The sequence below is a fragment of the Pagrus pagrus genome (genome assembly GCF_965226575.1).
Source record: "Pagrus pagrus genome assembly, chromosome: 12".
Lineage (NCBI taxonomy): Eukaryota > Metazoa > Chordata > Actinopteri > Spariformes > Sparidae > Pagrus > Pagrus pagrus.
The window spans coordinates 4,890,223-5,023,823 of record NC_140196.1 but is presented as its reverse complement, the minus strand read 5'-3'; the positions used below and the strand labels follow the sequence as shown (position 1 = coordinate 5,023,823).

At 43.2% G+C, this 133,601-nt stretch overlaps 1 protein-coding gene and 1 long non-coding RNA gene across 2 annotated transcripts; one reads left to right on the top strand and one right to left on the bottom strand.

Moving 5' to 3' along the window:
- Window positions 1-37,791: 37,791 nt before the first annotated feature.
- On the bottom strand, window positions 37,792-38,980 carry LOC311266616. Its single transcript, XR_014623744.1, has 2 exons — window positions 37,973-38,980; window positions 37,792-37,886 (listed from the first exon to the last, which is right to left on the bottom strand). It is a non-coding gene; the product is annotated as an uncharacterized lncRNA (long non-coding RNA).
- Window positions 38,981-39,704: 724 nt separating this feature from the next.
- LOC311266136 (contactin-associated protein-like 4) lies at window positions 39,705-132,803 on the top strand. The gene is made up of 24 exons (XM_084368337.1): window positions 39,705-39,972; window positions 64,564-64,674; window positions 73,771-73,964; window positions 77,997-78,144; window positions 83,215-83,430; window positions 89,468-89,637; window positions 89,749-89,886; window positions 91,916-92,192; window positions 92,280-92,423; window positions 93,773-93,944; window positions 101,804-101,910; window positions 103,337-103,456; window positions 104,234-104,434; window positions 107,767-107,929; window positions 109,214-109,341; window positions 109,978-110,148; window positions 111,240-111,458; window positions 119,315-119,554; window positions 120,845-121,069; window positions 122,706-122,839; window positions 124,925-125,012; window positions 128,154-128,372; window positions 129,935-130,006; window positions 131,779-132,803. The coding sequence occupies exons 1-24, from the start codon at window positions 39,888-39,890 to the stop codon at window positions 131,973-131,975; spliced, it is 3,939 nt and encodes a 1,312-aa protein (XP_084224463.1). The 5' UTR covers window positions 39,705-39,887; the 3' UTR covers window positions 131,976-132,803.
- Window positions 132,804-133,601: the final 798 nt, after the last annotated feature.

Genomic DNA, 133,601 nt, shown 5'->3' with positions numbered 1-133,601 from the left:
TGCTCTAAACTATTAAATAATAAACAACAGCCTTTTCACAAGAAGAGAAAAGCCTCAAACAGACGTGTTGTTGCTGCGCATGTTTTGGCTCTCTGAGGACTCTTATCTGCTGCAGCTGAACGCTGACGGAGAACAAAACCTCCTCGTGAAGCTTTGTTTCAAATTCTGCCAACAAATCCAAGTCCAAGGTCATTTCATCATGCAACAACAACAACAACAACAACACAACAGGAGGTGTGTTTCTGCCCAGTGGGAGTTGGACGGACGTCCTCGGCTAAGCAGTCCGAGTGTCTGAGCAGACGAGATGAACAGCGAGCTCTTGATAAAAAGCTTTGACAGCTCAGACTCTTCAGCATTCAGAGCGCGCCGTGTCGCCGTGACTCTGGATTGTAAGGGAAATATTCTGAGCAGGGGATCACCTGAATCAACATTCAATGCATCTTTCTGGAAGTTGATGTGTAGTCCAGAGCTGTTAATCCTTTATGAGCTGCAACAATAAGAAACAGCGCCTGTAGCTCTGGAGAACAGACGGGGAACAGTAACATGTCCCCGACCGGCTGCCTGCCTGGAGGAAGCCAGAGGCATGTTACTGTTTACCGCAGGGCAGAAATCATTCCCTTGTTGTTGTGTATAATGTGTGGAGTTGCATGCCGGGGTGTTAATTGTGTGCGTTTGGAAAATTCAAGCAGGAGGTAATTTCTACGTTTAATACATTTTGAGTCCCACAGTGAGAAAATCGTGCTGCTAAATAGACGTGATCATTAAACCAGCAACAGTTTGACAATGATCTGTCATTATGAAGTCAGTGTTGATCGCACAATGTAAAGAACAACGACACCACTGTTCCTATAAACATCGCTATCACTATTGCACCATAGACTTTTTCCACGGCAGCCATTTTTACATAAAACAGACGGGTAAACAGCGGCGGTACCAATAATACTAATTAAGATTCTGTTCCGTTCAGAGTCGAGGTGCTGCCATTGTGCATGTTGGCAAACTGGAAAGTCTCCGCTACACTCAGCTGAATGGAAACCTTCATTTATTGTCATTAATTAAACCTGTGTTTACCTTTTATTCATGTCAGTATGGCTGCCGTGAAAAAGATCTGTTCAGTCTGTCACAGGGCGCAAATCTGCACGGGGACTCCGGTCAGGCTGGCACCATTTCTATCTGCATCCATGTCTCCATTAGAGACTTGATGGAAACATAAACTCTGACTTTCATGTCAGGAGATCGAGGGGATGCTGGTGGAGTTGGAGGTGGAGCTGTGTTTAAGGCCACCAATTTGAGGCAAAACATGTTTTCCTAACACCAACCAAGTGGTCTTTGTGCCTTAACCCAACCAGAGATTAAACAGCGTTGGGACAAGATTAAAAACATAAAACTGAACCTAAACTAAAGTAAAGTTGCAACATAAAGTTTTAACTTACCTGAGGTTTTGCAGAACTTTCCCAACATTTATTTTGGCAACTGGGTTGCAAGACCTGTTAAATCCATCGAAGTCATCGAAGGGTTTCGTCCTGTGTTGCTGCTTCTCTGAGGAAAATGGGGACAAACTGTTTGTTTTTGTGACGGCGGAGCCGATAACAAAACCACCTGAAAACACCCGAGGGGGGAAAAGTTGTCTGTTTCTGCTTTAATCCAGAAAGTTTCAAGTTTCAGAAATCTAATTGAACGAAGGTTTTGGTGGTGAACAACCACCAGGGTCATGCTCATTTTAAAGGGCTGTGTTGGATTCATTCGTGCACTTGTTACTTAGTGAACACTGATTAACCATCCAGGATCGTACGACTGCATCGGGGCTATCTGGCTGGTAGATCAACACAGATTTGTGCATTACTGTTCATGTTCGCTAAAGTAGGCTACGTGCAGTGTCAACACATTGTTTCGTGGGTCCCTTAACTTCAATTAACTTCCTTGGGGGAATAAAAAAACAATACTTATAATTAGTCTTTAAAATTAGAAGAGGGTTTCTGGGAAAGGACTGTGTAATTTTGCATTAATTACAGATAAATGAATGCAGGATTCAGTTGGTGCACTTCCAGTTAATTAATTCCAGTTAATTTCTAGCACCAGTATTTTAATAAGTGTGCAGCAGGTCAGCTGAACATGCAAATTACGATATTTGTCCGCAGGCGAGCGTGCAATTACTCGTATATGAAGATTTTTTCCAATAATAGATGATTGTTTAGTTTCGTATGGTGACAACTCAAAAACTCAATTGAGTTTTTCTTGACAATGAGGGAAAATGTGATTATAAAATAAAATCAGAGCCGTCTGTCGACATTAAAACGGCTCTAATCAATCTGATCATGAGAAGATGAACATTAGACGATCTGCACACATTTCAATCTCACCATCGTGAATCAATTAACTGTTGATTTACTCGCTGACCGATGAGCATCACGTGCCGCGAGTGGAGCGTACACACAGTACCTGCAGACTGTATTACATCTTTACTCATAAACATTCGCTGCCTGTTTCCTGGTTTGTATTTGTACCTCGAAAGCGTTGAGGCCCAGCTGAGCCTGCACGCTGTGTGAACTCCTGCTGCTTTCACACCTCTATGCACAACATTTTAATGATGAGCTTTCTGCCGGTGGAGCTCCTCTTGACTGTGTTTTTAAAAAAGAGAAGCAGAGGGCTCCGAGTGGCGAACATGAGAGCTAAAGGACGAGGCCAAACAGACGCCCTCACACTGCCAGACAAACAGGAAGTAAAAAAAATTCAGGAGCGGAGGAATGAAATGATTTTAGCTCTGGATGGTGGAGCTGCTGAGGGACAGTCGTGTGTGCGCCAAAACATGAATTGCTTTCCTGGCATCATTTGAAGCTCTGTTTTGGAGCATGCCTGTTTGTTCTTCCTGCCTCCTTCGTGCCAGGGTGGGTGACATTATTTGGTCCGGGGCGTTTGGTCCGTGTTGGTGTGAGAATATGTGAGCTGATGAGTCTCTGCAGCCTCGACAAGGTCTTCACAACAAGAAGATGTTTATATTGTGCAGCTTTGTGGTAAAGACAAAGAAGAAAAGACAGCAAGTTCACCCAAAAACACGTCACGTGACCCAACTTTGCGTCTGAATGGCGGTGAACTTGCATTGAGGATATTAATGTGCGACCACTCTTCTTCAAAACAAAACATCCAGGTCCAGTTCAACGACTGGCTCTTCTACTTTGTGGCACGTTTTGGATCAGAGCTGGTGTTTCTGTCTCACCAGGATGTTTGGTTGAAATCTAAAGAGGCTTCAAGTGCTCATGAATCTTCCTCTTCCACGTTCACGCTCGTCTGAACACCTCAGTGATCGTTACAGTTTTATCTTCTGCTGTTATTTCCTGGTCAGAGGTTCTGGATGTGACTCTGGTCCGTTCCACAGTGTTTATGGCTTTCACCGGAGGACCGCAACGATCCCACGCTGCTTCGTCGCGGGTTCTGCTCTGTTTCCATGGTAACCGTGTAAGGCCACGAGCCGGTCCAAAGGAGACAGGACCTTTTTCTGCTTCCTCCTGCGGCGCTGTTATCGTTTTTGCTGCTGTGGTGAAGGTTGTCAGCGCAGGACAAGGTTAATAAGGTAATAAGGTTTTAACTTACACATTTATGTGAGTGACACACAGAAACACAGAACTCTACACACTGTTTTGACAGCAGTTGTCTTACTAGACCAGAGAGAAACGCAGCTGCAAGACATGCTACTAAACCTAAAACCCAGAGAAGCCCTCAGGCGCGTTCTCCGGGGAGTGTCGAACGTCATTCTGGGACATGTAGGAAGTCAGTGACTGATGTAAAAGCAGATAAAGCGAGATTCAACACTGCATCACAGAAATAAAACCTCCCCAGTAGTTTGTCGGTGAGTCTCACGAAACCTTCAGCCTGACTGTGACTCTCCTCTGGTGTCATTAACAAGCCGGCTGCAGCTCTGTTCTGCTCTCTGAGCTGCAGGCAAAGTCAGCCACTAAAAGAAACAGGACAATTACACTCATAATGAACACAGCCGAGAGGAGAGATTAAAATTTAAACCGAGCCAGGTGTACCGCTGAACGAGAGCAAATGTGCCGCCGGGTTTATGAAGTTAGACAGAGGGACGAGGGGAAAAAGGCGGGGCCGAATAAATAATCCAACTGATGTGAGGTGAGAATTAGTCCGGCTCGGTAGGAATTTAGGTTTCTCTGCATCAGATCTTTAAAAGAGATTAAAACACAAAAGAAAAAACGATTTTATTTTTTTACACATTCAGCCGACTTCTTTCTCATCAAACATTTGTTCGGAGGTTTAAAGTTGTGGGTTTTACGAAGGCTCCTCTTGATTAAACACCTCCCGTGTTTTAAAAGCGTGCAGACTGTTTGAAGATAAAAGTCTGTTCAGAGAGAGCTGCCTCATAACTCTCCGCCTCTCCATCTCTCTCATGTCCTTATTGTCTCTGAACTATAATTCGGAGGTCTTGAGTTAAGCCGCCTTTTGATCCAAATGATGTTATTAATCAGCGCCCGGAGGAGAGGAACCACTAATGACCTTTATAATGAGAGGGCCGCAGTCAACATGCTTCTTCTTCTTCTCTCCTCCTCACCTCCCGTCGTGCTCTCCTCCCTTTCAGCGTCGGCCCTTTTGTCTTCTGCTCTCATCGTTTTCATTTCTCTTAATTTTCCTCCTCTCGTTTTTTTTTTTACGTTTTAAATCTCCTGAAGGGAAAAATTGAAAGACTGCTTTCATCCGAATTTTATCTGCACACTGGGAGGTATGCATCTTTTATTCCCTGTAGGAAAAAAACCCCACAGCGAACAACTCAGTGAAAGACCGTTCGCCTCCATCAGTGCAGCGTAGAGTCTCCACGGTTACAAGGTACAAGGTGTATTCATCATTATCATCATAAGGAAGTGAAAGTTCGTAAACACCTCCGGAGCACGACCCGCCCATCGACTGTAACAGCTTGATCCGAGGTGTCGTGGTGGAGACAGGTGTCTGATTTCACCTTGTTTTGACAGACTGAGTCCCATTTTTGTCCATGTCCTTGTCCTGCAACCGGACATTAGCCAGGAGCAGCTTTGGACCGAGCTTCCTCCCTCGGGCGGTCCAGCCGGTCGGGTTGGATGGTCAGCGGGTGCCCAGGGCTCTGATGGTTTCAAGGTCCGCTGCTCTTAATCCAAAACCCCCCTGCTTTCCTCTCCAATAACGGTGACAGTTATTCTGCCATAAGCCGTAAATGTTTCAGCAACAAAGCTGCAAAAACAGCCATTAAAATAACAAAAATGTTGTATAATTTCAAAGAGCTACCGGCTGCTGCATCTTCATGCGCTGCTGCTACTTTAGCATGAGTAGAAGTAAGTTAAACCAGTTGTTTCCTTGAGGCGAGCAAACAGGGAGAACAACGCCTCTTCCTGTTTTGGTTGTGCAGTGGCAGATGTACTTCCTTTGGCTCAGTCACAAGCTGAATAGCATCATGAAAGTGAGGTTTATGAAGAACCAGTGTGTACATGGATGGAGCCATTTTCACAGCCATTACACTGTGCAATCAGTAGTTACCTTCCCATTTTCTGTGGGTTGTTTAGTTTTGTTGTTGTAACTGTAAAAAGTGTTTCTAATATAAATCAAAATAGGGTTCATTGATTTTTTTTTGTTGGCCTCTTGGAAGCAGCCCAGCTATCATCTTCATAAAGTGATAAGATGTCAGTGAAAGGCGAGCTGACTTTTACACATCAAAGTCTTGTGAAGTACTTGGAAGAAAGTTATATAACCCTTGTGTTGCTCCAGAGGAAGCTGTGTGAATAATGTCACTTGACTAAAGTTTGGAAACATCTGAGGGTTTGGGGTTAGAAAGAAGAAGAAGAAGAAGAAGAAGTTAGCTCACCAGACCTCTGTGGCCGGCTCCCCGTCTCTGCTGGAGGCTACTCGTCACAGCGAGCGTAGCGAACCAGGATCTCCGACTGAAGTGTCGGCGGTCAAGTCGCGTTGCGGTCGACTGACGAGGACGAAGAATGCGTGGAATAAAAAGATGATACTCCTGCTTCTGCTGCATGATTTTAAATCTCTGTTTTTAATCAGTGGAGAACTCTTTGAATGCGTTGAGTTCAACGACTGGCTCTTCTACTTTGTGGCACGTTTTGGATCAGAGCTGCTGTTTCTGTCTCACCGGGATGTTTGGTTGAAATCTAAAGAGGCTTTGTGTGCTCATGAATCTTCCTCTTCCACGTTCACGCTCTTCTGAACACCTCAGTGATCGTAACAGTTTTATCTTCTGCTGTTATTTCCTGGTCAGAGGTTCTGGATGTGACTCTGGTCCGTTCCACAGCGTTTATGGCTTTCACCGGAGGACCGCAACGATCCCACGCTGCTTCGTCGCTTGTTCTGCTCTGTTTCCATGGTAACCTTGTAAGTTTGAGGACACCTGGAGACATTTGCAGACATTTTTTTGGAGACCAAAACCAGGTGGTTGTCAAAGTGTCCTTGAGCAAGATACTGAACCCCAGATTTCCCCTGATGAGCAGTTGGCCCCCTGCAGGGCAGCCTCTACCATCAGTGCATGAGTGTGTGTGTGAATGGGTGAATGTGACAAGTGTTGTAAAGCGCTTTGAGCGGTCAGTAGACTGGAGAAGTGCTATAGAAATGCAAGTCCATTTCACAGGAAGTCAGACCATCTTTATCTGTGATATTTTAAGGCAAACCTTGATGTTTCTTGAACCCTAACCAAGTGGATTTTGTGAGTATACCTAAGCAGAAAACTGATTTTGCAGAAATTAACATTCATTCTGGCGGCTGGGTTGGAGAAAGTGATGCAGTAGCTGACAATATAAGATGATGCCACCTTATCTCAGGCCAAGTGTCTATGACTAAAGTTTGAGCTGAAACAAACTTCAGCCTCAAAGAGTCGTTTCTGATGGCAGTCCAGCTGCCAGAGGTTACCCGGGTTAAGGAGGTGGAAAGTAAATGTAAGTGGTCAGCGCTCGAAGCGGTTCCTCTGAAATCACAAGGTTACTTCTTCTTTGAAGTCGGACTCACAGATCATTTCATTAACAATCCGACTCTGTCCAGGTAAAAGAACCGCCGCTGCTTTCTAATGAAACGGCGACTACAGAGAGTGTTCAGAGGTGAGCTCTCCTCCTCTACACTTACAATATCCCGAGCAGCGTGCTGCCAGCGCCCCGCCGCGCCGATCTGACACAGAGATCGAGGCAGAGCGAGGCTGATTCAGACAGAGAGAGAGAGAGAGAGAGAGACAGTGTGTGAGAGCAGGTGGAGATAAAACCTGCACATAACAGACGGTTCGGCTCTGCCTTCACTCCTCATCTGGGATTCTTTCCCTGCGCTCTGTTTAACGCCTCAGCAGTTATCAAATCATTAATTAAGCCTGCATCAGATCAACTCCCACAGAGCCGTGTGTGTGTGTGTGTGTGTGTGTGTGGTCTGCAGGCAGATACCGTCTTGCTTTTCAAATATGAACATGAAGAGAAGTCACCGTGTTGCTCTGAGTTAACTTCTCCACGGGGGAAAAGATTTTATCGTCTAAATGGATCAGTGCAGGGATCTCACACCTGCACGACAAACAAAAAGAAGATCTGTGATTAAAGTTACCTGGTGATTAATGTGTGACAGTCGTGTGACAAACTGTGGTCGACAGTTTCGCTTTTATCTCTTCGGACGTGACTCGTCAGGGGAATGAATGGGAGCTTCTCTTTGTCATCAGTGAGGCAGGCAGGCAACAATATGGCTGAAATCCTCCATCACAGTACAGGTGAGGTTGTAACATGACATCTGATTATCTTCTTCTTTTATTTTGACCTTAGATCCAAACATAAAAACAACCGCCTTCCTTTGCAGATTATAGTTTTCTGTCAGATTATTTGAATGTCCATGATAATGTCGTGGTCTTGCTTCACCTTGCGTTGCCATCACCCTTGATTTGCCACATGGCCCACCTTGACAGCCTCCTACCTGCAGGACGATTCTCCAGGAAACCAAAGCGTTTTTAAAAGTGTCTGCTGCCGCTGCGATGACAGGCAGGATCCGGTGGACGTCATAGCGTTGGTACAGCCCACCCAAAAGTCCACAACGTGTCTTTTTTCTCCACAACGCGTACACTAGCTGGCAAATCTCTGTAGACGAACATGTCTGTGTACAGTAAAGTTAAGGGTAACTGTCCTTATACAAGGCTAGCACCGTGTTGTAATTATATTTTATTATTATTTTTATTTTTTAACTTCTTTTAATGTTAAACAGTTAAACTACCTCAGTTTGCGCTGCGTGACAGTTCTGGGGGCGAACTGATGATCACTTCATTGCTGTGTGCGTTTCTTATCCTTACAGTTTATATTTCCTGTTTTTATGCTCTTATTGTACGTTCGCATGTGTTTAATATGTGTCGTATAAGCTACTGGATGTCTAAAGTAGTATCTACCGACCGACCGGCGAGTGGCTGTGAAAAGCCCCCGAGGACGAGAATATTGTTGCAACATCAAAGTTTTATTCAGTTTCATTTGTCCGTGCATCATCACGTTGGATACATTCATTTCATAAATGGAGCAGAACAAGTGGCCCATTGTTCAGTCCAAAGGGGAAAAAGCTCCTTTCATGTAAAGCGTAAAAATATATCTAAGTCTTTAGACGCCTTTAAATAAACAGAAGAACATAAAGAGCATTAAGAGCAGCTTTAATCTTACAGCTCATACCAGGCTCAGAGCTCCTCCTGAGGCACTGAGGAGCGTTTTGATGTGTTACAGCCACTCTCATGTTCATTTACTCCTCATGTACTTCTTTCTGTACACAGCATCAGAAAACCTTCGCTCGTCCTAAGCCAGACGCTTCAGTCTTTGTTGACTCTAGAGAAGAGACATGTCACGAGGCATCAGTCCGCCTTGTTTACATCTAACTAACTCACCTCCCGACGCTTCCCACATTCTGTATTCCCATCATTCCCACCATCATGACAGCTTATTCAATGTTTCTCACTGCTGACAAAAGATGCAGCGGAGTCTTTCCTCAGCAACTTTAGTTTAGAGAGAGTTTGTACGAGCTGTCAGACGCAACACTGGGCGGATGAAAGGATGCTCAGCATCGCTTAGCAACAGGGAGCTACTATTTCTTACCGGAGGTCCAAAAATAAACGTCTCAAAACAAACAAACCTGCGTCGAACTATCATGAAATTACTGTCAGAAGTGTAAAAAATGACTGACATCACAGCAGTGCCAGTATCTCACAGACAGTATATGTACTGTAGCTTTCACTCATGTCAGGTGTTGTAGTGTAAAAAGCGTGATCGTCTGCATATGGAGGGGGTTTGGGCGGGTCGATGGATCGAACACACTGGATATTTTTGCGGTCTTTGTGGTGACTGACAGGTATTTTAAGCCCAAACATGATCTTTTCCTGACCTTACACAAGTGGTTGTTTTGGCTCAACCTAACCAGACCGTGAGTTACAGCGTCGTCACAAGATAAAATTAAAAACTGAACCTAAAGAAAGCCAAAATTGCAAGGAAAGGAGGAAAAGTAAAGTTTCAGTGTATCTGTGGTTTGCAAAAAAAAGCACATTGCCAACATTTTATTCTGGCGATTGGGTTGTTAAACATGCAAAACACTTGAAATGTGGGTCATGACACGCTCAGTTCAAAACACAAGAGCAGGAATCAAGTTAAGCTGCTGCACTTTTCGAGGGAGAACTTCTAACTTTAAACTTTTAAAACTACTTTAATTGGGAAGAGAGGAGAGACGTGACAGTCATACAAAGTGATATCATATCATGTGGCGGAGAGGCAGACAGGTGAAGGTGTGACTGTTCGTTAAAGCATCATTATTCAGCACAGATCTGCATCAGAACTGACGCATTTCACACACACAGTGTGTTAACTTCCATTTCACAGCCACATTACGGAGACAGAGACTGACGTGTGTCGATGTGTGTGTCTACCAGGAGAGGATGATGATGATGATGATGATGATGAGAGGAAATCTTCCCAATCAGAGACTCTTTGGAAAATAATCTTAAGCATCTCCTCAGTCTGACAAAGTGCAGAGTTTTGTTTCTAAAATGTAATCAGCGCTCCGTTTGCAGCTTTGATTGGCCGAGTATCTAAACCTCCTCCTCCGTCTCTGGAGAGATAAAACTGAACGTCTGCTTCAGAAACACACCAGCAACCATTCGACAAGAGGGAGGATGAAGAGAGGAGAAGACCTTCAATCGAACATGTACATGGAGAAAAGAGAGAATGCCTCAACCAGCAGCTGTGACCGAATGCTTTTAATATCTGATCTCACTCACCACTCGCTGATACTCGCTGATTCATGCTCAGAGTATATCACCAGAGTAACTGCTGCTAACTGCTGCTAGCTGTAGCTGCTGTTAGCCAGCTAGCAGTCCAGGCTGGGAGCTCGGAGCACCGGAGAAGTGTCGGTGCACAGGAGCTATGAGCCTGGACGGGCCAGAGCCAGCTGGTTAGCTTTACCCCTCTCAACTACTTCTTCTTCTAACCCAAGACCTAATGAAGTAGCAATAAACTAACTTAATTAGATGTTGCAGGTTGTGCCTTTAGGTGGTGTCATCTGAGGGACAGTGCCAATTAATTGATTCTGTGTTTTAGTTAAGTTACGGTAAGCAAGTCCTGGATCAAACCGAGAAAAATGGGCAACACAAGTAAAACAAGAAAATCAACATCAATCAATTCAAATTAACCTTGTTTAAGACACCAAAATCATTGCAATTGAGAAAACAAGTGCACACTGAGGTTCAGGTAATGAAAAATTCCCCTTATTGTTTCAGTAAATAAATAACTGACATGATGTAGAAGACCGTCAGATGCAGTTGAACGTCCCAGGAAGTTCATAAAATGACCTTTTGTTACACACAAAACATGATGAGTCATATTCGGTTTATTGTCCTGCCCCACCGACTGCGGTCTGGTGTCCGGGCCAGGTCGCGTCTCACGTTCGGCACCGACACAATGACCTGCCTTGCTCGTGGGCTCGCGAGCAGCTCATCTGGGGATTAAATGACTTAGATTTGACCCCGATAAACGTGTGAGAGAGAGTGAATAAATGTGTCTGTGCAATCTCTCCGAGGAGATCCATTCACACGGCAGCTCCGGCGTCCCATCTGCTCGCTCTTTTTATTTCCACACAGACACCTGGGAGGCGGACGTGTCAGACAAAAACGACCTTTATTCCCCGCTGCTTCTATCTCCACCGCCTCTCTCTGTCGCTCTTTCATTCTGCCTGCGCTGGAATACGTTTACATGAAAGTTGGCTGAATATTGTAGATATCTTTCTCTAAGAAGATGGAGACTGTGAGGAGGGGGAACAAAGAGTCGGGACTCTTATTACCTCCCTCCCCGTCCTCTATCACTTTCTCTTTCCCTGCCCTCAGCTGGAATCCATTACTGTACCTGACAGCGGCTTCAAGGCGCTGAACGTCTCTGTCGTGTCTTTGAGGTCGGTTATATCATCGTTGGAGGAGCTGCGGTGACTTCAGGAAGAGTTTTAAGATGTACCCCGACAGCAGCTAGTAGATATTTTCAGATATTTTGTCAAATATTCATGATGGAATGGCTTTTTTCATAGATTTGATCTAATGACACTTAGAAATACCCTACAACTCTCTTAATTAGTTGAAATCACTACAAACAGCAGTAATACCTGGTGCAGCTCTGTCAACATGTCTCTCATCCTTCAGCGCCAAAACAGCCTCACCAATTAACACGCTTTCCTTCACTTACTTGAAAGGGATTTAGTTTCTTTTGTCACATATCAGCCTTTGGACGGAGCTGAAACGAAAAGGAGTGGATTAAATTTACAAGGACGTCTTTGTGCGTTTGGGATTAGCATATTTAGGAAGGTCAAGGCCAAAGAGGACGTTTGAAAGGCCTGATTCCTACTTTGTTTTATCAAAGGTCAGTAAACAGGATGCGATGACAAACTGCCTGGACCCGACCTCTGGTATCAGGGGAGAGGATTCCCGTGAGATCAGGCATTAAAAACACAAACACACCCAGAGATCATTAAGCTCTTATTAGCTGCATCGCTAAAAGCTGTACACATCAATAGCAGGTCTGGGCTCGGTGCCATACGGCCTCTACAACCCTGCGACACGCCGGCTGATATTTAGGATGTGCTGAAGGGATTCACCTCTGAATGGAAGTGAATTACCAGCCTGAAGATGTGAGGATGCAAAGCGGCCACAAACGAGATAATTGTCGTCTGTTAGCGAGGGCTCGGCGAGGATGTTGACGGGAGTCGAGGCGTTGATAATTCTTTCAGGTACGAGGCTTTGGTTCGCTGCGATCTCAGTATTTTTATCTTCCTCATTCATATTCAGGACGAGACGCTCACACTGTGTCAAATGGCTGATAATTACACAGAGCTGAGAGAGTCTCACTTATACAGCCAGTGTGATGTGACTGAGGCCAGTCCAGCTCTGCTGATGGGAAGAATGGTTGGACACACACGGCCCACAATCCTCTGCTCGGTTTCATCACAGCGGCAGGCTGTGAGATAATCATCTGTGTGATTATGTAGAGTTCATCGTATTCAACGTGGATGATGTCTTTTAATAAGCTAAACTGACTATTTGCAGAACCCCTCCCCCTGGAGAGTGACTGTCCAATCAGAGCTCAGCAACCATAACAAGGCACGGCAGGCCCGGGAAGTTTAGGAGCCAAAATATAAAGTGATTTTCTCCTTGGTCTCCCTCTCTGTCCGTTTCCGTCTTGTTACGTCTGCCTGTTTCGAAATTGTAAGGAGTAGAGAGTGGTGACATTTCTGTTCAAATGTAGAGTAAAAGTAAAAAGTAGTCCGAAAAATAAATACTCAAGTACAGACACCTGGAAACATCTAAACCGAGGAAGTATTTGTACTTCGTTGCTTCTCACCTCTTGAAAACAGGCTTCATCCTCGACCCGACTGGACGAGCGTCACTTGTGGGTTGCTGCTCCGGGACTTCCGACCAGACCAACATGGCGGCTCGTTTGGAAAACCTTTTTCGTATATTACAAAAACGGCTCAGCAAAATGCGCTACAGATTGCATTGCATGGCTTCTGTGGACACGAATCCTAAATGTCTCTCAATCAGTGAAAACAAAAGACGTAGTTTGATTCATCCTGAAGCAGCGTGGGATCTAAGGCTGGGCGATGTCCACAGAGACACGTTAGGATTCAGAAACTGATGACTTGATAAAACATGTAAACTTAGGTCTGAGAGTTTAACGTTATTATTATTATGAATTTCAGGCTTTCAAACGTTTAAGCTTCAATAACTCGCTCTCTGTTGACCTCGGGTTCATACGTGATTAGAGTTTATTTAAACATCAGCTAAATTAGTTCATATTTATCGTAAACAGCTCTCATTTAATCCCAATTACGACTGAAGTTCTGGATGTCAACATAAAAGTGTCAGTTTTCATGTAATATGTATTCACTGCATAAAGAAACAGTTCATAGAGTGAGCTGTTTTTTCTCTCCGCTCGGGTCGGAGCATTAATTAATTCTACGGTGACAAAAAGGGAATCTTAATCAGCTCATTAGTCTTGGCAGAACATAAACGGGTTTAGCTTTGAATAAATAACACACAGCAGATACACGGCTGCTATTTAACACCTTTAGGAGAATTAAAGTGTGTTGGCAGGTTGCACCTTTAGAGACAGAGAGAGGAAAGGAGGAAGACGAAAGAGAAGTCACACACCTTTTATGATCTTTTTAAATCCTTGTAACCAATCAGGAGTCTCCTCTCCTCAGATTACCGTATTACCACCACATTATTTGCCTTCTTGGCCCGAAAGGAGAAATAATCCATTAACCTTTTGAACCTGCAGCCGCTGAAGCACAAACAGCTCCGCTCTGATTCAGTGGAGTCATTAGCGTCTCCATTAATTCCTCACTCAGCAGTTCGCCTCCTGCAAGACGATTCAAACAGCCTGTGGACTAAACAAGCACGTCTTCACTTACCGAGAAGAAGCTCATTACAGCAGAGTGAGTCGGTTCTTCCCTAATAAAGCAGTTCAAATGTTTCTGCGCAGGTCAAACATTATGATACCGAGTCAACAGATGATTGGTGACATTTTGACGGCGAGCGCCGGCACCGTCCTGAGCTCTGAGGGACGGCGCAGCTCGCCCGTAAAAATGCTGAATCGTCGTACGATTGCTTGACCTTTGCAGCAAACTGCTGATGGGAAACGAGGTGTTTAAGTTACTCGGTGTCAGTGTGACCACTGAAATGACTGAGCTGGAATAAAGGTAATGAAAAGAAGGTGTTGATGAGCGCCTTGTTCTTCTATCGGGACGCTGCTGCACGAGCTTTCGATTAAATCTTGTTCAGTTTGATGTTACAACTGACGTGTAACTTTTTTTATTTGACAGGGAAAATAAACTTGATCCTGCAGTGAAGCTAAGGAAAGACTGCCACAGCATGAAGCGTACTAAAATCTCCAAGTCTGTCACTTGGTCAAGGCCGTCATGAATCTCAGAATGACCCTTTAAACCACTGGGGGTGTAGTCATTTCAATTTTGAGTCAAAAAAAACAATTGAAATGAGCTTTCAATTTCGATGAAAGCAAAAGCAGGATCAGCGATTCTCCCTTCACATTTAATAAATGAACAGGTGTCTGAAATTTACGCTCACAATGGGATAAACTACTGAGGGAACAAATGATTTATTTTGATGACTTTGGTCGACCTTTACGTGTTAAATTGACATTTTTCTCACTCTTTCTCGCCCGGTGACTTTACATAATTACCAGAATATCACACCCAGCTCCACCCTTCAACTTCAACCTGACCAGTGGTCCTAGCTGCTATAACACAAAGCCTGTCCTCAGAAAAACGACCATACAGGTGAAAACAATCAAGCAGCTCATTACGACCCATATGCTAGTTTGTCTTGAGCCTTTCTCATCTCATTAATTTGGTTGTTTAACCTGCAAATTTCGCTTTTGTAATATATACGCTAGTCACTACACTATATGCTGCTCGCCCAGACAAGTACTGGCAGTCGGTAATGCCGTTGATACATTTGTTGCACGTACTGTATGAAGCGAGGTGTTGTCACACACCTGGTGCTCAGAGTTTGTTGCAGCTGAGGCCGACTGCTGCAGGAAAATATCCTCACCTGTTGTGGAATTGAGGTCAAAGCTTTCACCCGGTTTATTTTGTTGATGAATGCAACAGCACCTCGTAGCGTTTTACCTCTCTCTCTGTCTGTCTCTCTCTCTCTCTCTCTCTGTCTCTCTCTGTCTCTGTCTCTCCCTCTCGGTGGTCAGTAATGGATGTTTACATGGGAGGAGAAATAGTTTGCCCAGATCAGCCCCGCTGCTGTCAGCAGGAGATTGGTGGAGGGGAAACAAGTGTCAGCTGTGACAGGTAGAAGCTCCTGCAGAGGAAAATGACCGACACTGATGGGAAGAAAGACAGAAGAGAGACAGACAGGAGGAGGACAGCGTGGAGGCAGTGAGACAAGAGGAGGACAGCGTGGAGGCAGTGAGACAGGAGGAGGACAGCGTGGAGGCAGTGAGACAGGAGGAGGACAGCGTGGAGGCAGTGAGACAGGAGGAGGGCAGCGTGGAGGCAGTGAGACAGGAGGACAGCGTGGAGGCAGTGAGACAGGAGGAGGACAGCGTGGAGGCAGTGAGACAGGAGGAGGGCAGCGTGGAGGCAGTGAGACAGGAGGACAGCGTGGAGGCAGTGAGACAGGAGGAGGACAGCGTGGTGGCAGTGAGACAGGAGGAGGACAGCGTGGAGGCAGTGAGACAGGAGGAGGACAGCGTGGAGGCAGTGAGACAGGAGGAGGGCAGCGTGGAGGCAGTGAGACAGGAGGAGGGCAGCGTGGAGGCAGTGAGACAGGAGGAGAGGCAGAGGAGGAAATTATGTAAAGGAGAAACTTCATCTAAATGGAGAATGTAGCCTGAGGCAGCACTAAATGCATTAAGAGTTAGTGAAGAGCAGGAAATTATGTTATTACCGAGGAGTGTGAAGCAGGTTATTAGAAATGAATAATTGTTCAAATGTATATGTGGGCAATTTCCTCTTCATAGGTTTGAGCCCTGAAACCAGAACTGCAGTATTTTATAAAATGACTGCAACCAAACCGTGTTACTGAACCCTCCGACCAGTCGGGTTTCTGTCCTCTCTCACGCCTCGTTTTACATTTAAAGGGCCACTTCTGCAACTTAAAACGTCAGAGTAAATTCAGAGGTCACCAGGAGTGTGTGCCAGCATGTGAAACGGTCGTTTAATGTATTCTGCAAGAGATTTGTCAAGAAAATTACTCATGTCTCTTCAATTTTTTAACAAGAAGCGGCCGTGTTGTTGAGTGTCGTATCAGTCGCACACACCAGATGCCTCTACAGACGGATAAAGTAGTAGGTAGTAGGGCCGCAACTAATAATTGTTTCTATTGCTGAATTATTTTCCCATTAATAAATTAGTTATTTTGTCTATAAAAGGTCAGAAAGTTATAAAAAACCTTTGTCTACAACCCAAAAATATTCAGTTTACTGTCACAGAGGAGTGAAGAAACCAGAAAATATTCACGTTTAAGAAGCTGGAATTTGTTTTACTGAAAAAACAAAGCGACTCCACCCTGATCCCATACTGGACACTTAGTGAGTCTCACTGTTTTATACCGTCATAACTCAGAGTGAGCAAATACATTTCACAAGTTTACTGATTAAAAACCAAACACAATGAGAATCTTTCAATGCTGTCAAAGCGTTCAGTAATCTGTAGACGGTCACTTTGTCGTAATAGCAGGTTTAGTCCGCTGACCGTCTCCTGTTCATTTCATACAGTTCCTCCTTCTGAAGCGTTTTTTGTTCACAGATGAGAGCAGCTGTCAGTCACAGCCGACGGGTCAGAGATGCTCAGAGGTTGTTAGGACTCTTGAATTCTCCCGCTGTGAAGCTCAGGGTCTAATCTCACGCTTCACAACACTCCTCAAGGATCCCCGGCTGGATACAAACCACAATAATCATTCAAACAGTCAGCTGGTCGTACAAACCGCTCTTTAGCTGTGAAGTTCGTTTTGGAACCAGAAAGCCTGAAAACAAAAAAATGAAATAAAACGAAATGTAAATCTGTACATGAAACACCGAAATCCCAACGGAAGAAGATTGATGTAAAGCAACAAACCAACGGTGTAAAGAATGAGCAAAGAGACGAGTTTCCTCTGGTTCATTCAGATCTTTTACATCAGAACATGAATGAGACATCCAGGAGATGGATTTTAAGTCTTGTTCAGACTGCAGGCAGCAGATTGGTCTCTTAAATCGTTAAGACAGACCGTTAGTGATCGGACTGGACTTTTGTGTCCAGACATCCAGTCAGTAACCGTACAGTAGTGACACAGCTTTCCAACATGGACGCATAATCAATCATCTCGCCCTCCAAAGGATAAGTCAACAATCACGCTCTGATGCTCTTCCATCACTCTGGATTTGATGTCGTTGTGTGTTGCATTGGGAAAGACACAATCTGAAAATTTGAATCAGCTCTGATCCAGTTTGGATGTCCGCAGATGTAAGTTGGACGGCACTGTGTGAACGACTGATAGACTGTAACCGCTACAGCGTTCAAAGCTGTTGACGTGGAGAGCAGCCATCTTGGATTGGTGAGGTCTGGGTTTTGGTTGAGGAGCGTCTGAGCTGCCGTTCCAGTTGAAATCGTCGACTGGGAGCTCAGAAATTCTGACTCGAATGAAACGCACCATGAGAGACATCTGTAGCAATCCAATTTTCATAAATCTAATTTTCCTGTGTTACCGTGTTGCCCAGACCTCCTAAAAAATCAGCCCGGATAGAAACTGCCAAAAAATGCATTTGGGCCGACTGAACGAGGCGTCAGTGTGCATCAGTCTGTTTAAATGGAGAGTAGAAAAACAAAGTAAACAAACTGGAATGATCATATTTTGTGTACAAAATGTGCTTTATTTGCTGAAGTTCTTCCTCTTGTTGGATCTTTTCTTGGGGTTTTAAGTTGCCTCAGCGTTGCCAAATCAGACCTCCCGTCAGTGTGTTTCCAGGTTGTTGAGACGAGCCTCAGCAGGAGCTGATGCTTTTTCCTGCCTCGCTGTGATGGTTCAATCGCAGCTTCCCTTTGGTCTGCCTTCCTCTTTTTTTCTGCCGCAGGTGATTTTTTTTTTACATTTCTAGTACAGGGTTTATTTTATTCTGCTCTTTGCTCGATGCAGCATATTCATAAACAGGATCTAATAAACGGAAAATTATTGCGGTTTATTACAATTTTCAGAGCAGTGCTGGTGCGAGGCAATCCTCGTGAAAGAAAGCAAATTAAAAATGTTTTTTTCTGAGAAGCAAAATTACTGTATGGTAAACTTGTAACTGTGCTCTGCTGTATTTGAACAAATGTAATTGGCTATGATGATGGAAATTTGCCTGAGAGCAAGTTTCTACACTTAACAAGCGATTCACAGCTACTAAAGGGAAATACACAACACGGAGCAACAGACGAATCTCAGTGGCAGCACTGTTGTCGTGGTAGAAAAGCTCAGATTGCAGCTTCAGGATCACATCTGCCGTTTCATCTCTGTCGATGTCGAACTCGTCAAACTCTTCTGAATCTGCTCACAGGATCTCCAAAGGTTTGCATGACATTTGGTAACACGTTGCATCTCAGAGTGACGAGCGACATCCATGAGTCTGTGGTGGAGGATCAGATGAGCAAACCCAGCATGCACCTGGGTGTTTCTGCAGCATATAGTAGTTAGGACGCGTACAAATGTGAACGTATCAGTGATTTGCAGAAACATTGTCACGTCATGTTCATATTGCATGTTTATGACCCGACTTGACCAAAGTTGTAGTTGAAGACTGCGCTTCAACATTAGTAGGTGTGAAACCAGTGGTTGTTTTTGATGAGGGCTGATGGCAGTTAAACATTTCATAGTGTTTATTAATTTTTATATGTAAATATTAGCATTTTAGCTCAATAGCTTCCAGGTCATGTGATCAATTGACTCAAAATCAGTGTGGGATCATGTAACTACACTGGCTGCATGAGATACACTTCTTGTTTTTACGTTTTACATCTCTAAATATTTTTTATTAATTTTTATTAATTTTTATATGTAAATATTAGCATGTTAGCTCAATAGCTTCCAGGTCATGTGATCAATTGACTCAAAATCAGTGTGGGATCATGTGGCTACACTGGCTGCATGAGATACGCCTCTTGTTTTTACATTTTACATCTGTTCTTGTACACACGACACCACCTAATATTTTTAAGGACACGTGGTTTGAGTTTGTGGTTCAGTTATTTCCTGTTTTATTTTGAAGTTCTATCCTCATGTGTCGTGTTTCACTTCTGCCCTTGTGTGTTTTCCGGCTTTTGGTACCTGATTCCCAGCGTTACCTCTGGTATGTTCTTTGCTTAGCTTTTGTGTTTGGACTTCTTCAAACTATAAAACTCCCTCTGTTTGTTTACCTGCTTGTCTGTGTGTCTCGAGTTTGGGTCGCCTTTCTTTAACCAAGACAACCTCGGGAATTTTGGACCAGCAGTGTTTGCAGCGACCAAAACAGTTATTTTAAGACATAAAGATGATCTTTTCCTAACCCTAGCCAGGTGGTGTCTGTGCCTAAACCTATCCAGACCCCTTTTGACAAGATAACATTTAAAACTGAACCTAAAGAAACAAAAAGATGCAACATAAAGAAATGTTATCGTTCAAAACATTCGTGGTTCGCAGAAATCTATTTTGCCAACATTTATTCTGGCTCCTGTACAGAAAAATCATTGTGGCTTAGCTCTGGCTCGTATTCTGGTGGGCTGGTTCTGGCCTGACATGTGGCCTGCTCGAAGCTCAGATCTGGCAAACAGGAGTGGACCGCCCATGTGCCATCATACCACGTGGTATGTGGACCAGATCAACGTGTCTGGTACTTAAATGAGACTCTTTTAATCTTAGAAACTGTGTGAGTTCTGGCTGTATGAGTCAGTCTGCCACGTAGCGTTGAGCTAACTGCTTTTTTAACACATTGCCCTTGGCCGCTGTCCCAGATATCAGCGATTAAATTTTTAATTACAGCGTAATCATAAAAAGATAGAAACAATGGCTGAATCTCTTTTAAACATAGACAGAAGGTCCACATTGTAATAATAATAAACCAGAATTGCCCTTAAATGCAAATCAAATGAAAACTTTTTGACTTCACAACCGTGTCCCGTTGTGAACCCGATGGTCTCTCTGTGAGATGTTAGCTGCTTCCTCTCCGGGCAGGAGTCTTTGGTATAGAGAGACCAGCAGCTCTGACGTCTTCCCCTCAGTTTTCCCTCGGGTCTCTTCCCCCGGACTCCCTGCTGTCCAGACGTCCTTGATGCTCAGTGGGGTGGATTCAAGGCTTTTTGAAAAAGTTCTGTATAAATAAAATTCCTGCTTCCTTGATGAGCTTCCTGACCCGCAGAAGCCTTTTTTTTATTTTTGTAGAGCGGCTTTTTACTCCTGAAAAAGTTGGAGGCACATTTGCATGAAAAGTTTCCCTCTATTCAAGCCGCAATTACTTCTTTGTCACCTGCATTGTTGTAGAAAGTATCCCTTGAATAGCATTTCTGTTCTTCCTTTTATGTCTGTTTATGTTCAGTTTTCTGTTCGTCTCTTGTCACGACGCGGTGCTTATGCTCTTCGTAGGTTCAAGCCAAAGACCGCTTGGTTGGGATTTCGAACAACATCACGGCCTGGCTCAAAATACCTGCTTTGGTCGCCACAAAAACGTCTAGACGTTGTTCGATTTCCAATGAAAAACACCCAATTTTTGTCAGACTCGAATCGCAGTCGGCCATTTGGCAGCCTTCCTCCTCCTTCCTCTCCATTACCTGATCCGAAAGTCATCTAATATCATCTAAAGTCATCTGTAGTTGCAGAAACTGTTAGCTGCTCACGTTATATCCTGATGCACAGAGACGTTAACGCTCAACTCCATCGATTGTGAGAGGTCAGTGAAGTCATTTTCAAGTAAAAACACCACACAGCTCCACCTTCTCGGTCGTTCTTCCTGCTTTTCTTTGTCTGAGTTGAAAGTAAACTGAACATTTTATGGTTTTTGACTGTTGGGTCAGACACACAAGCAACACCATTACGTCACTTTGTGCTTTGGGAAATCGTTTTCACACCTCTCTCACAGTCTCACAGATATTTTATACACCGATGAAATGCACCCTTGTACCCCTGCTGAGCTGTAAGTGCTTTTAAAAGCTGTGATCACAACAGTATACTCAACAGATGGAGTGACGGTGACCAGTGTATGTATGTCTCCATGTTGACCACCTCATTTTTCCTGGTTCTCCTGAACCTGGACTTTCAGTTGTGCCCTCATGTCGTCCAGTGATCTGCGGTTCACTGCTCTGTCCAATCAGCAGCTTCACTTCTCGGCCTCGTCCACATCCATCTGTGTTGTCAAAGCGTTCAGTAATCTGTAGACAGTCACTTTGTCGTAATAGCAGGTTTAGTCTGCTGACTGTCTCCTCGTCATTTCACACTATTGAGGCGGTTTCTCTCTCTTAGCAGCGGTTTTGTTCCAGATGAGAGCAGCTGTCAGTCACAGCCGACGGGTCGGAGATGCTCAGAGGTTGTTAGGACTCTCGAATTCTCTCCCGCTGTGAAGCTCAGGGTCTAATATCACGCTTCACAACACTCCTCAGGGCTCCTCAGCTGGATACAAACCTCAAAAATCATTCAAACAGTCAGCTGGTTGTACAAACAGCTCTGCAGAGCACGCTGTGAGGCCAGTTTGGAGCCATCAAGTCTGAAAACAAGATAATGAGAGGAAATGTAAATGATGTGTAAATCTTTAAATGAAACACCAAAATCAAGCAAAGACTGCTGTGAAACAAGGAACAGGTCCAATCAGTGAGCAGGATCATTTCCCTGGTTTTATTCTCTTATGAAGGTGTGTAACTGCTGATGTTGCTGACGTGTTACTATCACAGATGCTGAGTTCACACTGCAGGATTACTGAGAGTTTTTGGATATCGCCCATAAAAGGCCCTTTTGGGGCGCCGAAAAGGGAAAGTTAAGTTTCAGTTGGAAACAAGTCATTGAGCCGCATCGAGCTACAGCCAATGAGAGCAGACACTCTGCTGTATCTTCAGTAGCTCTCGGTTTATATGTACATTTCTGAAAACCACAGATATGTTGAAACTTTGCATTTCTTTATGCTGCAGCTTTAAATTTCTTAAGGTTCAGTTTTCAATTTGATGTTGTGACAATGCTGTCCAATTTGTAAGAAAATAGATTTTTGGTTCTCATCCCCAACTCGTTATATACTGAGGCTTTGGGATTGTTGGTCGGGTCAGCCGCCATCCCAAAGCATCAGTAGTTGGGAATGAGACTCAAAGATCAACTCTCTCAAAAACTGGACTTTTCAGCACAGCATTGTCACAGCATAACATTGAACAATGAACCTGAGGAAATGTAAAGATCTGGTTAGGTTTAGGCACAAAAACAACCTGGTCAGGGTGAGGAAAAGATCTTGTATTTGGTTTTGTCGCCACAAACATGGCTGGAAAATGTACGGAGGTCTGTTGAAACACCGTCTTGAACTTGGCTCTCTCGCCTGTAACTCCACCACCTCCATGGCCTGATATTAAGGTCACACCATGTAATATGAGCATGAACATCACACTACAGTATTTGTAGAAACATCACCATGACCCAACCAAGGCGTACGTGACCAGTGTTTGCCACCATGCTGCCATGACAAACCTCAAGGCTGATATATTTCCTGGTTGAGTTTTCAGTCTTTCGTCGCAACTCCAAGAAAACTTTTTAATCTCTGGAACAGTTTGGAAACCGATCGCTCGACTTTCTCTTCTGCTGCGACTCCTTCCTCCTTTTAACTCGTTACAGCGACAGAACTGAAATAATGAAGGAATCTGTTGGCAGTCAGTCACTCAAACCATCAGTCAGTCTGTCAGTTCAGTTCGTCGCTCTGTGCTTTAAAGGAGCCACTAAGTGGAAAATCAGCCGTCAGGTTGCTCCGGCAGGTTCACGTTTCCCTCTAACAGACTCACTGTATTTAAGCTCCAGGCAGAAAATCCCACTCACAGATATTTTAGTCTTGTGTTTGAGCTCCAGGTTTTACTGCACGCCTCTAACTGAGCTGCAATTACAGCAGTGTACTGTATATCAGCGTGTTTCTATTAACCTCAGTCCATTTCTCCGCTCTGCTTGAGCAGTCAGAGGTGCTCACAGATTAAACAGCAGGTAAACTCCTCTCTGTTGACTCCTGTTGTATCCGTCTCACCGTCCTCGGCGAAATTACTGCAGCTTCTTGTTCTCTGTGGAAAATATCTGCGGGCGAACGCTGCTTCTCCGACTCTTCGTCTCTCTTTATCTCTTTCTGAGTAACGAGATTTTTGTCTCATCCTTTATCCGCTTGAAAAGACAACAGAAACAACACGGTAGCTTCAAAGCTCGCTCTCAGATCCGTACAAGCCAATTATCCGAAACAGGAATTAAACTTCACATACACGAGTCGGTGTCAAAACTCACATCTGGATCCTGTTTCCTGTCATACGAGTAGAAATGAAAGATATACGCACGTTTAGAGATGAGCTTTGCGATCAACGTGACATTTTCCGGACTCTCTGTCACAACTTCTCCCCGTCTGATCCGAGATAAACAGTAATTGTATATCCTTCATATATCTGAGAAATGCTTAAGAAGCTCTGCTGTCTCTTATCTTGAAAGAGATGTTTCCACTTCGGATGCTGTTACTGTGCCGGGGCGAGATAAACCAAACACATCTTCACAGGTTCGGATGATTCACACTATTTTCTTTTTTGCTCCTGTCTTTCATTGTGTGAATAAATCTCATCCGAGTACAGTGAGAGCAGATCTGAAGCGTGACTTCAACAAAGAAAAGAAAGGACATTTCCATTTCTGAGGCCGTTCAATTCAAATCAGATAGACTTCAAGAAAGTGCAGACATTTCTCTTATCTGAATAAATTCAATAGTCGGGGAAAGAGGAAGCAAAGCAAAGAGAAGAATCTTATTCCATTATGAAGTTTGATTCTCGGTCACATTATTTCCGCTGCGACCACGTGTGTCTCCGTCTTCTCTGTGCGTGCATGTCTAAATATGTCACATGAATGATAAAATTTATGATTATCTTGGTCCTGGGCTTTATATGTTCTGTCATAAAACCTCCTAAAAGCAAAAATCTTATCAGGTGGGGGTCGTGGTCCACTTAGCATCAGTGAAGGGGTCCTTGATGTGCAGTAAAAGGAGGTAGGAGTATCAGTGAATTTATTTCTCCCAGTTAATTACTTTCTTTTACGAACGGAAAACAGACCCATCTCCGTACGTGCGCACACATACTTCAATGCATCCTTTATGTTGGCAAGCATGCCGAGCAGCACACCCACGAAAGGGCAGCTCAGGGTCTAGAGGTTTTGACAGCGACGAGCACGGCCAGATCCAGCCCACCAGAGGAGAAACGACCTGTTTCTGGTTTATTCAGTGTTTGGTCTTTGAGCGTGTTTTGTATGAGCCAGATCTAGACCACAGAATAAATGCTGGCAGCATATATTCCTGCGAACCACGAATGTTTTGAAGGATTACATTTCTTTATGTTGCAACTTTTTGTTTCTTTTGGCTCAGTTTTAAATTTTATCTTGTCAAAAGAGGTCTGGACAGGTTGAGGCACAGAAACCACCTGGCTAGGGTTAGGAAAATGTCTTAAAATAATATGTTTTGGTCCAAATAAACGTTATTTCCATTACTTTCTGATATCCAAACACTGTTAACGTACTTCCGCCAAGGACGTTATGTTTTCACCAGTGTCCATTTGATGGTTGGTTGGTTGGTTTGTCAGCAGGATAACACAAAAAACTAAACTACTTAATGGTTTTCCACTAAACTTGGATAAAGGTCGGGTGTCGGCACCAGAATAGACCCCAGTAACTTTTGGTACGGAGCCAGATAGAGGGATGGATCCAGGAACCTTTCCTCATTCTCTGTAACATTGCGAGGGTAGGGCATATTTGTGATGCAGCGATATTGAGTTTGATATTTGATGAGGCTTGACTGGACAGCTGGGCGTTAGTGGAGGTGTGCGCTCAAGAGAGTATCATTCAAGTTCAAGCGTCTTTGTTACGTCTGATGGTCGCCTCGCCTGAACACCTTGAATCCTTTCAAAGGGCTCAATGTGTCTTAAGCATTAAACGCCTGGTATTTCTTATTTACTCCTGTTTGAGTAACGTTTGATAAAAACCACAGTGGTCAGCTGTTTCAGGAAAATGACTCAGCCTTGTTTTTAAAGATGTGTCTCCTGCAGACAGAGAGGGGAATTTATAAACCACTGAAACACAATGATTCATTGTTGGTTTTGGTCTTTTTGGAGGATTTGTTGAAAATATAAAATAACACCAGTTTTATCCTGTAAAGCTTTGGACCGTAACACCAGTGTGGTTCAGTGCTCCAGCTGTGAATGTGTAATGAAAGCAGAAAGCTTCACAGCACGGTACGATGTCGGTGATGGTTTTCTGGAAACTGTAAGTTGTTAAGTAGCTCCGAAGGCTTGTAGAGATTTTAGTTCTGGTCCAACACAGCTCCACATCCAGTGTCTTCAGGGGCTGTCTTTTCTGCTGCCCAGTGCCTTCCCGTTCATCTCTGGAGCCTCCTGAACAGCTGTCTGCCGTCTGCATCCCCTCCAGTGAGCCCTCTGGCTGTTTCCACGTTGGATAGCACCCCCATGCCAGCCATCTTTGCTAGCTAGCCATTTATTTGCAACGGTAACATAAAAACATCTTTCTATTCGGTCATAGCAGGTGGAGGTAATGCAGCTCGACGCTTGTCGCCACGCACCATAAAACAGAATAAAGAATAAGATGATGCAGTAACTATCTAACTAGCTACTACCACAGTGCATCGCTAAGTCTGCCGCACAGCATCATGTCGGAGGAGATGACGGACGAGACATATTCTTCTCTACATGATTTCAGTGACGATGACGTAGCACTTGAGTTGTTATTGGCATCACATTGCTTCTCCTGGAGGTTTAAACTTGCTCGGTCTTCAGAGCATCCATTGAAGACTCCCCTGAGTACCAGCAGGTCTCATTTGTGTGCTCCTGTATTTCCATGCGGACGGGTCCAGGTTAACTTTAAGCCTCGGATCTGAGCGTGCTGCCGGTGGTTTCCCGGCGTTCCTCCACGAGCTCATCCTCCAGAGTCCCCGCTGCAGGCTACCCCCGCAGTCATCCAGCTGCTCCGTGCCCTCCTGCTTCCTCATTATCCAGCTGCTCCGCTCTCCCTGCAGTTGTTTTCTTTTTTTCCCCTCTTTATTTCAAGTATTTCACTTATAGTTGGTGGTAGTTAAAACAGATTTTGAAAATAAATTAAACCGCATTGAGATGAATTCCTCCAGAATAACGACGTCTTGCCCCGACTGTGAGCAGCCATCCGTCCCTCCGTCTGTCTGTCTGGCTTCATTTCTGTCTGCCGGCCAGTTTTCTGGGAGCTGTTTGGATTTATTTTCTCTGTCGTGAGGGCTAACAGTGACTTAAATAAGCAAACACATGCACGTTCAATAAGCTGTCTATGTAAATCCATATTAAAGTCTTGTGCATATTTTATGAACCGCATGATTAATTTCCTCACCAGTGCTGGGCTGATGATTTTGGCACAAATTTCCTCCGAAAAAAACATTTTTTAATGAAGGAGGTGAATTGAAATGCTATTTTCAGGCCTAATGAAAACCCCTTTTTTTCCCCTCTGTTCCTTTAATGAAGCCATTAAGGCTCAGAAATAGTGAAGCTCTGGTTGAATCCATTTGCACTCCAGTCATCTCCACAGCTCTGATTGACAAGCTGATTAATTTTATTCTCAGTTTCTCTTCAAAATTAAAACTCGATTCTCATTTCAGAGTACGAAGCTTCCCCCGAACTTCCTGCACATATTGAATTGGTTAATACCTACGTAAAGCCTATAAATACAGTGTATTTTCAGCCAAGGTGAAAATCAATGCGAGTTCCAGTAAACTGCACGATGAGATGATCGATGCATTATCAGGAGGGATATTTACCTCCTGCAGTAAATGGATGTTGAGTGCATCGCAGACTGTTCAAAACAGTAAATGCATCCTCTGTTTTTTGACTTGGCAACATCAGTCAGAACCAAAAGTAAAGCAGCGACAAGGAACTTTTATTTTTTGGGTGATTCTGGCGACTCCTGTGGACAAAAGTGTGACAACCGCTGCACCGACGCCTCTCGTCATGAAGGTCTTGATCTGGCCGACGTGCAGGAGTCTGTACTGGAAGTGAGTGAAAGAAAGACACAACATTTTGTTTAGTTTTAATACTATTAATCATCGTCCATCATTCAATGTCAGGTGATACCGAGAAGCTCAAACTCATGAACTTTCTCTGGATGTCACATCTTCTCTCATGTGTTTGCTGTGATTGGGAATTGGGAATTTTGTCTAAATTTGCAAAAGCTGTTTTGGATAACTTTTGTGTTTCTCGGAGGTCAAATAGTGGCTCGACTTCTTAACTTTATTGTGCAGATGGAGCCACAAAGATGACTGGCAGACGCGTCTCCTCTGGGAGCTCTGCAGTAGTTATTTAGACATCGGGGCGCCCGAGGGCCGAATAGGAATCGCCGCTTTATTGTGGTTCTCGCGGGAAATTCACCATATTTTAAAGTCGTTTTTTAAAAGCTGAAGGACGAGTGAAGAGCCACACAAGGGCCCGACAGATTCTTGGGAATAACTCCAATATATATACAGCAAAATCACAATCTTCTCGCTGATTCTCGCCTTTCGGTTATGTTGATAGGCATCAGTATTAAACTGAGACTGTTTCACAACCAGGTAGTGACTCCTTGTAGTTTGTTTAACTTGTCGAAAAGTTTCCACTTTCCATCACCTTGATACGGATGTGCGATCTGTGAGACTTCCTCTTCAGCTGTTATTTTGCCGCCTATTGTTGACTTTTGCGAGCGCAGAGTAAGTAGAGCAGAGCTGCTGTCTGTTGCGAGTGTAATCCAGCAGTAAGCGTGTTAATTCCTGGAAGAGACGAGCTGCGGTGAAGCGACCAACAGCTCGACAGTGTGCGGCTTCCAGGAGGCTGCTGCCTCTCCGATCAGCTTTGTTCCAAAAACAACACAACAAAAAAACACAAAACCCTGAAAAGCCCGAAAGAGAAACCAACAGGATTAGTGAAGCAGCTGTCTGTGTCTGTCTAACATCAGTGTTTCAAGGATAAAACAGAAGAAAAAGTTATACTGAGCTCACTTTTAATGCCATTTGGATCTCTTTTGTTCTCTGGCCTGCTTTCGTAAATCCAGGATTACAAAACACCTTGAGGCTGTTTTTAACCGCTATTGAACCGAGTGTTGTGTAGAGACATTCATATTTATAGCTTCAGACGGGAGGAGACGCTGCAAGGTGGAGGAAGGTCAGCTGTAACAACTCGTCCACTCACAAACAATCTGGTCAGGTTTACTTTCATCCAGCAATCTGAGTGCCTTGCTCAAAGCCTCCAGGGTGGGACCGAAGGACAAAATCCCTCAAACGGGCATTTTTACAGATGTGTTTGATCTGTGTTTGATTTTTCATACCTTTTTATCTAAAGTCACTTTAGCCTGACAGAAGCTGATGTTCCCAACTTGGAGATTTAAATTTGGCAACTCTTTGAATCTTTCCTTGTAATTTTCTTGGGTCAACTTTTAATATGATCAAATCAGGAAGCAGTCTGTATTTATCAACGAGTTAACATGGTCGACTTTTACAGTATCTGTTGCTTTGTACCGTATGAAAAGCTTTTCCTTCTCGTCGTTAAACCCCTGCAGCTGTCTGAAGCCAACCGGACACATGCGTCCACAAATCTGCATCCTTGGATTTGAGAAATGCCGCGTCAGAGTACAGCGTGGCTACGCACAGCTACACAGCCGTCCACCGCGTTTATCTTCATTAAATCACATGGAAATCACAGCAGACTCCTAGAAAAGAACCACGCACACCGCTACACGCAACAGACCGGCCGGTTATAGCTACAGTACAGGTATTTTGTTGTTTATGTCAGAGACATCGGCTCGTAACTCCTTTTCAATCCTCAGTCTGGTTGAACCGTTTTACAGCATTTTGCTCTCCGTCTATAAAACCGGACTTAGTTTTGCAAACCCTCCACACAAAATGACATCAGATCAGGTCATCAGATCATTCAAACAGTCCTCTCGGCCATCTGTGCAAAGACTGATTATTGTGGCAGGCTGTGTGCCTCTCTGCACCTTGTCGTTGCACTCGCAGGCAGCTTAAGAAGTGCTGGAAGGCAGATTTTCCAACTCTGCACAGAAGCCAGACTAGCTGTACTTAACAGACACGCTGGGTTATTGATCTTCTTATCTAAATCTTGTGAAATAATCCTTTTTTGCCAAAATATTGAACTATTCTTTGGCAACTTTTTTTGGACCCCTCCGAATCTGCCGTCTCTTGAAAACTGTCAGATAACACTGCTTTTGGGAAACATGTCCAGTCCTCGACGACTCTTTAATCCTCGTGGTACTCAAATATTCCTAGTAATGTTTTATAGTGGGCATAGATAATAGATGTATAGGTGACCGTAGACAAGTACGAGAGACTTAAACTGTGGTTTCAGACGCACCAGCAGCGTTATTCTCCCAATACCGACCTCCAAATACTCAGATTTCGTATCCCAGCAGTCGGCAGTGATGAAGTCGTGCGGCTGCCGACAGACGAGAACCTGTCAGCTTAACAAAACCTCATTTCTCTCCTCTGTAAGATCTGATGAAGAGCAGCTCACCTGTAGTCCGCCCAGCAGAGCCAGGAAGTGGCTCTCCGAGGATACCTGCTGCTGTCTTAATCATCTGACTGGCAGCCTGCAGGCATTTCACACCATCTGTCAGGTGAGGATTAAACAACACAGAACTGTCCGTACCCGAGGCTCTCTGACTCTATCTAACAATCTTCCTCTTCACACAAAACTGGCAGTAAAAAGACAAGTGTGGATCTTGTTAGCAGGGGATTTTTGTGTGTGTGCGTGGACTTTTTTTTTCAGTCATTAATTCTTTGAGAAGTTCATTAAAATCCAGACAGCAGAGGTAATTATAGGAGTCATTAAAGTGCGTGGCTGCTGGGTGTTTTTTTCGTCAATCCCTGATTAATATCGCACATTTTTTAGATTTAATCTCGTCAGATGGGGACTTGATTAATCATCGATTGTCAGAGGATTACTGTCAGAAGGATGTGAAGATAATTCGAGTGCTCTTCGTTGTTTTCAACATGTAATGGAACGCTTTATTAATTCTTCATACGAGGGCGCTGCCTCTAATTAACCGGCGATGATTAGCTGCTCGTCGCTGATTTTCGGAAGCTGCGTGATGTCGGAAAGGTCTGACTTATTTATTTTTAATCCCTGGACTCAAGTGAACACAGCAAAGGCAGAAACGGAATATAATATTCATAGTTGTTGTTTTCATTGGTGTATAATTACCTGAAACTATGAATTGTTGTGTTTTCGTTACCTTAGAAGGAGACATTTTGCATTTTGTAGCCCAGAACAGACGAACCAGTACTTTCTCTAGTGAGGGCCTTTTCGTGTGTCTTGCTTGTTTAGAGGAGGGTGAGGCGAGGGTTGTTCAGATGCATCTGAGTCCTACACACCGGCTGTTACAAATCTTAACACTGACAGTTTTGTTGTTGTTGAAAAGCAGCTACAGGTGCGTTACGTATAGTTACTTTAAAAGACTTGACAAACTCTTTTCGCTCTCTGAAAGCACAACCAGACATTATTTTTAGACATTAGGTTTTTTGACACCGTTTTTCAACAACTGAGAGACGGACGCACTGTCTGGTCTACGTGCTCATCACGATTAGATGAATAGAAACTGTATATCAGTTCACTTTTGAAAACTCATATCTCATTGAAAGGCTCGATTACCTCTAACAAGGAGGTTATGTTTCCACCAGTGTCCGTCATGAAACTTGGATGGAGGACGGGTCTCGGCCCGGAGTAGACCCTGTTAACTTTTGATGGACAGATCCAGCAATCCTTTTCTCACTTTCTTTAACTTGGGAATGAACGATAACGTTGAAAAATGCCCCTCAGGGAATTATGCAATGGCAGAGGTTTGACCTCTCCTGAGTGGCGTTCTTGTTTTCATTATTATTTAAGGATCTTGTTCTGAAAATAGCTTCGTATTTCTTTCCCTCACTTTTTTAGAAATGTGTCTTTAACTCCAGATTGAGCATTACACTGCTCTAACATCATCAGACTCGTGATGGACAGCTTTTTGGAAAATTGGCGACACACCATGTTTTTTTTTTTTAACTTCACACGTTCTTATTTCTTGTGAAAGCCCGGCTCCTCTCCGCTCACAGTGCAGCTCGCAGACTTACACTTCGGTTGGAGATTCAGGTGCGGTGCGCTTAGTGGCTAATGTAGCCTCCAGCTCCTTGCCTCGAGGCTACACAGGGCCGGGTCAGCGCACGTCTTCCTAACTCCAAACCTGCGGATAAAAACCAGTCTTTGATTCTTTGAATATTTCACTCAGTGTAAACATCTTCTTGCTTCAATGATAAGATGGAACAAGCTGAATATGATACCGTTAAGTCAGTGAGTATAGGGATATTTTACATGCCTTTAATAAAATGAAAATTGGATGTTGAGCTGTTCAAACACTGGAAAAACCCGAATCCCCGACCATGCTAACATAGACAGATTATAAGAAATACTACTGAACATATGAAGGTCAGGAAAAAATGAGGATTGATGAGCACTGTGTAAAGAAAACTGAATTGGGAGCCTTGGAGCTGTGATGAGTCTTTCCTGTGCTGCATTTGAAAGTAATTATCAGATAGTGGAAAAAAAAAAATACTAATAAAATGTGTGAGGTCTCAGAGATTAACAACAACGTACGAAGTCTGAATTATAAGAGACATCAAACTGGAACGGGACAGAATGTGATTTTTATCATGATGTGTTGGCAGCCGACAATACGACAGGAGCAGCGGGGAGCTTTCTGGGCTGCTGGAATAAAATGTGTTACATGAATAAATTAATGACATCTAAAAAAACCTGGAGGAAGACGAGTCTGAAGATTCACAGAAAGACGGCTCAGATAGTCAAGATGCTTCAGTATGTTTCACCTCAGTCTGTGAAAACAGGTTGGACATTATATCATTAAAAAGATATTAGCTTGATAGAGTGATATATGTGTTTACAGTGTTATACTCTCACTACTCACCTACATACTCTCCTACTGCTCCTCTAGCTTTGATGTGTTATTGATAAAGCTGCAGGGTAAAGGTTTCACCCCTCTGAAGGTCGTAAACGTGGAGGTGTACGCATGAAATACTGCGGTCAGGCTCATCTACCGGCAGAAACCGACGCTCTCCCGGGTCCCTCGCAATCCATTTGTTTGTTTAGCCGACTTAGCGCGCACACAGTCTCCGCTCTGCTCCGAACCACGAGTACTAATCCGCGGGGAGCTGTTGCATTTCTTATGCGATAAGGAGCTGTTGTGCTTTATGAGCTATTATTAAAAAGCACAGAAAAAAAAAAGGATTTCCACACTGTCGACGCTGCATTACTCACCGCCACTCGGCTTAAATTGCTCTTTAATTTACAGCAGGCGGAAGGGCAACCCTCTTACTCCAACCCTTCCTACCCACAATGCAATGCATCAGTGTTATCTGTGTACAGTACACAGAAGAGTTGACTTCTCTCGCAGGAAACTGGTGGATTTCTCTGCCTCTGGCTTCCAGCAGCTTGATCTCTGCTCCGCTCTCAAAGAACCTCCGAGTGTCTTTTGTGTTTCAGCCAACTGGCCGGCCGGCCGGTCGGGCGGGCGGCAGGCCTCCGGCAGCCTGCAGCTGCTGCTGTGAATATAAAGTACAGTCAGAGTGCATCGATCACCGGCGCTCGCTCCATCTGGTATTCAACAGATACACGAAGCAGCGGTTCAGGAAAAACTCACATCATTATGTCGGAGACACTTTGAGCCTTTAGTTCTTCGGTTTACTCCATTATCTACTAATAACTGCTTACCCTCATCGAGCTCCCTGTACTGATGGCAGTCACACCGCCTCTCCGTAAGTGCTCAACACCGGAGCCCCCCAGGGACGAGTGCTCAGTCCCAGGAAGGAAGTCAATACTCTTGGAGAGTGGTGCACCAGGAAGGACCTACTGCTCAACGTCAGCAAAGCCGAGGAGCTGATGGTTGATTTTAGTCTACAGCAGAGTTACTGATGTTTTAAGATTTCGGGTCAGGTCGGCCGCCATCCCAACGCAACGGTTTCTGACAAGTTGGGAATGAGACTCAAAAATGTACTTTTCTGACTAATAGGACCTTTAAATCCTGGTCGGACGGGACCTTTTACAGTAAAATATTAGCAGGGTGTAGGGTAGAGAAAGCTCTTATCTTGATTTTTGGAAACAAACATCACAACAGATACATTATTATTATTGACTTTTACAGAATCTGCACGACTCGAACTGACTCAGATGAAAAGCTTCTGTTCCTCGTCAATATTTAATCAGGTAATGACGCACATTAGCATCAAATCCTGAGTCAATATTTTCGCAAATACTCACACTTTGTACATGATTCAGCTTCCCAAATTTTGCTGTTAAAGATGCAAACTTAATGTAGACGCTCGAACGAGAGATTAAATATGCGTAATGAATAAATATCATCCACATCACACTCACGATGTCACCTAGTTTCAGTTTTATTCACACTTGGAACAGCCTCTCTCTCCCTCCTGGCTCATTCTCACGCTGCTCTACTTTCTGTTTTTAAAGAGGCAATTCAGCGTCTGTTTAGAAGTTAACATGGCGAAGGAACAAAAAAAAACAGTCCATTGATGATGATGTGGTGCAGAAGTAACGTGTCTCCTCTCCACAGGGATCGCTGGCTCCAGATATAACGACAGGTACGACCGGCTAACTCGGCAGGTCAGAGACAGAAATTCCTCCATCAGAGGGTTTAATAGTGAGGGTCCCCTCTGGGAGTCGATGGCTGGATGAGTGCTTAATCAAATAAAAGCATGTTTTTATTGGAGGTATATCGACAGCAAAAGCCCCGAGAGCATCAGGTCAAGTCTACAAGTCAACGTTTGAGAGCGCAGAAGCATGAATCTGTAAGATTTTTGAGCTTTTTGAGCTCACTTTTGTCAGTCTGAGTCCAAACTTCGAGCACAATCACCTGGAATTAAAGGTAAGACACATCCTTCTACTCTAAAAGACTTGAATCACATTCAATGTGATTATGGAAGAGTAATTTTCAGAGTTTCATTCAGCGAACCTCAACTGGCGGTCCATAAACACCCGACGATGGAAGTCGACCCTGCAGATTGCTGCGTCAGTCGGGCTGATAGACGGGAGTGAAGATACATTTTTAAGTTAAAAAGTCATCTCAAGCTCTCCTCCCGTCGGTAAACGGCTCCGGATCAGAGCGGACTCTGATGTGATTCTGGGTGTTTATTTCTCCAGAAGCTCTGGCTCTGCACCCGATGCTTTCCACGTCAGAACAGTGACATTGCATCCTTTTCATTGGAAGGACAGCGGACATGACCATAGGTTGAGGCAGCACACTAAAACCCAACATATCTGCATCCTATGACCTCTGCTGAAGAAACGCCTGCAGAAAATGAAAGACCACACTTCAGATAGTAGATGAAGGACTGATTCCCCCCCCAAATGATTGACGAGGCTTATAATAATATCATGACCAAACAGGGCAGGTCTGACCAAATATCGCTGATGAGACAATATTTGCACTGCGAACAGGAGCCTTTCCCAAACGAAATCGAGACACAAACAACGTTACTATAGAAAAATCAGTCATTAACCGACTCTCTGAAGTGTTTCTTTCATTTTCTGGGGGCATCTGAAGTCATGCGATGTAGATGTGTTGCGTGTTGTGTGCTTCTCCCCTCCACACCTGCCTCGTTAGCACTTCCCTGTTCGCAGTGTCTCTCCACCTGCGCCTCATCCGCTCGTTTGTACAGGTTTGTATTTACGCCTTAAGCCGTTTTCGTCCATGCGTCTCCTGCTCCTGCGCCTGTCCCCTCTTGTGTTCCCTGTGTTCCTCATTTATTTTCATGGTTTTCTGGTTCGTCCTCAGTCTTGTACTTCCCTGTAGTTATGTCCTCGGACTTTCCTTTGCCTGTCTGTTGTTACCTGCTTTCTGGATTTCCACCTGCCTGCCTCTGTGTTTCTGCTTTTGGGTTTTGAACTGTGACAATCTGAACATTTTCCCAACCTGCTCTCGGCGGTAACCGAGATTGATTACAGCACAGATAAATCCACTCTGTGATCGCACTTTTTTTTCTATTGGTTTGCCTTCTGTCTGCTGCCAAAATCTCCAAACTAATAAGACGAGATGTTACACTTTCCAATAAACGAGCTCGGTCCAGGTTTAACTGGAGAGAAAAAGCCAGTCTGTGCTTGTGAACGACGGAGGTGTTTACCAATCAGTCTTTTCTTGGCCACAATCTACTCACTTGCTGTACAGTCTTTATTGATACAGAATTAATAAAGACAGATAGTCTTGTTCTTCAAAATCGTGGAATAAAATCTGTTCATATTTCACAAATCACTGTTAAACGTAAAAGAGCATTTATCTTTGAAAAGAAACTATTTGTTTTCCCCATACTTCCTCATTGTGACAGTTATATAAGAACACCTGCCGGATGTTTTTTATCAGAACTTCAACAAAGCAAAAAAAAGGTAATTTTCTGGTATCGCTGTCTTCTTTTAACAAAAGAAATAATTTTTCCTCAGTTGATAAAAGGGAACACAAGCCGAGACGGCGTCTGTGGTTCAGAGAGCATCAAACCTCCATCAATTGTTCCTTTTTCTGCTTCTAACTTTTTTTTGAATTTTCCATTTCCCGTTATCTCTCTCTGTTTGTGTGTCACACTTTGTGTCTGACTCACAGGGTGTATTATTAACTTTCAAATCTTTCCTGCGACCGGCGGCCTGCCGTTTCCTCTCGGTGTGTTTTTGGCATATCTCGGGTTCACACAGTTTTTAAAAAATCTGTCGCCCGACTGATTTGAACATTAAACAGCCAGCCGGTTTCTCTGTGTGAGGTGTGTCCGCGGGCCACCGAGGTGTGTGTGGCGCTCGTACTGACTGTGTGTGTTAGTGCACGGTGTGATCCCTTGTTTCCTCTCAGACTCTGGCTTCAGCGTTATCCGATTCCCCCCCGCTGTGTTTGCACTCAACAGGTTTTTTATCATCTGATTCCCCTGCTGTCTTTACTCTCGGCAGGTTTTCATTATCAGATTCCCCCCGCTGACTCTCTGCTCTCCCTCCCCTCTCCTCTCTGTTTTCAGGCCTTTTTCCTTGACCAACCCCCCCCCCCACCTCTTAAATGTATTCAGTTAAATTCAGCGCCGGACCGATCTGTTGAACATGACACCATAACCTCGTCCCCAGGCGGTTCTGTGTTACACAAATTGGTCTGAAACTCCAGCTGTGTATTGATTCGCTGTTGCTTTGACCCACCTGTTGTAATCATAACCAGCGCCGCATTCACTCCTGCTTTGTAGCAAAGTTTCCTTTCAAATGTAGTGCACGTTTTTACTGGATTTAGCTAGTTTGGTGCCACGAAAGCTCTGCAGAAGAAGAGGGCGACATGGCGACTGTAGATTAATAACATTTAACCGGTAATGTTTTATGTAAAGGTCCTTGTAGTTTTAGTTAATAGGTAATAAAGCTCTTATAAACTGCTTATTGACATTATTATACATTAATAAGTGCTAATATTAGCATTAGAAACACATTTATTGAGACGTTTCAGACATTTGTGCTAATGAGAAACTTAATTTACAGACTGCTTACGAATGTTAATTAAAGCCAAAAGTGTTTCTTAAAGTTGCTTACATTTCAACTACCCAGTCGCCAAAATAAATGTTAGCAAAGCACGTTTCTGCAAACAACAGATATGTTAAAACTTCTGCTTTCTTCAGGGTCAATTTTCTGTTTCTGTCTTGTCGCAGCGCTGAGCTTATGCTCTGGTCAGGTTTAGGCATAAAAACCACTTGGTGAGGGTTGTTAGGGTTAGGAGAGCATCATGGTTTGGCTTAAAATAAAACATCCAATGGTTTCACAATTACAAACGGCGAAACGCAGACTTGAACTACAGTCACTGGTGATTTCACCTCCGTGAGACGTTTTGTACTAATGTGGTTCATAGCCTATGACGTACGTAAGGATCTGTGGTCTGCAGAAAAATAAATATACCAGTAATGAGTCCGTCTTTTTATTTTAGCTGGACAATAAAATACCGCATTAAATTACTGATTACGTACCCACATTTACAGAAGTACTACAATTTAAAAAATGCCCCCTGATGCTCCCGGTTTAGCGATCACTGTGGGTTATTAATCCGAGAACATGGATTCCCACAGAAACCTTGTTTTCTTCAACATGTTCCCTCGGGCCAGCCTGATAATTGGACTAAATTGCTATTTTGTTTCGCTTCATTATTCACTTTAATATGAATAAAGAGATGAGTAATCAGTAATTTACTGATTTAATTGCTAAAAAAAAAAAAGAAAAGAAAAAGATGATGGCAGCAATTTGGACGTCTAGCTAGCCAGAGGGTGTTATGGAAGAAAATAATACTCACATAGGATCCACACTGCATTAGCTCCTAAATGCAGCTGCATAATTATATACAATAGAAGTTGAAAAGTCTAAACGTATAAAAGCGCCTACGTAAAGCAGCCGTGTAAGGTGCTTCTTCACATCCCAGATAACTGAGAACATTAAAAGGGTCGTAGGCAGTTTGTTGTCAGGTACTTATTCTTTAAAATAAACGAGAAAAGTCGAGAAAAGTCGATTTAAAAGACTGTATTTTCGTTTTTCTCGCTGGTGTCTTCACCTCCTCGTCTGCTTTATCCAGTGGAACCTGGAGTTCCTCCGACATTGATCTGAAAGTGAGAGAGAGCAACTCTGTGAAGTGTTTAATTAAACTCTCTCACAGCAACACAGCTCATTTTTAGCATCATCTACTTACTCTCAGAAGTTCCTCCTATCATGTTGCCTAACTCGATTTCTTTCATCCTGATGAGGATCTCCAGCATTTCTTCCTCCTCGCTCCCTGAGACAGAACCAGGATCCTCTGCTCTCACACCGAAGGCGTCCAACGGATCGTAATCAGGCGCCGCCAAACAGCCCGATGTCGTCCCGGCTGCTTCAGCGCCGGCCTGCCGAGTGTTTGAGCCGGGTTGACCACCGTTAGCGTTACAACCCGGATTAAAGTAGTTTGTCGTGGACCTGACGGTCTGAGAGTTCGGCCGGTTTGGTTGGGGGTCAAAATAAGTCCAGATTTTCTTGTTTTCTGCTGTCTTGTCGTGGATAGAGGGGAAATACCTGACTGCAGCCATTTTGTTCAGAGAGTGCATCATTTTTGTTTTGATACAAAGTGGAGAACCTCCTCGACAACGCTGGAACCAGCAAGATGCATTTCAACAGCAAGCATTACTAAATGTCCCTGGTTAATGTAAAGTTTGAGAGTTTTGAGAAAATACTCTTAAACTGGCTGGAGAGATTGATACCACTCCGGTTTGTGTGGTAAACATGAAGCTATGCTAGCAGCTAGCTCGCTAACTTAGGCTATTTCTCAACCGGGTGCAGCGACTTCCAGCCGGTTGCACAAGCTGTTCATACGTAGCCTTGGTGTGACATTAAAGTAATAACCTCTAAGATTTTCATTTAAATAAATATCTTTTCAGTCACTATATATCGCTATATGAGGTAACACTATTTGGTATTACTTGCAATTGCTGTAATACCAAAGATGTACTCTGGGTGTCGGTGGCGACTTTCCTGGAAAAGATCGAGTCACGTATACGTACGCGGTGTCTGTGTTTCATCAGCGTCGAGAGTCTGGGAAGTTTCCAGTTTGTGTAAATAAAATGATTTCGTCAGTACTGCTCTAACGTAAGCCCGGCTAGCTTTAGCAACGTTAATGTTAGAGATGTTAGCTTATTCCTCATAATCTTTTTATCTGTTCTTAATTCCTTAGGTGTGATGTCATCATCTCATCATCCTTTATTGTTTTTTTTTTATTTCTGCATTTACTTTTAAAATGAATTATCTATTTTTTTAAACATTTATTTAACTTTTCTTTCCTCTCTTACTTTTCTGTGATTTTACCTGTTTTATCACTTTTATTCTTTTTACTTGTAATAACTCATTTTGATTTTTTGTTTTCACATTTAATGTTCTTGTTTTAACTGGAGTGATTGTCAAAACATTGCTGCTTTTTAAAGGTGCTATATAAATAAAGTTTTCTATTATTATTATTATTAGTGTTGTTGTTGTTGTTATCTATAACACCTTTGAATTCAAGGAAAAGTTTATATTTAATCTTAGTATTGATTTATGAACAACCTCAGTCAACTATAACTCTACAATCACAAATCCATTTTTCTCCTCGAGGCTGTTCAGGAAACTTTAACCTTCATTTTAGACTAAAACAAATTTTTTGCAAGACTCCGGCTTAATTATAAAAAATTAAAACGGTGACTCTGTGTTGGACCAATGAGCTGTGACTGGCACCCTGCTTGGCGGGATTTCTTTCCCTCCTTGCCCGATAAACGGTGACCAATATACCGCTTTAACTGACGGCAGCACCCGCAGTGGACGAGGGGAAACTGGAGGAGCGATTCTGGCACTGCAGGTCCTGGAAACAGCTTCAGGGGCTGTCAGGGAGGAGGAGGAGGAGGAGGAGGAGGCGCTGAAGTTGGAGCTGTGACCGCATAGTAAAACCACCTCTCTTTGCCTCCCCCTCTCTGTATCGCTCCCTCCCCTCCTCTCCTCCCTCAGTCGGGTTTGAGGAGATCTCTCTTGGAGCTGGAGAGGAGAGGTTGGCCGTCTCTCTCCTCCAGCAGCCGCCGGGTTTCTCTGCAGCCTCCCGCCGCTTCATCATGGATCTGTGGACTAAAAGACTCGCTGGGATTATCGTTCAGGTCGCCCTGCTTCTCTGCAGCTCGCACGGGACAACCGGAGAAGGTGAGCAGGCTGTGCGCTTTTACACTTTTTCTCACCGGAGGAGACGGAGCGAGTCCGGGCAGCGCAGAGCCGGAGGGGCGGCGTTAAACCGGGGGGCTCCATCCTTCTGTTGAAACCACCTGGGAAAAACAAGGAATCTCTGTTTCCTGGATTTGGTGACATCGCAGTTGTTTGTGTCATTTTCTTTCTGCAGTCATCCTGGAGAGGTGCAGGGCTGGCGGCTTGGGTTTTGCGCGCATCGGTTGCGCATCGGCGCTCGGTTCAGGAGAAATATGGAGAGTTGAGGAGGTTTGATGTGAAGGATGATTGAAGTTTATAATCTACGAGAGATCTGAACTAATTAAGACGATTATAACATCATTATTGTCACAACAGCAACGTTTAAACAGGACGAGTCTTCTGCGTATTTCTTAGAAACCAACTTTAACGCAGCGCTGTGCCTTGGTTCATGTATTCCACTTTATCTTAATCAGGTGTTGTCTGATTCTCAGGCTCACTGAGCGCTTCATCTCCCCCCTGCAAAGCTTTGCAGTGTAGGATGCTGCAGCTCTCTGGTCCACAGCTGATTGTTGGGCAGTGAAGAGGGTCTCAGCTGTGTGTTTTTCAATCCTCTGTAGGCTGACAGAAGCAGCGTTGACACTGTTAGGAGCCACTTCCACCCACCCTGTGCACAAAAACAAGGTTATCTCTTTTCTTTCTGGTTCATTTGGTGCTCAGAGCAGCAGGATGAGCAGCCTGGGACGCAGCCGGTGTTGAGTGTGGAAGGTGTGCGTGAGGGGTTAAAGGTTTGGAGAGGTGGTTTTGATTCTGTCATTTCTGTGATGGGGAAATAAAAGTCTTTCTTCCCTTTAATATGTCACATCTGACACATCTTTCCAGGTCTGCAGCTCTGTCAGTGTGTGAGTATGAAATGTGGTGCTGCCCTGGTTGAGATGGGAGGAGAGCGAGAGAGAAAAGGGAGGGAAATCCAGAGGGGAGAAACAGGAGGAGGGGAGGAGAGCGAGGGCAGTGATGTATGTCTCTTCGTAATGGAAACAGATGGCAGAAAAAGTCCACCGACCCTCCGCTGTTCTTACTCCCCTCTGCCACAACACATCTGATCTCTCGCTCCTGTTTCCTGCTCTTTATTCAACCTTTAATCTTCCTGCCTTTCTTATCTGCCTCTTTAACTCTCTCTTGTCTCTCCCTTTCCTCTTCATCCACCTGTGTTGTCCTTTAAACCCCTCAGTTACTCACGCTCTGCAGCTCAAACCTACAGATCTTTATCTTAAAACCCCAACGTCACTCTCATGCTGAATTTTCGAAGAAAAATGATGCACAAATAATTTTTTTATGTGCCCGTAAAACACGGAGCCCTGGGTTTGAATACTTCACTCAGTGTACATATCATATTTCTTTAATGAAGCAGTATAAAACTTATATGAGTCTGGGCAACTGGGTGTAATGAGATGCTTATCCAACATTAACGAGATTTAGATGGAAACTGAAGGGTAAAACTGGCTGTTTAGATAGTTTTTTAATCTGGATTGTTCACTAATTTACAGGAACGTGATGTAGAAAAAATGTTTTAATGTTGACTGTAAGAAAGTGAGACAGTGAGAGAGACAGGTAGTCCTCTCTACGGTTGGAAAGACTGAGGAAGGGACAGAGTTATGGTCGGGTATTATGGCTCGTGATACTGGTACCAGGGTACCAACGTGTTGGACAACATAAAAAAAATATATAAGTAGCTGTCAAAAGTAAAGCAGCAGAGGGCAGGAATACGCTACTGCAACGTCTAGTCTGCCTGATCCAAAGAGGATCAGGTGTTGCCCTGACTCGCTGTAACTCATTGATGGGGCGACATCTTTCTCTCTCTTTCTCTCTGTAACGTTACTCCAAAGATGCTCTCTCATATCCACTTTTGAAAAATGCGAACTGAGTGCTGGTTCTGGGCTGGTGCTAGTGCTGGTTCAGAGTTGAGGTCAACTCTTTAAGTGTTGCTCCAGGCTTTGCATGCCAACACAACTGGTCCTCGACCGCAGTTGCTTGGATTTGGCGCCCACAGTGACGTATCTTTTGTTTTTTCTCCCGTTGATAAGACAGAACGCGCTACACTAGCTCTGGTTTTTAAAAATGGAGGTCATAAGCGGTTTTACTTGATCCTTGGTCACGATAACACCTGACATAGGTGGTTCTTTGCTCTGGACCACCAAAATAAATGTTCCTCTCTGTCTGGTTCCAGAGTAGGAACCGGCTCCGAACCAGCACCTGAACCACCGTGGTCTAAAAGGGTTGTCATGTGTCAGGTGTCATCGTTGGTACCCATCAAATTCAGTCAGGATCTTTAAAGGTACCGAGTTCGGTGCCCAACCCGAGAAAGAGGTGATGAGTAAGGAGGAGGCAGGAGTGTAGTTTGGGTGGAGGGCTGTAAAGTTCCTCATCTGTCCTTCCTCTGTTCTTCTCCATGAAAGAAACATCTCCATCCTCCCAAAAATACCTCCTTCTCTGTTCTCCTCCTGCTGCTTCTCATCCTCTTCTGCTGCTTCTGACTCAGATCTGCTGCTGACTCTCAGTCTTCTCCCGTCTGACTCGTCTTTCCGCTGGTTGCGCTTTTCGCTCCTGTTGTTTCCCGTCAGCGTCTTTCCTGCTCATTTGTCCTCCCAACACGTGTCCCCGTTTCTTCTATTACCTGCAGCACTGTCACTCTCTCACCTCTCTCCCACCTGGATCTCTGCCCTCCTGCTGCATCTGTACCCTCTGCTGCTGATGTGTCGCTCGCTCGCTCTTCCTTCTCTTTTTTTACCTTTTCTAGTTTCTCCTCCTGTTTTTCTTCCCTCCCTGTTTCATGCCCACATCCCTTAATCTTCCCTCCCTCCGTCGGTTTCGCTCCCACTGCTTTCTTCTGTCATTTCATAGATTTTCATTGCAAGGAGGTTATTTTTGGCTTCGCCTGAGACTGGTACCAAAATAATACTTCATCGATACCTTTTTCTTTGAGACATGCTATTTTAAAGAGGTGTTTTGATCACACCTCTGCCCAGTTTGAATGTGGCTGGAGCTACATGAGGTCACCTGACTTCACTGACGAACAAGGATAATTAAGGTGTCATTTGTCCGTCCAGTCACAGGGGATTCAGGATGGAAATGTCTCCAGGTGTCCTTAAAGATATCCAGTGGTGGGACTCGGTCTCCAGTCGGCCATTTGGCAGCTTTGTAATAACGTCACCAGCAGCCCCTCCACCTCCTCATGTGAAAGGTTGCTATCAGGTATATAACGTGAACATGATGTGCCACGTTTGGTACAAATGTCAACCTTGAATGTAAACTGATGATGTTTGCCAGCCTGATAGAGAGCATCCGCGTCTTTAACATCTCTGCCTGGTGTGGGCACTTGACTTTAGTTAAAAGAAACAAGCAGTGATTGCTGAGACAGCAGGGAAGATGGAAGTCCTCCAACAGAAACCATTAGATGATCTTTACAGCACAGCTGAACACAGAAAAGCCCCGTCAATCACTAAAACACATCCCCTGTATCCTGAGTCTGAGCTGCTGCCCTCAGGGTGACGCAGAAAAAGATCTGCGAGGGTTTGTGTAAAACTGAGAGGAAATTGAGACCAAAGACAATTTTCCTGCTGCGATAGCGCAATGGTTAAGGTTCAGGTAGGTTTAGGCGCATAAATTACATGGTAAGGTTTAAGGAAAGATTGTGGTTCGGGTTGAAACTACTTTGTAATGGTCACGGTCATGGTCACCAACTTTGACTGTCGGTTGGAAACAGGAATTTGAAAGCCTGGTGCCAAGGCTGCCAAGCCGGTGGCCACAATTCTGGGCTGTGTTTCAACATTTCGTAGCGTGAAAGCAACACGAGGTCGGGACATTTTCCTGCTGTGTTTGTGGCGACAAAACCAGGTATTTTAAACCAAAAGACGATCTTTTCCTAACCCTAACCAACTGGGTTTGTCACAACATAAAATTGAAGCCTAAAGAGACATAAAGGAAGCTGCAATATAAAGAATGTAAAGTTTGAACATATTTCTGTGATTGGCTTGTCTCCCATGTTAAAGTATAATATTTACTTGGCCCGTCCCTCCCGACCTCCTCCCTACGCAGACGTCGTCTCCCTGCAACATCACCTGACCTCCTCCTTTGCTCCCGATATAATTACCACATCTGCTGGAGGGCTTTGTCACTACAGCGTAAACATAAACAACAAGTTGTCTTCAAGCGCTTGCTGAAATGATGGATGCTGTTGTCCCTCTGAGACCTGCGATGTCCCAAAACATCCCTCTTGACGTAGACTTTTATGTGCATCATCGCAGCAGCATAATTTAAGCTTTAGACACTAAAAGTCTACACCACAGTCCAGCCTGATGCAGAAGTTTCATTGCCTCCGGCTCCGTCACACTAATTCAATGCAATTTTTTTTTACAATTTACATGTTAACCAGCTCAGAAAATCTTTAAAATGACTAATTACAGAATTTAAATTTCAAATTATCGTAGTGTTTTTCTTTTTGGTGCAGTTTCCAGATGCAATGACTGTTTTCTGCTGTCGCTCATATTTTCTTCTTCTTCTTCTTTTCCAATTTTTTCCCTGGTTGTCTTTTTTGCCTCTCTGTCTTTCTGCCTCTCTCATTTTCCCCTCGGTCTATCTCCCTGTTTGTCTCGCCCGGCCTGACCCAGCAGCACACTCATCATGCACGGACCATAAACCACAGCAGCATAATAAGTTTTAAGGCTGCAGAGTTGGACGGACGCCAGCCGCAGGTTTTCAGACTCGACGCTTCGCCTTCCCTGCAGACGGCTCACTGTTCATTATGGAGGTGGTACTAAATGACAACAAAGTAGATATACATATTTTAGCAGCCACAGATGGCGCTCCGATGACTTGTTAGCCGGAGCAGCCAATGAGTCAGTAGTGATGAGATTCATGGAAGTCGGTGCGTGAAACAGCTGCCCCGCAGGGCCGTAAACCCGCTGTGCGTTTAATCGCCTTCTAATATTACAACATGAAAGAGTCGCTGTGTGTTTAGCAGCTGAGAGACCAGCAGCCAAATTACTAAAATCTAAATGGCAAATGTGTCTTTGAGCAGCCAGAAACAGTGATTTGCCGATTTTTTGACTAATTTTTGCTCGTTTGAATGTGAAAGGAAAACAGCGAGACGTTCTTTACGGCTCTAGAAAACAAATGATTCCTCAAAGGTTTGATGTCGTTATGGTAAGAGGCTTAACGTAAAAATCTGTGAAATCTTTAAGAATCAGGTGGCCGGGCAGCTGTAGGTCAGGTGATGCGACAGGTTGGCCGTTGGTCCTCGTGCCATTATTCCTGGAGCAAGACTGAAACTGAAACTGCTGCCAAAAAGTACAAGTGATGCGCTGATACTGAACTTTTCCCTTCTTTGTCGGCGCATTTGACTTATCGATTGCTGTTGAGATTTTCTAAAAGAAATTACTTACCAACCCTACCTTTAAATGCATTTAAGGACTTTTCAAAGCTATGCTGTCTACTATGAAGGACTGAAACTGCTCAAATATCAAATAGATAAAGAAATTAATAAAATAATGAATAAATATATAGTAAATATGTCATTACATGTCATTTAAAAAGTTCCCCTTCGGTTTCTCCTCTCCAAGCGCATTTAGAAAAGGCCTTGTGCCTCCAGAGGATTGAAGTACCTCAGCAGCCACAGAGTTTGTTTCATAAGACTGAATGTGTGGCATTGACTCAGAATCAGTCTAAAAACTAGACAGTGTTCGGTTGAACATCCCACAGTCACAGTAATAACCCCACTAGAGGTTTCTTTGATTCCTCCTCACACGGAGCAGAGAGAAGCTGGTCCACGCTGGTTTCTTCTTTCTCTGCTGTTTATTGGTTTTTGCGGCTGAGCCTTTAATTGTGCCCTCGGAAAGTTTTGTTGTCTCTTGACTTGTTTTGTTCTGATTTACTTTGCGGCTCCTCTGAGCCCTGCGCTACTTTGAATGTATGTCTAGTAGTAATTACCGGATTTAATTAGCCTGGTTGTACGTTTGCTGGTGGTTTTTCCTCTGATGCCTTCAGAAATCCTTCTTTGATTTGATCGCTTTTACCCCCTTTGGACTTCAGCTGATTTTGAGGACGCACACTTGGTTATGCTCCAAACATGTCAGCCTGGAGGACTTTTGCTGCTTAGCTGTGTTATATAAAGTGCACGTCAAGTGTTTCTGTCATGCTCCTCAATGGAAATGATATTGCTGTATGCTGCTGCATGTGTGAGAATACTGTGTGATACCTTTTGTAGCAGAGGAAGCTGCATGAAATCTGATAAACTGCCTCCAGTGATGTCACTTAATTCAACGTCCGTATGGGCTGAAGACAACACGTGCCCGCTCCGTCATCTCTAGGCTAGCATTAGCCACTACTAGCCAAATGGTCAACCTACCTGTCAATGATATATTGTGAATTGAGGGTAAAATAGGCTCCAAGGAAAAATAATCCTGTTTTTAATCAAACTATAACGAGTCTGACAACTGAGAATTATTTTTGCATAAATTGGTGAACTTTTGTCGCGTTTTCGTTGTTAATTCACACGAGAACGGCGCTTTGGGGGCCTGTTGTGTCTCATTGCACAGTCACACCGCCACCTACTGGCCTGGCATGCATACTACACCGATTTACAATCATTCTTGTGCATCCGTGTGCACGAGGATCTTTTCACGAGGTTGTCATAAGAACACGGAACATTTTTAAAGTGCAAATGAAAAACTTTTCTGCTTTTAGCAAAACTGTTGTCATGTGAACAAAAACACTACAGTGCTCTCCAACTGTAAAATGTTTCCTTGTGTAGGTTGACTATTTATATGCACCGCAGGTTAAAGTTAATTAGACCTGACCTCCGTGTTCAAGACACAACAGGCAAACATGAAGCTTTCACAAGGACGTTAATAGAAAGACGCAGTTGCCCGTAATGAAGAGAGAAGCATCTGACCTGCTGTCTGCTGTCACTGCTTCATCACGCTCAGGCTGTAAATGATCAAATAAGCCTATTTATAATTTAATTTCCTGCTTAACAAAGATGAAAAAGATCTCAGAATTAATTCTTGCTGTTACATCTCATCCGTCAGTGAGTTCAAGGAGTACAATCTCCTCGTCTAGAGTCGCACACTTCATTTTCCATAATGCCTCTCAAGATCAAACGCTCCTTTGGGTGCAAAATTGGTCTCCCACATCTTTTATAATGACTTATTCTATGTATGAATGCTGAACATCGGTCTGAAATGGCATCTCTGGAGATAAACTCTTGCTGTGTAATTGTGCAGCGATACATTGGAACCTGACGATAACTTAACAGAGTCATTTTTCATAAACCTCCTATACAGTCAAGCAGGTAGAGAGAACATTTATAAACAACAGCTGCGATGCATTTACCAATGTTTTAGTGGTTTTGGATGAATCCTATAAAGTAGAAATTTAACCTTTGGGTTGTGTAGAGTTGGTGCTGATGCCACAAAATGATGTGGTTACTGCAAAGACAACATGTAGCGACTGTGTGTTAAAAGCGATGCATCAGGCCAGTTAACCTGTAGTAACCTCCACCGGCCCAGTCTCATTCCCACCTACTCAAATATTAATGTGTGCTGCCTCCGCTGCCACGACAGCTCTGTGTGCATTTTCTTTTCAAAATCAGAGACCAAAGACGCCGTAACAGCTGTTCGATGCTCGATATTATGAAAAATATCATATATAACAGCAAATATCACAATAATATCGAATATAAACAGGGTGTCGTGATTAGACTTGTAAAGATCAACGGACTCAGTGCTGATCAATCTGCTTTGTTTGTGCTTATACGCTCTGTAATAAATGGTCCTCATGTGTTATGTCTTCATGCGCCTGTCTGGCACATTTACATGATAGACTTTGGCACTCATGTTTATAAATGTGCATCGTCCCTTCTTTAAATAAAATAAACAAAACAGACAAACAAATCATTGTTTTTACGCCCCGACAACTGTCATTTACATTTTCAAATCTCTCTTTAAAAAACATGGGGTTGTTTTAAAACAACTACTCGACTTCATCCCGGTGTGTTTTTGCAGGGTAGCGTTTGGCAACTTTGAATAATATTCACCAGAAAATAAAGATTCCAGACTTATAAAACAAATACTTCCCTTTAGAGACTGAACCACAAACAAAAAACAATCGAAATTCAGTTTGCTACGAAGCTCGGTTTCTCAAATTTGTCCCAAATAAACATCTTCCCAAACAAACAAGATAAATAAAACAAAATAGGAGGTAACTACAGTTGTTATATGACGAGTTATGTGTCCTTACTGGACAATTTGAGACGTTCTGTGCAGTAAATGGCAAGTTAAAGTGACAAGTGATGATATAAAGTGAGATGGTGACAATCTAAGGAGAGGATCAATAGAGTGTCTGTACAAAAAGGAAATAAACCAAACATCTGGGACGCTGTCAGTTACCCCCAGTCCTCGTGCACACAGGATCAGATGCTAACAAGCTAACAGTGTCGTCTTCACGCTTTTGTTTTGATTTTGACGATTGAAAATGAAAGCTCATTTTGATTGATTTTTTAATTCAGAGTCAACATCGTGACCCTGTTGACTCCCAGTTATTGTTTAATGCAGCCTGAAGCACATTTCTGTTCCCTCGTCAGTCCTGCGTGCACCAAACTGCACCGAGGGAAAAACAGACTAAAGCACTCAGTCAACAGTTCACTCAGTTCATCGATCTTCACCGTGATGCCACATTGTTCAATAGCGTTTATATGACGCTATCAAATTTAACTCGAGAATTAAATAATGGTGTCGCTATTGCCCGTGTGAAGTTTGTTAGTGCCCTCGGGGTAATTAAATCAAACAGATGTACGTAGAAGCTTTAGTTGTTACAGACAGAGGAGGATTCAGGGCGGATCGATCGGGAGTGTTGTGTGCTCCCTGTGAGAAAGAAAGCGAGGATGAGGTGAGAGAATAAAACTTTAATGGGGGAAAATGGGTCACTGCAGCTGGGAAAAGCAAATAAACACACACACAAAATCTAATATATATAGTTCAGAAAATATACGCGAAGTGGTGTCGAGCTCATAGAGGATTATAGATTGAGACTGTGTTTGTACCCCACTTGCCTGAGATAAGTGTAAGAGGGGAAATAACACGTCTGATACCTTGAAATTCAACTAAATTGAGCAGGAATCAATACTCGGCAGAGGGACGAGGACGTCGCAGGTGAAGGATGATCAGATGAAAAGAGTCTTTAGATGATAGACAGAACATTTACAGCATTCACAGCAACACATGTTACAGTTAAGGGTTTATATTTAGAGGACAGAGGCTGCACAGAGCCGAATTAAAAACCAAAGACCTTATCGTCTCGATGTGAAACCTTTTGGCCCCCGAGGAGTATCCGCCATTTAAAAGCCATAACCAAAATCAAACAAAGAAAACCACAGCTTCATGAAAACCAATAAGCTGTCCTTCAGTCGTTTACTCCCCAAAGAGCCCACCTAAAGCACATCATTCAGTTTATAATCATCCACGCCGACTTTTTCTCGCCACATTTCATTGGTTTCAGTGCTCGCCCTGTGCCGGGGGCAAGGTCTGGTTAAAGCTGGTTGTCAGAGTGAATGGAAGGAGCTGAAATACGTCCAGAGAGGTTTGATGTTTGTGTTTCTTTACTCATAATAATTCAGCGTACGAGCAGCAGGCCTGCATCACCGCTGTGAGTGGAGCTGCTTTTCAATCCATATTTAATAGAGATACTGTATAATTGTAAAATACCAGGTTTTGTCGCCACAGACGCGGATGGAGACTTCATTTCTGTAGCTGAAGACACGGCTGGAAATGTCCTGATGTCTCAATAGAAATGTGAAATGTTGAAACACAGTCTAAGGTTAGGAAAAGATCGTGGTTTGGGTTTAAAATACCTGGTTTTGTTGCCACAAACATGACTGGAGACGTCTCGATGTCTTGTTAAAAACACCTGGATGTCGCGAAATCCAGTTTCACACTTAAAAAAACGCTGAAATACAGTCTCAAACTGCAGTGGATTGGCGCCATTAACATCCCCAACGCCTCCTAACATGAAAGTCGGCTCATATATATGTAACATGAAATGAAAAAACAAACTGCAAATGTTTTATTGTGGTGACTGGGTCGATGAGGTCTTCAGGGAGTGAGAGATAAACTTAAAATATAAAAGTGTGATGACTCTTGGATCAGTAAAACTCCCCATGTTAGCTCTGTGTGAGGAGGGCAGTGGATATGACACGCTCTCTGGATCTGTTGGTTCTGAATGCAAACTGTTGCGGGTCCAGACTGGACGGGATGCTGGAGGACCTCAGCAGTCAGAAACTTCATTATTTTATCAAGTTATTCATGTCGGAACGAGATAAATTTATGATTCTTGGTTTCCTATTCTGTTTAATACAGACATTAAGTCGAATTTCTAGGAAATACACATTTCAAAATCAGTCAGAAAAAGGCCCAGTTTTATTTTCTCGCTTGCCATCTTCAAGAGTAGTTTCTTCCCCACTGTCTTATCCTCATCGGTCTTGGCTGTTGTTTCTATCTCCCCTCTGAGCTGATTTAGAGCCACTGGAGTGTGTGTGCTATAATCATACCCTAATGATAGATAATCTCGAGAACACTAAACGATTTTAATCCTAGCCTAATGACAGATAATACCACTACGCTCCCGCTGTGCGTTTGCATGTATGCTGATTTGCATTTCTGCCCTGGTCCCTGGGCGTTTGAATGATCGTGACTCACAGTTTCCTCTGAGTCACCACAATCTCATTCTAGCCTCAAGTTTAAACTTACAACTAATGAAATTTAGACTTTGTAGACAGTTTTACTTTCCGCCTGCAGAGAGGAACAGTCTGGAAGTCAAATAAAAAAAAACTGTTTGTGGGCTGGAGTCAGGTGATGGAGACTGTCGAGGAGGTGAAATTCATTCATATTCAGACGGGTTCTGCCCCGTCGTCCTGTGATTAAACTTGATGAGGGCTGACATGATGGACAGGTAATCGTATTTTCTTCGCCTTGAACCTGGTGACCAGTGTCTCAGCTAATGAGGCCGTGTGATCTGCATGGTTTGGTTTATTCACATGCTCAGTGTCGAAGGAAACAGTTTGATTATTCAGCGGCTGCGGGCTGTGGGGGGATTTAATATGAGTTAACATTAAATTATTGAGATGCTGGAGGCTGAATGGTAAATTCAGGGGTGTTATTACTCACCCAACGAAGGCTATTCGGTGCCTTAAGAAAGAGTTGGTTATTTAAGCTGCGGAGGCTCCGGGGGAATATTAGGAGTGTTTGATTAAATCTCTGAGCTCGTGAAGCATCCCAGATGTTTTCCAGGATTAATCTGGTATAAGAATACTGAAAAGTGGAGCTAATTTCAGGTGGTGGTAAAGCCTTGATTCATGGGAAGCTATTGCATTTCAGTGAACTGGTTGTTTGCGCTGAGAAGAGCAAAGCTATTGCAATTTGGTGTGAATGTGGCAAAATTCCCAGTAAACCCTCCCGGTCCTTTATGATTCATGAGAGGGCAGCGTCAGTGAGAGCCAGGCTGAGGGAAAAAGGGAAGTGGCTTAGGATGAATCGCCTTCATATTTCTTCTTTAGTGTCATTTATGGAAATGTGTGCAGGCAAAGAGGAGCCATGAATGGCATCTGATGAAGTCAAGGTTACAGAGCGAACACGCAGCCACCAGTCATGAATCGGGATTTATTAACCCGCGAACAGGTCGTAATTGAGAAGCTGACAGAGGACCGCTGTCCATCCGTTTGATATCAGGACCTGCTGTGTTTGTTCAAGGCCGTCCCCCCAGAAGAAGTCTGCCTCTCCCAAAAAAGATGAAGCCATTTATCACGTGGCGTTGTAGACACTGGAGATGACACGTTGTCACTTCAAATACCAGCTTTCATCGGCTGAGGTCATGATACTCAGTCACGCCGGGGCAGCAGACTCAAGCAACAAATGGATTTTTACTCTTACAACTCTATTTGCACCAGCGGATACATTAGTTATGACTCTCGTAATTGGATATTTTACTGGGGACATTAAACTTACCAACTGTAACTGCATTAGTTACCAAGGTCACCATGCTCCTTCAGTCTCTATTACAGCAGGGATTTTTCTCTGGCTAGACGGAGAGAAAGTCTTCGCTTCAGTTGGTGCGAAAGATGACACTTCAAAGAATGACTCACGATACAAACTGCATATTATCAGAGAGCACTAAAAGTTTAGTGTATTATATAAGAGGACAGAAGTTTTTCAAATAATCAAATAATCAGTCAGACAGCTTGTGTGCAGTGTCGAAACTTTGGCCTGAGGGTGGCGCTGGAGAAAAGCTGTGATGGTGTAATCATTACCATTAAGATTAAACCTGTGGTTATCTTGAATATGGACTCACGGACTGAGTATGAACATGACAACACATTTATGATAACATAATAATAATCTTTATTTAGTGATTTAAAGGATGTTATAGATGTATCTTTAAGAGGGCTGCATCAATACTGTTCATGCAATATGGTCTTTTGGCCCAATGGTGGCACACAGTGTGAGTGAGAAATCATTATAACTCATCCTCTGTGTGTCTTGATGTGATATCAATAACTGTAATAACAACGTCGCCATTAGTGTTTGAGAGGATTGTCATGGAAGGTGAAGTTATAGGGACGTGGTTATGCTAACACTGGGTACAATGTTGTTTAAATGTGCTGCACATGTTCAGACGTCCTCTCCTGGAAAGATATTCATAGTGTCACAAACAAAAAGTGACAGAAATAGCTGTCAGGGTCGTTTTCCGTCACCAACACCAATATCAAAAAATGCCTCCAATACTACGAGTCCATGCCCCGATCTGATTCAACATCATTAATTTATTAGAAACTGGACCCTGCCACTTCCCTGCAGCGTCCTCTACACCTGTGTGCACCTTGACACCTTTGCCTCTTCTTCACCTCCACACGCCCGGCCAGTCGCTTCTTGAAGTGGGTGTGAATGTCAAACACTGCCTTCCTAATTTTATAAGGCTTTTTTTTATTTTATCAAAAGTTTCTACTAAAACTACAGCCGAGCATCAGAGCGGGTGGTAAATTTGCTCGCCTGGTCAATATCTGCTTCACACTGTGCTCCGAAAATCAGCGTATCTACATCAGTTCGTACGCCAACGGTTCAGGCTCTCAGGTGTCGGCTCTGCACACTGAGACCGAGCAGGATCGCAGTTTAACGCTCTCTCTGTTGTGTATTATTATGAACCCGGTGACCACGGCTCTGCAGACTGCCGCTGCTCTGTGGCAACTGCTGATGAGGAGAAGCGGGGCCGGTCGGTTTGCATTAGAGAGGAGGACAGAGCTGAGTCAGTGGCCATTAAAGACAGAGCGGCGAGGCTGAATTTCAATACGACGAGACAGAGCGTAAGTGGAGTTAAGCAACAAAGGCGAGGACGGCGGAGGGTGGTGGAGGGAGGACAGTGTGGGAGAGGAGGAAGAGCAGTATGAAGTATGAGAGGATAAACTTTAGGGGTCAGAGTCTGCAGGCTGTCTGGTTGTGGTATTCCCTCTGTGTTTCTCACAACTGCAGTGACATTTTCTACTGCCTTTCCCATTTCATCCCTCACTGACTTTGCTGTATGTGTGTGTGTGTGTGTGTGTGTACGGGCCACCATCTGCTTTCTGGACGCACCGCCACACATCTCAGAGATGATGTGACTTCATAAGACGAAGCAGGAGGCAGCAGAGGAGGAGGAGGAGGACAGGGACAGGAGGGACGACAGGTATGAAGGAAAGTGAGAAATGTTGACAGAGACGGACGCGAACGAGAGAGGAAGTAAACAGGGAAAGCGGAAGGAGGATGAAGATAAGAGTGGAGCGAAAACAGGGAGGAAGAGGGAGGGTTGGAGAAGGATTACTGTGAGAGGAGGAATGAGAAGGTCTGTCTGGCTAATAGTTTCCTCTGTCTGTTTTCCTGCTGTGACATTCTCAACTGCCTCCACAATTTTCACCCCTGCCGGCTTTTAAGGGAGTCGGAGTGTTCAGCCCCTCAGTTTTGCCGAACCCCAAGAGCACCGGCTTCCTGCAAGACTGCACTGAAATAAATATTAATGCCGAAAGGAACAGATTTACGAGATTAGTTGAATCTGTCTGTGTTTGAGTCAGCGTCAGTGCGACTTTAAACAGTTATGATGGAGTAAGCTTCGGTTGAGAGGAACCTGGATCTCATTTACCTTCTGTCCTCATCATGCCCAGTTATACCTGATCTCGTGCTTGATTGCCGAGGGTATGAACATAAAGGTCTCATCAGACAAGGGCCGATATCAACAGTCAGAGACCAAAAATGCCTCAGGATGCAATTTAATAGTCCTGCAACCAATCAGGGCAGCGAAACGTGCAACGTAGCCCCTAGTGGGTAGCTGAGCGGTCCGCTTAAATGTGTGTCTGAGAAACATATGAGGTGGAAAATAGCTGACGCAGTAAACAAATCTTGATTCATATTTGACTAGTTTGACAGTTGCAGTTTTGCGAGTCCTGGAGGGATCCTCACACTGTTCGATAGACCTGCAACCAGCCAGAGCAGCAAAATGTTGCTTTTCAACATCTTTTTCAAAACCTGGAAACTCACATAAACAAAATCAAATCACATAAACAGAACGAACAAACGTTTCCATGACTTAATCTCTTCAACGCCAAGCATATCTCATACACGACTTGGCATGAACACTACTTTCCCCCAACGATCCCACAATCTCAGTGCACTGGACTCAGCGTTTGTTATTTCCGACCCAGGTCCTGTCTGAGCTGGACTCTCAGAGCGATGCTGGTGTTCAGGGAGCAGAGAGCAGCTGCAGGAGCTTTCCAGGTCCTGACCGCTCACACCACAACAACAGTGATAAATTCTAACCCGGAGAACCAAAACACCAACAAATCAAATTTCTGTGAAGTGCATTATCTACTCAGAGATGAAAAATTGACCTCAAGCTTCAGCAGCAGATTAAATTAAAGGCAGGCAGAGAACAAATGTGTGTAATATCAGTCTGAGTGAAGAGTGTAATTTGTCAGTTTACGTGTTTGTGTTGTAACAGATCTGTTCTGAAAAAGTCTTCAGTCTGTTCTGATCAAGGTTTTCACATTGTGAAACAGGCAACTATAATTTTTTTGAACTTAAATGTCTCTTCCTTCACATCAGTCTGTGACCAACCCGCTCTGACAGCCGATACTGACCACCACATCCACTATTTTCTGACCGGTGCCCTAATTGGTGTCTGTCAGTGTGTTTTTTTTTTTTGCCCCGGCCGACCCCAATTACACTGAAGTCACACGAAAGGTTTAGCCGTTCAATCTAAAAGTTCTGCATCGGTGCTCGTCCCCGCAACTTCTGGAGAGGACAGAAAACTCTTCTCTGACTTGAAGAAAACCTTAAGTGTCCTGTGTGTTTCCAGCCTCAGGAGCTGTGAGTGTCTGAGAGGCAGCAGAAGATGGAGAACATCACATTAACTGCAGAGAAGTTTTTTTTTTAAAGAGCACTTATCTTCTAATGTCTCCTGAGGGAGGACGGCGGTAAAGTAAAAACTAAGTGGATGCTGTGACTGCGGCTCCTGTTGTGGTTTAGTGAGGGTGTAAAGAGGCCGACACACACACACACACACACACAGGGAAAGATCTCCACAGATGCCTTCGGTCACGACATCCAATTTCTCTCGTTCGGAGCTGATATAAAACATGTGTTATTGCAGTGTGAGTGCAGCGATGTTTCCTGCTCTCCATGGACCAGTCGTTAGAGTGAAGGTGTAAAGATCTCAGGTTGCAGGAAACATGTTTCCCCTCACCTTAACTATATTTCCCCTGATAGATCTCTTCTTCTTCCTGCCCACCAACTGCTCCCCGCTGGCCCGCAACTGTGGTTTATAGATTGGTGATGTATCTGCTAAGCCTTTAAATAAATGAGGCAGAGAAGTGCAGTATCGCCTCGTGCTGATGTGTTGGTTAACGCTCTGTGTTGAGACAAGTGGGGCCAGCCACAGCAGCTTCGCTTAGGCAGAGACAGTGTGGATAAAAGGCTGCGTGAAGACGCTCAGTCTCTGCTCTCTGATTGGGTTAGAGGAGGGTTAACTGGCGGCTCATACTGCAACACCTATATAGTTATTGTCAATATATTGTCATGGTTTGACTTATTTCCTGTTTTATTTTGCAAGTTCTCTCCTCATCTGTCATGTTTACTCTCCACTTCCTGCCTTTGTGTTTTTCCTGCGAGAGAGAAACAGAAATGGTTCAGATGCTTCGGGGATTTTCTTTTATTATTGTGGCAACAAAAGGGAAAGGCAAAGACAGTTTCCTCCAGTGACGGATTACTTTTCTGAAAACTAACTAAATAACAGATTACTTGAGTTGCAGAACTAACGCGTTATGTTACTGGTTACAACAAAAAAGTAATCCGAGTACTGCTTTGTAACAAGTTACCCCCAATGCTGCTTATATCTAAATGCAGTCATGTTTTATTCCCATAGAACAAACATTATGTGCTCACGTAGCCTTAAACCATCCACTCATCAATCAATCTTTAACTTAATTAGACAGATTTATTTGTTAGCTAGCTAGCAACAACACCGTATGTCAGTGTGTCTTCAATTGTATCTGCTTCTCATTATGTGCAAGGTTGTTTTTTTTTACACTGGACTGTTTCAACAACTACAGCTGTTTGGGAGTTACTATGTGTGTGTGTAAACTGTTGCTTCCCACCGTCATTGTATGCGTTCACATCACAAAGTGTTCACACCAGAGATGGCTGAAGACGGAGAGCCTCTCTTTTTTAGGCGGTCTTTGCACAGCGGTGTGGTCGATACCAGAAGTTTAAGAACAGCGTCCACACAAGCCTAAATAAAGTCAATCAAAGGCAAGTGGACCAGAATGCGTCCTTCACTTTTGCATGTTGAGCAATACAACCGCTTGAAAGCACCACTCAGTCAAATCGATCTTGCCCTCCACTTTTCCCTCCACCATCATCCAACTCGCATTTAATTCCCGTCCAGTATCCTGTTTGTCTCTGTGCCCGGGAGAAGTAACGTCTCCCTCTTGTCCTGTGACTGTCCCCCCACTACTACCGGAGGTACTGCTCCTTTGGTCTGTTTCCATTAGCTCCTACAAAATGTGCAGAAATACGGACGACATGAACGCAGAGTATCCGTGTGTTTATCTAACACTGAGCATAAATGAGCCTTAAGGTAACAGAAATATAACCTTAAGACCAGGAAGAGACGGCACCACTGTGTTACGATAACACAATGACAAAACTGACTACAGTCACACAACAAGGTAAGCATTGATATATTGATGTATGGCTCACCTGCAACTTTGCACATGAATGAAAAGACAAAAAGTACAGTATACTGCTCCTGCACTCATTTACATGAAGCTAGTTTTTACTATAAGCTCTTCTCCTGGTGCAATGCAGAGTTTTCAATTTTTATGAATCCCCAGTGTCCAATTCACTATTTCATTTTTGAAATAAATTAGATTTACCGAGGTGCTTGGACGATGCGAATACCCTGCTGCTGTGTATTTTATTTGAATGACAGAGCAAAATTACATTTTTTTTTTCCCCCATGGAGACTCGGCCGGTCTTCTGCTCTCTCTCTATTAAGAGACATTTACAAGCAAACATATTCAAATTATTTACTTAGTGCAGCTGGTGAATTAGTAGATATTATATTATACATATCTCCTCCTGGAGCCATTAGTACGAGTGATGTAGCCTGCAGCTTTCCCTCTAAATCTGCATAATTCTGGCATTATTATTCACAGTGGATGCTGTGTGCTTCAGCGGCTGAGTCCCGGTGAACGGTTTGTTTTCTCGGCAGCTTGTTTCGACTCTCTGCCCGCCTTTTGTGTGAATTGAACCTGGCAGTTTAAAGATGAAGAGATTTAAAACGCTGCGGTGATGTGGCCCGTCGCTGTTTTGATCACTTCATTTAGTTGATGTCTGTCTCCCACACAGCCGCCCACATGGCTGCTCAGTGTGACGAGCCTCGGCGAGGAGGATTGTTCGATCCTTTCAAAGGCAGCCGAGGATGATGTAATGCTCTAATGAGTGCTGTATGCGTCGGGACGCCGTCTGTGTGGGCCTCATTCTCGCACATACATATTGTATCTGTATGTACATAAAGAGCTTATTATCTTGCTGGATGAAGGCTGAAGGCGAGACAGAATCAACGTTATGCAGAGCGCGTTTGACAGCTGGATGAAGAACTGGAGACGAGGAACAAACATTTTTTTTTGTTAGCGGTGAGAAGGTTGGTAGCTGTCAGACAGTCTGGCAGTTTCCAGCCAGAGGTGTCTGTTTCGAGGAAGTCATGCAGGGAAGTAGTTCATCAAAGCAGCGGGGGGTATCAAACAATAAAATACAGCGTATTTTTCTACGTTAACAACAATTTGTATGTATACAGTGTACTCTGACACTTGTGCTCTTCCTTCTCGCTTCTGTCGAGATGGGTAATTATGTGGTTTTTACATTGTGCTGTAGTGTCAGGGTGGAGGAACATGGAAAGTAGCATTTAGATCATCATGTTTTGAAACACGTTCTCTTGCAATAAACAACTGAATAGGATGCTTTTCAGTGTATCCTGAAGTAGGCCTGTCATCACAATATGGCCAAGTGCAATGCCCAAATCGCAGAAGCTGCAATTTTTTGATAAAGATAATATATAGTGAATTATATCGAATTTTAATTAAGTACTGCAGCGCTGCAGATGTTCCCTGGTCGACAAATCTTGTTCTCCTAATGCAGGAAAACATGTTTCTTGCTACAGACCCCAATAAATGTCACATTATCATAATTTTAAGTTTTGATCTTTCAGGAAAAGGACTCCGCACACTGTCCACTTCACTTGCAATTATCTAGGAGATAACCTGATGAAGGTCTAAGTACTGAAACGTTGTTGTCAATAAACTTAATTGCAAGTGAAGTGGACAGCGTGCAGGAGTCTCGTTCCTGATTTTGACGGCCTTCGGTCTTCTCCTGCACACCTTTTTTATCTTTAAATTGGGATGTGCAAGTGACAAGCAATTTTTTTTTACAGTTACATCGAGTAGCATTACTCATCCAACAGGTCCTCAACATTAAACAGCAAAATACGTTGTTTGTTCGAGGATTTTATAACAACTTATGCCCTGTTGGCAGGAGGTCATCATTAGTCTGTGGCCTCTTTAACTGTATTACTGGAACATAAGTCTGTTTTATGATGTGACAATGATATGGTTATGGTTTGGATAGGTAGGCACTTCACTACAGTTACTGTACCTGAGCTTCGCCATCACGTAGACAATATTAATAACACAATCGCTAGAATAAATGTTTGCTGGTACGTTTCTTTATGTTGCAACTTTACGTTTGTTTCGATTGAAAACAACTTCAGCTTGTCACAATGTTTATTCTCTGCTTAGTTTTAGGCACAAAAACTACTTGGTCAGGAAAACATCATGGTTTGGCTTTTTTGCTCGCCACAAAAACATCTGGCGATTGTCCGACTTCCAATTAAAAATCAGCTGGAGATGTCCCCAGTTGTCCCTAAGAATATCCATCATTGTGACTTGAGCTGCTGTTGGCTGTTTGGCATCCTTGTTGGTTTTCTGACGTCTCCACCCTCCCCTCCGCTAATCATGAGCTCATGACTCATGAGAATACAACTTCTCAGGTTTCGCTCTGAGCGCTGTGACAGTGAGAAAACCAACTGTGCTGACAAAAGTTAAAGGGGAAAAAAATAATGCAAAGCATCTCACTGTGTTGTATTTTCTGTTTGTTTGTGCATTGTTTGCAGAGAGGAGCAGGCTTGAACCCCTTCGGGTCAAACTGGAGGTAGAAGTTTGGCGGATTAGTAAAATGAACATTGACGTTTTCTGCTCGAGGATGATTGTTAGTGCTCTGGAGCAAAAACAACCGTCGCACGGAGCCTCATTATCCTGCTTACTGCTACACGCTCTGAATGGCTAAATAAGTCGACTCGGCTCGCACTGAGAGACACTGAACTCTGGGTTTGTGGGGCTTACAGAGCTCTGGAGTGCAGGACCTCCTGTTCACTGCTGTTTGTTGAGGTGATGGATGGAGCTCATCGGTATCCAGGGTTTTCCGGCTCTGTACTCTTTGGGTACTTTGCTATTCAGCAAAAAAGTAAAGAGGTGGACAATGCAGGTGAACGACTACCTGTCTGTCTGTGATTATCGTCTGCCATGTCAGTGTCTGAAGGCCTCAAACCCACAGAATCGTTTAAAGATCATTTTTACTGCCGTCAAAGTCGCCATTTGTCATTTCAGCAAGATGACAAACTTGACGATGTATGTATGGATGAACCGGCCAGAGGGTGAATGATGTGTGTCCAGGCGGATATTTGATTTAAATGAAAAGACATTTCCCATCACTCAAATGTCAGCATAATAGCTTCCTGCCCCTTGCTGACTCACTGATTTTTCTTTGACTTTTATTGTTTCACCCGAGGACAGAAACTCTTTTTTTGTGGGCCGGTATTAAATCAGTTAATGCTCTTATTCTGCAGCTCAGTGGAGATCAGAGAGCAGAGTCACTCCTCGTCTTCCCAGAACGACATATTCTTATAAGTGTTGCTCCTGGGTTTGAAGTGCTCTTGTCTTGAAGTGAAAAGTTTTGTCTATCACTGCCAGGTGTTTCTGAATCATGGTTTTTTTTCTGCTGCCGACAAACTATAAATGTCAGAGGAAACTGTTATCTTCTAAATGTGCCCCACCGCGAGATGTTCAGGCTGAAAGAAGGTGCGTTTGTTTTTTCGTGCAGAGGAGGAAGGCGCAGCAGTTTAATATTCAGGAAAAGCTCTCTGTTCGACACAGCCGGGGTCAGTGTCGAGGTTCAGTGGCTGCAGAGTCCAGCAGGTATTCAACATTTAGCTCCATTTTCCTCTGAGCTGTCTGTGTTTGTGCTCCACTGGTCACACTGTCAGGGACGTCCACTCTTAAATGCCAAAGCTCTGCTGAGGAAAACTGGCCCGGTGTTTTTAGACTCCTCTGCTCTCTCTCTGCTCTCTGTTGAGTGTTACCTCAGCGAGGATGTGCTCCCACCGCACATTATCTCCTCGGGGATTACAGCACTCGCTTTTGGAGAGCCGTCCCTCTCATTCCACCTCTTCAGACGACTGTAATTCACCTGCTTTTCACGCTGAGGGCTCCCCGACCACCCACAGCAACAAGTGTCTGTAAGGCCAAGGCCTGCGGGGATAAAGACTATCAGGAGGAGCTTCAGAGGACCACAGAGCTGGAGGCCTTCAGATGATTGTTGAGTAGCTGGACTGCATTCAAAGCAGCGGTGTTAAATATGTATGAGGCTGAAAACCACTCGGTTACCAACAAAAGAATTATTTAAGATTGTCTCTGAAGTGTAATGTGACTGTACATCAAGATGCTTGAACAGACCGACTTCAGACTCAGTATCAGAGCCACAGTGTCACCGAGGCCGAGCTGGAGGCGTTCTGATGTTGTCGAGCTGCTGGATTAAATATTCACTGACTGTAAAACTCTTCATACACACTCTGAGACTTTTAAACAAAGGGGAAGAAACAACAACTAACATATTATTAACTTATGAGGTCGTCTTTAAAAGGTGAAATCATCAGGCAGATGAAGACCTTGCGCTGCAGAAGTGAAGTACACTGATGTTGACAGAGTAATCAAAGCTAAAGCCTCGTTGTCAGAGTTGTGGGCCGGGATCGGACCGCGGCGTGAATCATAGTAATTGGCTCTTGTCTCAGAGGTGGAGAACAACATCCATTAACAGAGCGGCCTCAGATGGAGGCAGCGTTAGCTTGGCTGTAGCTTACAGCGTGGAGCCGCAGAGGAAAGCTATGAATACTTAACTGAGCTGATGGTCACAAATCTGTGAGTGTGTGTGAGTGAATCACAGCTACACTGTGCAGACTGCATCTCATAAAGCAAACATTCATCTCTACTGTGTGTCTTTTACTGTTACATGTTGTGTATTATTTGTCCCCTGTTCTACAGCTTTTAACCACTGGCTGTGTAAAATCTGGACCGAGCGTCTGGATCTTAAAAATGGGAGCCAATAAAAGAGCAGCACCGGTCGCCGGGAAATAACTTCAGCAGTTAAAGTGTCTGCAAACCACAGATACGTCCAAGGTTGACATTTGTACCAAACGCGGCATATCACGTCCACATTATATGCTTATTTGACACCTTTCACATCAGGCAGGTGGAGGGGATGCTGGTGGTGTACAAGCACACCACTGGATGTTTTTAAGGACACCTGGGGACATTCCCAGCCGTGTTAGTGGTGTTTTTTTAAGGTGACCTGGGGAAATTTCAAACCTCTTTCGTGGTGACCAAAAAAGGTATTTTAAGCCAAACCGTGATGTTTTCCTGACCATAACTAGGCGTGTTTTTGTGCCTGAACCTAACCGGATCATAAACACAGCGTTGTGACTGGTATTTGTTGGAAGTTCTGGCGATTGGGTTGTGCAAAAGTGCCCTTAAATCTGCATTCTCTCTAATGGCCAGAAGGGGGCGACTCCACCGGTTTCCAAAATGAATACTCATTGTATGTAAGCTTATGAGAAAACGACCCGACTTCTCACTTGATTTATTACCTCAGTGAACAGTTTCCTGGTAAGTTTATGTTCTCTATCACTAGTTTCAAGTCTTCTTCAATACAGCATGATGTTATTTTTTTAAATTATGGTCCTACTTCGAGTAAAATAGATGATAAAGGAGGGGTGTGCTTTAGGTTGTGGCTGCCTCATGAGCCTAGGGTTGTCAGGCAGATCCAATTCAGATATTGTCCCCTCTGGCTCCGAAAATCCTAAGGCGAGGCTTCAAAACCATAGAAAAGTGATTCTCAAGGAGAGAAGTCAATTAAAACAAGCTTAGGTAACATTAATTACTGCATTATGTATAATATATGACGTTTTTATTGCAGCCTGTCATCCATAAGCCGTTTAAGTGTGAACCATGTAAGGGTTCCCCGTGACAACGCTGATTCGTCTCCATCACCACCCGGCCTGTAATGAGCCAGTCAGGACGCCATTCATCTCCACAACACGACATGATTACAGCTTTCATTTATCCATCTTGGCACAATTACGCCACTCGTTCATCCAAGTGGACATTATTACATTGTTCATTCATCTCATATGCTGCCATTACAGCTGAAAGACCTGTTTCCACCTGGCGAACATTAGAGTGGAGTCTGAATCCCTGAGAGGCACGTCCGACACTCGTGTGTTAATGTCCGCCGCATCCACAGGTTGTAGAAAACTGCAGCCTTTGCTCTCATGAAACGATCAAATCCTGACTGAATAAACTTCACAACAGTTTTCCATTAAACGATGGAGAATAATTGATCTCCTGACATCATCAGTGTAGTTACTGATCTCTGTTTCGTTGTACTTTCATGATTTTGAACCACAACACTATTTATACTCGTGCTAAAAGTATCAACCTGCTGTCGTGAACTACTCTGTGTTCACTGAGAGACCGGGGCGTAATGTCAAAGGCCTGTTTCCACTTAAACCTGCAGCTCTGTGATAAAGCTCCACTCCTCTTCAGCTGCTCAATGGTGTTTATCGAGGCTAAAAAATGTGACACTCCTGCTCCGTTACTTCTGGTATTCTGCCTTTCTGCACCTCTAAGTGCCGCATCACTCAGGATAAGTGTTTCTTTGGTGCGTCTGTTCGACCATCTCCATTGTTCTGAGTGTCTTACTTTTGTCTCTTTCGCTCTGAGCGATGAACGCACACTGCGGTTTTCTCTGGATACAAAAGCCTATATTTTGTCACAAGGTTCGCCCAAAAAGAAAGTATGTGATTTCACTTGTGAGTGTAGAAATATTGTTGCTTTAAGTAGCTTGTTTGAAGGTCAACCTTTGATCATGAATCCTTGTTTCAATTAAAAACACCGTAATGACTCTTTGGGAAGCTAACGGTCGAGCTAAATGGTGTAAATGTCTTTGTTGTGTTTCTGTGAGCAGCTTTACAGACAAGATCAGCATTTCAGTTTAAAGCATTACCTGTCCGTAACTCCGCTCACTCAACATATCAAAGTCAGTTCACGCGTCTTTAGGTGTACGACTGCTGCTCATTTGAACAAAGTGGTTTAAAGCCCTCGTTGGCTCCAGCGGGAGCTGCGTGGAGTCTGACTAAATTGCCTCGAGTGAAAGCGGTCTGAAGACTACAGGATTGAAAATTAAGAAATTTGCGGGGGTGTGGAGGAGAGACCTCTGCAGCCTTTCTCATCTCTGCTCCAGGCGAGCAGCTTGAAGTTGCATTAGCCCTGTAAGCATCACACATCGTGAAGAATGATTTGTGTGTCAGACTATATGATGTGGACCCACTGTGTTTTCCAGCTGGTATGGACAGTTACAGGTCATCTGCAGGCTTATTTTTGCAAGAAAAATAAATAATTTAGTGTGTTGTTACTCCTATAGACTGATGCCAGAGACCCTCACAGAGCTACTGACAGCTCCATAACCTGTCGAAAGAGTCCAGAACCAACCCTGGTACTCAAAATGGTTGCTGCAGCTTTGAATTCTGGTTAAAGACATAACTAAGTGTGCTTTTTTCTGCTTTGTGATTGGTTAACAGAGGTGTGCGACAGCGCGCTGGTGTCCAATCTGCCGCCGTCGTCCTTCCGGAGCTCCTCCCAGCTGTCCAGCAGTCACGCTCCGGGCTTCGCCAAGCTCAACAGGAGAGAAGGTGAGGAAGAGTTTGACTTGATTAATGTTATTTAACCAGGCTGGAGACACGAATACCTAAAAAGGCGGAAATGATGTTTTTATTGTTGTTGTCTTCAGGGTTTTAGGAGCTAGAATATTGTTTGTTCTGCCTGTAATTGTTTTTCAAAGATGGGTCGTGAGCTTCTGCCTTTGTCCTGTGAAATGTGACGTTTTATCAGAGTCTAACAGAAACAATAGAGAGGAAGCGACGGTGCCACATCTCCTCTCTGTTACTGACAAACTGCTCTGATGCAGTTTAGCTCAGTGGACACAGAACACCACAAATAACTAACAGGAAAGTTTTTAATGGATTCACACGGACTTGTAGCCAATTCGCTGGTGAGATAACAAGCAATAGCTTCTTCCTCTCATCTTCTACTCTCTGCGGTTGCTGTTTGTATTGAAGGTTTATGCCAGAAGGATACATGTGAATGGTGTTTGTTTGACCCAGCAGGGAGTCCTGAGCTGGATGCTGATGTGAGGCTTTGACAAAAACGAAGATCACGGTTTGTTGTGGAGCTTTCTGCGGGGGAACGCGTTTCGCCGCTTTATCCCGACATCAAAGCTTAGAGTCATCCGGGAGGGTGAGATGGGTTTAATCTGGATCCGAATGATTTTCCACCACCTGGGAAAGTTAAGGAAGCAGATCCTGCAGAACGCTGCTCTGTCCTCCGTTTGTTTGATGGTCGAGCAGTCTTTGTCGTGCAAAATGCTGTCTTTGCTTGCTGATCTGACTTTTTTGGTAACAGTGGATTGACAAAGCCTCTCCGGCAACTATCCTGCACATTGAACGATATTTAAAGGTTAGCTTTCACTTAAAAGAGTCGGATTCACCTCCCACTGCCGACATTACAAGCTGCCAGGAGGAGGACGGGAGCAGGGGTCGCACTGAAACTTGAGGTCACGTAGTAGAGACCGTGAGAGCTAATGTTCGTAATTACCCTTTACTGATTCAAAGCAAGTCTCCTGTAATGATCCTGACATTTCCTGGTCTTTTATTAACTGTTACAAGAGACAGGCAAGCCAGAGATGTCAGATCTGAAAAGATATCTTTAATGAAAACTCTGACCTTTGGCCATTTTCATAAAGGATTTTTTTAAAGAAGTTCTTCACATCATGAAAGCTGCTAGATACTTACACCCTGAAAGACTTCTGCCTTTTCATTAGAAACAAAACAAAACTTCTGCCTAACTGAAGAAGCACTTAATAGCCTGTTTGTTGTATATGCAGGTGTGGATCTTCTGGCTGTCGGTAACAGGCGGGTTTTTATTTCCAATAACCTCGTGAATCATTGCAAAGCCTTGATGATGCATTTTCGAGCATCGTTAGCAAGGTCATTACCTCTATACAAAGCCAGTACTGCACTGATATTTAATATTTATATACAGAGAAACCATAAAAAGAGGCAGAAACACAAATTTGTCCAATAGACTAGATGAAGCTTTTCTGGACACGTGCTGACTTGACTTTCACCAGCAGTAGAAATTAGCATTTTGTGCAATTCGGCGCCCTCCACAGAGTCTGAGTGCAAAACCACTGTCGTAAATACAAATCCCAGGTCTGTAAGTGCCAACTACAAACAAAACTCATGTGTAAACACGTCTGTAACACTGTGGTCCTACCCTCTCATGATTGGGGGGGCGGAGTGGCTGAGACAGAGACATCATTCACCCTATTACAAGACACTGTACCATGAAAATGATTTGGTTGCTGTTATTTTAAGGTAAAAAAAGTTGCATGATGTTGCTTCAACACGACTCCCGAAACAGCTAAAAAGCGAACATGATGAAACACAAGAAATAAAGCCGATAACTGGAAAGTACAAAGAGGGAGACGGAGAGGAGCTAAACTTCACACCACAAAGACTCAGTTAGAAGCTGCAAATGTACTGTGAGCTGAGCACAAAGAGACTTTTTAAAAAATGTATTTCACTCTGGTCTCTGGCGCAGACACGAGTAAAGTCTTGCAACACATGATTGTCTGAGTGGCAGAAGGGGAGGCTGCTGTCCATGACGGGGCTGGAGTGCTTCGGTCCCGTCTCGTGCAGGGCTCGACACAACTACGAGTGGTCGGACTGGTAATGGGAGCGCAAATCAGCGTGGCACGCTTTGACTTGGCCTAAAGTGCCAGTGGAAGAGTCCCACATGTGGATAAGGACATCTGTGTGGGTCACGTTTTCTCTTCAGCAGTTTACTCGTGGTGAAAGATCCCGGAGAGCGACTCCAGCTGCTCGCTGTGGAAATCAATGAATAAATGAACGTCTCCATCTCATTTTCATCTCCTGCTGCGGCGGCGGCTAACACTCTGCCTCCTCCAGTTGTTCTCTGAGGAGCAGCTTTGCTCTCAATTCATTTACCCGCTAAGTGAACAGAGATTATCAGAGTCTTGGAAAACCACCTACACAGCATCATTACAAGGGATTTAATCAGACAGTCAGTCTCGCAGCTTGAATCTATAACATTACACACCTGTTTATGCTTAAGTGAATATGTTACGTATGGACAGCGGTGTGCAGATACATCCTACCACCACGTTTCATGACACAAGAAGTTGATTTGCTTGAATGTTATGTTTTCCAATCAGGACTTGCAGCCTCACAGTGAAAATGTGTGAAAGTTGGATCGTCTCAAATAAATAGCAAGCGGCATTAAATCAGTTATGAAGTGAGTTTTTGGCTTGTTTCAACCATTAGAGTGGTTTCCAGTCTGTGATATTTGTTTACCATGAGTCTACGCCAAGTGTAAACCCACCATACCCACACCTTCTTGGTGTTTTGGAGCTAGAAATGGCAATATTCGGGCGTTACGGTGGAGCTGAGGAGGATATCCTGATTGAGAACCGGAAGACAAGCTGTGGTAGGGACTAGGTAGCCACTCTCTGAAGCACACCCTGCTTTATCGTCTATTTTACTCTATATGGGAAGATAATTTACAAAATATACCACATTTTTTAATTTACATAAAACTTGCAAAAACAATAGAGACCATGAACTCATTAGGAAACTGTTCACTGAGGTAATAAATCAAATGAGGAGGTTCATAAGAATAAAAGCAGGTTTAAGGCACATACACATCGGCGGAAAAGTCAAGAAATCACCAGATTTACAGCTTCATCCTCTGGGGATCATGAACGTTTCCAAAAATTTGATGCTAATAAAACTAATAGTTGTTAAGATCATAAAGTCTGGACCAAAGTAGTAGAAACGACCGACAGACCAACTGAAAGATGGACATTTCCATCACTAGAGCCGTCTCTGTGTCCCTCACAAGTCCTCGGACATACAGAGCATTGGACATTTGTTGGGTTTTTTAACATTGCAGCTCTGCCAAAGGGAAACAACATCCTCTTTTCTATTTTTACATAGAAACCCAGCAGCGGTTTCTCTGCACAGTGACGCTAGAGGACCTGACATCGTGCTTCAGACTTTGACCTGATGTGGGGATCACAGCGGAGGCCGGATAGCTCTCAGTCTGACATCTGAAGTGGACAGAAAGCCCTGATGGTGTATTGATTGGAGATGAATGGCCTTTTACCTTTAGTCCTGCACTGGAGGATGACAGTCTTCATTTTGATTTCCCCCCCTTCTCACTTTTTGCCTTTTATTTATTTCTACTTCCACCATTTTCTTCTCTCGGTGTCCAATTTTCCCTCCTTTCTCCACCGCCTCTCTTCCTTCATCTAAATTGTCCCTGTCCATCTTCCTTTCCTTTGTACAGTCTCCGTTCTCTAGTAATCATTAGTTTCACTCTGTCTCCAGTCACATTTCCATTTGTGCAAACTAATTTAGCCAGCTCTGCCTCCCTGCCAAATGTTAATAGCGAGTCTCCTTGTTTAAACATCTTCCGTCTTCAGTGGGCGATGCTGACGGCTATCAGCGACACCGCTGCAATTATGCCGGAAAGGACTTGAAAAGAATAACTGTGCCGCTGTATCCATTTTCCCAAAGGAGTGATATCTGAGGGTGGACTGAAACTTTGACTGGAGCCTGTAAATGTGGACTGACTGGGTCACAATGGCCAGCTAATCAGGTATTGATCTCCACACTGTGCTCTTAAAAAGCTCTGACTCTCGTGTCAGGAGGTGGAGGCGACGGTGGTGCAGGAGATACGACTGGAGTGATTTGTAAACATTGCACCACTGGAAATGTTTGTTGTGAATAATAACGGATATTTCCGATAGGAAGGTGAGACATTTCCATCCACGTTTATGGCGACAAAACACTGATATTTTTGACAGAAAGTCTCCTGCTGTGTTGCAAAGTCTCACCGTGACAATTATCACTCTCGGCTCTATGAGGCTTGTTTTGGTTTTACAGCCTTCAGAGCTGCTGTTTTCTCCTAAAAGCTTTGTTAAATCCACCTCACGACCCCGGCATCACACGGCAGACAGAGTAAGTGACTGGTTGGTGAACATGGTGGAGAATTTAGCTGCCAAAGAGACGCCTGTTTCCACCAGGTGTTGTTTGAGATAAAGAGAGCGGATAGTAGAGTCGCTCTGTGCCGCTGCCTCTGTCGTGGCTGCCGTGTCAAGGTGTCAGCGTGTCAGTGTTGTGTTTACAGCTTGTTTCTCTCGAAGCCAAACAACTCTTTAACTCTCGTGCACGATGTTGATATTTACAGAATTATCTCACATAGTTTACAGTGATGATTGTGCCTTTAACCGACTCATTAAAAGATGCATGTTAAACAGTTTTAAAACTGGTCCGACGTGTTGTTCTCAGCCTAATAAGAGCGTAAATAAGATTTAATCATCCTGAAATAAGATGTTTTGACTTTTTTGACGTGCCCTTTTTGCAGAGTGGCATTTAGAAAAATGTAAATCTCTCCTGATGCACCTGCAGAGAGCACCTGCAGTGTTTTCCAGCCTGCTGTCGAGCCCATTAGCTTCCTGTTGGACTCTCTGTCAGACTGACATGTTATCAGGCTGCTGAAATTACCCTCCAGACTTTGTATTCTCATGCAAATGACCGGCGCTCATTCTGGACCTGGCACTCGTATGAGTCTGCCCGCGCCTTTCGGTTGCCTGTCTCTCTTTGTCCTATGTCCTGTCTGCCTCTTCATTTCCTTTCTGCCTCACTGTACCTCTAACAGTGTCTCTCTCTTTAACTGTCTGTCTCTCTGCAGCTGTCTGTCACCCTAAATGGTTAACTTTGGAAATGCATTTTTGTGAGGGGGTAAACTGGAAACTCAGTCAGAGGCAGGGGCTGTGTGGTGCAGTGAAAGAGCTGTTATGTCATTTTAATAAGCTGAGGCTGATCAAGTAATGTGTATTTTAACCAATAAAAACTGCTGTGTCTCATTCAACCAGTATAGGAAGACATTTCTGCTTTGAATTGGAGTCAATGGGTCAAATGACCTGGAAGCTATTGAAAAAAAGACAGACACCATTTCATTGGAAGTTGGACCATCTGCAGGTGCATTAGTGGCGACCAAAACAGGTATTTTAGGACGAAACGTGATGTTTTCCTTACCCTAACCAAGTGATATGTGTGCCTAAACCTAATCAGATCATAATACAGTGTTGTGACAAGAAAAAAACACGGCCGAACAAAAGAAACGCTGTATGTAAGGCGGCATGTGTCCCTGTTGATCCAGTGTTTTACCTGGACCGTGTCACTGTTCCCTGATCCGATCAAGGCTTCATTATTTTCAGCCTCAGTTTGGCCATCGGAGCAGCGACGTCACTCCTAACCGCCATTATTCTTTACTTTCTCAGTGTTTGGATAGATGTGGTGCTGTGACGGACACAAGGGGGAGAGAAGCCAGGCAGATCTCTTTGATTTAAAGCGACAGGCGTGACAGAAAATGTTCAGACCGTGAGCCATCAGTTCACCTCCATTATATTAGTTTCAGTTACACTGACGGGATGGACACAGTAAATCTTCGTAATGCCTCTCAGTGTCTGAGTGGTTTCCCTCTGATCCCCTTCTCTTTCCCTCTGCAGTGTAATCCTCATGAGTAAAGGTCAGGGTGTCTGCTCTTTTCTGTTCTTCTGTCACTGGACACGTCTGCTAGTCAAGTGCTTATTAGCTTTGGCCTTTAGCTCTTTAAAGATCAGGCTCCACCAGCCAGCAGACTGACACTGATTCATTTTCCCTGCCGAGCTTTTCTTCTCCGCCCGCCGCCACGTTGTTCAGAGACATTTCTGACTGGGAACAAAAGCTGTAGAAGTTCTGACTGTTGCCCTTTTGGACGTACATGACACTCAGTGTGGGACTGTGTGCTGTAATATAACTAGTGTTAGGGCGAGACACAGGTGAGGGTTGCAGACAGACCTTGCAGTTATCACAAAGAGGAGATTTTGTGAAACTGTTTAGAAAAGTATGCGCCAGTAGAGACTCTGCTGTTTGGACTCTGAAGTGTCTGTCTTGTCTGAAGTGGATCAGACAGAACACACATTAAATGACACCTTTCTGTGAATTCGGGACAAATATGACAATGAAACCTTCCTCCTCTGGGGAGCATGAATCCCTTTAGCCTGATGTAATGTAAATCTGTACAGTGTTGGTTTAAATGAACATTTGAGCTGATGCTGTCAATAATTAACAATTATTCTCAATAGTCTGCTGGTTTGCTCTTCCCTGTTTGGTTGCTCAGTTGCATGTTGGATAAATTGTGTAATTAGCATAATTATCTCATTGTCTTTTTATTCGTCTTTTTCATTTTCTATTGTTTTAATTCCAACTGATTTAATTATTGTTATTGGTATTTAATTGCTGCTCTGTGATGTTGTCTTTCCTTGCTCTCATTATTTTTTTCTGTGTTGTTTTTATTTGTATTTTGCGTTTTGCTTCTATGTCTTACTTTAAAGGGGCATTATGTAGTTTTGTGGAAGAAATTGAAACTCAGAATTTTAATATTTACAGTATTAATGAGTTTACTGAATAAACAAGCTGTTCTCAGAGGAAAATAAGATCCCCAGAACACTTGTTTGAAGCTAGAAAGGTGGCAGGGTCCGCCACATATAAACAAAGTAAAACAGTATGAAACTGTGTTGCCCTTTAAGCTCAGTTTGTTTATTCAGTCATTTAAAACGAAGAGTTTGTTTATTTATTTTGTTTCAGTAAATAAAGATCTTGTTGTCTGGCCCAAAACTACACACTGCACCTTTAACTTTATCTTAACTTTTCCCTTAATCTGGTCCTCCATCTGTTTGGTCCGACTATTTGGCTTTCTGACCCACACTCCTTATGTGTGTGTGTGTGTGTGTGTGTGTGTGTGTGTGTGTGTGTGTGTGTGTGTGTGTGTGTGTGTGTGCACGCTCAGTAGGAAGCTGGTCAGCAGCCTCTTTTAGAGCGCGTCCATCTGGTGTTTGAGCTCTGAGTCGTCGTTTTTGCCCGGTCGATGTGTTTTCCTACACACACACACACTTTACAACACTTTAATGATGCAATCCAACCAGCAAAAAGACTAAATACTACTCAATTATGCATTATACAGTATATGTGCATGTCGATAAGTGGCCCTAATGCAATGTTAAACGAAATATGTTGCAGCTGAAAGCAGAAAGGTTAAAAACCTCTGAAATAGTGCACATGTTTTTAATAATTCATCTCACTGCAATCGATCACATTACACGAAGGACACACACATGAAGCAGCGTAAAACCGATCAATGCTTGGCACCATGATCCTCTAATAGACTATTCTGTGTGTGGGAAATGATGCGCGCCTCTATTTTTATTTTTTCAGGTCAACACACTGACCGGAGACTTGAGTCAGAAGGGTTTTCTCTGTGTGTTATGACTCCCAACTAATTTTTGCATTCAGGTTGTCCCTTTAATTTGCGGGCTGTCCAGTATACAGTATTTATGCTATGTCTTTAAAGGGTAAGTTCACCCAAAAATGAAAAGTTCAGTAAATACCTACATACCCCCATGTAGGTGTCAGTCAGTCAAAGTTTCTCAGTAATACGAACAAAACATAGAGCAGCATTCTTCTAAACAACTGAAGTAGATGGGGACTTGTTTTGAAGTGATAGTCCGTCTATTACCTGCAGTAGATGACTGGCAGGAAGCAGAGCATTGTACTTGTGTAACGCCTAAAATAGCACCTAAAATGGCGCTTCACATTGCCGTCAAACAGCTTCTCCACACAGGGCGAAGAGCTGACTGTCATCTACTGCAGGTAAGACACTGACTAGGAATAAGTACCTCATACAACCCCACATCATAAGACCCGGACTATAACTTTAAAGCATAAAACAACAATAAAAACCCCTAACATGACCCCATACAGCTCGTCCGGTCCCCAAATTGATTTGAAAACATATTACTAACACCTTTTTTCACGTTGAAATCTTAGTAGCGGTCGCGGCTAAGCTAAAAGTGTTAGCGCACCACATCTGAAGTGGGTGCACGTGCTTGACTGCACGTTGAATAAAGTCTTTTCAAATCACTTTGGGATCTTGGGACTTACGGAGAGTTGGATTACACCGGCCACGCTGTATGGAGACATTTTATGATATTTTTTAGGGGGTTGTTTTTTTAAGTCTCCATCTACTTCAGTTGGATATTGAAATAAACTCCAAGTTAATTTAGTTTAATTGAATTAAGTTGAGGTCTGGGAACAGACTTCTAACAGATCCAGGAATGTTTGTAAACTATTTCTCAACATTGCAAGAACGTTCAGACTACTTTTCATCATTTTAAAATATTTGGGCACAGATGATTTGACCTTTCTGGAGCTCTGTTAGCTGCTTTGACAAGTGAAATATCAAACGCTGATCGTATTTCATATTTTCATGCATATATGCATGCGTTTCTCAGATCAATCCGAAAGGAACAAATTCCTGATGCCACCGCGGGTCACGCAGCAAATGTGTGCGATTTAAATTCGTCAGGAGGGTTCGCAAAGTATGATTTATATCCCATTATAGCTTCGAAAATGGGATTAAAGATGTCTGCTGTGGTTCAATCAATTTTTCTTCAACAGAAAAGTGTGATTTCAGTTCAGAATTAAAGGTCAAGCAATGCAATTTATTTTCCAGCATCTACCAAATCTTATTTCATCTCGTCCCACACACGATGTAATAAATCACTTAATGTATGCTGCTTTTCTCTCCGTCTCTGCCTGCAGGAGCTGGAGGCTGGTCTCCCCTCACCTCAGACAGGTATCAGTGGCTGGAGGTCAGCCTGGGTGAGCGGACCAAGATCACCGCCGTCGCTACTCAAGGTCGCTACGGCAGCTCCGACTGGCTGACGTCGTACCTGCTGATGTTCAGCGACACGGGACACAACTGGAAGCAGTACAGACAGGAGGACAGTATAGGGGTGAGTCCATGCAGCTCCATCAGGACTGCATCTCACTGCAGGACTTTAGTTCTGTGGTCTTGTTTTGACTCCTCGGGGATCAATCAAACATCACATTTTGTTTTGTGTGATTCATATGAAGTGATATAGTGTTGAGCGGTGCTTTGTGGCTATCCCGCCCAGATAAACTCCAGTCATCATGACTTTATCTTCCTCATTTATAATGCATGAAGCCGTGCTGAAGCTCTGCTGACTCTGCAGACCTGCGCAGCGGCTCAGGGACAGAGAGGCAGTCGGGTGGAACGGTTGTGTTTTGGTTTTTGTCTTTTATTCTGTGTCACTTCTGCCTCTCCCTGTCTCTCTTTTTGACTTTATAGTCTGCTCTAGCATTCATTTTTGATTTCATATTTCGATTTTTGAATAAGCTTATTCTGAATTTGACCCGGAGAACATATAACCAGGTGTTTCACAGGCTTAAAGCAACATGCAACCAGTCAGATTCAGCCTACAGAACAGCCTGTTTTCTCTGTGAACATGTAGTTTAAGCTCCGTCTGTTTATCTCTAAGATGTTTTTTTATTTCTTTCCCCGACCTCAATATACTCCTCACTTTAAAGTCAACAATTAGCTGCACAGGAACGATCACATCCAGTAAATCCAACAGCCAATACATTTAGATGTTACACCAGTGCCGTCACTTCCACCTGAGTACAATGTTTACTGTGATTGTTTCCACATAAAGCTCATTTTAGCACCATTGATCCTGAGTAAAAACAAGGCAGAACTGTGGCACAACATAACCAAAGAGTGGAGAAAAAAAAGCTCAGCTGGTCTCTGCAGGGCTGATTAATGAAGAAATCAGTCAGATGGACAGCGGAGGCAGCGAGGCGTCGCCCCCCCGCCTCCTTCTGTGTTTTCCCGTCGCGCTGGTGTCATGTTGGTCTTGTATTTGTCCCGCTGTGGTGATGGTACATGGTTCAGCGTACAGCCACAGGAATACTGAGCAGTTTTGAACTTGTTTGTGTTGGAGGAAGCAAACACAGTGATGAATCCTGTCAGCACCGGCGTGCTCCTGGTGAGCCTTACACCAAATCACATAGTGCGGCAAATATGGAGAATGTGCAATATGTTCCTGCTATTTTCTGACATGTATCCAGTAAAAAACGCGTTTGTTACAGCGGTGCAGAGAGGAGCTTTTCACTGAGAGCGCAGCAGAGGCAGTTTATCCAGCTAATCTCAACACCGAGGATATTCTGAGGAGAGCCGCGTCTTACAGCCTAAAAACAGGTCGACGTGATGCTGCGCGTAAACGGCACGATCCCAGTCACATTTCAAAGCGCTTCTCAGCTCCAGTTGTAAGTCGGCCGAGCTCACAGAGTCTGTCAGAGGAGAAAGTTGAGGGCAGAGTTTGTGGATCAACGTCTGCCTGGCTTCTGCTCTGTAGCTCCGAGGCCTGAAGACCAGCAGAAGAAATATGCTGTTTTCTCTTTCCCTCCTCCTCTTCGCTCTCTGTTGCTCTTCTCCCAGGAGCCCCTGGGTGCTTGAAAATATAGCAATCCATCTTTTCTTTATTGTCTCGCTCCTCTCTATCGGTTTGTTTCCTCCTGCCTGGAGGGCTGGAGATGGGGACACGAGCGCTGCTCTTCTTTGCTTTCCCCTGTTCCTCTCAAATTTCCTCTTCTCATTTTCTGCTGCTTATCTGGCTCTCACTCTCACCCTGTGATTTTCTGTCCCTTTCATTTCCCCTCCTCCGTCACTTCCCTTTGATACTCTCTTCTGGATATCCCACTTTCTTTTCTCCGTCGTCTCTTTATTCCTTTTCTCCGACGCTGTCCTTCACATTCGCAGTTAATCGCTCTCACAATGTCTCTGCTCGTCAGAAGGCTCGCTGTTGAAGAATTGACTCGACGTGTCGAGCGGTGATGTTCTGCGCTTTTCCTCAGCGTCATTTGTTGAGTTGAAGGCCGTGCTGGTTAGCTCGTAGCTTTGAGGAGACAAAACACTCAACATGTTTCTTTTCTGGAACGACATTGCACTAGAAATGACCTGTTTACATCAAGGGCCTCTCACAGCCATCTGGATTGTGACTGTTGTTTGTCAGGAGGAAGTGGCGTTATATTGTTACGAGACCACAAAAGTCCTCAGAGAGGAGGTCGGGGATGCTGGTCGGGCACACAAAGTGTTTGACTTTGACCTGCTGTTAGAGACCGCTGTGGTCTGCAGAATGAATTTTGCAAGCTGCCAATAAGTTGATTAAACATCCATGTGAACTAAAAGCAGGCGAAAAAAATGCCAGCTACGCCTGCAATTAGATCACAGGGTACAAAATAAATGAAGAACTATTTACTATCCAGCCTACGCATGCTGGTGCACGGACACAAGGTATACAAATCATAGATCTGTAACAATTTGTCGGACATAATGTAGGTGCTAACTACAAATAAAACTCATTACGTCATGATAATGTTATGTGTTGAAGTAAACATGTATGTAACGCTGTGATCCTACCCTCACATAGTTCAGTAACAAGTGATAGGGGGGCGGACTGGCTGAGACATCCTGTTACAAGTCACTGTACCATCAAACTGATTCTGAAGTCGTTATTTTAATGTTAAAAAAAAAGTTACATATTGTTGCTGTAGGCCTTTTATAAGCTTACGCTCCATCGAGTTTAATTTGAACCTCTAATTTTTAGATTTGATGGATGTGAGCGAATTTACATAAAAATGACCAACGCTGAATGTCTTCGGTCAAATCCAAGGTGGACACTCGTCTCTCTGTCATGATTACAGAGGAATTAATAAGTTAATTGTGAGTCTAAGCTTTCATTCAGCGGCGGGAGAGCCAGTTAACCTGCATGTCAACTTCAAGGGAGGGATGTAATTAGGATAGATGGCCAGATGGGAGAGATGAAACGAGTGATCCGTCGGGCCTTCAGCCCGGAGTCTGGACGGAGACAGACCATCAGTTTTCTGCTGATGTCCAAACTCTGCAGAGTTTCAGTAGAGTGTCTATCTATCTATCTATCTATCTATCTATCTATCTATCTATCTATCTATCTATCCATCCATCCATCCAATGGACAGAAAATTTGCACAACGATCGTCGATGTTTGTACTGATGCACATTTATGCGACAAACAAATCAATTTGCTGCAAGCGAGAGGGATGAAAGAGACACGCCTCTATCATGCGTCCATTGCGCGCCATGAAAGTACCAAAAGATGCATTATTCAACAGAAGCGGGTGAAAAATGAAAGCGGCACGGGTGTGAAATGACTGATGTACAGTAAGAAATCACTTGTGCACAGCTGATCTTCTGTTAACAAGGCGTATAATTTATCTACACACAGAGCAGCCTACGCACCAAAGACACCTTTTTTTTTACACAAAGAAAAGCATAAATTGATGTGCTACATTTGCCGAATGTAAAAGATGACACAGTTGATTAAGAATTCGTCATAGATAGCGTTTTGCAATGTTTCTAAATATTATCCAGACAACATATCCGGATACAGAGAGCAGAGTAATGCCAGGTGTAAATGGTGTGGTCCAGGATTGATCTGTGTTTTTATTTTGCACATCTGCACAATTTCGTATTGCTTTGCATGTGTTTCGGTCTTGGTTGACACTAAAGTTACCTAGTACCTCTTGTGTTTCTTTAACTTTATATTTCTGTTAGCTTTCATGCAGCACTTTGAGATGCATGAGATTAGAGTTCACTGAAGAAAGATGAGACATTGTATTTGCTAATTTTTCCATTTGACTGAGGACATTTCGGTGTGTCATCATACTTCCGGGTAGTACTTTTTAATAACCATCATTAATTACTGGAAATTTAAAGTTAATAAAACTTTAGTTAATAGTTATTTCACTGATAACGAACAATGACGTGCTTTATAAACCCTTACAGTTGCTTTACAAGTAGGTGTTGCCTGTTTTAGTTTGTTTAATGAACCGCAAGCGAAGCCTATGTTTAATATTTAATTATTATTATTAGTGCTGAACTGTTTATACGTGAGTCTGACGTCCTCATTGTGTTTGTGTGTCTTCAGTCTTTCCCAGGTAACAGTAATGCAGACAGCGTGGTTCAGTACAAACTGCAGCAGCCGGCCGTCGCTCGCTTCCTCCGCCTCATTCCTCTGGACTGGAACCCCAGCGGGAGGATCGGGCTCCGGCTGGAGACCTACGGATGTCCTTACAGTGAGTCTCATCACCTTCACTGGACTCGACTGCACGCTTGAGTTACCGTCCAGCTGAGAAGTCTCTGGATAGTTGGTGCCGCTGGTTTTTTTAATCACAACAACCTGCTGAGTTTTGTTTACTGTCCTCCAGGGAAATTTGGATTTAAAATGCAAGAGCGTGACAAATAACTACAACTACAGAGAGAATTAACACCTCGCCAAACAATGGCACGTTTTAATTTGGTTCAAAAGAAGACACACAACATTATCACTCCGGTTCATTTTGTTTGTGATTACCCACAGATACAAAGCACAGACTAACACTCCCTGGCAGTCTTCTCTTGGAAGTTTTTTTCATTTTTCACAACAGATTAACACTCTCACCTTTGCTGTTAACAGAGAAAACAAGATGTATCGCACACAAATACTGTCTTTCTTTGTTCCTCTTTAATTTCGCAGATCGCACAACATATTGGCAGTATCAGTTCTGGCATCAACACATTGAAGTAAACAAAACATCCCGCTGTGTTTTCTTTTCACATTAAAACATATTTTCTGTTTGTTTCCCGAGTCGCACTGCAGTTTTTATTATCAGTAATGATTCAATCATGGCAAAACGAATTAATATATAAGCAGATACATTCATTACGATTGATTTCTGCCTTAAAAAACACGCGGTCGTTTCATTCTCTCAGCATTTGGGCTGATTTTACGTACGTTTTATCTGCACTGAATGTGACTCCTCTTCATCGTCCTCTCCTCATCCTCCGTGACTCCGTTGAAGAAGCAGGTGTTTTTGTGATATTTTGTCCTCTCAGCATTTATTCCCTGCGGCGTCTCTGCACTGATTTCTGCCCTGGCGGCTGTTTGTTCACTATATTGTCCCCCATAAAAACACAACACGCTCATGAATATCAAAAGCAACTCCACGCATTTACATATAAGCTCGGATACGTTTATGAAACAGTAAATATTAATGTGCAAACATGATTTCCATATGGACGGCCTGTTTTTCTGTGGATCTATCCCCAGCTGTTTGTGTCTAAATTATTTCTGTTTCCTCCTTTTATCTGAGCAGCTATGGACCATCAGACTGGGAGCTTTGAAAATGAAAGCTTTTGTTTTGAATGCTTATTTTTATATATCAAAGGGGCGACATTTTACCAACGTTACCAATACAAATAAACAGACTTCTTCTGTCAACTTCCATTATATTTAAACTCCAGCGATCCTCCTTCTTTCAGCTCAGAGAAGTATCTCACTCACAGACTTTCAGCCTCCTTAAAAGCATAAGAGAAAAAAGTTCCTCACTATGAGACAGCTTAACAACCATTCACACCTGGGCTCACCGAGCCCTAGCAACCAACATGAAGGCCTGCCGGGTCAAAGACCCACAAGTGGCCCTAATGACTCTGAACCTCAGAGCTCCCACGTGTCCTTAACAACTCTGTAAGGACACTCCCACACAGAGATTAAAAGCCTGCAACTCCTCTCCAGTTAGAACTGAAGAAGCCTCTTGGATGAGACAAAACATCTTCAAGAAACTGAAACACGTCCAGTTGCCTACGATACAGCACCTAGATTCCTCACTATGACATTGCTAACATGTCCAGGTTAAGAGAGTCTTCCCCATCTTAGTTTCACGTGTTAGCATGCTAACATTTCGCGAAACGTACTTGTAAGTAAGTAAGTGCAGTACCAGCAGGGGGCGATAATGACTTGAGTAGTAGATGAACGTAGCGTGAAGAAGCAGAAAGGCTGTTTCAGGAGGAGGTAAGGGTTGGTTCGGTTGGTTCACGGGTGAGTCAGTGGCGATTGTTTTAAACAACTAGTTACTTCAAGACAACTATGATTATTTCCTTAACCTCACAAAGTAGTTTTGGCGCCCTTATTTTGAAAGTGTCACTGGATAAGAGACCGTTTAACAAGGAACTTTATTGTTTAAAATGACATCAGTGCACTGGAACAACAAACTTCACTGTGGATTTAATATTTATAAAGTATCCCAAGCATCTTTTCCTGCATTATGATGTCTAAAAAAATAAGATTTCATATAGTCGCACACTGGACAACGTATACACCGATACCAATACATCTGTGATAGGCCAATATCGGCTCTATCGCCTCTAAACTGGATGGTGTACATTTGTTATTGCTAACTGGACCACAGAATGAGAAGGCCAGAAAAGAGTTCACCAAAGTTACTAAACTTGAGCATGAGGAAGACATGAATGTTTGCATTTCACTGCAATCCATCCAATAGTTATCAAGACTTTTCACTCAAAAGAACAAATGTGAACCTCGCGGTGGTGCTCGAGGAGAAATCAGAGGACGTCGGTGGGCTTCGTCCTCTGGGGAACAGCGTGTCTGTGCCGAATTAATCTGGCAGCTTGTGAGATATTTCAGTCCGTGGACAATGAAATGTAGAAATGTGATCCCTTGAGTAGAAACTCTCAGTTCATATGTCCTCTCATGACGAAGCACACACACAATTTAATGAGTCGCTCTTTGTGTCACAGGATGTTCCCACATCTTGTTCTGGAGTTCGGACTGTTCTCGCGTCCTTTGTGTCGACCAAAAAAATGAACAAAAGTTCAATATGAACCGGGCTTACACTGGTACGCACTGCCTCGACTTGATATGTGTGTTTTTGTCTGGAGTCAACATGTCCTGCACGCTCTGAACTTCAGCCTGTAAACCAGAGAATACAGAACAAACAGTCTCCGGGCTTCTGGGCTCGCCGAGTTTGATTGCTTAGACTGAGCGCTTCTTCGTCTGCCTGTGCAGTTTGTCGAGATGCAGAGCTGCAATTTGGTTGAAAGTTAGATAACTTATAGTGCCTGTAAGTGTTTTGCGTTTTGATTTAAATATGTTTTATGTCTCCAGGTCATTTATTTCTGCTACTGTCATGATACAACACACATACGAGTTGGTAGATTTGTGTTTATTTTTTGATTTTATAAGTTATCAGCCTATACCTTAATAATTTGGGACGATAATGAAGCATATAAGAAGCTTTGTTTCTGACCTGAATGCTGGAAAACTTGAAATACTCGCTGCATCTAGAGGTTCAGAGGAAACGTAACACTTAAACCTCCCGGCGCTGTTTCATTATTTTAATTCATCAAGTGGAAAAGATGATTTATGATATAAAACCATTTTGTGTCCCTGCTGTCCCCTCTGGAAGAAGACGGATTATGAGAAACATCTGAAAGATGGATTTTCATAAATAGCCTGTAGTGGTGTGAAAATACTCTCACGTTATTTAAGGACACATTCGTGTAAAGTGTTTGTCAGCCGGTGTGACGGATGGCGGAGGAGACTCCTGATGCTAAACTAACGTAGCATGCAGAGCAGACTCCTCCTCCGGAAAACAAATGTATACTGAAAGGAGTTGAAATACAGCTGTTAGTAGCAAACAGTTAAGCACAGTGTGAAAAATGCATTGTGGGTATTAGTCTGTCAATGAGGCAAAACAACAGAACATTTCTTAATTTGTCTCGGTAGTTATTAGTAAAAAAGAGATTTCAAGCCTGAGAGTATTTCCAATGAATACTTTCTCCACTTTTACTCATGAAAATAAAGAAAATAAAGCTTTTATTCTGAAGGAGTTGAGCCAGAAGTCTCGTTGTTGTGTCTGGAAGCAAAATATTTCCTGTGATAATGCAGCAGTTTTGTAAGAGAAACACAAAGGTACAGTATTAACGATGACAAATGGCTTCATGTCTGCTTAGCGTCAGAGAGCGCTCCAGTGTCTTTCAGCTCATTGCTTTGCTGTTTTGGTTCAGTCTCATAAGCATCATTACAGATAAACTCACTGCACGCTACCTGCTCAGCACTAAACAGACACAGCTAGCAACTTGTTGGTTAACAGGAGCTGGTGGAAAGTGATTATTGGACGTAGATTCATCAAGTGGCACTTGACACAACTCTAAAAATAAGGGTCCATTTTCAATACTACCATGTGACAATGCTGCGCTTTTGGTCTGGTTAGGTTCAGGCACAAAATCACTTGGTTAGGGTTAGGAAAATAGTTTTTTTCTCCACAAACACGGCTGGAAATTGTCTCAAGGTCCTCTTAAAAATATCCAGCGGTGTCACGCTTACAAATGTTGAAACGTGGCCTTCTCCAACTCCCCCAGCATCCTCTCCACCTACCGATATAAAGTCGGTTCATAGACACGTTGTGTGAATGTGATATGACGTGTTTTGTAGAAATGTCAATGAGTATGTGCCTGCCACGCACATGATGTCAGCCTGACATGAGAGACACTGCAGGGCAGAACACAACAACATTAGTTCGAGCTATGAGCCATAAACAAGCGCCAACCTATCGTGCGATGCCTGAAGGGATCATTGCAATCAGATAACACATGATGTTGTGGGACGAAATGTAATTTAGGACTTAATCAGAATTGCGTAATAGTGTACGGAGTAGACTTAAAGTCATGTTTTCAGCTTCACACACTGCCTCAGTGCTCTCTCTCTCTCTGTAATCAGCAGGAAAATATACTGTAAAATCCAATAAGAGCGTTACTGCGGGCGGAGTGGATGTGTGATAGCGAGTGAGGGTTGGCGTCGGGGAGTCAAAGGCTCGCCAAGTTCATTAAAAAACGTTCAGTCAGAGAAATTAGTTGCGTGGCGGCGAAGGAAATTGATGCTGAACTCAGCTGCTGCTCTTTTTGAACAATTTGGTGTTTGTAGTCCGTTCGGTCGAGCCTACACACCTCGAACTCAGCGCACCTCGCCTCACCTCGCCTCGGTTCAGATCCCCAGTAAGAAGGCGAGACACGACGGGGAAATCTATGAATGAAGAGTCACAAACAGAATACAGATTCAGTCGTCGCCCTCTGCTCCGACCTCAGTATCACAGCAGACTGTCTGTCCAGCTGTGGGTGATTTTGTGGGGACATTATTTCAGGACCTTGGACGTTCACACCTCGGTCATACTTTAGAAACACAGTCACGCAGCAGACTCTCTCTTTGACACAGGATTACACAGCAAAAAGTTCTCTGCTTGCCATCATCATAAATGGATGTTGGATGTGTCATAAAGTTTTGACTCCTCTGTCTCTGTGTCGTCTCTCAGCCTCTGATGTCGTGAGTCTGGACGGCAGCAGCAGCAGCAGCAGCAGCCTGGTGTACAGGTTGAGTCCCGGGCCGAGGCGGACGCCCAGAGACGTCGTCTCGCTGAAGTTTAAAACCCAGAGGAATTCTGGGACGCTGCTGCACGCAGAGGGAGAGGCGGGACTCAGCCTCAGTCTGGAGTTAGAGAGAGGAAAGCTACAGCTGCTGCTCAGACAAGGTACAACACACCACAAACTGTACGCACTCATGTCCCCTGATACAGTACATACTGTCTCATACATACTTATTTGCAGAAGAAAGGTGAACTGCACATAAACCCTCTCTCCTAACTTTTTTATTCAGTGAAGAACACCTTTATTTGTTATTAAATTAATTCATGATTCATGATTTTAACAGGTCCATCTGTTCTCTTCATGGGTGCCATCAGAGCTTCTTTTCTGACTTTAAATCAAACATAAAAAACACTTATGATAAGCCAATATCAGCTGATCATACCAGGAATAAAAAAAACAACCTTCAGCTGAAACTATCTGATCAGCACCGAGGCACTTTGTTCATTGTGACGTGCTCTGTGGACGTAATGGTGCAGAACATCTGTAGCGGAGGACGATGTAATCCACGCAGAAATAACTTCAGATTGGTTTTGGTCGGGCGAGAAAGACGACACGCACGCTGCCGCCCGATTGGTTCAAATGATGTCTCACGCTCGGCTGCTGCGTCTCTGTCTCGTTACAGCCATGATGGATGGTTCACATTTACTGTAGCATGTGTTAGGGGCCGGACTCTGCAAGACTTGATGCATGGATACAGTCTGCACACAGAGAGGTGTGTGTGTGTGTGTGTGTGTGTGTGTGTGTAAACGGGGTTAAACCAGAGGTTGTCAGGCTGCCATGCTGAATCATCACCATATGGCTCACCTCTCATCAGGAGCCCCATCTGGCTGCTGAAGTACTTTCTCCATCCATCCATCCATCCATCCATCCATCATTCATCCATCCATCCATCCATTTGATACATGAAGAATAGGTTCACCCAAAAATAAATGTTGGCCGTCATTACCTACTCATCCCAATGCCGATGGAAAGTCGGGTGATGTTTTCTAGTCAGCAAAACATTTCTGGAGCTTCACAGCAAAACAGCGTCCCAGTATTCTCCTGAACGTCTGAATTAGATGGAGATTTGTTTTAAAATGTAAAAACACAACTGACAAAAACACATAAAATGGCTCCATACAGCTCATCTGGCTAGTCTCAGTCTCTGAAAGTCCAAAGATGATTTCAAAACATGTTATTTACACCCTCGATGCTTAAGAAACAGTGTAAATAACATCTTTCAAATCAATCTTGGATCTGGATGAGCTGTATGGAGCCATTTTATGTGTTGTTGTTGTTGTTTTTATGTTTTTAAGTCCTCATCTACTTCACCCAACTTTTCATTGGCACTGAGGTGAGTTTATAATGACCACATTTTCATTTTTGGGTGAGCTGAAACAATCACCTTTACAAGAGAGCGAGACATCTGAGGAGTCTCTGGATCACTTTGAAAAGTCTCACAGACTGCGGCACCTTGAAGAGACAGATTCACTGTAACACATAACACTTGAATCACCTGTGATTCGACTGAAGATTGTTCCCTTTAACACGATGTGTGTCACCGCACAGAGCGGCAGGTCTGACTTAAAGACGGTGTCACAGAAAAGAAAGGCTGCAGCGTAGCGGGAGGAAATTAAAGCCGTCCGTTAAAATGACAGAAACGAGGCTGTCTTGTTGTTCTTCTTCCTCCTTGTTTCTTCTTATCGTTCTGTCTCTTTCTACTCTTTGTTTCATCACACGACTTTCAGTTTTCACCCGTTTCTGTTGTAATTACTGCTGTTTGTCTCGGTTTGTCTCCACAGATCTCCCGTTGCTATACGTTTTCCACATCAGAAGAGGCCATTTTGTAGCTGCACTCTCTTCATCTTCTCTTTCTCTATCTCTGTCCCTGACACACATACGTCCTATTTATATTCCTCGGCAACCGTATTTCCTGTATTACTCCTCCTTCATTGTTATGTATCGCTGCCTGCTGCACGTGCCAACACAACTGTTTAATATTCTTTCAAAACTGGCTGTTTCAGCCTTTTGCAGTTCAGTGTCCTTCAACTTTCAGTCTCGTACTTTCTGTTGTATCTCTCCCTCGCTCCCTCTCTTTGTCTGCGTTGGTTTTATTGGATGCAGATTGTGTGAATTCGGTCGTCTGCTGTGTGCGTTGACCCTGAGCTCATGCATGGCCAGCTCTGCTCTGTTAACACGAACACAGGTCTGACCCCACCTCGAGCAGATGCTGCTCGCTTTATGAGTAACGGCTCTGCACAGACACAGCAGCTCTGTCCTGGATAACAGAGGAAAACAAAACATGATGGTTGATACATTTGTCTTGACTGGATGCACAAATTCAGTTCAGTTAAGTTTGTTTTGCCACGTGTAAGTAAATTGCACTACAGTTATTACTCCCACTCCCAATGAAACACACATTTACATGGGGAATATTTTTGTTGCATGTTGCACCTTGCTGCGACTCTTAGTCAGTATTTTTCATTTTGTCATCTGCACACCATAACTATTGACATGTGACATGCTTCAGTTTAACACATTTCAGAGTTTAGGTCTGATAAGTAGAAGAACTAGGCACTTCTTCTCGGATAGTAATATGTGTTTATAATACTGTAACTTGGCCAACTATCAGCACGGGAAGATTAAATGCTACGATTGCTCATTACTTTCATTCCACATGTGAAACACTCAAGGGCATCACATCTCTGTAACCTCAGAGGAGGGGAGGAGTTTGACTGTGGTAGTCTACATGTAGTTGGAGCTATGTACAGAGACGTGACTGTATATACATCGTGACCGCACATGAAACTAATCGTTACGCCTCCTGATGTCTCCCAACGGGCATATGTGGAAGTGTATGCTTAAACACCGAGGTAATTGCATATTGATTAGAAAGGGGTTCATTGGATGCCTGTGCCTGTGATACCTCTATGAAAAAGATAGATAACAGCAATGCCCACGTTTGTAATGTAATTTATTCACCACTTATTCTGCATTGGTGGACAAACCTGGGTCCTCACTGCAGTCAATGCGGTAAAGAAGCCAATGACAAAGGGCCTTAAACCTGCATTATTTCCAAGAGCCTGCAGGGGGCGACTGCACTGGTTTCAAAAAGAACTCTGATTGTATGTAAACTTATGAGAAAACGACCCTAATCCTCACTTGAGTAAACAGTTTCCTAAAGTTTATGGTCCCAGTCGCTAGTGTCAAGTCGTGTTTGATGCAACATGATGCTCATTTTGTAAATTATGGTCCCATTTAAAGTAAAATAGACATTAAAGCAGGGCATGTTTTAGGGTGTGGCTACCTTGTGATTGACAAGTCACTATCAGGATATCCTCCCCTGCTCCACCCTCTCCTCCAAACATAGTCACGTCTGGCTCTAATAAAACCAACATGTCGTCAGCCATAACGCCAAACTCACTTCAGACTTCCCTGCGACATGTTGGTCTTTACAGTGGGACAATGAGCAGGTAGATGCTGTACAGGGGGATTCACTCTTGTGTGTAGTTAACATTGTCCACATCGGTATCTTCTTACACTCCCTGTGCGTTCAGTTAGTTTTCTGAGGTACACAGTGATTGAACATGATCACTTCTTATCTGTTTGACACTGGAGAAGATGCCGTTGCTTCGGCGAATGGGACTGTCATCACGCTGTCGTCTTGTTTCAACAGTTTAGCTTACGATGCAGAATCGACTCTCTACATTCAAACAATAGAAAAGTGGATGATGCTATCTTAGAAACTGCGGGGGAAGAAGCAGATCAGAAAACTTCTGAGGCAGCAAAAAGGCCTCAGACGAAACTTCTCACTCCGTGCCGCAAGTTGTGGCTCATAACAGCGCTTCTGATTATGGGACAAACGTTGTGCTTTATGTGAGCGAACATGGCACCGCTCACTTAGTGTCACATTTTAATTTGTCAAGGTGAGAAATAAACCACGCAGCTGCAGAGTCATGCTTCATTTTATGTCTGTAACACTTAGTTTAATTAGTTGTTTTCAAGTCAAGGGGGTTTTCGAGAGGCAGCAAGTCATGTCATTACCATAATACTTCCCATAGTTTCCTGATTAGTCCTTATGAGATATCCTCTGACATTGTGAGAGGAGAGTTAAGTCATCTGTAACTTTAATTGGCCCATTTAGTCACAAAAGAATTTCAACCACATTATCAAATCTGTGGTGCAGCTGTCACTTGTGTCTGAAAATATTAATATTTTAATAATAAAGGGAACAATGACAGCTAATTAGAGCAGAGATCCAGCATAAATATATAACAGAGTGGTTATACGATTCAAAATGTGAATAATAACACTGCTCTGTAACGTCACGATGGTGACATTTCAATCGAAATCAGATTTGAGCTGCTGAAAAAAGCCAATTAGACAAATATGAGGAATATTAATGTGAAATGTGAAGTAAGAAGAAAAGTTTTGTAAGCTAAAACTGTCAGTATTTTACCAAGTTACTTAACTTATTTTTCGTTTTGCAACCCTGGTGTTGTTAAATGATAAATAACTGTGACCTCGTGACCTTTTATACCACCAGAGTAACCCCTAACTGCTGCTAACCACAACTGCCATTAGCTAGTTAGCTCAGTTAGCCATGTAGCTAGTGGTCGTCATGTCTGGCGATGATTTCACTCCCGAGAAGAGAAACAACTATAGAGCAAATAGAGACAGATGGACCAAGAGGAGGATGGAGACGGTTCTTAACGATGTATTAATGTCAGTGAAGTGATTTTCTGATCAGTAATCAAATCATCCATCCAATGAAACACTCTATTATCAGGTCGTCCTCTCGTCTCTACCTCCTGCTGCACACTAATCGTCCCATTAATCAACGCCATTAAAAAACATCGTATTTGTTTTTAAGTCTCGCTATCCTTCTCGTCATATTGATTTCCCCGTCTCTCTTCAACTCGTCCAGACAGTAATCAAATAACTCATCCTAATAACTGTGCTGACGGGACCGACTTCCTCTCTCTCTCTCTTTCTCTCTCTGAATGAAGTTGTTTTTCTCATCCAAGCTTCAATCAAATATTTCATCTCACAAAACGGACTGAAATATCCAAAAAATACATTTATCCATCATCTTGCAAACTGTCTGTGTCTCTCCCTCTGAAGTTGGACTTGTCTCTCCCGAAAGAATATCTCGATTCATTTTTAATGACCGACTGTATTCAGCTCTTTCTGCGGCTCCTTCTCTCAGCAGAAATAACAAAGTTTCTCTCCCAGCACTTCGGGGGGATGGATCCACTTATTTAGACCGGCCGGCGCTCATCTATCATTAATGATGTGTCGCTTTGTTTCCTCCGCTTCAGTTTTGCTTCAGTTCTCAGTGCGAATATGCAGATTTACTGTAGTCCCGAATGAGCCCAGAGAGTCTGACCTCTGTCTGACTCTCTCGGCGGGAGACCCGGAAAAATGAAATGTTTAGACAACAATATGGAGGCCGGCGTGTTGTAGCTGTCAGTGGGCTCGACACCGGGTCAGATCGTCTGAAAGAGGCAGACTTCCGGGTCAGATAATGAGAACACAACAAACAAACAAACAAACAAACAACAGTCTGTCAGGTCAGATAACTAAAGATAGAGAAGGAGATAGACTTCCTCGGGTTTAAAAGAAGCAGATCTACACGGTAAAGAACCAGAATGAGTCTTGATAAAACTGAAAAAGCACCAAAAGAAAACCAATAACATTTCATTTTGTCCCGTCTCGTTTCATTTATAATGTTGTTTTTCTTCTTATTTAATGTGGAGCTCAGACTTTGCAAATTAAACAGTGGTTATGTGTTGATGGAAGAACTGTCTGTAATTTCCATTTCTCACAATGTGATAAATCTTCAATTATGGTCTATTTGTCTCTGCCTGCTTTATCCTCTCCCGACTCCCCCTCCGTCATCCCTCCATCCTCTTGCTTTCTTTTCGTCCACTGACATCCTCCCTGTTCTTCTTTACTCCGTTACCTTCCTCTTACCTCTGGTAACCTCGCTTTTATCTGCTCTTCCTCCTTCCTCATCCTTGTTGTCCTCCCTCCTCATATCTTCCTGCACGACCTCTTCTCCACCTCAACCGTCTTCTATTTTTCACCTGACCCCACTTTGCTCTTGCTCCTCTCCCTTCATTCCTCATCCTCTCTCCCATCTTGTTTTTCCTCCCGCAGGTTCATCCTCCGAGCCCCGGCGTCTCGCCTCTCTCGGCAGCCTGTTAGACGATCAGCACTGGCACCATTTAGCAGTGGAGCGGCGCAGCTCTCACCTCAACCTCACTGTGGACAAACACGCCGAGAGGGTTCAGATCCCTGCAGAGTTCAGCCACTGGGAGATCGAGCAGGTGCGATACAACACACACTGCTCCGACGCAGAAAAAGGAAGGTCTGTGTGAACAAACGAGCGAGTATATTACATTTTTTGCCATCTCGTGTGTGTTTTTGTCCCCGTGCAGCTGAGTGTGGGGGCAGTCCAGGACCTCGGCTCTCAGAAACCAAAGAGGAGCTTTCATGGTTGCCTGGAAAACCTGCTGTACAACGACCTCAACCTGATAGAGCTCGCTAAAAACAAGGACCGCCAAGTGACCGCAGTGGTGAGTACATTTTACAGTGGACATACAGTTACTTGATGGTGAGTAGCTGAACATAACCGACTTTGACAGTAAGTTTCAGTTCTGTTACAAAACTCATTTCAGGAGCCGGAGCCGGTTAAGATAATGGACTGAAGCCCTGGAGAGTTACTCAGAGCAGTTAACTCTAATGTACATTTCTTTTCTAACTTCAGTTTTATATTTCGTCCGTCCTCCATCAGCCCAGGATATTATGTTACAGTAGCAGTTAACGTTTCTGCAAACCACAGGAACGTGTTTTTTAAGGAGATCTGCGGACATTTCAGTGTTTTTTGTGGCCAAAACCAGCTACTTTTCACAGGAAGTCTGACCATCGCCATCTGTGATCCTGGTCAAACAGGTAACCTAACCCTAAACGACTATTTTTGATGCCATAGCAGCATCGTCGTCACAGAATCCACCTGAAATGCTTATTTCGACTTTCCTTTGTGGTGAAAACTTGTTTTGTTTTTGTTTACGTGCTTGTTGAAATATGAAATATAAGATGGACAATTTGCTGAAACGGGTGCACACATGGGAAACACTAGCCTGCTTATCTTTCGTGGCACCACACAGAGTTTTGTGTTGTTCCTCCGGTGTGATGATGACAGATTACGTAAATCATTTGGGGGAAAGAGCTTTGATGTTCGGCTCCTCCACTGAGCTTTTGTATCTGAGAGAGAAAACATCAATAGCTGGAGCTGCGCCACCTAATGTAACATCTGCAGGCTTAATGCGGCCCTCCACAAACTTATTTTTGAACAAGCGCTCGACGCAGCTACGACGAGGGAATAAACATAATCTGTAAGTTTGTTCTGTGAAAGTTACGGTGATCGAGTTTTCATTTATGTTTTTAAATGCTATAAAATAGGCTAGGTCTTATTATCATTATAAAAAAAAAGGGAATCTTATTGACGTGTAATAATTGATTACAACACTGCCAATCAAAATGACAGACAACAAAGGATGTCTACATGCAGGTGTGTTCATACATGCTGACAGCCTGAGAGCACCGCTGGGAAATCATCTGGCGCTGTTGCCGCCGCTGCTAATGAGCCGCTAGCTGGTTAATGAAGCCGACGAGCTCTTAACAAGGACAGTGAGTGATGGGAGGACAGAGGAGAGTAGAGTATGGTTACACTTATAGTAATGCCTGCTTGTCTTTTACCATGCGGACCTTTTAGATGTTTCTACTATGACGATAAGTGGATCGAGAGCGACTCTGAGCCATTTCTGATAAATGCTTTCTCATTACAGTAACGGAGCGGAGAGCAGAGAAGCTAAAGTTGTTGGTGAAAATGGTTCAGATAATCTCATGCATGGCTGAAGATCTAATAGAGGCTTTTTAGCTCTACTAGTAACAAAGTCATTGTCCATGTTAATACAGAGACGACTTCTGTACCTTTCTTGGAGCCGTGATCATAAAACGAAGCAGAGCCTTCAGAGGTGTGTGTGTCTGCGTGGGATCTCAGGTGTGCATGTGTGTCGGTGAAAGGCTTTTGGGGGATTTTATGGCTCACTTTTTTACTTTATGCTTTGCACCGGTGCTGCATCCTCCACAATGTACTTCCATATATCACTTTAACAGCTCTACAAAGGGCTTTTAGATGTCATCTGTGTTTCCGGAGCATTATAAAGATAGCAGACTGATATTCCCAGCAGAGAGCGGGGGGGCTGTAATATATTACCGCTGCAGCCTTAGCAATAGACCCGGTGTCATTACCACTACTCAAAACAATGAGCCGCGACTGAAATGTCTATATAGCACTGTTCACATACATACCCACCTCCCTTCATACCTCTAAGCTGTGACATTTTCAGTTTGCACTCATGGCTTTTATTCTCAAGCAGACTTGCTGATGAGATCCTTGCGACAGGGGTCACATCGACACGCCCTCTGCAGCTGATTAATATTCATGTTTCATGTTGTTTTATCTCTCTAGTAATCACTTTTCCCGTCCCTCCTCCTCCTCCTCCTCCTCGTCTCTCTCCACTCTGCATGTTTCTGTCTCAGGGCAATGTGACCTTCTCTTGTGCTGAGCCAGTTTCCGTCGCCGTGACGTTCCCCGGCCCCCAGAGCTTCCTGCAGTTGCCGGGGGCGGCGGCGGCGGCGGCGTCCTCCTCGGGGGGCGTGTCCGTGGGGTTCCAGTTCAGGACGTGGAACAAGGCGGGGCTTCTGCTCACCTTCGGCTTGCCTCAGGAAGGGGGCGTGGTCTGGTTGTACCTGAGTGAGGCCAGGCTGCGACTACAGATCCATAAAGCTGGCCGGGCGCTGCTGGAGCTCACTGCAGGTCAGTCCGACAGCAAATAGAATTGACCCTGGAGATCAACACCTTCTGTGAAAATGCATATGATATAATAATTATATGTTGTCCTAGGTTCTGCTCTAAGTGACGGTCAGTGGCACTCTGTGGAGCTGAACTCCAGACGAGGTCGTCTGACCGTCGCTGTAGACAAAGAAGAAGGAGGCGTCGCTCATGCCAGCTCCTCGCTCACCGCAGGGGGTCAACTCTTCTTCGGTGGTAAGAGCGAAACACATGATCTCGAAAAAGTCTGCTGTAAAGCCGCAGAAGGTGCCAATCACTGTGCTGTTAAATGTTAATGGGCTGCGTTTATAAAGTGCTTTTGCAGTCCAACTACTCAAAGCCACTTTACAACACAGTGAACTGTTACATTAAACTGAAAAGCGGGCATGCTAATTTTTAACATCATTACACTGACCAGGCCTCGATAGTGTTTTGAATGAATATTCATGAGATATTCAAACAGTAGAGACCTGAGACGAGCATAAATCAGCATTCAGAATTAGTTTTGTTAGACGTAGTAATACAGTTCAACTATATTTTTGCAGGAGGTCAGCTATATTTCAATTTACAATTTAATGTTCAACTTTTTAGGCGTATTGTTGGAGTGCCCGCTTAAAACGTGTATTTGGAAAGAAATGTGTCTATTTTTTGCATTTGAATTAATGCCCTTCTACTGATGCTGATCTCAGACTGTCATGTAAATGCAACCCACTTATTTATATTGTGTGTGTTATTTAATTTTCTTTGTTACTTTTTCAACAGTACATTTAGTTAAAACGATCCTGATCCCTAAATCTGTCTCTTGTTATACAAAGAAGCCACAAAACCTTTCAACTTTAAACTAAAAATCAGCTCTTGCACTGAAAGATGTTCATTCATATTTGAAAAGTTGTTGACATGTTTGTGTATCATACAGTGTCGTCAATACTCACCTCTACAGTTGTGTGTGCACTGGCCAAATGTAGCTTGTGGCTGTTTTATAATGAAAGTTATAAGTCTGCTTTATCGTTCCTCCTCCTCTCCTCTCATTTCTGTCTCTGTCCTTCCATCACTCTGCCCTCTCTCCCTTTTTCCATCCTCTCCGTCTTCCCGTTTTCTTTCCTCTCGTCCTTCTATCCGTTCTCCCTCTGTTTCATTCTCCTCTGCCTTCCTCGCTGCCTCTTTTTCTAAAATCTCATCTCTTTTGTCCTCTCTTTGCTCAGCAATATTGCAGTCCAGGCATGTTCTTTTATTGCCTGAGGTTTTTTTTTTTATCATCCTCCACATTCACAGTCGCACATTAACGCGCGAGCGCAGCACGCTCACTATCTCCTTTTCCACATTAAACTGACTTGTAGGAAAAAAATACCCACATTCATTTGATCGAGGCTTGGCCTATATTTGCATTATACACAGCGCACCACAATCACAGCTCAGCTCTTTGTGTAGCAGAGAATATTTAACTTGATATTACTCTTCAGTAAATCACAGTATGTTTAAGCCCCTATATAACATTGTATACCACCGTCATGTCACTCTGCTGTTTTTCTATTGGCTCTAAGTGCTTTCTTTACCTTCCTGTCCAGGTTGTCCCGCTGAAGAAGACGGTCAGGAATGTAAAAATCCCTTCGACATCTTTCAGGGCTGCATGCGTCTCCTCAGCGTGGAGAACCAGCCGGTGGACCTCATTAAGGTGCAGCAAAGACTGCTGGGAAATTACAGCCACCTGCAGATCGATATGTGCGGCATCATTGACAGGTCAGTACCACCAAAACCTTGCGTACTCTACCTCCATCATTTTCATCATTTTATCTTCTTTGCCACTAAGCACTGTATTCATTACGTGATCAGCCATGAGATTTCAGTGTTTTGAGCCTTCAGCATCGATCATGATTATGAGGTTGTGACTCAGATTTGCACATTAGCTTTTCTAATTTTATTACGATAGAGTTTTGCAACAGTCTGAGATAAACTGTTCCTGATGCTGGGTGTGATTTGGCAACTCCCGCAACTTGGTAGTACATTTACATTTAGGGCATCTTGCAGACCAAAGCGACTTACAGTAATTAATACATTCATACACTGATGGCGGTGGCTGCCATGCAAGGTGCCGCAAGCACATCACAGCAGTTTTGGGATTCAAGGACACATTGACATGCAGACCAGGGTAATTGAACCAGCGACCTTCCGATTACAAGACAAGTGTCCACAGCCGCCCAAGACTTTGGCAGTTTCTAAAACCGCCAGGTCACATCTGTTGGAGATATATAAATGTCTCTTTCTGTATTGTCTCCATTAGCGGGCTTTCAAATTTATTCGCTGTGAGCAGGGTTCGAACCTGCGCGGGGAAACCCCATTGGATTTCGAGTCCAACGCCTTAACCTCTCGGCCATCACAGCTGTAGCATCACCTTTGGTGTTTGATGTTTCAACGTGATGTACAGATCCAGTACTAGTCAATATCCACTACTACCATGTTTAATATGGATGAAAAATCATCACACTTTTACACAATGTTTTTTTGCAAAAGAGAAACTCCAGATGTTTGAAATCTTAGTAATTACTGGCAGTTCACTACCATAAATTATCATTTCATTAGTAGGATATCAGTGCAATTGGTTTTGGTACCAACGCCTTTTTAATCCTGATAACACAACAGCTGTTGACGCATATAGGCACTAAATTACCAGAAGTGGAGTTCGAACACACGTGGGCATGTGCCCATTGGATCTTAAGTCAAACGCCTTAACCACTCGGCCATCCTGGTGACCTTTAGCTTGTTGTGTGGAGACCTATTACTACATCCGTTCATCCCGTTTTGAGAGCAGTCATGTGAGGCTAAAATGCCCCATCGCAATCTGATCCAACCATTTACGGGCTGGAATAAGCAGCATGTTGATTAATAGTGGGGTTTCAAGCTACAAAAGCTTACAAGAACACTGTATTGTATGCATGATCGAAAGATCTTCAGCATCACAAACACAGCTGTTATGGTCAAATACTGTGAAACACAGCCTATTCATGATTTTCTGAGGCAAGCACTGGGTCCTTGGATGGTTGTGACATAGTCTTATTGAAGAAGTGAAGTACGATCAAACTCCTCATGCGAGATGTTGTGTTAGAGCCGAAGTCTCAATCATCATACCTCTAGTGGGGTCTCAAGCTACAAAGATCATCAATGATTGCCAGTGCTACGAGCATTTTCATAACTCTACCAGGAGTGGGGTTCGAACCCACGTGGGCACGTGCCCATTGGATCTTAAGTCCAACGCCTTAACCACTCGGCCATCCTGGTGATGTGATTGTATCAAAGACCCATATGATCAGTGCTGTCAGACAAATACATGATTTGTTGTTGACGTTGCTCTATGTCATATCAGACCACCTGATAGCATCGAAGATTTGAAAAAACAAATTCACAGACTGCAAAGAGTTAAGAGTGAAGCGCAGTGGGAGTAAACTTGTTCAAACTGCAGACCAACAGCTGGAGTCGTGTCCTGTCAGTCTGAAGTTTCCTTCTATTTTGTTTTCTTGTCCTTAGCTGCCTCGATTGTTTTGTCATCCAACTTGATAGGAGACGCGACTATTGTGAAAGTGAAATGTAATTTTTCTTCTCTTTGATTTTTTGGCAGAGTGATTTATTTGTGAGGTGAAGCGGTGTGGAGTGTCGCATCCAGGAAAGTAACAAACAAACACGCACAGAGAATGAAAAGCATGAGCTCTGTGTTTCCTATAAGGAGAGGAGAATTATTGTTCAGAGGAGACCTGAGCTGTGAAATAACCACTGACAGCCCCGTTTGTTTTATTCTCCCTGATATCTGACAAATCTACATTTCCGCCTGCTTTCTCTCTCCGTCTCTCTGTAATAATAATTGTTATTCTCTCTTTGGTTTTTGCCTTTTTATTATGATTCATCTGCTTTGATCGAGCTTCGTATTAATATCAGTCATTTTTATTGCGACAACTATTGTTAAAGCAGCAGTCTTCAGATGTATTACTTTCCATTCTCCATTAATCTGGTTTTATTCTTACGCCTGCTGCATCTTACTTATGCTGTGTACAAGACAGTAGATCATTTAGGCAACAACCAAAGGCCTTATATTTTCTGTTGTGAGATGCCCTTAATGGGGTAGTGGGTTACGACACAGACTACGAGCCACAGCATGACCAGCTGCTGTCAAATATGAGCATCTCAAGCCATGTTAGCAGCTCTATGAGGCATACAGTAATTGTGTAATCAGGCACAGCAGTGCGTTGAGCTAAATGCCAACATCAACACCTTAACCACTCGGCAGGGGGCAACTCCACTGGTTTCAAGAAAAAGTCAGAGTGTATGTAAGCTTGTGAAAAAATGACTTTATTTATTACCTCAGTAAACAGATTCCTAATGAGTTTATGGTCTCAATCTCTAGTTTTAAGTCTTCTCCAACACAGCACGATGCTCATTTTGTAAATTATGATCCCATTTAGAGTAAAATAGATGATAAAGGAAGATATGCTTCAGAGCGAGGTTATTGAAAATTCGCTATAACAGAGTTTACTTCCACCAGATCCAGTCAGATGGGGTAGCAACGTGTGTCCTCCCCAACGCCACTCTCATCCAAATATGGTAACTTTTTTAGTAGTTGTTGAGATATTCCACTTAAAACAACAAATATCACCACATGTTGGTGCTAAAGCGAAATCCAGGAGGGGTCACCATTGCCGGCTTTATCCTCTGAAGACCATGACTGTCGGACCAAAGTGGTGAATTGAACAACTGACAGACCCTCATTGCTATTTCTAGACCCATATTGCTAGCATAGACACAAATTGAATATGTTGTTATTAAAGATTATAGGAAGGAAAATGTTCTCACCTCCACATTTGATTGATGCAGGAAGACGCGCAGAACAAAAAAGAATAAGAGTTCATCATCGTCGTATGTCTTTATTTTCATTTTCGTCTCTGCAGCAGTCATTAACAGTCATCTCATATCAAGTGAGTAAGTCATGTGGAGCAGAAGCGATTGCCTGCTGTCTCAGTGTCACAGGAAAAACACAGCGCAATCAAAGCGACAATTATAAACTGTCCTGTAGGAGACAAACACTCATATACAAAACCTAAAGACTGTATATGAATATGGCTACACACAGCAGCCGTCCCCACCAGAGAAAGATAATCTGCTCCAGAGGATTTAATGAAATATCTTCCTGTTTCTACATTTATTAGATTATTATTCAGTTCATGCACACATCCGACTCACTCGCTGGCACAGAACGAGAGACGAATCAGGGCTCCCACTGTACTTTACCTCACTGTAACCTCGCTGTTGATTAAATCCGAGCTACATGGGGAATAAAGTTTTAAGTAAAATAAAGTTAAAGACACAGCTTCCATACAATTTTCTTACCTTATATCAGAGTACTGCACCTGTGTTAGTGCGTCTGTTTGCAGACTTGATAGCAGTGCGACTTTATGCAATGAGTACAACAAAAAAGCAGCCTTGCATTTAATAGACTTGAACCATCAGCAGGACTGGAGCTGAATCAACACTCAGATCTCATTCACTTCAGTTCCAACCTGATTTCACATCGCAAACAACAGAAGTCCATCCATTTCCTGTAGAGGTGAACAACCAGGGAATTGAGGGTAACAACAACCTTCACGGTCATTCAGAGCTCTCCTGTTCTGAAAAATGACACGAAAAAACCCTCAGCAAGTGGATTGTTGGCTAGGAAAGCGGAGAAATCAAGCCTATTAATCACACTGGGCGGTTGGAAATGGCGGCCCAGATAACACAAGGGACACCAACACTTGTTAATGTTTGTTTTCAGCCAATTGCTCCGAGCACTCGAAGAAAACTGTGTCATCCAGCTGAATAAATAGAAACAATCTGAAAGCAAAACACCGGACAGCAGAAGATAAATCACATCCAGAACAGCAACTTAATCAGAGGCTCAAACTTCATCTACAATGACTCAGCACAAAGCAACAAGGTCATTTTGTCATACACATCATTTCCTGTAGAATTGAAGTAGTTATTAATTTAAAGAGCTCTGACTGTATTTGACCTCTTGTATAATTAGTGTTACAGCCCAACAAATTAAGTGTCAATACCAGGAGTGGGATTTGAACCCACGAGGACTCGTGTCCATTGCATCTTGAGTGCAACGCCTTAACCACTCGGCCATCCTGGTGAGATGCTACAAATGGGCTTGTTGGTCTCGTCATCCACATACATCACATTTACACCATGAATATTCTATCTGTAAGAAAAGTAAGTTTGACTTAGTCATACGTTAACTTTAAGTACTGCAATCCAACTGTTATCTACCTAACAAGATAATAGTGTTGCCTTCCTTTGAAGCCTGAATGATGAACAAGTGTCTGTTTTCTGCTTCACAGCGATCTCAAACCGACTCCGGCAACTTCTTCGATCAGATTTAAACTTTGTTTGAGTTTGATCGAGCGAATGTGCTAAATCGGTAGCAGAGGAATTCATAAACTGATCAAAATAAAAACTGTCCCATGTAAATGATAAAACCTGTCTGTCTTCTGCACATGCCCAATGTCTTGATGTCTCCACTTACCAAAGATGGCGGCTTCTGAGGTGAAGTGGTCCAATGTTAACACAGTCTCTCAGTTATTGATCGGTCTGATATTTATTATGTTTTCTGGGGTTGAATTACTTAATAACTCTGCCTTTAGCTTAGTCAAGACCATAGACCGAGCAACAAGTCGATACAATACCAGGAGTGGGGTTCGAACCCACGTGGGTATTCACCCATTGGATCTTAAGTCCAACGCCTTAACCACTCGGCCATCCTGGTACTCTGTCAGTTTAAAAAAGTAAATACTATGCCAAGTGGGATTTGATGCCTACACTGACTTGATCATTGTCTTGATTCCTAAAGCATTCTGGGAAATGTTTCATTGCTCAGTTACTCATCGTTACTTGCTATGTGTGTCCACAAACTGTCTGACGATGTTCGACTCTACGTCACAACTGCCAGCTCGAGTTCGATGACCGGACGACAACGCTCATTACAGCCACGGAGACCCTGCCGCACTCACGCACTAACACCGAGTGTATAAAAAGACCCGAGCAGTGTGGTAATGTGAATTTAAAGTGAAAGCTAAGTGCTTTATCTGCAAGGCTCCAGCTTGCTCTTAGATTAAAGCAGTATAGAGATAAATGGAGGTAAAAAATCACACAGTCGCACGCGGGCTGACAGGCTGCTGAGTCAGGGCTTTTATCTAAATAACGGCGAGGCTGCACACTCTGTACAGTAATCTGTTTTCTCTTCAACACTCCTGCCTGTGCGTTTTGGGCAAACACACGCGCAAACACTGTCACACACGTTTAAATAAGCAGAAACTTGTAAACGTATGTGACGGTGCACAGTAACATGTATTTATGAATATAAAGACGGACGAAAACACTTCGCAAAAACCAATGACGCAAAATTGTGTGTGTGTGTGTGTGTGTGTGTGTGTGTGAAACCTCCTGGAGGTGCCAGCCGGTCTTGCAACAGATGGAAAGCAACCAGTGTGGATGTAAACACTATTACTCATCATCTCCTGTCGTCCTCTCTCTCTCTGTGTTGTCCTCAGCAGAGTGAGGTCACACACTGTCTGTATGTGTCTCACCAGAGAGAAGCTGAGCTGTGTTGTTGTGAGGCTGTACTGTACAGGATGGTCCTTTAAATTATGCATCGACTCATACAAAAGGTTCAGTCATCATTTACGAGCCATAGAAGTGTGTTTATTCTCTTATTTTCTCAGTATTATGTTGTGATTGGGACGTGTCTGGCCGTCAACCTTTGGGTGTTGGTGTGCAGCCCCCCTGGCGATAACATTGAGACGTAAGCTTCAGCTGAATTCACACAACATTTGATAATGCAGCTCCTTCCCCCCCCCCAGGGCTGTTTTCCTGCTTTAGTACGTCACCGCTGCGAAACAATAAGAACATAATGTTTTATTTCTTTGATTCACTGCTTTGTCCTCGCCAACGCCGCTCCCTCTCCACCTCGCTCGACCTCCACAAAAGGAGGAGGCAACTTTGAGTGCTTTGTTTTGGAAGCGGCGACCATCAAATCCTGCGTAGTATACCTTCAAAGTGTCAGTTTAACATATCATCTCAGCGACCTCGCCGTAGTTTTGGTTTTATTTGCACGGGTCTCAAAGATTTCGATCATGCATCTCCGATAAGATGGAATAACCTTGGTGGCTTTCTAAGCTTCTGCCACATCCACTTAAATCATCTGTGTGCAGAAGAAAAAGCTCAGCGACAGAGAAGAACGCTTCTTTGTCTTTCTCTAATGTCACAGATTCATTTTCCAGCGTCAAATAAATGACTCGCAGCCTCCTTCCTTCGGTTCCTTCCGTCCTTTTCCTCCCTCCCACACATGACTGATGTCACGACGGATGCAGCAGCACGATGTTTACCTTTAAATAACACACGGTGAACTCCTCAGGGAGCCCGACTCATTTAAAGAGCTTCTTACAGACCGCGGCAGCACACTGGAAGAGCAGCTCGGTTCAATCGGAGAAGATCTGCCGCTGAGGAGAAGTGAGAAGATATTTTCTATTAGGCGGAAAACTTTCAACTTTTCATATAAAATGAAATAAAGAAATAATGAAATTATTCTTTTGATCTCGCTGAGGAAAGAGAAAAGTTACCACGTTTTCCAGAAGTTTTTCAAAACCAACAACCTCCCACAACTAAATGCAAAACTGACATGAAAATGAGAGACGTTCTCTGCTTTTTCCTCCTACACTGCTTTTTAGCATTGTTTAGCAGTTTATTTCAGCTTACTGGTCATCAAATAAATAACCTTGAAGAGCGCCGGCATAAAGGTTTTTCCCTCCGTGAAATGGAAAAGCTGCATTTGGTACCGGGGCCATTTAGTTTAATAAAGTAATTTTCTCGCTTTGAAAGGCCGTGGGAGTTTAAAAGCATCGTTAAACGCTCACTAATACTTTCATTATAACCGTACTCAGGCACAAAAGGCCAAGTAAGCGCTTAAACGCTCAGAGCTTTTCGGTTACCTTTAAAGCGGGCGTCATCCCAGTTTAACATTTAACAGCCTTCTGTAACATCTCTGGACTCATGGCGGACACTTAAAAACAAAGCAGAGGTGTCGTCTTTTTATTCCACACACTTAAAAAAGAAGGAAGGGTCGTCACGTCATTGACTCGTGCTTTGGGGGCCAGACTGTGGTGTCAGCTGTGCTGAATTCAAATCAATTTTAAAACATATTGTTTCCCGTCGGCAGGACGTTAAGTCAAAGAAGTAAGTTTAGAGTTTAGATTTAAAGGCGTCAATAGAGCCAGATTGTCTAAAACCCAACACATCTACCTCGTATGACTTCCGATGAAGAAACGACTCCAGAAAATGAACGAACACACTTCAGGGAGCAGGTTAACGACTGATTTTTTCTTTTTATCGGCTTGTTGTTCGGCACGTTGTTCGGCACGGACCTGCCCTGTTTGGTCACAATATTATCAGCCCTGTTGTTAACTTTGTCTCTGAAGTGTAGAAGTCTGCAGATCCTGGAGAACAATCAACTCTAATCTTAAATGAAATCTTAACAAGAGTTCACTCACATCATGCCTTCCCTCTGTCCCTCTCAGGTGTTCCCCCAGTCGGTGCGAACACGGCGGCCGCTGCAGTCAGTCCTGGATCGTCTTCCACTGTAACTGCTCTGACAGCGGCTACAGCGGCGCCACCTGCCACAGCTGTAAGTCACCTGTTTTTTTTTTTTCCCCTCTTGCATAATTTGCAGTGGTATTAACGTGGTTGATACATTAATCCCATTAAACGAAGATAATAAAATTCATTTATGTTTGTGTTGCACATTTTAAATGGCTTCATAAGTGCTTCATGCATAAAACAATGACAACACATCACAGAAAACATTCAAGTGGTTAACGCAGGCGCCGTCTGATTGAATGAAGGACAATTAATTATAGTTGTTATTATTAATATTTAGAGTCAGACATTATTGGCATTTGCAGTCAGTGTGAGAGCACCATGATTACTTGTTTACACTGAGGCCTCTGCACGTTTGTTACTAACGGATCATTCAAACTCTTTACAACACAAGTCTCATTTTTGTATTTACAGCCATTTATTTTTACTTTTACATTATTATCTTCCTCAACAAGCTAATTATTTAGATCTAAAATAAACAGTATTGTGTAAAAGAAGTGTATCAAGACATGACAAGCAGTCAGACGCTCACTTTTTTAAATTTATTTTACCCTTAAATACATTTCTTAGGTAAACATGCGTGTGATCGTCTGACCTCTTATGTTTCCTGCTTTATTGGATTTTGTTTTAGCGAATCTATTCCCAGAGCTCAGCAATTAACTTGGTTGGTGCCATACTGACATAATGAAAACAGACGACAGCCAAAACTACAAAAATAACCAAAATCAGCCTTTAAAGAGACCCCCCCCCTGTGAGCTATATTTTATATCTGCACAGTCTCTCTCTCCAGTGCAGGAGGTTACAGTACAATGAAATGTTTGCATGTGAGAGATATGATGGAGGCTGATGAGACTGTGGCTGTGACTAAACTGCCAAATGCCAGATAAATAAATGAAACTGCAGCAGTGAGACGAGCTAATATGTGAGATTTACTGGTTCTGTCCCGATTCCCTCGAGTCAAATCCTCGAGACAGAGCGGGGAGAGTTTCCCACACGGTTCACCTCTGGTCTCGTTTTTATTGCTGATGTTTCTGTGAAAACCTTTTTTTCTAACCACGCTGAGGGACTGTGATGAATAAAAGGCCTTTGGCTGCGCAGAAGAAGGAAGATAAACAGGTGTGGGAACCTTTAGATATGGATTTGACTTAAAGGGAGAGATGCAGGGCTGATAAAGGTCTGAAGTTTTTATTTATTGCGTCTATGTACTCCCATCAGTCATAACTGTCCTCTCCAGCTGGATTCATCTTGACTTTATGGGACGCTGCGGCAGAAATAAAACTTGAGATGATTGTCTTCACTCCGGTTATGAGACGTCGAGTCAGTGGAGATGCATACATATGAAGCAGCACCCATAATCCTCGGCAGCGTGCGATCTTCGTCCCCTCGCTGCTCCTGATGAGACGACGTCGACGTGATTCATGTCGGAGCTGATCTCGTTGTTTTTCCTCTCCCAGCTGTGTACGAACAGTCCTGCGAGGCGTACAAACACAACGGCAACGCGTCGGGACAGTTTTACATCGACGTGGACGGCAGCGGACCAATCAGACCGCAGCTGGTCTACTGCAACATGACAGGTGACACACACACAAACACGGAAACTCTCTCATCCTCGTATCATCACTCTTCTTCTTCTTCTTCTTCTGTCATTTCTTTAATCACACAAATCTAATTAAAGATGGAACACTTCCTCTTTCATCTGTGTCACTGCTTCGTATAATTGGTGTACATGTTTAAATCTTCATAGTGATGACATTTTTTTTCTGTCATTTCCAAGTTGAAGCTTTGTTGTCATGAGTTAGACGAGAACATGGATACCACTTTCATGTCTGTTCTCTAAATATGGACCTAGAGCCATGAGGTAATTAGCTTAGCTTAGCATAAAGATTGGAAAAGTGGGGAGAGAGCTAGCGTGGCTCTTTTCATTGTTCAAAATTGCAGCTTCCACAAAAAGTGTTGTTATACTTTTTTACTGTTTTTTTGTTTTTTTTGTCTCTCTCTGCTTCCTCTGCTAAGCTAGGCTAAGCTAAGATATAAGGGTAGAACTACAAGTCTAGTTCTGCATCCACATTAATACATTTTACTTCCATTGTATGTTGGCATCAACATTCTCGTCTGCTTATTAGCAAAAATAATAATATGAATATTTGCCAAAATGGTGAAATGATGTGCTGGAGCAGCAGAATTAGATGTATGATGGCTCTGTAGGTGTAGATTACCTCTCTTTGCATGACTGGTCAATGGCTGTTGTTGCAAAGGAAAGTGTATGATGCAACATTTTTGAAAACCAAGAAGGAATAATTGCAAATTAATCAGTAATCAGCACCAATTAATCAATATGTATGTCTGCCCAGAGGAGAACACCTGGATGGTGATCCAGCACAACAACACAGAGCTCACCAGACTCCGACCGTCTCCGGGCGGAAACCAGCACTCGGTCCACTTCGACTACTCGACTGAAGAGGAGCAGCTGCTGGCGGCCATCAGCCAATCAGAGCACTGTGAGCAGGAACTGTCCTACCACTGCAGGAAGTCCCGCCTCCTCAACACTCCAGGTGAGAGCCTGTTCAGTAAAGGTTTGCTGGATGCATGTTTTCTTTGTACTCTGTGGATTCCCAGCTACAGCTGGTCTTTATGCTGCCAGACTCACCTGGAGCAGGAGGAGGAGCTGTACCCGCCCAGCAGCCAGGTATTCAAACTAGCAACTTTAAAAGAATAGTTGTAGAAAATATGCTGATTTGCTTTCTGGCAGAGTTAAATGAGAAGATTAATGCCACTATAATGTGTGTACAGAGATACAGCTCACTTACCAGCTCATCTAAAGCTCTCTAGCTAACATGTTATATTGTGGGACTGGGACTGGTAACCTCTTCACATCTCTGCTGGCCAGTGTTCAAAGTAGAGCAACAATCATTACGTGATACAGTGTGAAGTTAATGTGTTCATTAGTGAGCTTTAGATTTGCTGATAGGCAGATTTTGTCGCTCTTTGGGTGGAGCCTGGCTAGCTGTTTCCCCTCGTTTCCAGTCTTTGTGCTAAGCTAAGCTAGCAGGCTGCTAACAGTATGTTTTAGATTAAATTTTTTTTGTATTTTGATGGAAGGGTTTTATGTTTATCACACCAGTGTTTAAATAAGATGCTCTGTAAGAGACGTTCAGATGATAGCGTAGTGTATCGATCTTCTCATCTACCTTCATCCTCCTTTGTCGAAAAGCAACTAAGCATATTTCTCAGATTGACTTTCTAACCCTTTAAAAAGCCAAAAGAAATGAACAAGTTTCTAATTTAACATTCTTCTTTTTTATTTGTAATAGTAGTATTTTATTTACAGAATATTAAGACTTATTAAGTCTGTTTCTTACAGTTTATCTCTCAACAACCTGAACACGTCCTCTGCTGGACCCAGACAATGATTTTATTTCATCTTGTGTTTGTGTTTATACTTTTTAATAATTCAATCCAAACGCAGTCTTAAAAAGTAGTAACTTTATCTAATCTTAATCCCTCTAATCTTTTAATCTTATCCGTGGGACAGCACTCCAGCACTTTATTTCATCCCTTTTCCCTCAATACCCCGTGAGTGCACATTTAAATAAGAAAAGACTGTAAGCACTTACAGTAAATGACTTGTTGGGTTTAAATAAAAGTTATTGAAAGTTTGGTTAAGCCGGCTCTTTTCAGCTGGGACTGTACTCATCCCTCCACCAGAGAGAACAGAAATCATTACGCTCTTTGTTGTAAACTTATCGATGTTTGGGGTTTTTCTTCTCCGAGACAAATTGATTGTTCAGGATTAGTTTAATACCTCCTCCGTTTGGGATGAGTATCGAGTGAGAGCCGTGTTTTCTTTGTTTAGTCTTGTGTTTTCTTCTGCTTGTATCGACTCGGAGGTGGAGAGACACTTCGATCACCAAGTTCTGTTGAGTTTGTGTTGGTGTACAACAGTTTACACAACAAAAACAAAATATCATCCAGTGCATAGAAACGGCGCTGACACATCGGGGACAACATGTGATATCATCCGGTTTTTATCCATGCTAGAAGTTTGGCTCCAGATTCGCTGGTTGCTCGGATCATAACTTTGGTCCACACTGAAATATCTCTACAAATATTTAATGGATCGCTGTGAAAGTTTGTACAGACATGCATGTTGCCCAGAGGATGGTTTGCATCAGCAGCTTTGGAGGGAAAAAACTTTGGCTCCTCCAAGTTGGTGTAGGCAACGTCAAACATGGTGTGTAATGAACAGTAGAAGAAGAGGTCACAGCCAGGAAACTACCAATTAACCTCAGAGAAGAAGAAGAACGTATCAGTCGGCATCTATCCCTCATCGGCATCCTCTTCTTCTTTGTTTTCGCTGTTGTTGTCGTCTTCTTTGTCATCTTGTTTTTTTCTCCTACTTTCCTCCTAAGTTTTCTTCTTATTCTTCTTTCTTTCCTCCTCCTCCTCCTCCTCCTCCTCCTTCTTCTTCTTCTTCTTCTTCTTCCTTTCCTTTTCTTCTCCTTCTTCTCCTTCTCCTCTTCCTCGCTCTCCTTCCCTTAAGCATAAAAACACTTCTGCATAACTCATCCTTGCCGTTTCCATCACTCTTTTCTCTTGTGATAGTTCAGAATGTGTATAGAAATACGTTTTTACAGAAACATGGTTATTGTGAGCCTGTTAGCATGCTGACGTTAGCAACTAGCTCGAAGCACAGCTGTGCCTTTGATCCTCAATCTTGTTGACAGCTTTTTGTATTTGAGCATAAAACAGCGCCGACATAACTGATTAGTGAAAATGAAAAGAAATAAATCAACCTCAGTTTGGATTAACCAGATCAAGTCATTCATAAGGATTGGTTTGATTGGCAGTTACATCCACACAGCTCCTGATTGAAAGGACACATCTTCAGAGTTTCTCCCCCCCTGTGGCGCTACAAAGACAAAACCTGAGTGGGGATGTAGCTCCTCTGAGGGTCGGGTGATAAAACACATGATGGATGAAAACAGTGAAAGTGATAGAAAAGGGAGAATGGGTTGATAAATAGAAGTTCATCACAGGCTCTCTACTGCTCTCTGGGAAAAAATGAAGAAGCGCTGACTCAACAAGACCTTTCCAATCGCCTCCTCTCGCTCCTCTCCGCCCACACACACGCGCTCAGAAATACATTTTTCACTGTATACTATCATCTCCCTCCATTCAAAAACAATATATTCAGTGTTAGGGGTAGGAGCTGGCTGCAGACGCTGGATTCATCTCGGGAGGCTGAGGGATGAGGGCTCTCTCCATTCAGCACTCTGCTGTTTTATCAGCCTCCAGTTCATCTCGGGACACAGAGCGGTTTATAGCACATCCTAACAGAGTGCATCGTGTAGCTTCTGCTTTCTGCGAGCGTCTTTTGATCGATTACGTTCGAGAGGCTGCGGTTCTGTGCAGCTCTGTGCTTTCACAAAGTTTTGACCAGTAATAATAAGCTGCACCTCTCAGATAGATTTTTCTGTGCTTTAGTTGTGTTTTGTTATGGTCTTATATGATTTTAAATTAAGCTAGCCAGTTTGCACCAATTAGGGTTGCATTCATTAGCAGAAAGTTAAGAGACACACACTCAATAAAATGACTTCAGAGCGAGCTGGTCCTCAAAGCTTCTTTTTCAGGCGAAAATCTTTGAAAGCTTTTTTTTGTTTGGAAGCTGTGATCAACTTTTCTTCACTTTCCTAATAAGAATATCTGCTGGTGAAGTCACACCGAGAGCCGTGAAGTCCTCCATTAATAGTCCGGCTGAGGTGACTGAGCTGTTTCTGCAGGAAATGATCGGATGTCTCAGGATGTCAGTGCTGATGTTTAAAAGCTGAAGAAGGAGGTGACAGCAGAAGGTTTTTGTGCTTGTGTGTGTGTGTGTGTGTTTCAGAGGGCTCTCCGTTCAGCTGGTGGCTCGGTGGTCCCGGCGCCGGTCGCGTCCAGACTTACTGGGGCGGAGCTCAGCCCGGCAGCCAGCAGTGCGCCTGCGGCCTGCAGGGAGTCTGTGTGGACCCACAGCACTACTGCAACTGCGACGCCGACCGCATGGAGTGGTACTGAACTTTATGAATATATACACATGCTGCTTATCTCTGTATAAACAGGAATGGTGCTGATTTGCACTTACTCATGTCTTTGTTTGGCCCGGTGCGTGTGCCGCCACCTGGTTCCTGTTTTCGAGTCTCATTGTGTGCGTAATTATCAGCACTAAAGTTTGATTTATTGTCCCAAATTAACTGAAAAATTATTATTGAAAATGATTTGAAGGGTTTTTTTTCAACCATCTCTCAGTCCAAACTGTTCATTGCTGACACTTTCTCCCTCATCGTGCTGTTGAGATACGCCTCTCGCCTCCAGCCCTGGAAAGATCTCATCCGACAAAGAGACTGACATGTATATTACCAGAGGTGCATGAAGCTGAACATGGCTGTAAATGGACAGAACTGCTCGCTCAGCTGTCTGTCTGAAGTGCTCTTTTAGAAAATGGCTGTCACAGAAAATTGGCAGAGATGTAGTTTGGAGTGTCAGGATGCTACGATCCTGGCTCACCATTAAAACTGTCTGAGACGCTGCGCGGGTTGTTTCAGCTCATTAAAGCACGGCTGTTATTTATGAGTCACGTGCTTCTATTAATGCAAGAAAACAAGCATGATTATAAGCATGTGTGTCCAACTTGTTCTCATATAAATACATGTGCATCTTTTTTTGGGATTATTTATGCTCATACCTATTTATCTTTTCTTCTTCTTCATCTTCTTCCTCCCTCGCTCTTCTTCTTCCTCCCTTGCTCTTCTTCTTCTTCTTCTTCTTCTTCTTCTTCCCTTGCTCTTCTTCTTCCTCCCTCACTCTTCTTCTTCCCTCAATCTTCTTCTTCCCTCGCTCTTCTTCTTCCCTCACTCTTCTTCTTCTTCTTCTTCTTCTTCTTCCCTCGCTCTTCTTCTTCCTTCCTCGCTCTTCTTCTTCCCTCGCTCTCCTTCTCCTTCTTCCCTCGCTCTTCTTCTTCTTCATCTTCTTCTTCCCTCGCTCTTCTTCTTCCTCCCTTGCTCTTCTTCTTCTTCTTCTTCTTCTTCTTCCCTTGCTCTTCTTCTTCCTCCCTCACTCTTCTTCTTCCCTCAATCTTCTTCTTCCCTCACTCTTCTTCTTCCCTCACTCTTCTTCTTCTTCTTCTTCTTCTTCTTCCCTCGCTCTTCTTCTTCCTTCCTCGCTCTTCTTCTTCCCTCGCTCTCCTTCTCCTTCTTCCCTCGCTCTTCTTCGTCTTCTTCTTCTTCCTCCTCCTCCTCCTCCTCCTCCTCCCCTTCCGTCTCTTCCTCTTCCTCTTCCTCTTCCTCTTCCTCCAGGACTGAAGACTCCGGCCTGCTCATCCATAAAGACAGCCTCCCCATCCGGTCTCTGGTGCTGGGTGACATCCAGAGGCCCGGGTCGGAGGCTGCCTACAGGGTGGGACCACTCAGTTGCCATGGAGACAGTAAGTCCACCTCTGGTTGCCTGGTTACACATGATGGAGAGAGACAGAAATCATATCACTGCCACCTTTTATCCTGTTTAATGAAAGGTTTCAAGCTAACAAAAGAAAAAAAGTAGTTTGAACAGTTTGAAACCACATTCACACAATCAGCTGGTGTTTTTTAATCAAGCAACAAGGTGAAAACAGTAACTTGTAGTTTACGAGATGATAATTCCTCCCAGGCTTAATGTTTATATGGAAATACAGGTTTCCATGTTTAACGTTTCATTCCACCTGCCAATTACGTGATTCGGTCTTCTGGGTAAAATACCTCAGCATCTAGAAGCTAATTATCATCAGCAGAACTGTTGCTAATGCACATTTCCTTTTTAAGTTTTCACACGCCGATACTCTCATTAAATGCATTACAAGGTAAATCAAAGCAACACACGTTTTTTTTCCTTCTTTCAATTAGTCATAATTACAGCCGGTCTATATCTACCCGAGTAGATAGATAAATAAACCTTTGGCATGATTAATCAAACGAGAAATAATACCCTCGTGTAAGCTCATTAGCTAAACATGTCGCCTCATTTGCTTGCTACGTGATTCCCATTTAAATTTTCCTCACAGTGAGTTTTTTATTGTGTCTCTCAGAGAGCTTCTGGAACGCGGCGTTTTTCGACAAGGAGACGTCGTACCTCCACTTCCCCACCTTCCACGGAGAGCTGAGCGCGGACATCTCCTTCCTGTTCAAAACCACGGCCTCCTCTGGTGTGTTCCTGGAAAACCTGGGCATCAAAGACTTCATCCGGATCGAATTGAGCTGTAAGCAGAAGCCGGAGGGTGAAGATTTAATCCGGATTAGAGTGATGCGCCGAAAAGAAACCTGGAAGTCAAAGTCTTAATCAGGATCCGTGTAGAACCCAGAGGTTACAGACATAATCTGTGTCAGACCGTCCTGAAGGGAAAACATTGTTTATTTTAAGATGCTCTGCAGCCGTCTTGACCTTCCTGTCCAGACTTTTACACAAAGTTGAACAGATTTCTGGATTTTATACGAGGGTGTTGCTGATGGACATGCAGCTAAGTGTGAGATACGTCTTTACCTGATGTCTGGTGTTTAAAAAGTCTTGTGTAGATGGCTTGAACTAGTTATTAGAGGCATCAGTGGCCTTTTCAAACTCAGTCAGCTTTGTTTTATTTACTTTGCAGTTTCCGTATTGTGCTGCATTTTGCATTCTCATAGAAACAGCATAGTAAACATAGAAGCTAATACAGGAACGCTGCTGCACCGACAGCCTCTCTCCTCGGGGGAAATCATCGTCACTGCCGTTGTTCCAGCTCTGAATATACAGCTCCTCTGCTCCCCGCAGATCGCTCTGTAACACCGAGGCTGAGCCGGGGAACGGTTTTCTAAATGAAGTTACCGTCTGATGCTGGGATATTGTTTCATCTTGTTCTGTGCTCACAGAGTGATACATCTTCCCCCTCCGAAACGTAAAGGATGAGGGATGAGGCACCTGCACTCCAAAATCGACTCCTTTTGTTAGAATGAGCGTAACAGAGAGTTTTTGAACCGAGCAGACGGCTTGAAAGGGGCAACAACAGAGAGCCGAAGGGAAACCGAAACTTTGACTTTTATAGTTGCTGTTCTGAAGTAAATGCTTGTTCCTAAAAATACAGCTGTGGAGCGTTTTTCCACCGTATGTCCTGCTGCTCACCCCTCAGTGTAAATAAGGACGGTCTAGTCACATTTTTGATTTAACATTTAAGTTTATTGGCAGCCTTTTACCAACACCATTTCCCATAAGCCCTTTCTCTTTATGTATTTGTTATCTTCTGTTTTTGACATCCTTTCCTTAAATCACACCTCCACCTCTGACTTCCTGTCTCCTTTTCCTCTCCTCTCCCATCAGCCTCCTCTCAGGTGGTTTTCTCCTTCGACGTGGGTAACGGCCCGCTGGAGGTTCGCGTGGAGTCGAGCGTCCCGCTGAACGACAACCGGTGGCACCGAGTCCGAGCCGAGCGGAACGTCAAGGAGGCGTCGCTTCGACTGGATGAGCTCCCTGTCGCCACGCAGGAGGCTCCGGCTGACGGACACTTCCACCTGCAGCTCAACAGCCAGCTGTTCATAGGTGAGGATGAGATACAGACTGTGAACAGTTACCTCTGTAGCAGAAGCACTGTTTTCTCAGCATCCCTCCCACACACACAGACACTATATCTTCTTGTATAATATCTTCTTTGATCGCCACTTCTCCACTTTATTGAACGTTTCTCTATCCATGTGAGTGTTTCTCCTTGTGACAGATGTTCCTCTTCCTGTTGCAGTTTGCCATTGTTCTGCACATGGCTTCACCACTTCTGTATTTGTGACTGTCGCACCTGTAACTCTGCTGTTTTGTGCGTGTTGTGCATAATAATGAAGACATGCCAAGTTGAACGACAATTAGCAGCATGTGTCAGCTGTCACAGAGCTCTGACTGCCAGAGGAGGAAGGTAGCTATGTGCACATGACGTCCTCCATGAAGGGCCAGGTGCAGGACAGCCTCCGCACACTGGGTTAAAGCTCCCAAAACTTTATTAGCCTGAGAAAAGGCAACATTTAGATCATCCGGCTAAAGGCCAACATGACAAAACAAGGTGTACTGCAAATCGGCAAAACTGATTACAGCCCTCAGGCAAAAAACAGACATACAACAGACATTTATAATATGACCTTCTGGAAGTGACAGGAATGAAAAAATAATACATCCAGGGTGTACCCTACCGTCGTCCAATGTCAGCTGGGATCAGCTCCAGCCCCTCCTGGATAAGCGGGTTCAGATGATGGATGGCTAGTCTCCTTGATATATGTTCTTGATATAGATATAGGCATGATACAGTTTATTACTTTAGCTTTAGAGCAGAGAAAAGATACAGAACACCCAACTGTGCTGCTTTGAAAATCACAGCTGTTTCACACACGCTTAGCTGTTATCGACTAAACGCCACAAAGTAGTAAATATGATGCCAGTTTGACACATTTATCAATACGAGGTCTATGGAGCTGCACCTCTCCCTCCACAGCTCCACCTGCCAGGAAAGTAATGCTTAAAAATCAGAAGCACACGGTACCGGATGTGATCCTGCAGACTTTATTAAGATTTAATAAATAAAGCACGCTTCGTGGAGCAGTAATATAAAGTGTAGGGCGTGATGTGGTTTCTTGCAGCGAGGGTCTTTAAATAATCTGTAAATGAAGCTCAACCTGTAATTGATTCGTTAAGCCGTCGTGTGATTAATCATCTCTGATACGAACTTCATCAGTCCTGCGGCCATGTTTATCTTCATCAATTCATATTCTGTGTGTGACCCCTCACACAAAAATCCATCATTTATTATCTGGTTTTATCATTCTGCAAATATTATGTGTGTCACTTCATATCAGCAAACACAAACTGTGGAGGGAAAACAAACCGACGAACAGTGATGAGATCGGACGAAGGCAGCGGCAGCAGCAGGGAAACGGAGGTGAATGTTGATTGGCTGAGTGTGTTTAGCTGATAATCCGCTCTGAGGTCACCAACAGCCGCAACCCGTGTATGTTTACTTCAGAGTTATCGGTACAGCTTCGCCCTGGGTTTATGTGCTGTAATTGAAATGTGCTGCTATTTATTCTCACATCAGTTTGGTTAGCACAACGACAGACTGCCTTCTCGCTTTGAGAGGAGCAATGACCCGACATCATCGCGGTCTAGCTGATTAATTTAACCAGCATTTTAAGGCAACATGAACCGAACATACACCAACTCTCTGACTCAGTATATTAAGATAAGTTCTGGTTGTTTCACATGAGAGATTTCTGGGTCTCATTTAGAAAAAGGTTGTGACATGTACTTTTAAAGCCTAATCAGAGTCAATCAGCTGCTGTCAATCTGATCTAACCACACACACACACACTTGATAAAGCAGATGATATTTTCAGTATTTCAGTACGAATCAGCGTATATAAAGTACATTTAATACCAGTTTGTTGCACTTTTCACTATCCTTCCTTGCATTTAGCTCAGTGGGACTACTGTGCCTGTGAACGGATCTCACAGAGCCGCAAGCAGGACTGTAAACTCTTGTCTTCGACTCGGCTCCTTCAGTTTGTGCTTTCTCTTGAATATAATAGCTGATGGGTGATACCGCTCAGGTTATCTTCTCAAACTTGAGGAAACTCCCTCAAGAACCACAGAATATATTATTTAACTAGAAGTATCTTCTAGGTGTAAAACTGGATGCATGTTACTCTGCAGCATTACTATGTACATACACAATATGTGACTGTGTAGTTTATTCATGAGCAAACAACCCCCCCACCATGGACGTCCAGTATTATATGGAGTTATTTGGATTCACAAGCCTCAGCATTGGCTTATTTAAATTCACAAACCATCTTACTCCGTGCATTCTGTGTATAAGTCTTTTATTTGTAAAGCAAACTGTTTCCATTGTTTGAATTATAAGCGGCCGCGTTGCTTTGTATGAATTTATGAGCCGTATTTCAATGTACACTGTGTTTACGAGCCGTAATCCTGCCTTGCTTTATAAGGCAGTGAAGTCCATCGTTTTGATTAATAAGCCGTGTTATTGCCTGGCATGGATTCATAATCTACAGCATTGTTCCTTCTCTAATTCCTTTATTGCTGTTTGTGTTGTAGGTGCTAAAAATCCATATGCAGCAATTTTAAGCGAGCTCCAGTGTTGAATGCAGAAATCCCCTCCTTTGTGAAGGTTTATAAGTAATTATTTTTGCTCTGCTTGGATATTTTAGCCGTTGCACATTTGTGCTGCGTCCTGATGTGCTCGACACAGAGTTTATTCCTCTCTGTCGCTGTGTGCAGACAAAGGCAGCCTCCTGTACGAGGATTTCGAGGATTGCTTTGATCTGTGCTTCGCATATCCCTCGAAAATGCAGCAGCAGTGACGTCAAATCATCCTGTAGTATAAGTGTAAGCAGGATGCTGAAGAATCAAGGTTAGCTGGTGATCTGTGTTGATGTTCTTTTCTTTTTCTTCAAGTCCTCTTTGCAGCGGCACAACACAAAGTTTCCTTGTATAGTTTATTTGAAAACACACAAATCACAAATCCTGCAAACAGAATCACTTCAGGGGAAACTGGCAGTGTTTTCTCGAGGTTTGTGAAAAGCTAAAGGTTCAACAACACAGGGTTGAACAACAATATGTGAGCTGTAGTCCCTTTGTGTTACACAAGTATTGAGGATGAGTTCAGGAGTCTCAGCCTGAGGAAAGAAGCTGTCCTATGGTCTGGTGGTACGGCAGCGGATACTTCTGTATCTTGTGCCAGATGCAACATGACTTTTGTTTTTTTTGTTGAGTTGTTTACTTTCATTATCATCATCATTGTTCAAGCCCAGAGGAATTCGTAATTTTATTTAAGGTAACAGTACGTTTCATGTTGTCGCCTGTAGCTGTAACTTTCAGGGAAATATGAGATGATACGTCAGAGAGTGAGGATGAAAGTCAGCGACATCATGTTAATAACATTTTTAAACAAAACGTCCTCCAGTAGCACTTTAGTCCTGATTGACTTCAAATAGATTATCATCTGTAATGGTGGTTGTTTACCAATGAAGACAACAACTGTACTATGGATTATTTGTATGTTGTGAGGATAATAAGATGATGCCTGAACCCAAACATATATATTTTAACATGTATACAAACCTGCAAAACAAATTGGGATTGCCTCCGTATAGCTTATCTTACTGCGTGTGTGTTCTGACGGGATATGAAAAACATGCTCAATTATTACCACTGGTTCATGACATCATCACGGTATGTGGCGCAAAAAAGGTTGTTTTATTCCTTTCTTTGGGTTATCATTTGATTTCACCTACACAAATCTGTAATATCACGGTGGAGCGTAGAAATCATGTGTAAACTGCTAATTGTATCGTTCTTTTTACAGATGATGCACTGATTTATTTTTCTGTGTATCAGAAAACCGCCCTGTCCTGTACAAACGCAGTCTTTGACGATTGGTTTGAGCTCCGTCTCCGAGCCTCATAACTCTTAGTATTATCACACAATATCCTGATCTAATGTTGAGACTTTAATCTTCCTCCCTGAGCTGAGGCTGTACTGTCGGATACGTGGCTGAATCTCACAAAGCTCCCGAGCTTTAGTTGAATTCTTTCTGTGTTTTTGTCGAGGCTTGCACACACATCACCTTTTGATGATTACTTTGATCTCCATTTTAATAATTGTTTTCCTCTCTAATGTGTTCTCATGTGCTTTAGGTCTCATGTTGAGGTTGCGCTGCTTGATAAGAGGTTGAAATCCTCTTGAAGGGCCCCGCTGATAGCTTTGCTCCGCTGGTTAGAGGTGGAGTTTATCTGCATTTGGATTCTTTGATGTTTTCTTTTGATCTCCAGGTCACAAATTCCTCATTATGCTCTTTTAAGTGTTTCCTGTAAGCAGCGTTTGCATTTTATGTGCAGAGAGAGAGAGAGAGAGAGAGAGCAATTCATGTTGGAGCTGAAGAACAGCAGGATGTGTGGTTGAAACCCTCACCTCTCTGATAACCTCTATCTGATGAAGGTTTGTTCTCTAACAATCTTTCGACGCCGCTGTTTTGTTTCTTTGAACAGAGGTGGTGGTCCTCAGGGATCCGTCTCTGGTCCCTGTAGGTTTTACAAACACTGCCAGGTTACTTTTTTTTTTAGCAAAGTGGCAAAGGACTTGTTCTTTTGTAAAGCTTATTTTAATGTCTTCAAAGACGATGTTAGCTGACCGGCACTTCCGAGGCTTGGTGATGAAACTCTCTTGGTTGTATCTCCAAGAAAACGGAGGAGATATCTAGATATCTAATATCTTTTTTTTTTATTAAAATGACAAATGTACAAGCATATTGTATATACTTAAAAACCTAAGGAGAGAACCATGGCTCCTATAGAGAATTTCTTAATTCTAGCTTAAAACTGTCATCTGTGCAGTACTAATGTGTAGTTGAAGCCAAAGTATCCACCCCATAACACATTAAAGGGGTGATTTGTAAGATTATACCAGAGTTTTTGTTTAAAACATTCAAAGAATAATCTACTATTATCGATGGAGTGTGAGGAAACAACAGTGTTGAAGACGTGTCTTCTGACGTTAGCATGCTAATCAGCTAGCCCAAAGGAAAGTTTGCTTCTTATTGTAATACGTAAACAAAATAAACTCACAAACATCAAAAAACAAGAAACTTGACATAAACAAAATAAAACTCAATAAAACAGTCTTACCTTGCCACCTCTGGTTTGGTCAGAAGATATTCTGACTCTCCTGTCCCCGGAGTCGTAGTCCCGATCATAAATCACCTCCATACTGTATCTACCCTGTCTTCAGACTGTTATCTGTGGGTCTCAGAGAGGCCAAGGATTAGTCCCAGTCTGCTGCTCAGCCTTGTCCGCTGGGAGGCAGCTGAGCTCAGCCGGCCTGAGCACAACTGACCGCGGTGACTCCCTTCGTCATCCGAGGTTGCACGGCTAACTAAGCTACTTGCTAACTGCAGCTAGTTCGCTGCTGCAAAGAGTACAGCCCCCCAAAAGTTTTGGAGCTAACTTCAAATTCTGACCCTTTCTTACAAATTACACCTTTAACAGTTAATTAGTTCACTTTTACATTCCTAGTCTGTCTGATTGCTGCCATTTCTGACTTTTAAAAGGTGTTTCATAACATAAATTAATTATTATGCATAAACCTAAGTGTAATAACTGGGTTACACTTGCTGCGATTATGACACTGATTAACATACAAAAGATATTAACATAATGTGTGCAAGCAGGGTGATAATCAAGTGAGGTCGTACTATAAGTGTGCATGAGGGGGCAGTCAGTGTGTCGCCCCCGTGAATGATTATTTAAAACCCGTTCCAAGGTGGACAGTTTGACACGCCTTTGTTATACTCATTTCAAGTTTCCTAAATGTTAATACCTAAGTGTGGAATAATCTTCAGTAGAGTTAATAAGCATAAAAATTACTCTTCATTGTGTTGTGCGTGTGGATAAGTCGAAGGCATATGCTGTTTTGTTGCTCAGCTGGTTAAATAATTCATTCAAGTCAAATCAGAGCAGAGAGAGAAGAGGCCTGGAGCTCAGTGATTTATTGGTTTGAAAAGCTGCAGCTGCTGCTGAACAATAGGAAGTTGTAAGCTTCAAACTCCGAGCTGCCGAGTTTGTGTTCGGAGCACACAAAAAGAGATGTGGTCTTTGTTGAAATGAGAGGTTTTTCATGTTTGTGTGACTGAGAGAATGTGCAATGTTAAAGTGAATATATGCAGCGCGTCCAGGCAGACAGACAGCCAACCAATCAGATGCTCACCCGGTGAACGGTGGGCGAATGTAACTAAGTACTGTGCTGTGCAAAGACAGCTACTTGAGTCTTTTCTTGTCACTTTCTACTCGACTACATTTCGAAGGGAAATATTGTTCTTATTGCTTCACTCCAGCTTAAGTAACTAGTTACTTTACAAGTTAAGATTTAACCACACAAACAAAAGACGACCTCCTGAAATACGATGTTTTATTGTAAGTGAAACTGCCCAACAGTGTGATCAGGTACTGCTGTGAGTTGATTAATCAACTAATTGATTAATCATCAGAAAATTATTTTATGTCATTCTTCATGTGAAAACTTTTCATGTTTCCAGCTTCAGAAGTGTGAGGATTTGCTGTTTGATTTTCAGTCCAGTACATTTACTTTTTAATACTTTTAAAAGTCCTTATGAACACACGATCTTGTTTCTTAAAAGTTAAGACGCTATGTAAAACAGAAATAAGACAGAATGTGATCATTTGCTCATCCTTTCTTAAGTTTACTCAATTAAAAATAGTACAAAAGACAGTACATTTAATGTTTAACATCATCAACTTCAGTAAATGTAAATGTAAGCTAAGTATGTTTCTGCAAAACAGTAGATAAGTTCAAAATGAACATTTCTTTATGTTGCATTGTTTGTTTAGGTCAAAGTTTCTGTTTCTCTCTTGTCACAACACTGCACTTATACTGTGTTTAGGTTTAGGCACAAAAACCGCTTGGTTAAGGTTCAGAAAACATAATTGTTTAGCTTAAAATATCTGTTTTAGTCGCCACAAAAACGTCTGGAGATGGTCCGACTTCTTGTGTAGTCGGCTGGAAATGTCGTGAACGTGATATGCCACGTCTGGTACAAATGTCAACCCAAGACGTATCTGTGGTTTGCAGAATCCGACTGTTGTCTCTCCTCTTGTTTCTTGTCTTTATGTATCAATGCACAATACACAGATTTGAGTGGTTGATGTAATTGGTCTGTGAGTTTCTGGAGCTGCTATTACATTTAAAGGCTTGATAACTGTGCCGGTTAAAATAGAAATGCTCCATAAATATGGTTCAGACATGATGGCGTCTGGGATGGACCCTGACACCCTGACAGCGGTCCACCTATTGGTGATCTGGGGGTAGATGGAGAGGTTACGGCTCTTACTTTTCAGTGCAGGACTTTTAAAATCTAATGGAGTAAACTTTTACTCATGGATCTGAATACCTCCCCGTCGCTGCCAGTGAGCGGCCCGGCATTAGGCAGACAGCTGATGAAAGTTATGCCCCCGATTCAGTTTCCACCTCCAGCTTGTTGCCTCATTGCCGTTTCATCGTTCGTGTCATTTTATAAGAAGAGCGCTGACAGTCAGAAGCTCGTGGGGGAGCAGAGGCGACGTGTGGATTCACTGTAGATGACAGGAGGAGGAGAAATGAACAACTGGAGAGAAAGAAAACATACTGACTTGTCGACACACAAAGGAATAAGTGAAAGGCTGGGACAGGGAGGACAGGGTGCGCTGGTGTGTTGCAGGCAATCCTTCTGTGAAGACAGGAATATTTGTCACCTCTTTGTTCTGGTGGCTCTTACATCTGCTGATATCTCAAATGTAAATTTAATGCTGGTGTCAGACTTTTTTAAAATGTATTTCTGACATTTGCAGGAGGCACAGCGTCCAGGCAGAAGGGCTTCAGGGGCTGCATTCGCTCTCTGCAGCTGAACGGCGTCACCCTGGACCTGGAGGAGAGGGCGAGGATCACGCCCGGCGTCAGACCCGGCTGCCCGGGTCACTGCAGCAGCTACGGCTCGTTCTGCCAGAACCGGGGCCGCTGTGTGGAGAGAGTCAACGGCTTCCACTGTGACTGCGGCCTGTCGGCATACACTGGAGTCTTCTGCAATACAGGTAACACATGAGCAGAGTTTTCTTGCGGGTGGTGAAGTTTGTGATGCTACCAGCTAGTTTGGTAGAAAAGCTTGCTGTTATTCGTATTTGTAAGAAGGTGATTCTGGTGCAGACGTCGTTTAAGAAGGCTAAAGTACAAACTTTGTTCAGTGAAAGTGACTTTTTAAAGCCCAAAGACGTTAAAGTACGGTATTTGATATTCAAATTTTTTGCCTCTGGGTTGCCTTCAGTTGTGCCACCTGCCTTGATCACCCTGACAGAAACCTGTCCATCACTTTCTAAGACGCTGCACAGCGTAGCTTGATGTCTCCATCCCCGCCGTCTGCTCTGCATTAGTTTGCACATACATCTGAGCAGCCAAGGTTAAAGCTGTTGTGATGTCTTGTGTCAGCTTCTAGTTCCTTTAGAAGAAAATAACTTTTTTCCTGAGCAGAGTCTTGAACTTCTGTCTCCGTCAGGATGACTTCTGATGACTCTTTCAGGTCCCACAGGCAGTTATAATGGGATGAATTCCCTCAAGCTCACATTGTAATACAAATACAGTACAGATGAGAATGTGAGTAATGATGGCGTGGGTGTTTATCTGCTGTTCGAGGATCTATATTAGCTCGGAGAACTTTGTACCGCTTTTCCTGCACTCGTATGACGTCAAAGATTATTGCAAATAGTGTCCGTTTGATGAGCTGGAGTCTATTTTAGTCCATTCTTCTCTGTTTCCTGAGTAATAATGCATCATCACACTGATGCTTTTCATGAGTTCACTAGTGTAAGCGAGTCCTCTTAATCCTCCTCACACCTACAGCAATAGTGACATCTACTGAACTTACTCATCTGCCCCGTCGTGCTGCGTGGCAAGAGTTTGTTTTTAACATTTTTGTGAGTCACCGTGACGCTCGAGCTGTCGGAAAAAAATGAAAGCGAGGATCAAATACTGTAGATGTAAAGACCAGTTTCTGTAATTAGTTTCAACTGTCTGCAGATATTGTGAGAAGAGCTTTGTGTTCTCTCGCCAGCTCATCACACGCATGCGAAAGCCTCCCCTGGAAGTTAATTAAAGTTTGGAAACTCTGTTATAGATGGTCTAAATATATGTATTATACCATCACCAAGAAATAAATCATTTCTTTTACGAGTAGAAGTCAGCACCTTGTGGAAAGCAGAAAAAATATTTAAAGTGATGTTTGTTTTAGGTGACTTCCTGTCCGTTGTGCAGTCAGCGATCCCCTCCTTCCTTGTATACATCTGCAACAAATCAGACATGTACTCTTTTAACTCTCCCCGTTCCTCCAGAGGTGTCGGCCAGCTTCAAGTCGGGGACCTCCGTCAGCTACACCTTCAAGGAGCCGTACGAGCTGAGCAGGAACAGCAGCGCTCTGCCGTCCTCCATCTACTCGGACGCGACGCTGAGAGGAGAGAACGTCTCCCTGAGCTTCAGGACCAACCAGAGTCCGGCTGTGCTGTTCTACGTCAGCTCCTACTACAGAGAGCACCTGGCCCTGCTCATCAACAAGCACGGTGAGGAGGCTTTTATTTTGAAGGAGGTTGTTTTTGTTCGGCTGTAGCTCAAGCTCGAGGTGGAGTATCTTATTTTGATTTAATTCTCGCTCCTTCCTCTTTTTTTGTTCTTCTTTGTGGGTTTCATTTACTCGGATTATTCAAACTTGAAAGTTTCTTGCTTCTTTCTTCACTTTTAATACAACGTTCCTCAAATCTCGTATTTTCTTGTTCTCACCTCTAATTACTCCCCTTTGGCTTTGCATCATTTTCTCTTTCTCTCATTTTTTGTTGAGATTACAAGTCAATTCAATATAGTTTTCTTTTCGCCTCCCTTCATCCTTTTTCAATTACTTTTTCCTCCTCCCGGCCTCTCATCGTGCCTCTCCTCCCGTCCTGCTCTCATCCTCTCAGTCATCCCTGTCATCTTCTCCTGATATCGACCTCTCCTCCTCTCCTTCCTCCTCTCTCCTCCTCCTCCTCCTCCTCCTCCGCTGTGCTCTGCAGCTTTACCAGATCTATCAGGATCTGTCAGATCTTTCCTCTCTCTGGTTTCACCCCGTCAGCCTCTGTTGCCTTTTAATCCGTCCAGCCTGGCCGGCTATTGTGTTTTGTCTCAGGCCGGAGAAAAAATAGTCTTCGCTGGTCTTATCACCGAGACCTGATGGGGAAGTAAAGTTCGGTGGGCTGCTAATGGGCGGCAGGTCGGTGTGCTGCCGAAAAAAACAGGCGAAAACTTGCTGATGTGTTTTACCAACTTTTGCATGAAATAATTATGTTGTGATATTTGGCTTTTAAGAGTAGTAGGAGGCACTTTGAATACAAAATAACATTTTCAGCATGCAGGAGTTGAGTAAAATCGGCACTTTGCGGCTAGATTAGGTGTAAATGGATTTCCTGCTGTTAATGAGCCAGAGAAAGCTGATGGACAGCGGGGCATTAAGGTTTTCATGCTGACCGTGGAGTCGTCAGGTAAATGCACTTATGCTGAAGTGTCCAATTAAATCCCTGAGAGCTTTCTCTTATTTTCCCTCAGATGGCTCATTTCTTTTTTACCCTCGACTGCAGTTACGCCTCCTCAGCCCAAACAAAGCCTCTCTACTTAAGGCGTCCTTTAACGAATACATTTGTTATCGGAGCGGCAGGAGGCGGCCGGAGGTCCTCCTACAATGACTTATTATTCCTTCACATTTCCTCTGAGAGAAGACAGGCAGTCAGTTGTAGTCGTAAGGCTTTGATATTTAATATATCGTGTTTATTTTCACTAATATAACTCATATATTGTAAAGAACAAACTGTCTCTTGGCCCTTTTTTGTTGAATCTGCTCTTAATGTTCTGAATACTAGAATTTATTACATTTAATAAGATTAGTTCTGTTATTGATAGGGAATTATCTTTTATCCTCTTAATATAGAAGTCTTAATTAAAAGAACAACCACTTCTTTAAAGTGTTCAGATTTATCTTCGAAGGATTAAGTGTGTTTACGCCGTCAGTGAAGATAACGCGACATGACGAGGCCATTTCCAGGAAAAAGAAAAAACTTTGAGATAATGATGTTTCAAACGTAAATCTCTCTCTGAAGCTCTGACAAATTTTCCTTTTCTGTGAGATCTGAGATGTAACCCCGAGTCTTTGATGTGTGTTTTTATGCGCAGACATGCTGGAGGTGAGATACAAGCTGGACGGCGGCAGAGACGCTGAAGTGTTGAGAAGCAGAGTGAGGAGCCTGGCCAACGGACAGCTGCACACCGTCGCCATCAGGAGGCTGTCGGACTCTGTGTCCGTGCAGGTAAAAACACCTCATCCCCTCATCACGCATAACTAAAACCTTAGTTTCCTACATCCACCAGACACGGAGCAACATGAGAATCTCTTTGGTTACAAATGTAATCCAGTATTTACTCTCCTTTTTGCTTTGGTTTGGTCTCCACCAATTCAGAAAAACAGCAACAGAAGGCTCATCTTTGCCTTAGTTAACTCGTGCAGGTCTGACCGCAGGATCTTTTGTGTTCATTCGTCCCAAACAGCCAGAATATAATCATATCTTTACGTCTTTGATCTATATATGTTTTAAATGTTCAACTTTATGTTTCATCTTCAGTTGCTGGCCCCTGTGTTTGATGTAAGTTTATAAGTAACACTGGATAAAAGTTTATTGTGTTACCTTATTGACACATTACATACTGTGACTAGGTTCTTCGTTTAAAGATGGATGTAAACAGTCTGCAGATACGGTGGACGCTTGTTTACGTCCGCTTAAAAATGGAGTCTCTGCTTTATTTACCTGTTGTGAATCGTAGTATCGACGGTGCTGCAAACGGGTTGAGATATAAATCGGCTTCACAAAAGTTAGAAAAACGATTACGGTGAGCTCTCCTCCTTCCACTGAACAGCTCCGGATCAGAATCCAGTGCGACTCCGGGTGTTGATTGCAGAGTTGCATATTTATCCTCAGAAGTTTTAGCACTGCAAGCATCTGTTTCACGTTGCACAGAGTCAATCAATCACTTCACAAACATTTCTTGATTCAGTACAATGCACCTCACATTCTTTACATAGCCCCTCTAGGCTGGACTGTAGAGATTTTTCAGCTTGTTTGCCTTTTTTTAGATAAGAAATGTGTTCTGTCGGCGTGAAAACGGATCTAACTTCCCTTGTTCCTGTCGGACTGAACCAGGACGCCTCAGTCTAATCAACACATGTGTTTACACCGGCTGCAGAACGGCCTGCGACTCGCACACAGTAACTGTAACCGCTCTGAATTACTTATACAGGTGCAGGGGTAAAACATGTTTACGTATTTATTAATCTACATTATTTGAAAGCAATTGAAACATCGGCCATGAACACATCTGGTATTATAACAACTTAACTAAAGTTAAAACTCTTATGCCTGCTTACAAGTACATTATATTGTGTTATAAACTGTTTATTAAAGTCTTTAAAGCACTTATTGAGGCTGAGTAGGCGGACTTGTAGTGTTGCCATGTTTTTGGGCTTCATGTCCGCTTTCTTTTGACTCACACACACGAGTTCATACGAAGTTTATTCTGCAGGTGTTGCAGATATGATCCTTTTTCCATGTTTGCCAAAGAAGGCACTTATCCCAAGGGCAAACACGATGACATACACACAGGCAGTCCCATCTACTCCCTCTGCGTATGGTATTGTGATATTCCTCTATAAAATAAAGCCTCAGTCAGCACTTTACTCTAAATGCAGCCACCAGCAGCAGCTGTCCTGGATGCAGCTACGGCAGGCCGGCAGGGACAATCTCCACATTAAAGCAGCGCCAGTTGAAATATGAAGCATCCTAATCGTATCTGGATCTACTGAATGTCTTATCTTGTTAACAACAGCCACAGATGATATATGAGGTGAACTTCATCTAACCAGGAGCCGGCAGCCTGAATGTCTGTATAATTATCAACACTCTGAAATACAAGGTGACCTCATCTCGAACAGGTGCAGCCGCCTGATTCACTGTGTAGCGAGGCTGCGTTTAAAATATAAGGTGCATCGCATCTTATCAGTTTCCATCGCCTTGAATCATTATATCTTTAGAAACACACTCCAAAGGCACGAGGCTCAGTTCAGTCTGCAGAAAGATATCTCCACAACTATTTACAACCGAGTTACATAAAACTGTGTGTTCTGGCACCTACAAGATAAATCCTAAAGTTTCTGGAGCACATTTGCGCTCCTCACAGGTAGAAACCTTGCCGTCTTTGACTCTCCATGAGTTTTTTTCCTTCAAGATTTCATCTTTGCATTGGAGATATCCACTGGAAGGGTTCTCCAAAGCAAGATGCTTCATTTTCACGATGGAAAACACAATTTTGAAAGTAACTTAGTAATAATTCTTCTCCTCCAGATCGACCAAAACGCCAGAGAAGAGTTCAATCTGACGTCTGACGGAGAATTCAACGCCATCAAGTCACTGGTGTTGGGCAAAGTGCACGGTAAGACTTGCAACTTGATTTGACAGAAGATAAATGACTTGAGACTCGCCTTGGAAGACTTGACTTGAGATATGATGACTTGAATGAGTTTTTTGTACACATTCATTTTCATTAAATGTTTAATGAAAGAGTGAGGATTATAAAAACCCTATAAAATAATATTATTCTCAAGTTTTAATTGAAATAAATCCAGTAATGTATCAGTGTTAATATTCTTAACATGGGTGAAAATAAGATAAATCAATAGAATAAAATAAAATAGCAAACCCTGATTAAAAAATCAGCTTGTTTGCTTCCTGAACTTCCAGCTGTTCTGGTTCCAGTAAGCTGTCAAAACAAATCTTGCAGAGCGTGATGCATAATTGATCAGTTGTTGTAAAAATGTGTTGCACCTTTCACTTTCCATCATAACAAGGGGAGATAAAAGCCAAGAAACATGTTGGACGGCTTCCAGAGGCCTCAGTCAGTAAAGATGTGTTTAGCTTCAGTAAGTCAGCGCAGGGTAAAGTTAAACCAGAACTGAGCTTTACTCTGACGCACCTGCGCAGATTTTAATCCTGTAAGAAGAAGCGTCACCTCTGGGAGGGCTGAAACCACATCCTGACTGAGCTCCTGGAGAAGGACCTGTAACAGACTTCGGGGTGAGACGGTAATTGGCTCCGTCATGACTTATTCATGTCCTCTTTGAGATGTAAGCTGTTAATAACACGAGGGGCTGAGAGGCTTCAGGCCGCAGTCACAGCTCTCTGATAAGACAGACGTACAAACCGCTCTGTCAGTTTAAAGGGAAACAAACTGATTATTAAAAGTGAAACTTGAGTCTGCCGCCTGGTTCAGCTTTCATTAGAGGCACGCATCAGGTGTCACCAGATAATGATCAGAATAAAATGAAGGATTCTGCACAAATACAACATATATCTAGAAGTGTCCTGCGCATGATTTCTGTGAGTGTTTTTGCATTTTGCTTAGTTTAATTCAACTTGACTCTTCACTAGAATATTCTTATAACCAAGTGTAGTGAAAGAAACGTGTGTGTGTGTGTGCACTTGTAACGGTGGACCTCGAAGTCGTAACACTCACTGTAACGTAATCTCTGGAGCAGCTCGGCCAGTCAAAGTTACATCCACTCAAAGTGCTTGTTTTTGCCACTGACAGGCTGAGGTTGTTGTCTGACGAGATTACAGAAAGGATTTCTACTGAGAGAGAGCTCTGATTAAACACGTCTCGTTCAAGGAGAAGTCTCAGTTTCAGTCTTTGCCTCATCTAGATCGTCAAAATCTGTTAATTATTCAGACACGATTTTGGAAATAGTTCTTTGTCGTGCGATTTTCACTGTCGTCTTCCTGCAACAACTCACCTCTTGTAAGATCCTTGAACGAGACTTGTTTCCCTATATGAGCATCTTATAAGGACTTATAAGGGCCTCGTAACCTGTTCACTAACGCTTATGTACATAATGCATGAACAAAAACTGATTAATTTGTGTATGTTTTATAAGATTTCAGAAGATTTCTACCCTGTTAATGCTAGAAAGTATAGTCACTCACAGTTTGGGCCATTACATTATAAAAAAATCTTCTGTACTGACGACAAAATTGTCATTTGGCAGCTTCTTTTCACCGTGTCGGACTCTGGTTTCTGCCTAAAACACCCAACATCTGTTAGTCTATTGTCAAATGACTCAAAACAACTAAATGTACAATAATTCTGAATCCATTTGTCATAGCAAACCATGCACACCACATATCTCAGAGAGTAACTAAGACAGCTCCTCTCACCGTCTTTGTCTTTGTGGCTGTAAAGCTGCAGCGCGGTGTAACTGGGCTCAGTGTGTTTTAACCCCGTCATGTCAGGATGTGACCGGTCCTCCCCTCTGTCAAACCAGCGGAGGCAGAGAGTCAGATCAGGATCAGAAAAGCAGCAGGAAAGTGGATTTTCTGTCGTTTTCCTGCCAACCCTGTCATCCATCAGCCTAACTAATGGACCCGGAAGGAATACAGAGAGACGGAGGAGGAGAGGGAGGCGATGGAGTAACGAGTGTTTCGGCTGAGAGGAGCTTACAGGCGGCTGTAATGTTTCCTGCCGCTCTCATCAACATGCAGATGTGTTGTGGTAAAAAAACCACAGCCACCTCTCGGTTATTGATGCAGCTGTTTACAGCGGTGATGTCAGCGCTCGCAGCTGCTGTTTACACGGCCGCGAACGAGTGGAGGTGAAGGATGAGCTGATGGGACGCGAGTCAATAAAGTGAACAGATAGAGGTGAGAGTGCGCATCTGTCTCGAGGAGTGATGGATGTGGCCGGGAAGCTGAGTCATTGACAGTCTGTCTGCTGCATTGAGCGTGCGCGATGATCATTAGAGTCGATGTGCAGCCGCTATTGTCCCACTGTGATAACAGGGGAATGTGAAGCGGAGTCAATGAAGCTGTCAGTGTGTGTCGTGATGTTTATTGGGCGAGAGAGAACAGCCTCTTAAAGAAAGGTTAAAAGTTCAGTCGCTAGTGCAGGGACATAAAGGTTTCTTTCTGTAACGCTTAAAGCTTCCAGTTAGTTTATTCGTTAAGGCTCGTTTATGGTCAAGGTTAGATACAGATGTGGCCTTCTGTCAGTACTCTGCGCTCATTTCTAAATACTGTATGTTGGTGCGCGCCAACATATTTCGATTGAGCAGCAAAGGGAAGATTTTGGCTTTGAGAGGGGGGTAAATAACATCTTTTTCATATTGATTTTGGATCTCTGGGCTTCCAGAGACTTCGATTACGCCAGAACAGCTGTTTTATTGCATTTTAAGTCCTTATTTACCTCAGTTGTTCAGGAGAATGCTGCAATGCTGTTTTTTGCTGTGAAGCTCCAGAAACCTTCATCCGGCTTTCCATCTGGATTTTTTCTTGAACTTAGCTTTTATCTTGATTTTGTTTTAGTCAGATATTCAAACTCTTCCTCAGCTGTACAGTTGATAAGGGAGAGGAAAGAAGTCTGAAGAGCAGGACTGTATCGGGAAAACTCTCTGGTTTTAATAATCAGACCTATTTTAAAACATTGTACGACAAAAGCAGTGCTGCATTACTCAAAGCCTCCTCCTCCTTCTTCTTCTTCTTCTTCTTCTTCTTCTTCTTCTTCTTCTTCTTCTTCTCCCTCCAGACTCTGATGATTTGGATCCAGACTTGGCCAGATTGGCGTCTCTGGGTTTCACCGGCTGTCTGTCGGTGGTCAGCTTTAACTCCATCAGCCCTCTGAAAGCTGCTCTGCTCCACCCGGACACCAGCCCCGTCATCATCACCGGACCTTTACTTCAGTCCAGCTGCGGCTCCTCCGCCTCAGCCAATCCCTACGCAGCGGAGAACACACACCACCTGTCAGGTAGGAGAGGAGAAGTCGGTGTGCGGGTTTAAAGTTTCACTTGACAAACAGTTGAAGTCTTGTGAGAGTTAATGTACTGATGGTTTAAAGGTTACGGTGAGAGGAGGTGTTGAGTTTATACGTTTGTATTGAGTTGGCAGCTTGAAATACATTTTGAATTGATCTTCTGGCTGTGGGCAGGTGAGGTCTGAGTGCACTGGGGAAAGTGGTGAGAAACATATTATTTTAGGATTTACTGTTTTTCTGGGTTTCTTCCACGCTGACTGGTTGGACGAGCAGACTCTCTCCCAGCTGACCTTTCTTATATATTCATTTTTAATTTTTGCTGATGTTTGTGTTGGTCGCCAGTTTATTGAGCTGCCGTCTGCGCTGGTCGGATGTTTTTTTTCGACCTTCGGGTCATAAACAAGGCCGGATTACCAACCAGGTAAAGCAGGCAACTGCCCCGAAGCAGCAGACGCCCTGAATCGATGATAAATTGAACTAATTACACATTTATTAGGTAACTTTCACAACTATATCAGCTACGAGAGGTTCTTATTACCTAAACTTTGTTTTTTGTTTTTTTACAGTTTCTTGACATTCTTACATGGTGGATGTTCATGATCATCAAAATCACCACAAATAAAGGTTTTTTTTGGCCACTTGGGGGCAGCAGAAACGAGCTGTGAACACAACATTGACATATTATCACCTTTTAAATTGGTATGGGAAACAAACAGCTGCTTATTACCTCCAGCAGGGAGGTTGTGTTTGGGCCCATGTCCGTTTGTTGGTTGGTTTGTTAGTAGGAATTACACAAAAACTACTTAACGGATATTTACAAAACTTGAATGTAGATGGATCTCAGCTCAGAATAGACCTCATTAACTTTTGGTGCGGATCTAGACAAAGGAATGGATCCAGGAACTTTTTCTCATTTTCTTTAACATGATCAATGTTTATTCTTTTTAAAAGTGATATTTAAAGTCGACTACAGTTGTGCTGCTGTTCTCTGCTACTAGCCGAGTAAAGTCGTACCTCGCTGCCTTGTTATATTCATCTTCATACTGACTGACAAAATAAATACAAGAATTAAACATTGATGCATGCATAGAAATCTGTACATTTCCTTTGTTTCTGCATATGTGTCCATCCTATCTGCAGCTGCTGTTTCAAACTGTACAAGAGGCTCATTAAGTGTTCACACCTTGTTGAGGGGACTCATGACAGTGTGCTTGATGAGATAATTAATTTGGACCACAGAGAGGCGTTTGCAGCAGCATTTCTTTTCCTCCTGTCTTGTTTTAATTCAGCTTCATGCAGCTTTAATAGAGTCCTTTGGAGAGCTGCTGCTGTATTTCCCGTCTGCTGTGAATGATGATACTCTGATGTTGTTTCTGAATTTCTCTCCTTGTCTCTCTCTCCACTTTCTATTCTGACCTTTTTTTTTCTCCGCATCATTTCTTCTTTTCCGTTACTCTTCTCGACATCTCATCTTCTCATTCTCGGTGCCCTTTGGGGTTTTTCGTTTTTCATCCTCCTAACTTTCACTCCTGGCTTTTCTCTTTTCTCTGTTGTAGACCAGTCTGGCTCAGTGGGTTCAGGTCAGCCTTTAGTCAATGCCATCAGGACTGACTCGGCTCTGATTGGAGGTACTGAACTGTTTCTCCATCTTTCACTGCACTGGAAGCTGTTCCACCTTTTTTTTTTGTTTTATTATGTTGGATTCGGAGTCAGAGATCACGCTCAATATTTTATTGATGAAAAAGATATTCGGCGGAAATCCAGCGAAGGTGTTCCATCAAAAGTTCAAAGTTTTTGCAAAATTTTTACTCCTCTGCTCCAGACACATTGATTAAAAGTGACGATTGATTGCCACGAGCAAAAAAAAAAGAGAGAGTCAAAAGTCTTTCTGTGTCCATTAAGTCTCTGAACTCATAAACCTCCACTGATGTAGAAACTTCTCTTCAAATACAAACTAAAGTTAATATAGTATGAAATTGATTTCAGCTGGATTTTGGATTTCCAATTAGTCAAAACTTTTTCTCCGGATAATGAAATGTGCCGAACAGAAGAGTCCAGCTGAGTCCAAATGTGCAAATCTCTTCTCGCTGTCTGTTGAAGTTAGATTAGTAGAACAACCAGCCTGCAGAGTGAAAGAGCTCGAATACCCAGAGGAGGCAGAGATGGACAGAAATCATGTTTCCGACTTCACAGTAGTTTCACAAAGCTCTCTGACTAAAGTCCACCGTGATAGATTCACTCAGCGTGTCAGCCAGCATGCAACGAGACTGTCCAGGACTCAGAGAGATGAACAAATATAAAACTGTCACAGCTGAGTTACAGTATGGACTCTGCTCAGCTGGTTGTCGGACAGGTTTGAACGTCCACTTCAGTAAGTTGGTAAAACTTACTAACTACGTTCAAAGCTCTTATTTTGTAGGATTGTTTTCCCACCTTCCTAACAGCCATACGGTTTACTTCATTTCATTTTGTAGTTTTCATGCGCAATACCACACAATACCAGCTTGATAGACACACAGCAATCAAAGTCTCCTCTGTCTTGGCTCACTAAGAAATCTGCAGCCAATAACAGCCAAGTGAGGTCAACCACACACTCGGCTGTGGCTGCGTTCACCAAAAGATAAAACTCCAAGCAAAGCGAAAAAGGAAATTTGGTTTGCCACTGGAAGCAAATTATTGTATTATTATTTTCCCTTGGCTCAAATATAGAATGGAAGTGAATGGGAAGCAAGTATTGATATGAGTATCAGGTCTTATTGATTGTCATACGGTGCTAATGTCAACAAAGAAATGTTTTTTCTAGACTATGATAAGTTAAAACACTTAACATTTTCATGTTAAAAATCTAAAATATATAATGTGAACTTGGAAAGTAGTTCTCTGTTATGAGTATGTGATTAGTGATAGCTAAACCATGCAAAGTGAAAAAAGGTGTAATTTTCACCTGCTCTTTCAATTAATCTGTTCTATCCAGTGATATCAACTTATTACCATCTTAAAGAAAGGCTGTAAATTATATTTTACAGTGGTAGGTATCTCTGCATTTAGTAGATACATTGGTACAGAACATGTTAAGCCTAGCTTAGCACAAATACTGCAAGCAGGGGGAAGGCTAGCTTAACCAACAGCAGAAATACACCTTTCCAAATCTCCAAAATGATCTTGTTTACATGTAGTGTCTTGTTAGCTAGCAAGCTAGCCACCTTACACAAACTGCATTTTGATTAAGAAATGGGAAAGTCTGCTTCTTGATGCATCTTGGATAGCCCTTCCCACTGCCTCCAGTATTTGTGCAAAGCTAGACCTAACACATCACAGAGATTAAATGAATATCAATCTTCTCATCAAACTCACGATAAGAAATCAAATATATTTTCCGTAAATGTCCTCCACTCTGCAGGTCTCATAGCAGTGGTGATCTTTGTGATCGTGACTGGCCTGGCGATAACTGCCAGATTCCTCTACCGGAGAAAAGAGACGTACCGAAACCAGGAAGTGAAGGGAGTCAATCAGGACGACAGCCCGGATTTCCCTTTCAACAACCAGGCCGACCCCCAGAACGCCTCCAGTGAAAACCCAAAGGAGTATTTTATTTAACCAGAGGTCCTACGTCCTGATGAACTGGTGGGTTTTTGGAGCGGAGGGTGCAGACAGGGGGGCGTCCTGTCAGGCCTCAGGACTTTAAACTGCACTCAGAGCCACTCAGAGACTTCGCTGCAGGCTGTGGCTCTACACAATATGGAAAGCAAAAACAGAACAATTCACACAGTTTTGTCTTTTACTGTATATAATGTATATACTGATGCAGACAGGCGACAGTGCTGGACTTACAAGATGTTGATATTGTTTCAGAAACTGTACATATTCAAAAATGTAAATGTGGAAGTAATGTCTGCAGCAATCTCGAATTAATGTTGCTCTGTCATATTGAAAGGTTGCAAGTGCTCTTGAGCGAAACAAATTTTTGCTTTCGTGGGTTAATTTAACGTATTCAAACACACTTCATTTCAGTGATTCAGGGAGATTGGAATCGTGACTACAGTCTGATGCACTTTTCTGTGACGATAATGAATGGATGTTTGCTTCAGTGGAAGTGGAAATATTTGACCTGTAATTAGGCCCTCAGGAAGAGTACTTCTGTAGGAGTTTGTGTTGGTGGTGTGATCATTTGTAATGCCTTTTTGTTATGTGCAGTGCAACCCAATCGCCAGAATAAATGTTGGCAATGTACATTTCTGCAAACCACAGATGTGTTGAAACTTAACACAGGTTCAATTTTCAATTTTATGTTTGTGACAACGCTGTGCTCATGTTCTGGTTAGGGTTAGGAAACATCAGTTGTTCACTTACCTGGTTCTGTTGCCACAAACTTGACACGTCTCGTTTCAGTTTTGCACCTAAAAATAATAAAAATGCCATGCTTAACATTGGTCTTTTCATTAAGAATGTCCGGTGGTTTCAAGCTTACAAATGTTTAAATGCCATTGAGAACAGTGGTCTCTTGCTACCACAAACTGGTCTCTTTATAAGAATATCTGCTGTTTTCATGCTGACAGATGTTGAAAAGCCATCCAGAACAGCTGTCTCTCGTTAAAAACATTGCACTTAGAAATGCTTAAAGACCATCTAGAATAATGGTCTCTCATTACAAATATCCAGTGGTTTCAAGCTAACAAATGTTGAAAGCTATCTCAAACAGTGGTCTCTCGTCACACTATCTCGAAAAGTGGTCAATCACCATCTTGATCAGTGGTCTCTCACCATCTCGAACATTGGTCCATCACCATCTCGAAAAGTGGTCTCTTGCCATCTCGATCAGTGGTCTCTCGCCATCTCGAACAGTGGTCTCTTACCATCTCGATCACTGGTCTCTCGCCATCTCAATCAGTGGTCTCTCGCTATCTCGAACAGTGGTCCATCGCCATCTCGAAAAGTGGTCTCTTGCCATCTTGATCAGTGGTCTCTCGCCATCTCGATCAGTGGTCTCTCGCCATCTCAAACAGCGGTCTCTCGCCATCTCAAACAGTGGTCTCTCGCCATCTCATGGTCTCTCATTAACAATATCTATTAGTTTCACCCTTACAAACATTGAAACATTGTCTTGAAGCGCGGTCTCTTACTTGGCAACCGTCTCACCTCGCTGTCACACCATCACCAACCCTCACCCAACAGGATATGACAGACGTATTGATACGATGCAAATGAAATTACTGTATCCGTGGT

Excerpts from the sequence above, each read along its gene's own strand:
- LOC311266136 (XM_084368337.1), top strand. The coding sequence starts at position 39,888 with ATGGATCTGTGGACTAAAAGACTCGCTGGGATTATCGTTCAGGTCGCC. Across the intron at positions 111,459-119,314 it reads CAACAGCCAGCTGTTCATAG|GAGGCACAGCGTCCAGGCAG; the intron begins GTGAGGATGAGA and ends TGACATTTGCAG. Across the intron at positions 122,840-124,924 it reads CGGACTCTGTGTCCGTGCAG|ATCGACCAAAACGCCAGAGA; the intron begins GTAAAAACACCT and ends CTTCTCCTCCAG.